This window comes from Marmota monax, unplaced genomic scaffold (genome assembly GCF_021218885.2).
Source record: "Marmota monax isolate L192 unplaced genomic scaffold, Marmota_monax_Labrador192_F-V1.1 WCK01_AAM20220418_F8-fsc00003, whole genome shotgun sequence".
NCBI lineage: Eukaryota > Metazoa > Chordata > Mammalia > Rodentia > Sciuridae > Marmota > Marmota monax.
In genome coordinates this window covers 22,615,835-22,760,013 of record NW_026694084.1, presented here as the reverse complement: position 1 = coordinate 22,760,013, position 144,179 = coordinate 22,615,835, and the positions used below count along the sequence as shown (strand labels likewise).

Genomic DNA, 144,179 nt, shown 5'->3' with positions numbered 1-144,179 from the left:
AAGTAACTATGTACCTGAAAAATGATGTTCTTTGGTAATACTTGAGACAATACTTTTTTGGCTGTGTCACCCCACTAAGGTGATAAATAACCAACCCAGTCCTTTCTACTTTTATTTTTTGAGATTAGCTAGTTGCCACCAGTTCTGGTTTTCTGGCTACAACCGTACCACGTTCTGTTCATCCTCACCTCTGGGGGGTGTTTTGGGGGTGTGGATTTCAGCTGCCTGTGTGGGAGATGGGTGGCTTTGGGCTCCTCTTTTCTGGCCTGTTCCCCTGGCTGCACTGTCCTCTCCACTCAATTGAAAGGGAAGCAGAGTTTTCCTTACTCATCCCTCTCCCTCATCCACTCACTCTGGGACCAGGTTTTCCCTGCAGGGTAACCACAGGTGGAGCATTATGTGAGGAGGAAGACCTGGCCCAGGCAGGTGTGTCCTCCAGGAGGCCACTGGCCAGGTAGCTTGAACTGCCCTCTCAAGCTGCATCTACCTGGAGGAAAGGACATCACTATAATTTGGCTCTTGAGAGTCTTCTAAACACTCCTATGTTAAAGGTTTGGTTGCCAGTTTATAGTGCTATTGGGACATGGTAGAACCTTTAAGGAAGGGCCAAGTGGGAAAGATTTAGGTTACTGGGGATATGTCCTTGAAGGGGATATTGGAACCTTAGTCCCTTCCTCTCTCTCTATTTGTATCCCAGCTGCCATGAGGTGAAGAGACCTCTTCTCCCTTATGCTCCTCCATGATGTCCAATGCTGCCACAGGCTCAAAGCAACAGGGCTGAGTGATCACGGATTAAGACCTTTGAAGCCAACATAAACCTTTCCTCTTTGTAAGTTGATTAGCTCACGTATTTTGTCACAATAACAAAAAGCTGACTAACACAGGCACTTTTGACTAGTCTAGTAATGAGGGCCCCTGATTCCTTATGCTGAGGGCCACAGGAGAATCTTGGTCTCCAGGTGCATCTTAGTCTCATTGCCATTCGGCCATTAAATACCATGGCAGTGGGGGTGGGAGTTTGAGGAGTTTTGTGCATCGATTTGGTCGTGCAGAGATTCTTAAGGACAATAACAACAGCATCCATAATAAAAACAATCCAACTGTGCAGACTGTCTTTTCCAAAATTGACTCCAGTGATATCATCATCAGTATGTTCTTCATAATATGAACTTTCTAGTCGCGCATTAGAAGGTGGAGTCTATTTCTCTACTTTCTTGATTTCTATTAATGCTTTGACCAACACAACATGGTGGGAGTGACATGGCATAGTTCTCACCTGGCCTGACCATCTCTACTTTCAGCTTCTTGGGGGTCTGTTGTCATGGAAGAAGAGACTTCCCTGGGACTACCAGGTTGTGAGAAGCTCAAGTCATGTGGCAAGGATCTGGAGGATGAAGTACCATATCAGAGAGAGGTAGGGGAGAGGTCAAGGACACAGGAGGTGCAGACACCTTAGTGAAGGAGAGATAGCCCTGTGTCAAGCCTTCAGAGGGCTCCAGTTTCCTGCATCCTATGACTGTATTTTGATTAGAGACTCCAAGCCAGAACTGCCCAACTGTGGCCAATCAACCCTACAACCATGCGGGAAAAATACATTGTTATTTTAAAGTCCTAAGTCTTGGAGTGGGTCACTGGGCAGCAATGACAACTGAAAAACACCCTCTCCCTTCCAGCCACTTCCTCTGAAAACAAAACGCCACATTGCCAGCCAAATGCTCTTTTGCTTCTTGTATCATTATCACCAGGAACTAGAAAGGAAATAATATGGGATGCATCTAAGTTTCATTACAATAGACAGCTGGGAAGTGGTATCCGGGTTTTCCCACAAGCAGATTTTGGGACTCCATTTCCTTACTTCCTATTTCTACCTGTCCTAGTCTGACACAGGATGCACAAGGACATATGAACTTCACTCACTTGTGTATGTGTTTGGTTGTTTAGTCATGGCAGTCAGCATCCATGGGGAATCAAAGACAAGGCCAATGGGAGGCTCGTGGTTGCTCAGGGAGACCTGTGCATGGAGCATGGGTAATGCCGCAAGGTGACGCCATGGGGAAAACATCTATGAAGTCCTTTGAAGGAAAGGACACTTCCAACCCATTTCCCAGACTGCACAAGAGGAAGACTCCTGAGGACCTTCTAGGCTGAGTCCACACTGCCATGCTCTGCGCCTGGCGCACTCTGTGTGGGGCCATCTTGCTTCACGGCCAGTGAGGACTGGACGCTACATAAAGTGATACATCAACTGAGTGCTGGCCACAGCCACAGCCTGTGGGCCATGCAGAACCGGTGATGGAGCTTCAGCTTAACTGAAACCACTGTGCTTTCCTCCCCGACCCAAACGCCCCCAGGCCTTTGCTCCACTGGCATTTGTGGGCTTCCTTATTTGATTTCCCCTGCCTGGCCTTGTTCACTAATTGTCTCACCTGAACCCTTGTGGCCTCCTTAACCAGGCTGTACATTTCTTGAGAGTCATTTTTTTTTTTTAATTTCTTGCACAGGCTCTATTTGGCACTTGGACGTCAATGATCATTCAGTAGGTGGTTGGTGAACTTGGACTTGATGGATTATAAAAGCCCAGAAATAAGAAGGTTTAGATATTGAGAGAAAGTCATGGAGATATTTAATCGTTTACAGAACTCTTAATATTGCATCAGGCAAGGACTGAGCATTTTCTGGTCCGTAGCATACATAGTTCTCACAACTCAATAAGGTAGATAATATCATTCTTAAAGCTGGGAAAACTGAGTCCTAGAGGGTAGATTACTGTGGCCAAGATCATACAGCTAGTTAAATTACAAGCCTGAGTTTTGAACCTGTGACACTGCAATTCTGAGATTCATGTTCTACTGTGATAGTCTATTGCCTAATCTTTGGACCAATGTACCCATAGGGTAGGGTTGTCTGTCAAATTTGGTGTAGTTTTTATGGTTTTATGGTTTCCCAATTTCCCCACACATTCAAGTTCTAAAGCTTGTACACATGGACTTAAAATTAGCAATCTCTCATTTCTAGCCCCTAACTTAATTTGGATATCATACTAAAAATTTAGAATCCAATGTGTGCATATATTTCTGGTAGAAGCAAAAAGCACAAAACTTCCAGCATCTGCTACCTATAATTGTTCTGCACTAAGTTGTAATTTTGGATTTAAAATTGAAAAAGTACATTTCAGGACCAAGGATTTGAGGTGGAAGTGAACAAAGGTAGAGGGAACTGATACCTTCCATATATATATATATATATATATATATATATATTTTTTTTTTTTAAAGAAGGATGTGTGTTAAACAGCTCCAAGTCAAGGGAAGGAGCTTTTCCAACTCTTTGGAGTAGGTTAGGGAACTCTGTAACAGCGCTAGTGTTGATGAGAATTACACATACCTTCCTCAATCTAGACTGTGTAAGCCTCACATTTCAACCTCAAGCAAGGCTAATTTGGATTTCCATCTCCACTGGTTAACTAAGTCCATTTGTCTGCATCCAGCCCAACTGTCACTTGGGAGACCTGAGTAGAAGCCAATACTACATGCCCTCATTTCTCAGCTGGGGTTCTTCAGAACATCTGTCCTCAGAAGTAGTCATTGGATGAGGGAAACCCAAGTAATGAGAAAAAAGACTATAGAAATATGAGTTAAAGATGTAAATGGGCTGTATCAGTCAGCTAGGACTTCTGTAACAAAATACTATAGATGCAGTAGCTTACAAAGAAATTTATTTCTCATGGTCTGGAGGCTGGAAGTCCAAAATCAAGGTGCTGGGAGGGTAGGGTTCCTTCTGAGGCTGCTTCTCTTGACTGTGGGCAGCGACCATCTGTCTGTGTGCTCATGGTCAGCCACCTTCTGTTTGTGTTCTCATGTGACTCCTTTGCATGTACAGAGAGAAATTTCTACCTCTCTCTGATGAGAGATGCCTCATAAGGACACTAATCTGGTTGCATCAGGGCCAGGTACGTATGATATAATTTAACTTTAATTACTTCCCTAATTATGTCCCATATCCAAATTCAACCACATGGGGGATTAGGGGTTCAATGTGTAAATTAGGGAGAGTGAGGAAGTGGTGTGTGTTCACAGATAGTGAACAGTGTCGTGGATTCAAAACTCAGGCCTGCAACTTAACTAGCTGTATAACACAGGGCATTCATAGAGAGAGGAAGACAAATGATCTGTCAACAGGACTCTTTATTAACAACAGTAATAATAGCCAACATTAATTTGGGGCTTACTATATTCCAAGCATGGTTGTAAGCCTTGACATCTATATGCTCATGTACATCTATGACTCTACATGGAAGTAGTTTCCAATGTTTCCCCATTTGACAGAGGAGGAATCTGATGCCTCTGGCTACTTGGCCAGGGGTTCACACAGGTAAGAAATGGCAGGGTCAGAATTTAAGCTCCAGGCCTGACCCCTGAACCTGTGCTATGAGAAACTCTCTAAGATGCTTGGACTTTGACATAAGTACAAACTAGAATAATACACTGGCTTTAAGTTTTTGAATTGGTATGATTAAAAGGCTTGATATATATAGTGCTGTCAAGCATGTGGGGAAAATGTCATTTTAAAAGGACCTTTGGTGAAAGTAGAAACTTTTGAAGGGCAATTTGACACTATCAAAATTTAGTATGTATGCATTTATACTTTGAGCCAGCAATTCTATTTCTGGGAAGTTGCTTTATAGATATATAGTTATGCCAAGATATGTGGGAAAGGACGTTTGCTGCAGTATTGTTTGAATCAGTCAAAAACCCTGGAGTCAATGTAAAAGTCAATCGATAGGGCAGAGATGAAAGAAATTGTGAGTGGGTCCCTGAGCACCAGTGACTAATGTAACACAAATATTTACTAATAGGTAGCATTAGTTAGCTAGGGCTGCCATAACAAAACTCCACAGAGCAGGTGGCTTAAACAACAGAAATTTATTTTCTCACAGTTCTGAAGGCTGGAAGTCTGAGATCAAGCCACCCTCAGGGCCACTTCCTTTTGGGCCTTTCTCTTTGGCTTCTAGATGGACACCCTATTGCTGCCTCTTCAAGTTGTCTCTCTGTGCATGTGTAGCACAGGGGTCTCTGTGTGTGTCCTGATCTCCTCTTCCAATAAAGACCCTAGTTAAATTGGATCACATACCTACAGCATCCTAAAATTCTCACTCCTACCAAAAGTACCTAAAAATGAAACTTTTCCATATGCTTACCAATACTAATATATTAAGTTTAATTTTTTTTTATACTGGGTATTGAACCCAGTGGTGCTCTACCACTAAGCCACATACCCCAGTCTTTTTTTATTATTATTATTTTTAAATTTTAAGACAAGATCTTGCCAAGTTGCTGAGGGTCTTGCTAAATGGCTGAGGCTGTTCTCAAACCTGCATTCTCCTAAGTCACTAAAAGTACATAGTGCTGGGCCAAGATTTTAAATTTTTATCTAATTATTCCCTTTCAAGGCCCTATTTCCAAATACAGTTACACGAGGAGCTTGGGATAGAACTTCAATATAGGAATTTTAGGAGGACCGCACTTAACAAAGGTGAAAAGGAAAAGATGTATAATTTTGCGACCACTGTCATTCTTTACACGCAATTTAAGCAGATTTGTAAAGGTTAGTGTATGCACTGCAAGTCTATAAAGCTCTCCAAGGAACTCTTTTTTTTTAATTAAAAAAATTTTTTTTAATTATTCTAATTTGTTCTACATGACAGTAGAATGCATTTTGACACATTGTACAGAAATGGAGCACAACTTCTTATTCCTCTGGTTGTACATCCAAGGAACTCTTAAAGACTTACTTTTGGGTAAAAAACGTGGATGAAATCTGAAATGTGGTTGAGGATCATTCCCTATTTTACTTTTGTACCTTTCTGTATTTGATATTCGAATCCCGTGGAAGCATCGCTTTTTATTATCTTGTTCAAATGTCAGCAGAGGCTACCTAGACAGTAGGGATCCTGGATCACTTTACTTTTTGCCTTTAATTTTTCTGATAGGAAGCTTCATAAATATTATTAAAATTAAAAAAAAAATTTCTAAGAAAATAACAAGAAGAAAACTGAGGAGGAATGGACAACATGTATGTGGGGAGATTTACTTGTTTCTGGCTCTTATAGTTTTCAGTGTGTTACAGTATCTTGATGGTCTTTGGAAAAACTGTTATAAAGTTTCATGATCCTTGGTTTCATGCCCATTTTTATTGGTATCATTTTGATTCATAAAGTTTTCTTGAAGGTTCACCTATGTTAGGAAAACACTGTGCCTTCTCCTTATTGGAAATAGTTCATAAATAAAAAGAAAAAAGTAAAGTCACTGTCACCCTGACCATCTACATTCCATTGATCTGCTGTAGGGATTAAGGGTAAAAAATGATCAATCCCAGGCCATCTTCTGTTACTAGCAGGTTCCTGGGTCACCTTCTCAGGTCAAGAGTAGTATTCATCAAGTATCAAAGAATTTTAACATTTGTTCAAAGGAAGTGCGATTTGGAGGGGAAAATCTACTGCTAATAGAAAGCTGCAGACCTTTCTCCAAAGTGAAATTCTGATGGTCTTTTCATCACTTGCTGCTTGGTATTGATGTGCTACTGTGACCCTCTATAACAAAAAGGTTTTCTTGAATAGAAATTCTTTAAGACTTTAACCCAAGAAGATGGGAAGGGAATTGTATTTTTTGAGAGCCTACCAGACACTAATGCATTAAGTATGTTCTCTCTCTTGATCTTCAGTTAGCCTATGAAGCGAGTATTATTATTCTCCTTTACAGCTGATGAAATAATCCGAGAGGTTAAGTAACCATTCCAGAGACAATTCCACAAGTCCAGGGCCTGGGGTGGAGCAGGATTTCTTATTCGGCTTAGGGATTTGGAAGACCACGTTCACCCAGTTTCTGCCAACAGTTCACAGATATGGCTTTGGGGCTTACTGAGATGGGGTAAGACAGCTGGCCAAAAACCTGAGTTTCCCTTGGAAACAGGACAATGGAAGATTCCTCACCAGCCCAAGAGACACTGGTTAGATTCAAAGTCATACGCCAGAGGGTTTCTGCTAAGCCCTGGTTTCACAAAAGAGGAGAATGAGGCCCAAGAAGGTTCAGGGAATTTTATTCTAATTTCTTATGTTTCTAAGTTCTTCCTTCTTTTTCTTTTGTATTTGTGTAGATTTAAAGCAAGAAGCAGCATGCTCTGCTAGGCAGGAAGGTGGTTTGCCACGAGATTCTCTGTGGGCTGTGTGATCTCATTTTCTGTCAATCAACTGCCTGAATCTGCTTGAATATCATCTTGTGTGTTTCTTTCAAGTTTTTTTTTTTTTTAAAATTAGACTTTAAGAGTCTTTCTTTGGGTTGGGGCTGTGGCTCAGTGGTATAGCGCTTGTGTAGTACATGTGAGGCACTGGGTTTGATTCTCAGGACCATATAGAAATAAATAAATAAATAATAAAGTCATTAAAAAAGTAGAATTCTCCTTTATGTTATATAAAACCTTAAGGTTAATAAAAAAAGCTTAATGTAAACTTTACAATTAAAAAATTTTTTGTTTTACGGAAATGTAAAACAGAGTGAATCCTGTGTAATTTCTCACTCCAGAAAGAACATTTGGGGTACAAACTTCCAAACACTGTACCATGATATACATGAATACACTCCATGCCAAACCTAACTAAAATCTCAGGTAAAAGGAAAAATCATTAATACTGATTTTTTCTTTATTGAAATATTTGATATTTTGTTCATCGTGGATGATCTTTGCATTACTTTAATTTTCATAAACCTTGAATATTATTTGTCTTGATTGCAGAATTTTCGGGCATCTCTTGGATTTCATGCCTGAGGTGAATTCTGTTTCTCTCCCTCATGCAGCTCATCCTAACTTGGAATAGACACATTGTTATCGAAAATCCTTTTCCCTCCCTTTTTGGGGAACCATACTGCAATTAGGGCAGTTGACAGGTTCCCACAAGTGATAATGTAATTCCATTCTTCTTGCTTTACATGTTCACTTAACCCTCATAACAGTGCTAGGGGGAGGCTCTGGGTATACTTCCATCTGGTAGATAGGGAAACTGAGGATAGAGAGTTAAAGCACCCAAGACTAGACGGCTAACAAGGGTCAGAGCTGGGATTTGAGCCCAGGCAGCCTGGCTCTGAGGGCGTGTGTCTGCCACCAGGGGAAAGTCTTTCCCTTCACACAGCACTGTCCTGCCACGCACGTTTTCTTGCTCTATCAGGGGCATCTTTCAGTTTCAATCAGAGGACTCTTCCCTGTCCGTGGAACTCTAATAGAAATAAATAATAATGGGGCGGGGGACCCTTGAATGTCTCTTAACAACGCTGTGAGCCCCCGCTTTTAGCCAGTCTGTTTTTTTCTTCCTGCTCTGGTGCTGCACAGACTCTTTCTCTCCAGTGGACTTTTGCCCACAGAGGCTGTGGCTTCCCCTCTTTTGTGCTGATGCTCTTATTTTGAAGGTGATCGACTGGAGCCAGCAATCTGGCTGCTGTGTATGCGGAGCAGGCCACCTCTCCACAAGCTCAGGGAAAGCATTTGGAGCACAGATTGCAAAGCACCTGAATTTGAAATGTTTATTTCTTGGCCGGCTTTTATTTTCTTCCAACTATCAAAGGAACTCTGGTGGAAGTTGACGCATTAATCACTTGTCTAATTTCATTTCTTAAATCCTAGTTATTTTTAAATGATAAGTAACATGATTTACTGCCCTTTTTGATTTAGAAACCTGTTCAAAATTCAGAGCCGTGCCTACCTCTTTGTTAGCATAGACTTTGGATACTTTTTTCTCTTTGTGGTAATTAAATGCTCCTGGTCCTTTCTTCTAAAAGGCATGCTTGTTACCGATCGCTACAGTTCATGCACTCTGGACCATTTAATTTAGGTATTGGTTATTCTGGTAAACTGCAATATGGTTGGTGTTTCTAAATAAGTGGGCTAAGAGGAACACACTGACCTGATTATTAGGCAATATGCTCCCATTTGTAAGCTGTTAGCACGTCCTGCTGACGAGTTCACCATTTCACCTTCTCTATGGCTCAGATCCATGGGCAAAGTCTTTATCCACGATGTGAAGTCTGAGATGTGGAACGCTACTGCCAAGGTCAAGGGCGTGTGTTTGTCAGTCCAAATCTTTCCTGATTTTTTTGTGGTGTGACTTGGTCCCTGTGCAAGCGGGGTCAAGTTTCCTTTAAGCACCAAGGCAGGAGAAGCCTTGATGGTTTGTGTGTGTCACCATGTGAGGGTGGCTGGGGTGGAGGTGGCTGGTAAGTTAGGTGGCGTTTGGGGATGGATTGTGCCACACTCCAAATTCACATGTTGAGGTCCTAAGCTCCCAGTACTTCAGGATTTGTGTTCCTCTGCTTTCTGTCACTGTGACAAATGCTTGAGATCAACAAGGTAGGTGGGGAAAGTTTATTTGGCTCATGGTTTTAGAGGTTCGGTTCACGCTTGGCCGACTCCATTTCTCAAGGCCTGAGGTGAGGCAGAGCATCATGGTGGAAGGCTGCTCAGCTCATGGCAGCCAGTGAGCAGAGAGAGAGGGAGAGGGAGAGAGAGAAAGGGAACTGGGGGCAGGATCCGCAGGGACGGGACCCCAGTGACCTACTCCTTTAATTAGGTCCCAACTCTTACAGCTCCCAATAATGCCTTCAAATTATGAATCCATTGATGAGGTCAGAGCCCCTATGATCCAATCACTGCCCCCAAACCTCACCTCTGCGCACTGCTGCATGGGGCAGCAGGCCTTCAACATGTGAGTCTTTGGGGGATCTTTCATTCCAAACCATAATACTGAGTGTTTTGGACTAAGACCTTTAAAGAGGTGGTTAAGTTAAAATTAAGTCATTATGGTGAGGTTTTAATCCAGTCTGAGTAGTGTCCTTCTAAGAAGAGATCAGGACACAGACCCACACAGAGAGGACTGTACACAGAGAAAGAAGAAGATGGCTTTCTATAAGCCAAGGAGAAAGGCCTCAGAAGAAATCCCCCTTACTCTATTGTTTGCATTTATGAATATGTAACAACAAATCCCACTAGTATGTATAATTATTCACTAATAAAAATATGGAAAAAAAGAAGAAAGAGTCTCCTAGCCTCTTGATCTCCACTGTGGCCTACATGACTGTAGGAAAATTAATTTCTGCTGTTTAAGCCATTCTCTCTGTCTTTGTCATGGTAGAGTCCTAGGAACCTCACAGAAAACGGGTACAATGGAGAAGACGTACGTTTTTGTTAAGCTGTTCAAGTTGAAGATCTCATTAACTTTACTGTCCCTGTAATTTACCTACCTGTAAGTACATTCTTGTTGGGATTCCCCAAGTAATAATTACTCTTCCTCCTACATAAATCAGGTACAGCTGGATGCTCCCTGACTTTCTCTGGAGTTACATCCTGACAATTCCATCACAGGTTGAAGGCATGGAAAGTTCCAGATGCACTGGATGTACTTAACCTTCCAACAGCACACCTAATTACCGGCCCACTGAGGATTATCAGGTGTCCCCGGTGACCACACAGGGAGCTGCACTTCCCAGCATCTCGAGAGGACTGTCCTGTGTATCACCAGCCTGGGAAAAGATCAAAATTCACAGTTCAAAGTCTGGTTTCTCCTGAATGTGTAGAGGTTTTCCACCATCATAAAGATGAAAATGGTAAAGTCAAACTCTTGTAAGTTGGAGACCATCTTATACTGAGGAATGGGCTGTGAAGGACAAGGGCTGAGCTGTCCTTCTAAGCCTGATGCTAAAAGAGGCTTTGAGTGAAGGAGAGAACCATCCCACACGCCAAGCCTCATGCTACGAGCTTTACGTAGTCTCCTTTAATCTTTACCACAAACTTTCATGATATGTTGCATAATGCCTATTACACAGATCAGAAAACTGAGGATACAGTAGTCAGAAGAACTTAAGACTCGAATAGGGTTGCCTGTATCCAAACCCAATATTCCTTTTTTCACAGTATAACATTGTTTCTTTTTAAAAATGTCACTACTTTGGTCTTTAGGATTGTTTATTGTAGATGTCAACTTGGCTAGGCTGTTATACTCAGCTATTTAATCAAACATCAGTCCAGATGTGATGGTATTTTTTTTTAAAAGATGGAATTGGTGTTTATGACTAGTAGGCCTTGAATTAAGCAGACAATGCTCTATAATGTGGGTGGGTCTCACCTAATCAGTTGGAGGATATAAGAACAAAGACGGAGGTTTCCCTCAGTTGAAATTCTGTCTCAAGACTGCAACGTAGGCTAACTGGCATTCTCTGTGCATTTCAAACTCAAGCCTACAGCATCACCTCTTACTTGAGTTTTTGCCTATTGGCCTGCCTTACAAATTTCAGACTTGCCAGGGCCCACAATTATGTGAATCAAGTGATTAAAGTAAACTCCCGCCCCACCCCCCACCCACCCCCCCCGCCCCCGGCCTATTAGTTCTGTTCCTCTGGAACACTCTAACTAATACAACCTCTAATTATATTTGTGCCTTCAGCTTGGAAGGTGGGGAGTCTCGTTATGGCTTTAGAGTAGGTTACTTGCCGTGACAAACAATCCCAAATCTCCTGGTGGGTTAACAGTAGAATTTTATGTCCCAATCATAGGATGGCAGTTTGGCTTGCTCTGTGGTGATTAGAGAACCAAGCAACCCAGTCGCTGTGGTCAACTTTTACCCCTGTGACCAAAAGACCTGACAAGGACAATTAGACAAGCTTTATTTGGGGGCTCACAGTTTCGGAGGTCTCAGTGCCTGGGTGATCAGCTCCATTGCTCTGCGCCCGAGGTGGGGCAGAACATCATGGTTTATCAGTGTGGTGGATGAAAGTGGCTCAGGACATCCCGCCAGGAAGCAGAGAGACAGATTCTACTTGCCAGGGGACAAAATATATACCCCAAAGGCACACCCCCAGTGACCCACCTCCTGGAGCCACTTTCTACCTGCCTGCAGTTACCACTCAGTGAATCCCTATCAGGGGGATTAGTTCACTGATTGGATTAAGGCTCTCATAACCCAACAATCTTACTTCTAAACTTTCTTTGTCTCACACGTGAGCTTTTGGGGGATACTTCATATCTAACTATAATGCTAGGGTTCTACCATCTTCTGGGGGTGTTGGGGTCTGCCTTGGACCCTCTGAATCTGTGTTTAGTGATGCGGAAGTGAGTAGTGGCTTCCCTGGGGGATCAGAGGTCAGGGCTGCAGGTGGCACACAGCTTTCTCCCATTGCCCCCTGCCCAGGGCTCAGTTGTGGCTGCACTTAGCTTCACAGGCACTGTAGACACGACATGGGAAGAGGGAGGAGAAAGATCATGGATGAATGGGTGCTGCTTCCGAATGGGGAATGCAGAGTTTTCCCACAGGCCTATCATTTTTAGGTTTAATCATTGAATTTATAATTTCACATTACTGATACACAACTCTAACTAAAATAACTACAGGATTCTTCCCTTGGAAATCATTGAAAATAAAAATCATTTAGGAAAATAAGGGAACATATAACCAAAGACAATTTCAAGCAAAAGGGGAACTCAGGGTGGGAAATCTGTTCCCATTGGATATTTTACAGGATCATAAGAGATTATAGTTGAGATACCATTTGACACCAAGTGGCAGCCTTCTAGAAAAATTGATAAATGCATATTCTACTGGTGGTATTGCCATTTTGTACCACACCTTAGAAAGCTGTGTGAGAAGATAATGTGTACACACACACACACCTCACAGATACACACATGCACACAAATGCATGCACAAACATAAAATCAGGAGATATGAAAATGTTTCTTCCTTTCAACTTGGGTAATATTTATTCTAGAACATCATTTCAAGGGAGAAGTTGAATTTTAAAAAATAAAGCCACATGTAAGGATATGTTTATTACATCATTTGTCTTAATAGGAAAAAATTGGCGCTAACTTTACAAATACTGGATAGTTATCATTAACGAGGTCCTTCATTTTATAAGTACCCAGTGTCTCTCCAGTCACCGTTAGAGTAAAAACTGAAAACAGAATTTTGCTTTAAATTGACTGGGAAAAGCTGAGGCAGAGCCTGTCTGTCATTGAATATCTGCTCACCACTGTGGGATCATATCACTTTTGGAGATCTAAACCTAAGTTCCTTTTTCTCCCCCTAGTCTGGAAAGTGCACTATGGTGATTATTAAGATAATTTTCCTAACTCTAAAAAGTCTCAATCCTGCTTGCCATCAGAGATTCTCTTGGGGGAACAGAAGGAAACAAAACAAAACAAAACAAAAAATTAAAGTAAAACCAAGCCTCACCCATGTTTGCTGCTGGCAGAGATGCCCCGGAAAGGGCCAGGTGATGATTTTATAAATACACACTGTGATTTGTGTCTGTGGAGAGTCTTACAGGGGGAAAAAAAAAAAGCTGCATACCCTAAGTCCGGGAGGTCTTTGTTGATGTGCCCATTGTCCTGAGACGTGTGGATGGCTGCTTTGCCCCACCCCCCGGGCTGGAGTGTGAAGAGCCTCTGGGCTCCATCCTTTCCTCCTCATTCAGAAACTGAGCACAGGCTGGTGGGGAAGGTCCAATGCATTTAGACACACCGCATCTGGAGGATGTGGAAATAGTAAATCCAATGGAGGGAGCTCTTTGAGCAAGAGGCAGGCTGGGGAGGAACAGCCAACCCGGAGTCCTGTTTGGCTGACAAATGCATGCAACTTCTCTAGAGGGGTCTGGCCTCCCTGCAGCTCCCCTCCTTCCTGGCCACCTGGGGAAATATACCCATTATCTTCACGACTCAGGTTATTTGAGACATCAACCCAGCAGCCTGGCTACCTACCTACCTATTATCTATCTATCTATCTATCATCTCTTATTATCTACCTATATTGATCTGTCTATATCAATCTATCATCTATCCATCCATCTATCTATCTATCATCCATCTGTCTTCATCATTATCGTTATCTATCTACAATTTTTTTAGGGTCTCTGTAGAAGACACAGGTGGGAACAGATTTACCAAGACAAATGGTAATAGAGACAGAAATCATAACAGCCAACACGATAATCATAGGATGGTCAGAGACACAATCACAGCTTGTCCCCACTACCTCCCACTGTCCTGGCCCGGGTCCCTGGTTCCTGGCCCAAGCTCGGCCTGTGCCCAGGAGTGCTGCGGTCCCTGCAGTAAGTGCCGGGCTGCTCCCTGGCTGCTCCCAGGGCCCCGCCTGAAGTCCTGGGCATGCACCCCCACAGTGGCAGTGGGAGCTTTAAATAAACACAGCCGGGAGAAGAGAGAGAAATAAGAAGCCTGTGTTCTCACACACCACACAACACGGCTCCTTGTGGCTCCAGCCCCGGGAGCTCCCCTTCCAGCTGTCCCAAACATTTTCTCTTCCAAGAAAGCACTTTACAAATGATACCTCGGACAACAGGAACAGCTCTGAGTCACCAACCACACAGCGAGCCAGAGGTTTGGGAAAGTCCCTCCGTGCTGGGTGGAGGCAGGCGGCAACTTAGAGGCCGGGACAGGACGTTCTGTGGTCTCTAGGTGCCATCCAGGCACTCTCTTCTCTGGAGAGGCTGGCAAGCGGGTGGGTCCTGGCTGCTGGCCAGACAAGGGTGTGCACAGATTTCTGAGCTCAGCCAGGTTAGCCGAATGTCCCGCATCCTCTCCCTTCTTCTTTCCTATTCCTGATCTCTCCCCCTCTCCCCTTCTATATTACTTTCATTTTTTGAAACTTTACTGGGCACCAACATGTCCTGGACATACAAATGCAGGAGACTGGATGTGAATCTGGACAAAGAAATTTCGAGGTGGTCCTGGGTGGGAAAGCTTGTGGGAGGAAGGTGTCTGTGAGGCAAATATTGTGAAAGTTAGAACTTAGGCATGGGGAGATGGAAAAGTCACACCAAAGGGTCTCTTGCTTTTAAGCACCTCTTCAATAATGAAGGTAACACTGGTAAACCAGAATATGATGGAGGGAGGCAGTGTCATGGGGTCAAGGCTGAGTCCAGTTCCAGATGTGTGGAAAGTGAGACGGGAGTAGGACACCCACTGGAAATGTCCCCTTAGGAGGGAAGTCTCCAGGGGACTTTGCACACTGGGGAGTTGCTTGGTCCGCAGTTCATGATGAAGTGCTATGACCTGATGAGAGCTTGGCTAGATGTGAGAAAACAGAAGAGCAGAAGGTCGAGGGCTGAGACTGGGGACCACAAGGACAGTAGAGACAGGAGTGGAGCTAAGAGCACGAGGGGGAGTGGAATTTCTCAGCAGGTGGGTGAGACACTTGCAGCTCCTTAAAGATGAAGGAGACCTGGGCAGTGCTTCTGGGCCTGGCCAACAGTGGCCACCCATGTGCTTCCCTGGGTTTGTAACTCTGGCTTTCTCTGACTTATGGAAATGTCTGGTAGGATATTCAGGGAAGTTTGGTGGAACTGGTTTCTCTAAGTGTTTTTTTTTTTTTTTTTGCTTTTCCATTTCTTTCTTTTTTAAAGAGTTAAGCTGGAGGAAAGCATATTGGAGTGTGGATAACTCAGTTTTACAATAGTATTACCAGATTTATAGTCAATTTAGCAGAGTGACGTTTTCACTCACTGAACATTAATAATCTAAGTTCAGATTAAAATATATAAAACATCTTAATTTGGGTGGAGGAGAAGGGACATTACAGGCCATGTTGAGTAGCTGAATAAAGGATGACTTTCCCCCAGAAATTACACACAAAAATAGCATATTCGGTTTAGGTGCCATGCACCCACCCAAGCAAAGACCTTGCTAATACTGTCCAAGCTCCCCACTGTACATAGCCTCTCTGTGGCCTTGTCTTCACTGGTGAAGTGACCATAATCCTCTCTGCATTGAAGCCAAATTAAGCTAACACAAACACCGCACTTAGAAGACAAAACCCATGGTATGGTTGGTGCTCGATAATGAGACTCTGTTAGGATTATGTTTAGTGTGGTATTAGAGGACACTTCCTCAGCTAATGGTTATTCTCCGGACAAAGCCTTTTCCCTTAAAGTAATCCCTCCCTCACTCTTTCATTTCCTTTCTCTCTCACCTTCTATTAATTTCTTCAAGCTTCTAGGGAACCAAAAGACCAACACTGCAATACTACTTATCCTGAAACTTGGAACCTAGTGACATGTAAACAGATAATTACTTTCTTTCAACACATTCAAAGCTAAAGAATAGACATTTAGAGCAAAAGACAGTGTTTCTGTTCATAGGTTTTAGAAGAAGGTGGGTGTAAAATATTACACGCATTGAAATCTTGTGAGTTTGAAATGTCCTAATTGGAGCTGATAGAAGTGGAATGAAATCTTACATTGAATAGCAGCACCTTCAACTATTCTTAAGAGAAAATGGGGTTTATTAAATAAAGTGACAACATAAGGAGCCAGGGAGACTGTCAAGTGCTAAGACTCTTATTTTACTATTATGCAAATTTTTGAAGCTATTACTACTCTTGGCTTGAATTAGACTGTGAGCCACCGAAGGTCAGGGTCTCTATCTATCTCAGTTTTGTGCCTAGTAATAATTGGGTGAATGATTATATGTAAAGGGCAAACAACTTTTCCATGATTCACCTTTTAAACAATTTTTGCAGGATGCATTTACATTAAATTCATTAAGTCACAGTTACTAATAATTATCTGTTCATTAAGATGCCTACCTGAAAAACTCTTTGTTAATCTATGATTTATGTTGTTCTAGAAAGTCCTAAGATGATATTAACCATTCTGAATGATTCAGAAGTTTTACTAACTCAAAATGACCATATCAGTTGGATCAAGTTAGACTTACCTTCATATTAATTTTTTTCCCAAAAACTTTTATCCTAGAGGAAGAAATATGGAAGAAAAATCCAAGAATTCACTTACCTTTGGTGTCTTAGGGGTTAAGAAGGGGCTTCATTAGACATTTTAAAATTAAAATTCCTTTGAAATAGTTTTATGTACCACTTGAGTCCCATTATGTTTTTTTTTACATTAGGGCAGAACAAGCTTTGAATATGAAATCAAACTGGGATTTGCTCCTGAACGTTGTGAAGGGAAAAACAGATGTTTTGTTCATGATTGTATCTGGGCTTCATAGAAAAATGTATGTGGAGTTGAAACATTTTTCATAAGCTACAAGGTGTTCCATTCTATTGAGGAAGGTAGAATGTGGGACAAAACCCAAAGTTGGTCTGACTTTTAAGGATACCGGGGGCCAAGCTGAGACTCTTTTCTAGTCTCTTTTCATGCCTTCCTAGGTGGATTATCCATTCCATCCAGACACCTCTATTTACAGTTTCCCAAACTCATTTTTTTTCCTAGCCTCTGATCCCAACCCATCACAGCCCACTCACTTACTCCCCCTTACTGAATCAGACCCCAGGATTTATCTTTCAGATAAAATCCAATGGTTGTCTGGGAATCATCTGCACAGGTCTCATTTGGAAAGGATTCCCCCACCCACGCTCCTTTTTAATGAATGGTTATTGAGTAATGACTCCAGGCCAGTTACTGTGCTAAGCACTTGACAGGTGTTACAACAACCTGGAGGGAGGTAATGTTATTAGCCCCATTTAACAGGTAGAAAAACAGGTTCGGAATGGCTAATTAACCTACTTGAGATCACATGGCAAGGGGATAAAGAGCAGAGTCAGGATGTCAGTCATTCCCCTCTGATCCCAGAGCCTGATTCTCACTCACAGTGCTGTTGTGCTTCCTCTGAACTTCCCTATGGTACTTTTTTACTTTGCTCATTTAATGACTCAAATAGACTTCTTCTTAATTAAAAAATATTTTAGTACTTTTAGTTTTTCTTCTGTCCTTTCTCTGATTTTTGATTGAACCACAAAGCTTTTGGAGGGCAAAGGTGGTATCTTTCATAGGACTGATGTTTGGTAAATACTTCCTAAAGAAGTAACATCAAAATAGATTGCTTCAAGTCAGACTGATTTTCCAAATCTTGAGAGTTAGAATTAGCCCACAATTTAGGTTTTCTCTCTTTACTGAATATTAGGGAAGAAATATTTCTGTCCCCACTCCCCCAAATTCACATGTTGAAGCCACAACTTCCAATGTGATGATATTTGAAGATGGGGCCTTCAGGAGGTAATTAGGCTTAGATTAGGTCTTGAGAATGGACCCTCCAGGGGATTTCTTTCTCCACCACATGAAGGCACAGAGAGAAGATGACTGTGTGCAAACCAGGAAGAGTTCCTCACCAGGCACCATATTGGTCAGCACCTTGATCTGAACCTCTAGCCTCCAGAACTATGAGAGCACAAATGTCTATTCTTTAAGCCACTTGATCTATGGCATTTTGTCACAGCAGCCTGAGCAGACTAAGACACGGAGGTAAAGTCATTGCCATATGCAGCATTTTGGTCAAGGACAAACACATATGCGATGGCAGTCCCCTTATACTGCCTAGTGATTTCATGGCTGTTTCAGTTTGTGTGAGCACATGCTATAATGTTTGTCCAATGACAAAGTCACCTTGTAACACATTTTTCAAAATGTATCCCTTTTGTTAAGGGACACATGGCTGTGTATTGGAAATGAGAGAGCCTTAGAAAATTTATGAAGTGTTAGAATAAAAGGGAAACACCAGAAGGGGCACCTAGAGGGAGGAGGGCTGTGGAGGACCTCAGTGTAGGAACAGCCCTGAAAACATGGGTTTGCCTTGGGAGCAGCCGGAGCTTGGCGTGCACCCAGCACAAAAGCAAATTTGACATTTGACATTGGTGAGCAATTAAAATCTTCAGTGCAGCCCAGATAATCACAAAGGAGATCCTTGTGCAGTCTTTCCAACCCTGTGGTTCTTTCAAAGTCCTGTTCCTCAGAACATGGTGGCCTTTTAACGTCCTGCCCAACCTGCTCCAGCTCGCCTCTGCTGGTTCTTCTTGCTCCCACCCTTCTTCCAGTGCCATCCATCCCCAGTGGACATCTGAGTACAGCCTTTCTTGTGTGTGGACACAACATCTTTCTCAGAAGGTGGGAGTGTGTTGGGGTATTCACATTTGTAGTAGAGAGAAATTATTCTGGAAATTAAGGCACTTGGGGAAGATGTGGGAGGTGACTTGGTTTCTAGGCACTCATAAGTTGGAGATTGCATGAGCACCCTAGACTGGCTTTGGAAAAGGCTACGCAAACCAAGAAAGAATCTACATGGTATGCTGTGGTGGCAAGCATGAAAAGTGACATCAGAGTCATGGGGGGGGCTTTGAACATCACTGTGATGACAGATGAAACCCCTAAGCACTTGCTGAGGTTTTGCTGGTAAACCTGGTTTACCAGCTCCATCTCTGTCAATTGATTCCTTCGAGGCACTTTGGATGAGAAAATGGAGATAGGGAGAACATGTACCCAAGGTTCTGTGTAATAGACAGAAGAACCAGGGATTGAGTCCATGGATTGGTTCTAGTATGTGTTTTTAGACATTCTTCTCTATAGCTTTAGGGTGGATGGGACATGATACGAATACCCCCTCCCCACCCTCCTCACCCCCTGACTAGGATCCAAAGCATAGAAGTTGCCAATTACTGACATTCAGGGGATGTCTGTTTGGGAAGCAGCAATTATTGTGTCTCAACAAAATTTACATTTGGTACTTCCTCGATTGCCAGATGCATTTACCTAAGAGGAAGACTGATAAGTTCAAGTGACATGAGGGGACGCATTACATTGAAACTGAACAGGGAGCCTCACCTTAGTTCTGAACGAGTGAGCCTGGGTTAGGTTCTAGTTCAAGTGCAAATCAAGTGCAAACACTCCTCCATCTCAGTAGCTTGGATGGAATATTTTTCATTTCTTATGCTAGATGTGCAGCGCAGGCCACCAGGGTGCTCTGTACTCACTCAGGGTTTCAGAATGACAGAGCTTCGTCTTGATAAGTATTTATCAACCCATGGCCATAGGAGAAGGCGGAGAGGTAAATCATGCATCAGCACTGAAGTGTCCAAGTGGAGGTGATTCGCAGCACTGTCGTGGACATTCAGTGGGAAAAGCTAAAGCAGAGTGTGGATCCTGGTGCCACAGTGGATGAGGACTGTGGCATACCTTAGCCTGCAGACAGAGCGGAGAGACACTCATACAACTGTCAAAACACCTTCACCCGACAAGAGTTGCTCATTCAGTTGGGGAAGACAGACCTCGCACTGAGAAGACGCCCAGAGAAAACCTCATCTTTTACAAATATTATCATCAAAATGTATTTCCTCTGCATCCGATTGTGCCAACCAAGAGCAATTATGTGGTTGTGCAGTATCATGAGAAACAAATCCTCCTTGTGTTTCTACCCAGGCTGGGCACCACGAGCTTCAAGGCCATTTTCATCTCTAAGAAAAGTCTACATGCAAGAATTGTTCATAGTGCACGGTTCATAAAGTTTTATCAAGTGCCACCATTAAAGCCCAATTTACTTATTTCCCTTGAAGTATCATTTTGTGTATTTTTTTTCTCTTCATAGTTTAAGAGCCCTTTAGATTGATAAGAGAGCTTGTATTTTACAATTTGATTAATAAGTGCTCTTTCAATTATGCTTCTTTAGAGTTGGAAACAAAGTTACTTTAGACAGTTTTCCATGCTTCCTCCCTTGTCTTAAAAGTACGAAGTTAACAGAGTGGAATCTCTCTCCTCCCCCGTTTCCCTCGCTGCCTCCCCTCACGTCCTTTCTCCTCATTTCCCCTTCTCTTCTTTCTCCTCTGTCATGTCTTCCCTTTTTTCTTCTATTTCCTATCTGTCCTCATCCCTCCTTCATTCCCCCGTCTCCTCTTTGTTCTTCTCCCTCTTTTTCTCTCGTTCCCCTCCCCATGCTCCTACTTTCCTGTCCTTCTAGATCATCACGTTCCAGCACCACACACATCCTCTATCTGATCAGTTTATTGGTCTTACCCTAAAGGTTAAGGCCAGCGATTTCTCTCCTTCTCTCTCCCTCACCTCTCTCTCTCACAGTACTAGGGATTGGACCCAGGGGCCCTCGACCACTGAGTACATCTCCAGCTCCTTTCATTTATTTATTTAATTCATTGATTGATTGATTTTCGAGACAAGAGTCTTTGCCAAGTTGCTGAGGCTAGCCTCAAACTTGCAATCCTCCTCCCTCAGCCTCCCAGGCTGCTGAGATTGTGGGCACACACCACCATGCCCGTTAGCACTTTCTCTTCAGAGTTCTTATGAAAATCTATTTCTGTTCACTGTTTGTGTGATATCTTTCCTCCCAATAAACTGCAAGCTCTGTGGAAGCAGGTGCCAGACTCTTGTTCATTTGTGAGGCTGGAGGTCCTAAAACAGCACCTTAGATGCCAGGTGCCTAACAAATATTTGTGTCACTGCTTAAGCTGCAGTCCTCTTCCCCTTCCCTGTCCCCATGTTAGGGAACCAGGTGTTCCTTTGTGGAGTTGAGAGGTATAGGCTGACTCAGAGGGGAATGAGCTGAAAACAGAGAACCCCTGTGAAAAAACGAGAGTGTCCAAAAACGAATCCCTGCTCCATGCTGCCCTGCTTGCTTCAGTGTCTGTGTTTCTTGGATAGTGGTCAAGTGACATTTTAGATCAATTGAAGTTTATTGCTGCCAAACTCTGAAATTTGGAATTGGTATCGACGGCGTAGTACATGAGGAGGAAAGAGGGAGAAAACCCCATTTTCCCACCAGTTACGTAAGGTCCCTTTGTGCTTGCCAGCACGTCCGATATGATAGACCCAAAGTACCATTTTCTCTGTAAAAGAAACACAGACTTCTTTTAAAAACACCTTTTGACACTTTATGAGTAGAACTGGTGTATGTAACCGATCAAGACCAACATATGGCTTATTATGACATTTAGCTGATTAAAATAGTCTAGACATAAACTTGAGATTTCAGAAATGTTTAAGTTAAGCAAGAAATACATTCTAACGTACAGTAGATGTGTACTTAGTGCTAGGCCACCTGTATCCCTACAGGAATTACGGAGCAGGAAGTACTTTTGACTCAAGAAGTGTGTCTGAAAATGAAGGCTGTAAATTAACAACCGCTTGTCTATTAGATTATTTCAGCCATAAAGGACTCAGTATGTTTCAAGACGCTCGTGATTTTGAATACATTTCTGTGGCTCCATTTAATAAAGAGTGTTGCTGGGAATGCCTTGGGCTTGAAGGGCTGCAAAAGCACATTTTTAGAAAATCCCAGAGAATAAATAGTAGCTGCTAGTTAGGCTGTGGTAAAACACACCTGTGGCAAATGGAAAAGCAAAGCTGGAGCCGCCCCTTGGCTCCTGCCTCTGGGCCGACACCAGGGGGAGTGGGTGGCCGTGTCTGGGATGTGCCCGTCACTGCTCCAGTGCCAGGAGGCCTAGGTACCCCCACCACCTCGGAGCAGCAGTTAGGGCTCTGACTTTCTTTTCCTGGTATGGAACTCATGAATAATGAGGCCTAATTAACACCCAGGGTGGCTGTGAGGATTAATTGGCTAATGTTGGGGACCAGGCACTTTGGAGTGCAGCACATTATGATTAGTTGTTCGGGCCACTCTGAGCTGGGTTTAGGTTACGGCTTTTGATGAGGTTTTCTGTCAGTTCAACCCTTTCAGATACACAGGGGGTGGGAGGTCAGGGGAAGAGGTGGGTTGGGTGGGTGGGGGGAGGTCTCTGCTTTTGAGAGAGAGAGAGAGAGAGAGAGAGAGAGAGAGAGGCACTGAGTTTGAAGAAGAAAAGAAGGAGGGAGAAAGAACCAACAAGAAAGAAGGGAAGGGAAGAGAAAAGCAGGAGAGAAAGAGAGAGAAGGAGGGAGGGAGGGAAGCAGGGAGGGGGGCACTTCTACAGTTTTTTGGGGCCCAGCTCCCAGGTGGTCAGTGAATTTGGGAAATACTGGCATTGGCTGGGGCCTGAGGTAGGACAAAATGTGGTATTTTTGCCTTTCTTCTTCAGCCAAACTACTGAGCTGGCAGGAAGACATAGAGCTCATGGGGACCTGAAGCCCATTCACTCTGAGTCTTGCCAAGGCTTCAATGCCGTTCAGTGAACTGGACTGACCTTTTTCTTTCTGAAGCACTCAGTGACAGGGACGCTGGCAAAGGGGTCAGGAGAATGTGGTTCTTCTTCCAGTTTGGTTGACTCACTGTGTGACTTGAAGTGGGGTACTTCATTTGTCTCCTTGGTTACCCCCTTTGAACAGTGGAGAAGATTAGCTGAGCCCAGACGTACGTATCAGTTAGCTTTTGCTGCACAACGAACCATCCCGAAACTCTGTGGCTTAATACAGCATTTATTTTGCTCACCGTTCTGTGGTTCTGTGTGTTGATATTTGGGACTAGACTCCTCTGGGTGGCTTTGCTGATCTTGCCTGCTGATCTTGCTGAGCTGACTTCAGCAGGGCTCACTCATATGTCTGGGGCTGGCGTTTTTATTATGGTGGCTAACTGGAGCCTTTCTTCACAAATTTGTTTGTTTCCCATCAGGCTATCCCAGGATAATTTGTGGTCCAAGGTTCCAAAAGAGTGGAAGCTGCAAAGTCCCTGGAGACCTAGGCTTAGAATTGAGCCAATCAAGTCCAATGACAGCCGCCATTGGAGCCACAGGGAAACAGACCATGCATATTGAGGAAAACAGCTGCAGAGTAGGATGGCCAATGTTTTCTTCAAATTCCCACACCAGGGGACCTTTCAGTCCCAACAGGCAATGAACAGAAATTACGACAAATATTTTTTTTTGAGTTCAGCTTGAGAATCTGAGGTTACAAATCCTGGCTACCGTTTTGAATTCATTATGTGACTTTAAAGAAGCTTTTCAACCTTTTGTTGATTTTCATCGTTGGAGTGGGCTTCTTTTGCTTAAGTGTTACTAAGAAAACAATGAAGTAGTTAATAAGAACTGTATAGAGAGTTTTTCATATGTTACCAGGCCTGATGAATAATAGGCATTTGATAAATAATCACGTAATACAGAAATGAGTACATGTATTCATACAGACTTAGGTCTTTCAAAATGCTTTTGCAACACAGGTTTTAATACATTGCAGAAATTTAGAAAAAGAATATAAAGAGATGAATATAGGAACATTCTTTTACCATATTCCCATAGGTAATAATATTTAATGGTCAATGTTTTGCATGATTCCGTTAAGAATCATTTTTCAATGTGTAGGAGAGTGTGTCTGCTACAAACATGAGATCATATCATAATACTCCTTTTATAATCTGCTCTTTCACTTCAATAAATGCACATTTATTGCCTAATTTTTGATGGCCACACAGGATTCTAGTGCACATATGTACCACAATTTATTGAACTCACTTCCCACATTTGAGCATTTAAATAACTTCTCATTTCTAAAAATTATTTTAAAAAACATGGGAACATTTTATTGCTAAATTTCTTGAATACATTCTTATAGGATGGTGTTTCTTCTAGAAGTGGTTGTTGCTATGTCAAAAAGCGGGCATATTTTGAAGAGTTGATTTGTTCTAAGAATCCTCAAGAAAAATCCCACCATTTACTCACACATTATTTATTGATAAGAATGCCCACAGTCTTTGGTCTGTCATGTTCAACACAAATTTATAAATGGTTCTGAATCCCTTCGTGATGACTCCATATCTCGTCGGAAGTTATAAAGCTCTCAAAATAAACACATTGCAGAACTGGAAAGAATCCTGAAGGTCGTTAAATCCAATCCCATAGGCAAAGCCCGAATGCCAGCACCTTCTTACTGCATTCACTTAAAAGTATTGGGTTTAAAGAAATAACAGACATAGCATTAAGGTGCATCTGACAAATATCAGTCCCACTTAAAGCTTTGAGCGTAACTGAGTTTCTGTTCTTTCTAGGTCAAAGGAAGGAGGGAAAGCAGACTTCTAAGTGGCCCAGGTTTCCAAAAAGAACAAAATGACTCCTGTAGTTCAGTTGCTCATGTCTTTACACACACCATACAGAAATAATTAGCAGAACTCTCTGCTCAGGGCTGGGGTTTTGAAAGAAACTATAAATGTAGAGCTAGAGCATTCTTCTATCAAAAGGAAAAATGGCAAAAGATCCATTGAAAACATCTGGAACATGCATAAGAAATGGATTAATTCCACAAGAATTTTTCTGCCATTCTTTACAAGTTTTTGAAGCTTGGAAAGTCTAGTACTTTTAAATTCCCCTTGGTGTGCAGAGTTTGAATTCTTGTCTTTGGTAGCATGCAGTCCCAAGTTCAGAAAGAGGATTCATAAAAACAAAGCGTATGACCATTCTTCAGGCCTGCATTTTCCTTGCCAAAAGGGGACAGATTCCAAACTGTTGTTGTACTTGTTCACTCTTGGATTAATGTATGGGATTGTCATTTCCCTACCAGGTCCAAGTGAGGGTCCAACACCTGGTGGCTGCTCATTCCCTTCAATAGCCATTGCACTTGCACTTGGCCAAGGATCTCAGCCGGACTCCTTCTTCTCTTATAATAAATTGTTTTCTAGAAGATTCTCATTTGATGTGTTTTCATGGTGGGTGCACCTCACTGGACATAACAAGGCGATTTGGATGGTGACTGGTGGACATGGCATGGCTCAAGCTAAGCACTCTGAAGAAAAGCATGTTTAACAAATTCCCAGGGTGTTTTTTAAAAATTTTGATTCTAATTTGTTAATAAAGAGTGTTGCTGGGAATGCCTTTTCGTTTTACTGAACATTTGCTTCCAGGTTTAGTTCATCCTGATTTGTCCTCTGCCGATGTTAGTACATTGAAATCACCAATAGCAGCGGAAACACAAAAATGTCAATTTCAGTGTGACAGTGCCTTTCTTTATTATTTATCAATACAAAGAAGACCAGTTCTGAGAAAGAGTTGTCAAAAAAGGTGCCAAAAAAAAAAAATCTCCCAGGATTTCAGTATGGACCTAGAAAGACATGGAAAAGAAATATGGCAATACTGTGACTACACTTTTTTTCAAGGTAAATACTGTGGTTTGAATGCGTCACCCCAAAGTTCCAGTGTTGGCAACTTAATTCTTAACTTTGATTCTTGATTGTATTTGGAGGTGGGACACTGGGGAGGAAATTAGAATTAGATGAGATCATGAGTTGGGGCTTTCGTGATGGCGTTAGTGGCTTTAGAGGGAGACAGAGTTTGTATGCCCTTGTGTTGTCTTGCTGTCCATATTATGCCACAGCAAGAAAACCCTCACCAGACGCTGGCACCTCAATATTGAACTTCCTAGTCTCCAGAACCGTGAGCAGAACAAACTTCTATTGTTTATAAATTACATAATCTGTGGTATTCTCTTATGGCAACACAAAATGGTCTAAGAGAGTAAGGGTAATTTTACTTATCAAAAATGACTAGGAATCTTTCTTTCTCTCTCTCTCTCTCTCTGAGGAGAATTTAGAAAATATATATATTCTTTCAAAACTTCCATTTAAGGTTTTGTTCAAACTTTCTTTCCTCTGGATGGTATTCTCTGGCTGTTCATTCTGGATGCTTTCTGTCTTCTCTGACTCCTCAAGGTGATTTGAGTAGTGATCCCTCTTTAAACTTTGCCATATTGTCTGTTTTGTGAGGCAGGAGTCTTGGCTCATGCATCTTTCTATCCCAAGCTCCGAACACAGTGCCTGACACTTGGTAGGCACTTGGTCGGTGGCTGTTGAATAAAGGAATGGAACCGAGAGGGAAGGACTGCTTGTGAGGACACCCCAGAGGCAGTCTCTTTAGAGATGAAAAAGAGTAGTGGTTAGAACACAGTAAATTAAAGGATACTGAAAGATGAACCTGGGGAGGAGGGGAGAGGTCTCTGTGTGGGTTTCATTAAGAAGTTTGGCTAGTAGTTGTCAAATTGTGCTTCCTATAAGGTGGAGATTTGTCTTCTGTGTGCTGATGCAATCCACTCTCCCTCCTCTCCATATGGTGCTGTAAGAAATTGTTAAAAAGAATCAATTTGTCCACATTTCTCCAGGACAAATCTTCCCTAAGTGTAGGACCATTTTCTTTAGCACATTTTGACATGTGAATGATCATCTTATTTAGGATCATCTTATTTAGGATCATCTTATTTAGTGGTCTTGTGGATGCAGAATATCTTCAACTTCTTTCTTTGTAAAAGGACTGAACTTTATATCAGCTCTGTAGAGAAAAGTGGGGACACAGACAGCAAGACCAGTGTCTTGAAAGAGAACCGTCAGGGGCTGTAGGGCAAGACAGAGTCAGTTGAACCTCGCTTCTGTCAAATACTAGCTCTCTGACCTAGGACTGGTTGTTTATTTTGATAAATAAATTTTCAGTTTCCTTGTAAATATGGGAATAATCATATGTAGGGCCAATAATATCTGTTTTGCAGGCCTCGATACAAGGATTTAAACAGAAAACCACTAAGAACTCATTTGGTGCTGTGGAGCTAAGTTGTAAGATATGTTAGGAAATGTTAATGTTTTGTTCTAAAAGTGCTTTGTTTTGTTTTAAGGGTGGAGGCTAATTGTCAACCTTCTGAAGCATTTTTTAAAAATATTTGTATGCTTCAAACTTACCAGGTATTATGAGTCCCTCCAGTTTTGTAAGTAATTTAAAGTCAAATAGCCAATTCTATGTATTTGATTTGGGATTTGGTGTCCTAGAGAAAATAATAAAAAATAACCTAAATGATAAGACGTAGTCTGGAGGGGGGTGGGGAGAGAACTTTTTTGTATTCCTGCCTACCATCTGCACACACAGTATACACAACTTCTTTCTCTTCTTTACAGGAAGTTTATTCTTCCTGTTAGACTAAATGTTGAAACACTGAAAAAACAGAAGGCCTTTGGAAAGAGGACTAGCTGGAGAACTTGTCTAGAAGCACAGAGCTGATCCTGAGCTCTGTAAGAGCAGGTTTTTTTTGAAGTAGTTCTAATGAGGCTTGTCCTGTCTGCCCACTAAGGAGTGGTATATGTGTGTCTAAATCCATATCTAGTTCTATGTCTATTTCTGTATTTATCCATTTATCACCTCTATCTCTATATCCATCTGTCCATCTTTCCATTCGTTCATTACTATTAGATATGAATAAAAATTGAAGTTTAATTTCTTTTTAGATAATTATCACCCCAAAGTCCTAAGTGCCACCATGAGTTTAATAGTAGTGTTTGCTTTTATTGGTTATCTAATGTATCCAGAATATACTTATACTATTTTAGCATTGTGTTTGAAAGTGAACAAAATTTAAAAGTTCTCATAGGTTCCCAAAAATACATTCTACAGCCCACAAAAGTAATGCTTTGCATGTGAGAACATTAATGAAGTTATTTTAAATTCCTCTCTTAATACTAAAAACTACCAGTTTTTCCTCAAGAAAGGGAGGTGGTAAAATATGAAAAAGTGTGTGTGTGGGGGAGTTAATTCAAAAAGAAAAATACCAATAATACGTGTTCACTCTCATATTTATTATCCATTTAGCTCCTGAGAAAATCCTCTAAAGAAGGGATTATTATCTTTGTGTTTTAAAAATGGGGAAACTGAGGTTTACATGATTGAATGACTTGCCTTAGGCTAAAGGAAAAAGAACTTGTATTTTAACATAGTTGTTTGATAGATCTTCCTATAATCCCACTGTTGCATTTGAGAAAGAAAACTACATTACAATCATTCTCTCATCCAGTCAGACAACAAGAATTAATGGAAAAGCTACCATGTATAAGGCTCTAAAAGATTCCAGGAAATACCATTCCCTTTCTATTCCAATTACTGGAATGTAAAAAGTGCACGAAGACCTTTCAAATTGTGGGTTGTGGTGCCCCTCATAGAAATGTTTTGCTTTTATAAAATACAAAGAAAGGACTGATTTATCATGAAGAAAGAGAGATGAAGAACCCGTGAAAGAGGTAACAATATAACTTGCTCAGTTCTTAGTTATAAAAGTATTATTTCCTCAGTGCCATTCTAGAATGTGGAAGATAACCACGGATGTGTCATTTTGGAAATACCCTGTCTTTAAGGGAATAGCATTTCATTGTACAGGGGAGCAGCTTCCATCTCCTCCAACCCCAACATGGCAGAAGGTGAAGGGAGCCAGCTTATTCTTATTGGATTCCATATTCCCAGAAACTATTCTAGAGAAGAATGGTCCAACCTCAGTATCTCAGTTCTATTTTCAGCCATAAAGATTGGTTTGGGGGGGTTCATGTGTGACTCAAACCCAACCAGAGTCATTGTCTGTTATTTATTTATTTATTTATTTTGAAACTATGACTCTAAGGTCCTATTGCCTCTCATGACCAAGCAGGATAATGTGAGTCACAAGGTGCTGGTGGCCATGGTTCCTGCCTCCTGAGAAAGCCAGGCTGAAGGAACACAGCCAACCAGCAGAGCGAGCAGAAAAGGGAAGGAAGGAAGACCTGCTGGATTGAGGCTCCCAGGCCTCCGGAACTGTTTTGCCCCTGAATTTCCAAGCTTCAAGGCTGGGGGTGACTTAGCATGCTTCCAACAATCCCCTTCTGCAGAAGCTGGTTTGAATTTGAGTTTTTCTACTTGCATCCAAAAGAATACAGATGCTTGGAAACTGGGAGCAGCAAAGCTAGAGTATTTTGCAAACCGTAAAACCCTCTGAGAGCAGGTTTGAATCATTCCCAGTGCAGGGGGGTGGGGGGACCAGAGGGAGCACAGCTAGCCTTGCCTTTGGCATCCTTGAGCATCCTGAAAGACCTACAGATGTGATGTGAGGATCAGTCCACGGTTACTGAGGGCTCTTGAGGAAGAAGTTAGGGATAACCCAAGACTCAAGATGACACATAAAGGACCACAGCAGCAGAGTCACCAGACCTTTCTCTTGTCCCCTAGTTTCAGTTTATTCCACATTGACCTCTATGTATTAAAATTTATATAGATTTTAAATTGTAACAATTTGCCAGTTTGCTTATTTAACACTTCCCATGTTCCAAGCATCATTCCAAGTTCCTCAGGAGTCCAGTGAAACCAGTATCATGTTGAAGCCCACTGTACAGTTAGGAAAACAGACAGAGATATTAAGTAAATTGTCTAAGGTGGTGTTAAGTTCCCATCTTGGGTGGTTGGCTCCAGAGCCCATGTTCACAATCCCCGTTAGAAAGCCTGACCTCTTAGGCCATTTCTACTCTTTCCTGTGCCAGGGCCCTTATGGCTGATCTATTTAGGGTATGACTCCATACTCTCCTTCATCTTTTCATTTGTTCTATATTCTCAGTCTAACCCCATGGGGCCAGTGGTCTTATCTTTTCTCTTCCATTGACCCTGACCCCCTCCGCACACGTGTCCATCACAAAGGTCCAAATACTGCATTCTTGAAAATGACACTGCCCTAGACAAGCACACAATAACACCTTGCCCAGCTTTTAGAGCAGGAGAAATGAAGGAGAGATTGGTTTCCCCTTCCTTTCAGGCTCATCTCGACACTCCTAAAACGAACGACAAGGAATTTCCCTAGCATGACTCCCTCCTCTCCTGGTCCAGTGCTTCCCTACACAAAGAATGTCCAATTTAAGAAGCAGCATTGTTTTACAGGCAGTTTGCTCAGGATCCAATTAGTCAGGGCCTGGCTGGTCTAGGCCACTCTATGGATAATTTCACTGTACGTGTACTTCTGTTTATTTGCACTTTGGGGTCAGAAAATAAGCAGTTAAAGAGATGTTTTCCCTTGAAACCATGTTAGAGAATTAACCGCTGGTTTGAGATGTTATCTGCCCAGTTTGAGCCTCAAACACATTTTATACCTGAGTTAAGTCTCTGAAAACAGGGATTTGGTCATTGAAGCACTGACCTGATGTTATCTCTGATAATATGCAGACAGACCCAGATCTTGGAATGGGGAAAACACACCAGGCACTGAGAAAGGACGAGGACTGGAATAGTGGAGAATTTTAAGAAACGTGCATTTAGGCATATCTCCCGTGCACACCCTCAGCTGTATGAAATAACTGTGTGGAGTAGTTTCCAGTTTGTATTCTCCTTTGGGCCTGGGCTTCTTTTAAAATCTAATCTGAAAATTATACCGTTCAAAATAAAATTCAGAAATCTATCCACCCAAACAGCAACACAGAGCTGTGATTGATGAAGAACCCAAAGGCCTATATTTTGGCTACAAAATTTAATTCTAGGACTTTATTTTTATTTTTATTTTTTTGTAACTTGTGTTTTTACTTCTTTTCCTTTCTCATAGCTTTTCTCTCCCGAAACTAAATTATATCTTAGGCTTTTGAAATAGCTTCAAAGCTCAAGTTTGCCTTTTTTAAAAATAACTCCAACTTCTCTGAAGATGGAGTGCTTGAGTTTATTTCAGGTTTTGAAGTAGGACACACCTTTGGGCCACAAAGGGGGAAATGTCCAACTGACTTTGCAATTCCATCCCTTCTCTTTGTCCTTTCACCCCAGACTCTACTTCCCATCCTTACCATGAAATTGTATGGTTTTTTTTTTTTTTTGTTTGTTTGTTTTTGTTACAAAAGGCATTGACTTTTAGCCTCTGCATGGATTTGTGCTCCCTCAATGGACATTTCTGTGACAGGCACTTGCCTCTCCCTGACGACTGTTTAACAGGTTGGTCATCTCCCGCCTTGCTCCTGCCCCTAAGTGCTCCTTTCTTTCTGGCCTTCCTGGTGCCCACTGGAACGTATTTTGTGAACCAGGCCAGCAGAAGCTGCTGCAGCCACCTCCAGCCTGGCTGGGGGCCAGCCAGAGGGCTGAAGCAGAGCACTGGACACCAGGTTTCTTGGCAGTGACTTCACACAGAGGAGAGGCCGGCAACCACCAGCCTGGAAATGAGACCGTCCAACAAACAAAGAAACAGAAAATGCCAAACAAAAACACAAACAAAAGAAATCACACACACTCAGAAAGACACAAAGCGAAAACTCAAGTTGCTGATGTTTGGCTTTTCACCAGCGTGTGCCTGGTGTCCCCGAGCGCTGCAGGGGCGGCCGTGGTTTGGAGATTCCTGTGGTCTGAACACACCCTCCTCATCACCAAGATGGGCCTGGAAAAAAGTGGTCATGGTACAAGCCTCGGATTTATTTCCTGATAAAGTAACCTTTACTCTGTCAGGCTAAACCTGCTGTCCCAGCTTCCAGAGCGCCACTCTTCATCCCTGTCTACCAAAGCCTTCTGCGAATTAGGTCACTCCATCTGTGGCCCTGGAGTCACCCAGCTCCCCACCCAGCCTGCCTGCACTATGATGTTTCCTTGTCCCTGTTTCCTGGGCTAAGCCACATGTTGACGTGGAGGGTGGTCACAGGCAAATTATAGAACAGAAGTGGAAGGAGTTAGTTGTCCTTCAGAGCCAACACAAACACCCCGTCTGACACTGGGAAATGATAGATTTTGATATGGCAGCTCCCTCCTGCCTGGTTCCCCCACTTATTTTTATTTTCTTGTGCTCAAACATTGTGCATCTAATTGGAAGCCTGTCCCCAATTATCTCGAACCCTCAGAAGATGGCCTAAATAGGCTTGACCTCACAATGCATTCCTAATATCTATCACGTCAACACCCTTCTTGAAACGAAGGCTACTTACTTTCTGGTTTGAGGCATATTCCACGTCTCACAGAGGGGCGGAGATGGAAATTCCACTCGGGTTGAGAACATGGATAATAGCTTTCCTTTGCAAGACCCTTTTCATCAAGTGTAGGAATCTTAAGTGCTGCCATTGGGCAAGACATGTGCAAAACTTCAGCATGTTCCCTGTGTATCATAAATGCTTAAAAATGCCAATTTCTGCCCCTCTTTCCTAATTATGCTGTTGTCTACCAGTTACAGGGGAAAAATGCTACTTATAATCTCCTATGACCTCCAAAGTAGGGTGGACTTGGTTCCACAGAGGGTTGTCTGTTGGCTGAGGTTTGTGCAGTGTGATAGACACGGTTGGAAATATTTGGGAACAGTCATATTGCTCTAGAAGGAAGAAAAGATGCCTAAGACTGGGGCTTTGGGGTCAGAAAAAATGTATGGTGTATGTCACCAGAGAGACTTGGGAGAGGAGCACATTGGATAGAAGCTGCAGTTTGGGAGTGTGCGATGAAAATTCCACTAGGCTCTCTGGCCCCTCAATGATGTTGTAGCAAAATTGATGTTCCTCACTAAAATATTGTTTGTCCAGACATGAAGTCGCAGCAGGATGATGGGAGGGTTAGTGTGAGCAGAACTGATCCGCTCTTTGCCTTCTCTCCTCGCATCTCTCGTCTAGCTCCCTCTGGCCCCCCTCCCTTTCTCTTTGCTGAATTGGAAATTCTGGGTCATTAAACGGTGTGTTCTTTGTACTACAGGCTTTCTAAAGAGAATACTGACTAGGATCCATGATGTGTAAACTCAAGTATAGCAAATAACTGCAATTTTCTTTCTTAACCGGGTGATAACTGAGAGGAAAAAAGAGGCTGAAATGGAAAAACGCAGTACGAGTGTTTGTTGTTTAAACTGCATCTGGAAGGTGGTCGTCTCTTCCAGAAGATGGTCAAGTCGACGGTGATGGGCTGGTTTGTATAATAGAGTTAGTCCTAGGATGATGCAGGAGCTCAAGAGGGCAAAGTATTACGTTGTTGAAGAAGAAGGTAAGAACTTCAAGCAAGTATGAGGACAAGAGATGGGACCTTGGTGTGGCCCGTTGTGTGTTCCTGGCTCTAGTTTGTACTCACTGTATGGAAGGCACCTGCCATGAACATTGAGTGAGAAAAAGGCTTTAATAGGGGCTACAGTGACCCTGAATAGTCCCAGAGCCAAACTGAAGTATCAGGTATTTGGAGACCAGGAGTGTGGAAGCAAGCCCAAAGAAGGATGGAAATACAAGATGACCTCTATAGCTTGTGCCCTGTCTCAGGCATTGCTAACTAACCTTAGTCCCAGGCTCACTAATTGGATGGACCATGTGCTGCCTCTGGAGAAGGGCAAGGTACAAAGAGAGCTAGGCCAGGAAATCTGGGATCCAAATCTCAGCTCTTTTTCCTACTAGCTGTGTGATCCTAGGTTTGTCACTTACACTCTCAGAGGCCAGTGAACAGGTTCTATGACATCCTTCATATTCAAGTGTTTATGTCTCATAAGGGAGCTTAAAATTTAAACCCAATAATATTGGAGGTATTAACTTTGTTGATATGAGACAGTATGATCATAAATTACTATTGTAACTTAATTACTGAAAATATCAATAAATAATTTTCAGAGTTTTGTTAAAGCTGGTAATCCATAGATTTTTTTTTCCTCCCATGAAGAAAGACTTATTGGTAGAAATGCTAGAAAATTGCTACCTTAGCAATTTTTAAAATAAAGCAAGTATTAAAGAGCATGCTAATTAGCATGTGCTGCAACTCTGAATAAGGCATGCTTTGAATAAGAGAAATTGCTCAAATGCACTGTAGTAGCAAAGTCTTTTCTTCTCAGTGTAAACAACTCCTGGCTTCAGAGAAGCATTTGGGCTGAATCACTAAAAGCATCTTTGTTTATTTTTCTTTACAGAGACATCATTAATGAGCATGCTGGGAACCGGGGCTTTGACCTGGTCCGATGTTAACCACATGAGGTTAATTTTGTTTTTGACGGGCCATTTCTTTCGGTCTGGAACCTGGAGTGTATGATAGAGTCAAAGGTATTGTTTTCAGAGCCAGATTTGATACTCCCAGAAAACTGGCTTCAGGATGGGCTTGGTGCTCCTCCCCAGTGGGTGGGGGTGGTATGAAGATTGTGCCTGTTTCAGGGGAAACTCATGGGTCCTCTTTGATCTGAGAAATGGGTGATTTTTTTTTCTTTCTGTTTTTTTTCCCCCCATTTGTGGCTGTGTGCATCCTGCTTCACTCCACATTCTCTCCACAAACCAACTTCCAGCTGCATGCTCCAAGTCCAAACTACCTCACCGTGGCGTTTAGGCCCACTGTATATGTTCCCAAGCCACATCTTCTGTTCCCTCTGATTGGCCTATCAACCCTCAGTCCCTGTCATACCACAATGCACCTCTTTCCTTGGCAGAGGCCACTTCTGATTTCTCCTCTGCACCTTTGCCTGTGCTGTGCTCACACTCACCTTCATTCTCTCATCAGTCAGGGCACGACCACAGCACCACCTCCTCTGAAGCCTTTGCTGTGTCCAAGACTCTTCTGGAGTCTGCCCTTACATATCCCAGTCCAACAAGGAGCTCATCCCTTTGCCACCTGTGATTAGCTTGTGGGCTTCTTGAGGACAAGGGCATGAGGCCACCTAGACCAAGACAACCAGCCAGGGGAGCATTTTGTTAAGATTCTCTCATCCGGTTTTCTTTATCTTGGGTGGTGTGTGTGTGTGTGTGTGTGTGTGTGTGTGAGAGAGAGAGAGAGAGAGAGAGAGAGAGAGAGAGAGAGAGAGAGAGAGAAACTTACATATTGAAAAGTGCACAAATTTTAAATGCAGATCTTGATTAATTTTTACACATATATGTGTGCATCCATCCACCCATCCATCCATTCATCCATCTGTCCACCACCCAAATGAAGATGTACAGAACACCACTGTCAGACTCCAAAGTCTCCCTCAAACCCTTCCCAGTAAGCTAATCCCCATCCCTCACTCTGATTGTCCACCATCCTGATTTCTACCACCATAGGTTAGTTTCACCTGTTTTTGAACTTCACATGATAGAATTATGTAGTATGCACTCTTCTGACTTTTTTTTTTAGTCAACATTCTGTGAGATTTATAAACATGCTTCATCTATCAGTGGGCTTTATTTCTTTCTATTGCTGAGTAGTATTCTACTGTATGACTACACTACAATTTATTTGCTGTTTCCACTTTTTATGGACATTGGGATTGTTCATACAAAGGTTATGAACATTCTTACACAGTTATATGTTTTGGTGGATATGAGCACTCTTTTCTGGAGGGACTATACCAGGACAGTGCTACTAGATCAGGGAACATATGTATGTTTAGCTTTCATAGGTGCTAAAAAATATTTTCCAAAGTGGTTTTACCAACTTATACTTCCATTGCGATGGGAGCCAATCCTCCTTGCTTCACATTCTTGATCCCCTTCTGTGGTGAGGGTTTCCCATTTTAGCTGCCATGATAAATGCGTTGTGGTATCTCATTATGGTCATTGTGGTTCTTCTTAGTTTTTCCCCCTGATGACTTATTGCTATGATTTAGATATTAGGTGTCCCCAAAAAACTCATGTGCAAGAGGGTTTAGAGGAGAAATGATTGGGTTATGAGAGTCTTAACTCAATCAGTGAATTAATCCCCTGGTGGGATTAACTGAGTGGTAACTGAAGGTGGGTAAAGTGTGGCTGGAGGTGGATCCCTGGGGGTGTGACTATGGGGTATATATTTTGTATCTGAGGAGTGGAGTGTCTCTCTGCCTCCCAATCATCATGTGAGCTGTGTGCCTCTGCCATGATGTCCTGCCTCACTTCGAGCCTTGAAGAATGGAGCGGGCTGTCTATGGATTGAGACTTCTAAAATCCTGAGCCCCTGAATAAACTGTTCTTCCTCTACCATTTTTCTGATCAGGTCTTTTTGTCACAACAGTGAAAAAGCTGAGTAAAACACTGATGAAGCAGAACATATTTTCATAAATTAATTGCCTATTTTGATATTCTCCTTAGTGAAGTGTCTTTTCAAATGTTTTTGGGTCTCAAATTCTGAAGTACAGTAGCCAGGTATGTCTACTTAGTCCAGTGATCTGCCAATAGCAATACTTAGAAGGCTCCTTAACTATTGGGTCTTATACCTTGCAACAGAACATATACATGGTTTACCATATGTTAAGCATGATTAGGAACAATTATGACAGTGAGGGATTGATAGAAGTTTCTAATCTCCACTAGTGACAGACCTTAGCCCATAGGCATTCTTCTGAGAATTAGGTCTAACCTGCTTCAAGTTTAGATTTCTTTTCTTTGGGGTGGGCTTCAGACCCTCTTCTGCATATTTTATGCTATGTTGATCAGGTTTACTCTTTGTAAGGCTATTTTTATTGCTATTGGCAGTTAATTCTCAATCTCTTGTTCTACCATTGCTCAGAGTGGATGTTGTACAGACAGGAACTTTATCCAACCAATTCTGCTAACGGAAGCGCCTTTCCACAGATGTTTTTGTTTGTTTGCTCAGTGTTGCCACCAATTCCTTCTTTGTCAACAGTGGCCTCTTTGTTGAGGCCTTGAGTTTATCATCTTTCTTCCTGGGCTCTCTGTCTGCTGCTACCATCTTTTTCCTTGCTCTGCCCAAGCTACAGCTATAGAACCGAATTTTATTCTACTCCTTATTTTGTCAGAATGCGTTTATGCTAACCTGGGTCCAAGTTAATAAAGTTATTTGGCTGATGGTTAAAATCAGATCCCTGAGCTATACCCCAGTGTTACCAAGTCAGCTTCAGCAGCTCGATCCTAAAAATATGCACTATTAACACAATTTGTAATTTTATTTTGATGTTCTCAAGTTTTTCCTCAGAGGCTCCTAATGCTTCTGCTCAATGGACATGTGTAAAGAAATATTTCAGTTTCTATTTATATTTTATTCTACAAAATTAAGTAGAAAGTGAACATTTCTTATGTTTATTACTTGGGTTGGCACTGCATGCTTAGGCCACCCAGTCTTGCTTCCTGGGTCACAATCAGGAGTCATGACACCTCCAGTGAGTGGGAATTCAGTACAGATGTGGACAATGGTGGCCTTTAGTTGTTTCCAGAGTATTGATACAAAATTGCATTTTAATGCACCAAACTAAATTCTATAAATTTTATAAAGTCACACACACACACACACACACACACACACACTTATTAAAAAAAAAAGAGCCTCATATATGGGATAATTGATGTTGTCTCCCAGTCTGGCTATGGTGCCCAGTTGGTTGGTCATACATCTGTCGAGATGTTACTGTGAGGGGCTGAGGATGTGGCTCAAGCGGTAGCGTGCTCACCTGGCATGTGTGAGGTATTGGGTTCGATCCTCAGTGCCACATAAAAATAAAATAAAGATATTGTGTCGACCTAAAAAAACTAAAAAATAAATTAAAAAAATAAGTATGAGATGTTACTGTGAAAGTATTTTAGATGTGATTAATATTTATATTATTAGACTTTGGGTAAAGCAGATGACCTTCCATAACATGGATGGGTCTCATCCAATCAACTAATGATCTCAGGGGCAAAGACTGGAATTCAGAGTTAAGATGGCAGCATCAGTCCTTGATGAATTTCCAGGACATGGCCTACTTTATGGATAGCAGACCTGCCAGTCCCCATAGTTGTGTGGAATCCATAAAATAAATTTCTCTCTCTGTTTCTGTTTTGCTCTCTTTCATTATTTTGGTTTTGTTTCCCTGGAAAATACAATACAATAGGTATTTTAGCAATTCATATTGAGATTGTGAGTGTCCACATTTTATATTGCACATAATTTCAACAGTGATCTTACTATTATAAATTTCTTGAATTATCAAACTTAAGACAAGTTGCCCTTCTAAAATTTATTTTACTAATCACAAGCATTACAAAGTGATATCAAGTGGCCCTCACTAGAATACTAGCTAAGAGATATTTTTGAAAATATATTTAATCTGTCTTAGTCCATTTGTGCTGCTGTAACAAAATACCTGACTGGGTAACTTATAAAGAACAGTAATTTATTTCTCACAGTATGGAACGTGGAAGTCTAAAATCAAGGTGGCAGCACATTTAATGTCTGTCTCTACTTCCAAGATGGTGCCTGTCACTATGTCCTCCTACAAACTAAATTTATAGAATTTAGTTTGGTGCATTAAAATGCAATTGTGTGTAAATACTCTGAAAACAACTAAAGGCCACCATTGTCCACATTGATACTGAATTCCCATTCACTGAAGATGTCATGACTCCTGATTGTGACCCAGGGATAAACATTTTGTGCTCACGAGACAAGAAGGCAGGACTCTCTGAATAAGTGAATTCTCTGAAGACTCTTTTATGAAGATATTGATCCAAACATAAAGGCAGAACCCTTATGACTGAATCATTCTGCAAAGGCCCCACCTCTTAGTACCATTACAGTGGAGATTAAATTTCAACGTGTCTTCACGTTGAAACATGGAGACAGAATTTTCCAACCTATTCAGAAGTTTTCGGGGACTGTAACCCATCTGTGAAAAATGTAAAAGCACAGCATCTTCTAATTAGTCTGCAAACCAAAATGAGTGGCAAAGAGATGAAAGAAACATATCAGTTAAATCTCAACCAAAACCTTTGCATAATTAATACTTAACAAACAAGCATGATACCATAAATGCAACCATTGTGACATCCCTTCTTCTGGGAGGCATACATCTGTGGTGGACATATATCCTTTTTAATTAAGAATGTTAATGAGATTAAGTGGCTAAATAAACAGAACTGAAAAATGCATCAACTTGAATTGTGGTACTACTAAGATTTTCCAAAGTAATACCAGATATTCAGTCATTTGGTTTGCACTCAAATAGTTTTTAATAATAAATTGAATTATTTTGTTCTATTATTGAAATAGATGAAAATAAGATATCTTATTGTAATGTTTCTTTCTGGTTCTCCTTTATAAAATTATGCACAAAAGACATATATGATAAGTAAATGCCTGCATGTGGAAGGCGTGTGCTCAAAATCTACTTATGTTTGGGGTAATGAAGTTTGCAGTACATGCTTAGATTACTTAAGGTAAATGACTGTAGCATGCCCCCATGTGGTGGGGGGAAGGTCACAGCTGTGAGCCACAAGCTCTAGGGCAATACTTGCACTACTTTGGAACAGGAAGTAAGGAAACAATCTGTGCCCAGTGGAAAACCCCAGGGGTGCTAAGCAAGGCCAAGGGCAATTGTGCCAACTGGAATCTGTCCAGGAGGCTAATGCCCCTCTTCTTATAGAAATACCATGGGACCTAGGGAGGAGGAGGGGAGAATAACTTGGAAGTCTCTCAGGAAATACAGGAAATTTAATTTTAAAATTAGAAAAAGTTTTCATTTAATGGGATTAAGGAGAGCATTGGGCAAGTACTGTTTAAAAATGTAAAAATGTGCACAGGATGGCGGCTTGCCAGCAACCTATAGTAAGTACTCTCCCCTCCCTGTTATCTAGAATGGCTCTTTGTATTTAATTTTTTTCCCCTCTGAAATACTAAACTGATTGGCTAGTGGATCCATTTTAGCACATGCTTTCAAATGGAAGAGATACAACATGATTGTGTGTTTATTTTTTCTTTGGACTATAACTTTGGTTCAAACAATTGAGGTCTGGCTTAGGGTTTGGAGTAAAAGATTCTCTTGCTTAGTTAGCCAGTGTTTACTAAGAAGAAAGTCTGAGGTTCAAAGCAGATAGGAGCCATTTCTTAAAAGAGTTTCTATTGCCAGAATAATTACTGCCTACGAATAGGCTTGGTAAGGCAGATGTGTGTGGTGTGGCCTTCATCGGAACAGAGGAAGGAATGAAGTTTTCAAAGAGCATATTGTATTTAGTTGCACAATTCTCTCGGTCCTCTTGGCAAATATTTCATTATTCTGCAGGGGTGGGGATGAGGGATCGGAAGAGATTAGGCACGGCATGCCAGATAGCAGGGTTGGCCTTCAGAACCTTTGTGGATTTGAATAAAATTAATTCAAGAGATAGGGACAACTTTTAATGCTGTATTTATATTCAACAAATGATATTTTAGTCAGTTTACACCTCCTAAGGATTTTTTCCCTAAGCCTGTCTCTGGCTTTCTCCTCAATGGGGACTGGATAAGGGATAGCCAGGCTATCCTCCCAGAGGTCTATAAGACGAGTGCCCCTGCCCAGAGACTTAGGGAGGTATATGTGAACTCCCATCGTGTCTTGGAGGAGGTGAAGTGGTGGGAGGAAACACCTCTACCTTCAGGATTCAGTCATTGGTGGCCTCAGGGGATTGGTTCCAGGACCCCACCCCCTTACCTTCACCCTATGTGCAGATTCCAGGATGCACAGATGCCCAAGACCCTTTTATCAAACAGTATAGTGACTGTATATAACCTATGATAGTTTAAATCATCTCTGGAGTATGTATAATATCTCATACAATGTAAATGCTATAGGAATTGTTGTTATATTTTGTGTTTAGAAAAAAAGGCCCGTCATTTTTCAATACAGCCATGATTTAATTTTTTTTTAAAAAATCTGTGGTTGGTTGGATTCATCAGTGTGGAGTCCATGGGTACGGAGGGCCAACTGTACAACCAGAATCCAGCCACTATTCAGACTATCACCCTTATACCTAAAGCACTACATATTCTTCCAGATTATTTCAATGTCATTTAGCTGATCTCTTTGCTCTCACCCTGCCCCAGGTGAGCCTATTCTCAGCACAAAGTCAGTAGATAGGTTAGATCATGTCTCTCCTCAGTGGCTCCCCTGTCACTCTAAGTAAATTCTGAAGTCCTCCTGAAGATCTGGGGACTGGGGGCCTAGCCCCATTTGCCGATCCCGTCTCCCTTTCTCTGCTCTGTCTGCCTGGAATGTTCTTCCATTCATTGCTCTGTGACCCTTGTCTCCTCCAGGCCTCTACTGACCAGATCATCGTAGATAGTATCAAAATACTCTGCTTTCTTTTCTTTTAAAGGACGTATCTCTGCCTGGCACATGTGACTATTTTTGTATCGAGTAGAGATGTGTAATGGAGAAGCTGCTGTGGTTCTCATGCCTGTTGGGAATGGAAGCTCTACTTCTTGACAACAGTTGGTTATTTGCTAGTTGAGGTAAAGAGCACTTGGATGTATAAAATGAAATTTTCTTTATTTCAGGCAGTTCTGTTGACTCACTGAGGGCTTTCTGTGTACATTCTTGAAGCGGTACTGGCTAACTGGGTTGGCAAATATCTCCAGGTTACCAGTTGCTGGGGACTGAATTTGTCCCCTCAAAAATAAGATGGCTATAGACTTAACCTTAAATGTGATGATGTTAGGGGTTTTCAGAGTTAATTAAAGTTAAATGATACATAAGTGAAGGTACTAATTCAATAGTATTAGTGGCCCTAAAGAAGAGGAAGATCTCTCTCTCTCTCTCTCTCTCTACTCCTCTCCATATGTACATCTCCAGGAGGGGACAAGTGAGGACATACTGAGAAGCTACTCATCTTCAAGTCAGGAAGAGGAATCTTATAGAAGCCGAGTCTACAGGCATCTTGGCTTTGGACTTCCAGACTCCAGAACATAGGAAATGCATTTCTGTTAAGGCTCCCAGACTGTGGTGTTTTGTTATGGTAGCCTGAGCTAAGATACCAGACAGCACAGCAATGCACAAAGTCAGATTATCTTGAAGAAATGCCAGATGCCATTTTGTACCATCAACACTGTCATTTTTTATCTTTAAGAAATGGACATCCATTCATGACTAATGGAAAACAGAAAATAGGACACCAGAGGTGATTTTATATAGGTGATTACCATTTTCTTCACAAATGAACTACATATTTGGTTTAAAGAATTGAAAACAGAGGAGAGTAATAAGGGAAGAAAAAATACTCAGTATTACTTGTCTCTGAGGTAATGATGTTAACATTTGATTGAATTTTTTCCAGTCTTTTTTCCACCTATATTGAACTCTATGATTCTATATTGCATTATTTCTAGTATTTTTACTCTTTTCTCAGAGCCCTAAGACATTGAAAGTACCCGCTGAGCATTTTCTTTCTGTTAGAGTTGCTTTGAGTTATAGTTTTATGCCTTTTAAATATAAAAAATAGATTATTGTTTACAGCTAGTAGTTAACTTCATTTCCTGATATTAAGAAATCCTATGTCTGTTTACTGTTTTGTTCTTACATCTCATTCCTTCACTATGGATTTATCTTTATTTTTTGCTAAAGTGCATTCTTCAATAGTTCTTTTAGAGTGTCTTTTGGTGACAAACATCCTTGGTCTTTCATTTCTGTAAAAATATTCATTTTGCCTTTGCTTCTGAATGAGAGTTTTGCTGGGTCTAAAATTCCAGGTTGATACTTTCCCCTAGCTCTGTGTGATAACTGTTCTACGGCCACAGCTTAGAAGTCTTCTCGAGGGCTAGCTCAATTTCACTTGTGTACAATGCATGTCTTCTCCTTGGTTCTTTTGGGGATTGCTTCCTCACCTTTTAAATCCTGCCACAAGAATCTATTTTTGCTAATCAGAAGGCTCTGTTGTTTTGATATCTCACATCTCTCTTTCACTGTGGAATGTGCAGCAAACATTTTAAATATTGCTTTTTGCCAGTTTTCATATTCTTCACTTTGTGGACTCCTATTAACTAGTTATTGGAAATTTTCATTCTTTTTTCCACGTTTCTTCACCACTTCTCTAAAGATTTTTTTTTTTTAATTGTGTCACCTCTCTGTCATTTTCTGGGTAACTCCCGTAGGACAACTGTCTAATGAAGGAATTTTCTCTTTAGCTAGGAAGAGTCCAAACTTCATCCAGTCATGCCACTTTTATTTGAATGACAAGAATTTTTATGTTTCAGGACTAATTGATCATTTTTCATAGTCCCTTGCTCTTGTTGATATGTTTACTAAATAATTCTTTGTTCTATTTGTGGACATGATGACTTCATTTATCTTTTTTGGGGGTGGGGTAGGATACTGGGGATTGAACCCAGGGACTCTCTACCACTAAGCTATACCCACAGTCCTTTTTATTTATTAATTTTGGTATAGGGTCTTGCTAATTTGCTGAGGCTAGTCTTGATCCTTCTGCCTCAGCCTCCTGAGTCACTGGCATTATAGGTGTGTTCTATTATGCTCGGGCTTTTATCCTCTTTAGTGAAATTCAATTAAAAGTCTAAGTTTGATATTGCCATGAAGTTAATTTTAATCTGTATTAAAATCAATTTCTTCCTCCCTCCCTCCCTTCCTCTCTCCCCCTTCCTTCCTTCCTTCCTTCCTTCCTTCCTTCCTTCCTTCCTTTCTTTCTTTCTTCTTTCCCAGGAGCCTTAACCACTGAGCAACATATCAGCCCTTTTTTTTATTTTATTCAGAGACAGGGTCTCACTGAGTTGCTTAGGGCCTTGCTAAGTAGCTGAGGCTGGCTTTAAACTCATGATTGTCCTATTTCAGCCTCCCAAACTACTGGGATTACAGGTGTGTGCCACTGTGCCCGGCTATTGACTGTCTTTTGTGTTATCATATTTTCTTATGCATTTTGTCTCTTTTTGTGGAACAGTGTCTGGAATGGAACCCAGGGCTTCGCACATGCTAGTCAAGTCTCCACTGAGCTACATCCCCAGCACATCTTTACATGGTTTGAAAACTTTATTTCTGTGCTTGTTTTAAGTGTGTATGGGCCGGGGTAATTTTTTTTTTTCCCTCTCTAGTGATTTTGCAATTTCCTTCACTCATCTCTCTGAGTCCCTAACCTAGAGCCTGATCTGATAAAGGCAGTTATGGGGTTTTCTGCTTCAGGGTATTTTCCAGAACTGTGTTCTTCAAGAAATTCTGAAGTCCTAATCCTGGTACCTGTGAATGTGACCTTATTTGGCGCCTAGTCTTTGCAGATGTGGTCAAGATGGGATCATTCTGGATTAGAATGTTCTAATCCAATGGCTAACGTTTTTGTAAGAAATAGAGGAGTGAGATATTCACAGGAGAATGTAATTATGTGGAGAATAAAGCAGAAATGGGAATTGTGTGTCCACAAGAAATGGCTGGGGCCACTGGAAGGTAAAAGAGGCAAGAAAAGATACTTCTCTAAAGTCTTCGGTGGGAACCCGGCGGGAACACAGCCCTCCCAGCACCTTGATTTTAAGTCTAGCCTCCAGAATGGTGAGAGTGTACATTCTGTTGTTTTGAGTTATGTGACTTGGGATATTTTGATATGTCCACCCCAGAAAATGAATACAGGGAGATGGATACTGGGGACCTATCATGGAGACAAGGGAGTAGTCTAAGCTGATACCTGGTTCCACCTGCCTTTCTGGACTTGAGATGCCCTTGTTCCAGAGGATGGCCTGAGCTGCTTTCATTTTTGTACCTCCTCTGGAGTGAAAGGACTGAGAAAAACCACTCCAACCTCTTGCTGGAAGCACCGGGACTGACTAGAGACACGATCTCACTTTACCCTGATGGAGACAAATACCTACTTGTTCTGGCCACATTTGGGTCCAAAGCTTAGCAGTATTGAATGTCGGTCCTGGTCATCATTTTACATTTCTTTCTCATCTTTAGTCTTTAAATGTATTTATCTTGTTTATGAGTCAGCTGTGTCTGTTGGGTCTCATTTTAAAATATTTTATCTGTCATTTTGTGTGTGTAAAGCAGAGGGCATAAGTGAAGGATGGATTTACTGAGGCCTCCTGACTTAGAGTTCACAGTCTTTTAAATATGGTTTCTATTCTTTAATAAACTTTAAACAGCTTCTTCTTATTTCCAATAATAATTGTATTGTTACTATTAATTTTTTTATGAACATAATGCTTAAAGGCTGTGTAATATTCCATCCAATGGAATTGGGTTCATTCTTAAAGAAAATATTTTGTGAAGATAAAAGCTCTTGCCATGAAGTATATCACTTCATAGCTTAAAGAATAATTTTATATTGAGGGCAGATGTATTGAAATACCATGTGTGTTAGTTAGCTTCTTTCACTTTAGCCAAATACTCGAAATACTCAGCTTAATAAGAGGAAAGATTTATTTTGGCTCACAGTTTTAGAGGTTTTAGTCCATGGTTGGTTAGCCCTGTTGCTTTTGGGCCTTTGGGAAGCCAGTATATCACTGCGGGAGTGCATGGTGGACGAAATTGCTTACCTCATGGTGGCCAGGAAGCAAAGAGACAGGAAGAGGAGGGGCCAGGGTCCCAATATTTCCTTTAAGGGCCCAATGACCTAACTTCCTTTCACGAGGCCCCACCTTTTAAAGGTTCCATCACTTTCCAACAGGGCCACAGGCTGGAGACCAAGCATTTAACACATATGCCTTTAGGGGACACAGACCCAAGCCTTAGAACCTGTGTCCCCCTTTTTGTGTTTCAGTCTAGATGGAGGCAGCAAACTTGAGGGATTCACAAAAAAAGAAGTATCGTTAATTGAGTTTTTAATTCTCTGGGTTAGGAGGATTTTTTTTTTTAAAGAAAAGCTTCCCAATCCAAGGAGCAATGTAAGTGGTTTCCATGGAATTTCATTTGGTTTCTGAATATAGCCTCAGGTTGTGTTTTGTGAAGATAGTTTTGACATTTTAAATGATTGTAATTTGAAACCCAAAACATTTTCCACTGGAGGTGGGGAATAGGCCACAAACTGCCTCCTTCTATGGTAGTTCAGACACAGGTTTTGATATTCTTTCTACTGAGACTCTAACAGGAAGCCCTTGTAAAACTTTTTTGCTCCATCTTTCTTGAAGCTGAGCAGAAAACATTTGTGTGTATGGGTCCGTGTGTGTTGGGAGAGCAATGTGAGCTTCTACTCATCTCATAATAGTTTCTGTCTTAGAACCATATGAGGGCTCGCTAGCATTCTGAACAAATTAGATAAAAAGAAAAAAAAAGAATCAAGAGATAATTTAAGAAATGTTGTACCACAAGAGAGTTTTATTGAGAGTTGTAGTTTCACCCATTGCCTGAGAAAAACAATTCCCATATCTCAAATTGTAGCATTGCGAAAGTTGGCAGGGCCTCAGCTGTACTTAGACCAACTCTTACTTGATTCATGAATCACTTCTACAACAGTCTCAAGAAACGGTTATTAAACTTTTGCTTAAATAGCTTCCGTTATAAGAAAACATTGCTTACAGTAGAAGCGTATGCCATCATAGGACACTCATAATGGTTAGAAAGTTCTTTATGTTGAGCAGAAACCTGTCTTCCCATTTGTTCTCATTTCTCATTTGGAGCCACAGAATATGTTTAGAATTTCTTCCATATGGGTAACCTTTTGATTATCCAAAGACATTTCATATGGGCTCCTTGAATCTTCTTTTCTCCTGGTAGTACATCTCGGGTTTTTCAAATAATTCTCATATTTCTTTAACTTCTGCTGAAGAGATAATCCAGGGTGGGGCTGAGACTGAGGCCAGAGACAATATGTTCAAACCAGTGGGAAGCCAGCTATGAAAGAGTCATACAAAGGCCTGTGAGTAACAAAGTAAATAAAACTCAAAGACTGAGACCATGAATTAGGAAGGAGCCAGGGTCAGGGAATTACTATAAAAATAGGGTCAAATCTGAAAGAGAACTCAGTAGAACATTAGGTTAGGGTTACAGCAAAGATTGGGGGGTGAGTCTCAGAAAAACGGATTTAGGAGACAGGGTGAGAGAGTTTAAAAGAACCCTGAGAATCAGGGTAGAGGGGAGATTTATAGAGTCTAGCCAAGATATACCAGGTAAAAGAGTAGGTCTACCTTTGGTTTGTTGCCTGGCTTGCAGCTTAATGGACACCATATATAGCCTCTGATAATGTGAAATGATTTTGTAGTTCCTCACCCTATTTTCTCTCCAAAGGACAGCCTTGAATTTAAGTCACTTTGATTCACATCTAATATGCAGCCTACAGAAGAGAAATTTCTGTCTTCTGCTAATAGCAGCTGCAATGGGAACTTCTTTCAATATCCATTTGCCTGGGTTGAGTTTGCCCAGATCAGGAGCTAAGGGATACGATTTGCGATTTTGCCATGGTGAAGTGAGTCTGACATTTTTTGCTGAGAAGTCAGGCAGCTCCGGGCTAAAATTTTGGCTGTGTCACTTTACCCGAAAGACTGGCCTTGGGCAAATTTCCTAATCTGTCTTAAAATAAGAGTAAACATGACCTTTGTGATTGAAGTGATGATGTGTCTTAGTGAGCAATACCAAATTACCATGGACTGAGTGCTTAAAGAACAGAAATTTATTTCTTACAGTTCTGGAAGACTGAAAGTCCAAGATCAGGGTGCCAGGATGGTTGGGTTCTGGGACTTCTGGGGCCTCGGTGGTCTGCAGACTGTACATCTTTTTGCATCCTCAGGTGGTGAAAAGATGGTGAGAGAGCTCTCTGAGGTTCTTATTACAAGGGCACTAATCCTATTCATAAGGGCTCCATGCTCATGGCCTAATTATGTCCCAAGGGCTTCAACTCCTAATACCATTACATTGGGGGTTAGGATTTTAATTGTAGCTAGGATTTCAGTGACACACAAACATACAGTCTATTGCATGATGGGTATAATATGCTCACACAGTGCTTTGGCAGGGAATGCATGTTTTACACATGTTAGATTTTACGAATTCTAGCCCAGTCACAATAGTTTTACACATAACAATGGATATTTGTTCATTAATAAGTGAATGAATTTCCTCAGCACCCGTAGTGAAAGCTGGGCCTTAACTGAAGATGTCTTCCAGAATATCAGGAAAGTTATTCAGGCAGAAGGACCAGGCAATATGTGTGAACTGATCTTTTGTCTAATTTGCATGTTAACGATAGTGCCCAATGATAGTGACAGGATTCCAAATAACAGGAAGTAGGCTCAGTACATACAAATGGCATTTTCTTTAATTCTCACAAAAAAATTACCATCAAGTCTGTATTAGTGTTCTTTATAAAGAAGAAGAGGGTAAGCACACTGAAGTTAAATTCTTACCCAAAGGCTTCACAGCTAGAAAGTGGCTCTATTTGCATTTAAATCCAAAGCTGTCTAAATTTAGCACCTCCTTTCTACTCCATGGTGAGGGACTATGGGGAAGATTTGTGCTTGTGTTTAGAAGTGCCCATTGGAAAGCAGAGCACCTTTTGGGCCAGAGACAATCAATGCTGAGTTTCAGAGGAAGCAAACAGTTCAGGCCAGTAAGAGATGGACATGACTTATAGGGACACACAGGGGCCAGTGTCAGTGTAGAATGGCCTCCAGTAGCTGGGAGACAGCTTTTAAATGTTCAGGATATCTTTTCATCTCCTATGAAAGGAAAATCATTAGCCATGGAGTACAGAGGAAGGCTGCTCCCAGGAGACCCGAGCCTGCTTCACAGTCACCATGAAGTCCTAGACTTTGCCTTGTTTGCCGTGAGCCAGGCCTGGTGTGTAGTATGTGCCCAATAAACTTTTGTTACATGCATGAATGGATGATATTGACCCTAAGACCTTAATTCTGACTCGTAGGAAGTGTTAGGAGAATGCTTGCCCCAAGTGGTAGGCACTCTGCTTAGTGTTGCTGAGGAGGAGAAAACAGAAAGTAGTGTCTACTCTCTGGCTTCAAAAAGAAACAGTCAGGTATGAGTTTACTGCCTCCTTTTAGACTTAGGTTTGTAAAACAGGCTCTTATAAGGTTATTTATTTTCTGTTGGATCCTTGTCCTCTACAGTGGGGAAACCAAAAACAAAAAGCACCCCCTAATGCAGTACACAAATTGAAGCCTTTAAATGGAAGCAAGTGCTCTTTGCCAGAGTTGGAAATAATGTCATCAAATTGGGGAAAAAAAGACACAAAACAGCTGAACCTATTGAAATGTATTTCTTTACAGAGGATTTCTGCACTTTTACAAACTATAGTTTAGAAACCCAGATAGGTCAAATCGCGTAAAGAGTCAAACTCTATGTGAATTTGCAAGTCTCTCTGTTCCTCTGGGCTACTAGACATAGGCCACCATCCCTTCACAGTATTTGTTTTTCATATCTCCTTGAATGGCCAACGTTTCTTATTGATACACTAGCCTGGTGGGTTTGGGGTGGGGTGGAGACAGAAATGGGAGATGGAGGAGTGGAAAAGGTTGCTTTTGAAAGACAAGGTTTATAGGGCAATTTCATGTTCCCTTTTATTTATTTGGTACCAGGGATTGAACCGGGGGTGCTTAACCACTGAGTCACATCTCAATCCCCATCCCCCACTTTTTAATGTTTTATTTTGAGACAGGGCCTCCCTAAGTGGCTGAGGCTGGCTTTGAACTTTCGAACCTCCTGCATCAGATTCCTGAGCTGCTGGGATTACAGGGGTGCCTTACCATGTCTGCCACCTTTTAGCCTTTTACATTCAACTTTGGATCTTGTCTTTAATCTTGTATCGAATGACTTTCTGAGTAACATCTTAATACTTTAAAATAAATTTATATTTTACATAAGAGAGTATTTAAAAAAAAAACTCTTTGGTTGTGTTGTTCAGTAACAAAAAAACGATATTTTTATTTTTTTAACGCCTAATGCAGAGTCAATAGAGCAGACAATGTAAAACTTTTTAAAAAGTTGTCCCAGGACATCATGAGGCGGGGTGGCTTGTCACTGGTGTGTATTTAACTAGAATATTAATGAAGGGAAAAGCCTCAGTATTATTGTGGTTACAGCAGTTCTTTAAAACTTCACAGCTCAAAACAACATGTTTTAGATTACTGTTTACCTCCTCGAAGGAAACGGCTGTTTTGAGGCGACATCGTGAGACCAGCCTCATTATGCGCCACCATGACGGCACTCGTATCTCATAGAAATCTGAAATGCTTTAAACACATCCACATATTTTCACGGTGAGGGTTTCTTTGTGCAGGGCTGCCAAGCGCCGCTCCAGCCCCAGCATGAGATTAATTATTTACCAGAGGTCTCTGTTAATTACTAAAACAAATAATATACCACCCTTTGCAGGATAAGTGTGACTACTAAGTGGGGATCTTTAAAACCTTATTTTGGCTTCTACCATTTTAGGTGTTTCTTTCTTGTTCTGTAAGAGTTAGATAAGTACTTAAACTTCATTGCTTTGTACTAAAAAAGCATTTTTCTTTTGTAGGACTAGATAGGGTAGATCACCCAGAGGAGTGGATGGTGTCAGGAGGATTCACCTGGGTACTGGGAGGACACTTCCTTGGAAAGCCTGGGTCATCTGCATGAGGATATGTATTTGTTTTTTCCTGTCTGCAGATATGCAGAAATGTGGGACAAATCAGAAGTTCTACGGAGCTGATGTCTCAGGAGCAGCTGCAACCAGAAAAAGGGGGAATTGGTAGGTAGGGACCAGGGCTTCCTATCTCCCGAGGAGCTGGATAATTCTGAGGGAGGGTCCTTAGTGTCCCCTGCTTCTCCAGAGGGCTGGGGCTCAGGGCACTCACCAACTACCCAAAGCATTTTTGGTGTTTCTTTCCCTTCCCTCCCCCAGTTCTCAATTCCTGGTCTGTGTTTCTATAGGGTTCACTTCCCAGTTACTTTACTTGCCCTTGAATCTCAGGATGTACTTCTAAAGGAATCCAGAAACCCCCAGGAAAGATTTTTGAGCTAAGCAGAATGTGCTTGAGTTATACAGAACCTGCCTCAGCCTGTTTCGAAGAAACTTGTGCCTCTTTGTTGTTGTTGTTTTTCTTAAAATAGACCTTATTTTTCAGAGCAGTTTTAGTTGCATAGCAAAGTTGAGCTAAGAGTACAAAAAATTCCCGCATACTCTCTACCTCCACACAAGCACAGTCTCCTCCCACTGCCAACATCTGGCATCAGAGTGGCACATTGAGAACCTGCACAGATGCATCATTATCTCTTCAGCATCATAGTTGATACCAGGGATTCACTCTTGGTGTTGTACATTATAGATTTTGAAAGATGTCAAATGACATGTATCTATCATCCTCCTTGCATTTTCTTAAGAATCGATTCCATTTTTTTTTTAATTTTTTATTGTGGGTTGTTCAAAACATTACAAATTTCTTGACATATCATATTCCACACTTTGATTCAAGTGGGTTATGAACTCCCACCTTCATTTTTTTTAAAGCCTGAATTAATATTTAAATATCACCCTTTAGCTTTCCATCCTGAGCTGCTGCCAAGTCAGAGTGCCTGGTGATAATTTCTCACCTGCTGGCAGCATTGCTCTGACGGGAAAGCCATCCCTGAGCAGGTTGTTAGGGGTGGCGGCACATACCTAAATTTTGTAGGTATTGTCATATGTCTTGGGATTTTTAGTTGAGACAGGCTATGTAAATATTATCTATTATCATTACTAATAATTACCGGCAGCTGTAGTGGCGATAAAGCTAGTGTGCCACACGTCCCATATGGGAGCCTCCTGGGCCTTTGTGTTCACAGCAATGTGAACTGCAGTGAACTTGACTTGTCAGACTGCATCTCCAAGCAGAGAACAAAATCCCCATTGCTCAGAGATGACGGCCTGTTGTGCTTTCCTGCAACTCAATCCTCATTTGCACTTCCGAGAAGTTTTTTCCCCCACTCCTTTTCTGTTTTAAAAATGTAGAATGGAATAATCAGCCATAGTTCTTGGTGGGAGGTCCCCAGCGTTCTGCCCTAGATTTTCAAGCTGGCTGCCAGGCCAAGCCAGATTGTAGATGGAGAAGGTTTTGTTGTTGTTGTTGTTTTTAGTTAGCAATTTTCTTTCTTTCTTTCTCTCCCCCCTTTCTTTTCTTCTTTTCTTTTTTTCCCATCTGAATTACAGTGCTCACAGCTGCACAGCTTCAAAAACTGTACCTCCTCCCTGCTGGGCTGCAGGCAGGGAATTACTCTCCTGGGAACACTGACAGTTTAGGATGCAGGAACCTGCGCACCTTGCTGAATATCTCAGAAGCATTGATGTTCCAGTTCTGTGCAGCGTCTGTGAGTATTGGAAGTATTATGGAGTGACAGGTTTCTCTTTTATTCCTTCTTAAAAGTCCCTAGTTGTTTTACTTAAAGCAATTTTTATCTGGCCACGTGTTTGTGGGTTAGTTCACCTTGTCGATGAGCTGCCTCCCTTACTATCAGGGACATTGCTATCAGCTCTGTGCCTGGCACCCAGAGAGTGCTCAGGAAGCCATTTAAATGAATGAATGAGAAACTAAAAGTAATCCTGTCATGTGACCCACCTGCTGTCATTCTTCAGATGAGAAAAACTGAGGTTCAGTGAGGAAAATGGCTTCTTAAAAAATTGCAGAATGAAGTTCCAGGGAGAAACCTCAAAGGAAGTGCTTGAAATCTATAACGTGCTATGGAAATAGAAGATGTGTCATTTTCCTTCTGGTGGTGAGCTGGGCAAGGTGTCAACAGGCTGATGTGAGAAGCTAGGCAAGTTCCCCTCTATGGAGGTAACTCAGGTGCTGTGACAATTTTCAGTCTACCAGCCTGCCCAGGCTAGCCTCAGGGGCTCTTTAAGGGTGCATTTCCAGAGCAGGAGAGAGACATCTCCAATCTACTTCAGCCCAATTTCCATTTAAGTCTTCACTGCCCAGCTGCATGATCCACCAGCTGTCTTTCCAATAATGATACTTTCAAGTCACTGCTGATTTCCCAGGAAGTTAGATTTTGTTCGGCGGCTACCCTACCTGAAAAGGGGCTGATATGTTCTACAGAAATATTGGTTTCTATGAAATATGGTTGGAGGAATCAGCCGTCTCTGGGGTAGAAACTACACGCTTGGAAGGATATTAAAAAACGTCTTGGAGCTGGATGTGTGTAAAATGGAGAAGTGGCTTCAGTAAGGCCACTTTATTGAAGTGAGGTGGGGTCTTGAGATTCAGATTAAGGACCAGGTGCCAAGGCTTAGAAATGCCAATTAGAACAAGAAAAATGCATTAGCTATGACTTCAGTCTGTCAGGCTCTAGACAGACACGTAATAACAACACGGCTGTACCCTTAAGCCAGTTACATGTGAGAACGTTAGTTCCATTTTGGGAATCCATCCTTCTTTCTAGTTGGATTTATTTCCTCTTCTGCAGTATTTCCCATTTATAAAATGTTAATATATGTTTAAAAAAAAAACCCCTCTACCTCTGTGGTCAATTGACTTTTTGAAAAGGTAGGGTTCAACAAAGTAAAACAGGTTCAAACTCTTTGTTATGATAATATTCTTTGGGAATTTCCAAGAGCAGTTCTTCTCTATTGAATATTCCAAATTCTGTGATGATAGAGTCCTTTTTGGCACAGTATTTAGGAGGATTCCAGTTCTGAGAAGCATATCTTTGGAAACAATCTTTTGATGTTCTCCCAGGGTTCAGCCATTTGTGACTTGAACATCTCCTTGGCTCCCTTGGGTAAATTTTTCCTGCTGTGGGACTTGCAATTCTCATGGAAACTTTTCAACCATGTTTGTCTTTTTGCATTATCAGAATAAGCTGTTCCATAATAGCTATCAGTTTGTGTAATAGTTTAGATTCATCCAACTACTACTTGAAAGTTCAAGAATTGAACATCTAAATAGTTCAAATCATTTACTCATGATCAAATCATGTGTAACCGGTGTGAATGTGAATCTGCAATACGTATATAGGGTAAAAATGGGAGTTCATAATCCGCTTGAATCAAATGTATGAAATATGATATGTCAAGAACTTTGTAATGTTTTGAACAACTAATAAAAAAAAGAAAAAAAAATCATGTTCTTTCTTTGAATATACCTTGTACCATGCTAGGAGAACTTTGGTTACCTCTGTTTCAGAACTGCTTTTATAAGCTTTCTTACAATAGCACATATTGGAACCTAATGAGCTGTATACATAGAGTGGTTGAAAACAGTAATCTGTGATGATTTTTAAAAGTTTGACCTTACTTGCTTTTGTATCTGAACAATGGAGAAATGGGAATGCCAAAGAGGAAGAGATCACAGAAAAGTCAGGCTCTTTTGAATAATGAACCTACTTTTTCCACAGCCAGTTGCTGGGACTTGTAGATCAGGAAAGGTTTCACCTGTATGATGGAAAATGCCAGGTTCTGAGAGGAGCTGTTCCACAGATGCTCAGTGGGAGGTCCTCCTGGTGTATGCTTCTTTCCTGGCAGAAAGAGGAAGTACCAGAAAAAGGGCCTTTTGATGTTATTATCAGCAGTGCGGAGGCTATGGTGAGTTTGGGTTTGGTTTTAAAAGGGGAATGATAAACATCTCTCTAAGAAGGTCAGAAAGAAAGCTGCTTGGGGGCAGTTGAGAGGGAGGAAGAGACAGATTTGACATAGCTGTCCCTACCTCCCAAGGTGGCCCCAAGGGGCTTGGAAGAAAATCAAAGCAGGAATTCCCAAAGTGCGTGGTCAGGAAATTCTTGAGAACCAAGTTTTGTTTGGAGAATTGGACTTTAAGACATCATTGACTGCGCAATGAGATTCAGGTTGCAGGGAGTCTGTTATAGACAGGCTTACGTTGAATTGGAAATGGTCTGTCAATGGCTTCTCCTACAGTGCAGAAAGTCTAAACATCTCATATGTGTAACATCCAATCCAGAAGCATGTGCCTTATACAGCTTGTTCATTTTTGAAACCTCAGTGCTTCGTGCAGTGCTTTGCATGAACGAGGGAATTAATAAACATTTGTTGAATGAAAAAAATTAGGTTCCGATGTTGCAACTTCCTGGTTTAGAGTTTAAAGTCACCCTAGGGCCCTTGAGCCTCTTGTTTCTTTTTACCTCTTATGTCTCCTGGTGAAAATCTGATAATTCACCAGAACATCCTTTTATTGTTCAATGCAGAAATCTGGCAACCTTAACATCTTTGCAATTATAAAGATAAAGTTGATGTTGCAGGCCCTGGAGAACAATGGTAAAACCACAACGGCCTCTTCTGTGTGACAGAGAAGCTAGGGAAGGACCCTGCTGGCTGAACTTGCCGCCACTGTTTGATAAACCAGTTACTGGAGACACAGCAGCCAGATGCCCGGGGGAGAAGCTCCTCTGTGATGTGGTTTTGAGAACATTCTGGTTTTTCACTGTGTTTCCTCCACTGAATTCCAATAGCACCTTCTTTGTACTTTCCTGACATCACCTCACTTGGGAAAGAGCAGGGGGTTAGGAACTGGAATTCCTGGTTTAAAGGCAGGTTTCTGCCCCCTTGCCAATGGATGTCCTCAGGAAAGTTATTTGACTGTACCATTTATCAGGGCTGTCCTGATAAATTGGGATGATAAGAAGCCTCTTATCTCACAGCACTTAGGAAACAACTAAGCAACAATACTTTTCAAATCACAAGGCAACTTGCAAATGTTAATTTATGGAATATCTCGTTTTATACTTAATTTTAGACACTCCTGCTTCATTGTTCATACAATGTTTGGAATCACAGTGAAAGCAGGGCCCTATTGATAATATATATGTATGCCCACGTATGCATACGTAAATACATACACCGATATATGTACATATGTGTATGTGTGTGCATGTAAATATAGATATAAATATACTTACATATTTATTTATTTGTTGATATCACTCATAGTATCTAGCTGGGAGATTTACATAAAACAATTGCATATTAGGTTGGTACTCTGATAGAACTAGCATATTAACAAGACTGGATCTGGGAACCATGTTTTTTTTTTTTTTGCCAGTTTGAAAAAATTTGTGGCTTTTGGAGTTTGAGGAGGTTGGGAACAGGTAGAGGTGGAAAGAGAGTAGCAGGTAAGTGACATCAGAGGTTTAGTAAGTCTTGGTCATTCCTTCTTTTGAAGACAAGTAGGAAAGGGCTGACTGGCAGGGCTACTGGAAGGGCTCTTAAGAAGGGGAGTGACTTCTTTTGTAGATGACCAAGTTTGTCCCGTCACAGATGGCAAACATGCCGCTGTTTGAGAAATCCTGGGTTTTATAAGCCATCAGTGCCAGATGAGAGGAACACCTGAGGATTTGGAAGAATCAAAATGCTTATTCCCTGTGGATGTTTGAAGGGGAATCCTAGGTTCACTTGTCGAGGGAGGGCAGATGCTTGCACTCTGTCCAGCGACCATCAGGGCAATGGTGGGTGAGCTGAGAAATTTACGCTGCTGAGCTCCAGCCACATTTTAGGATCAGGTATGCATTTGGAAAAGCTGATGATTTTAGAAAGCTCCACAGTTGTCTTTCCAGTTTTAATGAAGGTCAACGGGATCCATTAAAGAGTCAGGGCTTAAGTGTCCCTCCTATCTCACAAGGCAACTCAGAGATGGTTTAATAGTCAATGACAGTGACTCTCTGAAGCTTCAAACTGGGCGTTACCAGGCCTCATTAAAGAAGGTCCAGGCCCCGTGTGCCTGACAAGCTCCTTTTCTTTTTCTGGAAGGAGACTTGTTTCTGTATCTGCTGCATTATCCTTTGTACCAGAGGTTGGCATCTCTGCCTGGGAGTTCTCTCCTGTGGGTTTGGGTGTGGCTGAAAGACAAAGAGGAGCATTCCTCCTGGCTGCCACCCAGCTGCCTCTCTACTTCCAGTGGCAGCAGAACACCTGTGGGAAAGTCATGGAAGACCAGAGGGGACTGGAAGGAGGGGAGTCTGTCTCAACACCTCCCCGCCCAGGCTTACAGGCTGCTCTGCACTCTCTGTGTTCAATTATCTCACAAGATAATCACACTCATTCTTTGATTTCAAAGGCTCAACCTCCCCTGATATGAGTTCATGCGTGTTATGATTACTTGTTGGGTTGTTTCTGCTTCCTTTCATATGTTGATCTGAGCTGAGGTCTTCCACCTTCAATGGTAAGCCCACAGCCACAGCGCTCACCTTTGACTGGATCCTGCCTGTCATAATGCACATGGCCTGCAGAGGCTTATTCATCCCTGTGATCTCGCAATGACGTTGCTGCTCCAGTACTGCCTGTGTTTGTTGCTCAAAAAAGATTTGGGGGTAGGACATTGAATAATGCCAGACTTATATGTGTGCCAGGAAAGTAAAAAGTAGAGGTCATGAATCATGAGTGTATTCATTAAAGATCCAGATGGAAATTCTGACGGGTCACGTGGGTGCAGGTCTACTGACTGGAGCTCAGACAAGTTCCTGCTTTGCTTTTGACACTCTTAGTCTTTGTCAGGGTCCACATTTCAGCTGGTCACAAATGTAGTCTTGGGATCTATAAGTTCTTTGATGAATGAAAGAACATGTAAGGCCCAAACCAGGTTTTGAGCAGTAGCTTTTGTCTTTGGGAGACCCAGAAGGTTCCCAGGAGTTGACGTTGAAATTGTCTTGGGCAATCTTTTCCATAGTTTCTTTGCTGGCTCAATAATTCCTTCCTCAGCTGTGTATTTCCCCTAATAAATCTGCCTTTATCCCCAATAAATCTGCTCATTATCTTGTGTATGCATAGTTCTTTTAATTTCAGACTAGCTCAATTACTCCTTAGAACATTGTATAATTTCTATTGTGAATTGTTATTGCTTTGAGAGACAGACTGGAACTCATTTGCCTCTCTAAGCTAATGCCACCCTGTCAACACACCACTAATTCATGACCTAAGGTTTTTTTTTTTTTTTTTGGTCAATGAATGAAGGTCATCATCTCTTGGTCCTACCTTGTGGACTCTGCTCTTCTTGTGTAACAACTTAAGGAACACACAAGGAACCCTGCAAGAAAAAGGAGAATCCTACTGATCCTGGCTCCTTTGTGTCCCAGATGGCACTGATGGGGTGAACCAAAAGGTAATATTTATAATAATGCCCAAAGTTGGAGATGTAGAAAGCAATGTTGTAAGTGAATACTTTCAAAGGTTATTCTGAGCAAGGCCTATTCTATACCAGTTAATATAGAAAACATTCCACAACTGATCACATTTTGATCAGTATGGTATGTAATTTAGACCATTTCACTTTAACATGTGCTAACTGAACACCTACTAAAATCCCAGCCAATTTGCTAGGCACTAAGTAGGCAGAGCTGTATGACACAGGCTCAGTTTTTAAGGATGTCACCAGAAGCTTTGTCATGGAGTATGATGACATTCACATCTACCCCTTACATGGCTCTGAAAAAATCTAGACTTCAGACCAAATGTACAGCACCAACTCTATGTTTCTTCATATTTCTGGCTATTTTTAACAAGTACCTTTTCACTTTTGTGTGCTGGTGGCACCAATTAGTATCTGCAAAATTGTTTATTAGGACTTGTTCAATCTCAATCTAACCATTGATATAGCTAAAGGCTACTTCTCTGTAGGGATATTAATAAATAACAATATGTAAATAAATTTCAATTAGAGTTAGAGAAAAGAAAAACACATAATCTCTAACTGTGACACTGTCAGATTCAGCAAGACTCTTTTGTACATGTTTACCTGTTGCCACGAAAGTCTGTCTTTTTTTTTTTTTTTTCACCGATTTGTGTTTCTTCCTTCTCAGGTTCGGCTCACATTTCATTTGTTTTCCTCAACATTTCTTAACAGACCCAGGCCCTTCTCCCAACTCCTAAAACGTTGATTTGTCTGACCACGTTTTGACATTTAGCTTGTATTTTATTGCCGTATCTTTCTCTGCTTTTCTATTAGCTCAAGGAGAAACTCAGGATGGAGTCATGTTTCGTAGCCTTTTGTGTTCTTTGAGTAGCTAGCCTCCTACCTTATATATAGTAAGTACTTAATAAAGAGCTCCTATTTCTTAATTGAGTTTGCTGTGTTCTACTTGAAGTGTTAGTTGCCCATATTAATTAACACCCAAGGCAAAACACGTGAGAGTTACTTGTGCTGCTCTAAGAAAAATAAAAAATCAAAGCAAACACTTGAAATCCGAGAGCCTAAAACCTCATCTTGATAAGGGCAAGAACAGTTTTATGAGTCAGCCTTCATTCAGGATTTTGGCTTCCTTTTCATAAATTGGCACCGTACCACACCACAGAAAAATTTGTTTATTTCTGAGGACCCTTGGCTGGGGGCACGGTGCCACTCTCCAATGCCTGCTTTTGTCATTTGTCATGTTTGGCAATTGAAGCTGCTCCAAATAAAATGTTATTTGCAAAAAAGTTAAAAAAAAATGACCACCTAAAAGACATTCTGCTTTGAGTTGGGAACATCTCTCCATTTCTTGTTTAGTTTTCACATCCAGATTGGCAAAATTGCTGGTTTATCGGCACTTGGCTGTTCACTATGGAGCATCTCTTTGGAACAATTAGAACGATACAGAAAAGTCAGGGCAGTGGATCTGAAGCTGGGAGTTTCCTGGGAACCACAGAAGATTCTTGGCAGTTTGTCCCAAACAGGCCTAGGCCATATGTAGGCAAATAACCATGCATTAAATAAATTTCAAATCTCCACATAATCTTTCTTGGACATCTTTTTTCTTTTGTTTTCAAAGACACAAAAAGAGTCAGTGCCACTAATCGTAAATCATCTTTAGTTGCTCAGGGATGAGATAATGTGGGTCAAGGTCCAGCACCCTGGAAAGATGGCGTCTAGTGTCACAACTTCCCCACCTTCTTCTGTGGGTTCAGGCCCATGTGAGCTACTTCCTTTGTTCTGAAATGTGCTATAAATTCATGGCCTCTGAGATCTAAACCTGTGTATATATATTCAACAACTTAAAACAAACCGTTTTTTTAGGATGGTGGAGTGAGAGAGCAGTAGGTAAACTTGATCATCCCTGTTGGCACCAGACCATCTGTCCTCTTTACTTTGAGAATACTTGTAGAGTGAGAAGTCAGTGGGGAATTCTAGTACTCTAGTATTGTTCCCTTTCTTAAAAAAAAAAAAAAAAAAAGAAAGAGAAAAAGAAAACAGAAAAGAAGAAGCTGTCATGGAGAGAGAGGCTTTGGAATATTTTTGTGGTCTCAGAGATAATCCTTTTCATAGAAAGAATGAACTAGCAAACAATTCCCAGCCTTAAGCATATTATCTCTTACTGAACCGCCCCCCCCTTTTTCCAGTTGCATATTATAGAGTATTCGTTATTGAGAAATGAATTTGCTTCTCGGGTGACTCTCTTCTTGTGCCATTGTTTTTTGGATTTTGAGTTTGTTAAATTGAATTTAGTTTGGCCTAATGCTTCAGAGCTCTTCTCTGAAGGAGGCTTGGGTTATTACCAAGCTCATCCAAGCTATGGGGAAAGATCTCGGTTCAGGTTAAACTGCATATGTTTGCCCACAAATCCACATTTGCATTTGCATCTTAGCCAGTCTTCATTTCTTGGAAAGCATTTTTCACACATGCTGAGTCTTGGTGGGAAAATATAAACTCCTGGCTTTGAAGGGTGCCATGTATGCAAATGTAAAAATGTGGTAGGATAAAATATATTTCCCTACTGGGCCAAGTTTGGCTTCAAATTTTCTCATTTCAATTGGCATCCATGGCTTTCACTATTCTGAAAAAAAAAAAAAAAAGTGAAGTATGGGGTGGGGCTTATGTGGGTAATCTTTCCTGTATAGATAGGCAATCTGGGCCATCCAGACCACAGAGCTTTCATTTAATTCAATAAGAGTATTGAGGCCCAGCGTTCCTTTCATTTGTTTGACTGTTTTCAATGGGAGGCTCTTATATTGGTATAGTGGCTGAAGGGTGCCTTTAAGACCAAGATAAAATCTGTAAGAAGCAAAGCAGTAGGAGTGATTTAGAGATCTTTATTTTCTCCCCCAATTTAACTAAAGTGTGAAAAAAATGAAAATAACTATTATTAAGTTTTATAATCTAGTCAGGAATAGGACAAAAAATGACCACTCAGAAACTTTGAGTTCTAAGCTGGTCCTCTCAGGAAGTCCTAACCAGTGCCTGCAACTCAAGGGTATAGACCTGGAAAATCACGGTAAAATAATTGAGCATCACAAAAGTTCATTTATGTAATAAAAACACTGACAAACCTGTAGAACCAATTCTGAGATGAGAAGAGAATATTTTCACCCTACGAGAATAGTATCTCTTGTTGACTATGATACTCTCAAATGTCTCCATATATTTAGGACCTCCTTTGGTGTATTTGAGTTATTTTCAAAATCAGGCACTAACGCTGAATGTTGATGTAGACACTAGAGCCCAGAGAATTATATTACTTGTTCATTTTGCCAGGCACTGTGTGGGCAAAGCAGCTTTGTACCCAGGGCATTTATGTTCTAGAAGCATAATTCATGGCAGGTACCTAATATTGTGTCTGGCTTGTATCAGGTGCTCCATGTAATTATCTAGAAATAATTCTTGTCATCCTTGGCATATGGTTAAAAATCAAACACAAAATGGACACAAAACTATTACCAATGATACAAGGCAGCATATGTAAACATTTATGTTTACAGTATAGTCAGACAGATGGAGCTTTATGGGTCCAGAGAAGGGAGCCATTGATGAGGACCTTGGGATGACCTCATGAAGCAGAAAGAACCTGAACTAGAACTGGGGTTGGGGAGGGTTTGGACAGGCAAAGAGAAGGGAAATGAGAGGTTAGGAGTTAGACATTGATATGGTGTGATGAAGGGAGGCAAGGCCAAATGGTGGTAGGGTGGTGGGCTAAAATTCAATGGGCTTTGGAAATCATCAACTTAACTTGGTCCTGTGCTCGGTGGAAAACATTTTGAGCAGGATCATGACTGAATAAAATTTACTTTTTAGGAAAGTCATTTTGCCTAGCAGTCTAGAGGCTGGATTACTGGGAGGAGATTGGAAAAAAATGCAAGTTTACATTAAGAAGGCTAATGCGGTATTCTGGGCAGATGGAAAGGACCAGGATAGGAATGGTACAACAAGGAATAAAATCAGGCAATCAGATGAGAGTGTGCATTTTGAAGGAAGCTTGATGTCTTTCTAGAATTTTCCTTTTCATTTCCACCATAAAAAATTTTTGGAAGGTAGCTAATCTTATTAATTGACAAGCCCCATTTTTTTTTTCTTCTGAGATATGCTCTATATGCACCAGATCCCTAAAAGGAGCAATATATATTTTTTTCTTGATTAGCCCTAGTGACATTTTTTTCTCGGAATAGAAAGGGCCCTTAGGCTAACACCTTGGAGGAGGCTGGGTACTGATTTGCCTGAAAATAATGCTTAAAGGAGAGTGGTCACATAAACTAAGACAATATATCAGAAGTAGATTCCTTATGTAGTTTTCCCAGAACACTTTACCACCATCTGATTCTTAGAACTGACATTCCAAGTTCAAGTCAGATCATTCCCATTCACGGTCATCATGCTGCTCTATTAGGTGACACATTTGAAAAAATACGGTGCTATTTCTGAACACAAGTTCTGTATATTATTGTGTAAGGCAAATGTTACGGGCCACAGCATAGGGGAGGATAGTGTAAAAGATACTTGTTCAGAGCTTAATTATTATATATGAGACTCCAGCAGAGTGATTTCAAAACCTTTTTGGAACGACTGAATATTCAGTTTTCTGAGCCCACAGCTGTCTATTCTTATGCTTTACAGCAGTCTTCCCTTATTCTATTTGCCGAAGATATAAAACCGCATCTCAAAACCCATGTAGAAATACTATAAAAAGCATCCGTGATTAATAGAACATTTTCTACATTAACTGTCTTAACCAATTCTATTAAAAGAAAATTTAAAGAATATCTCCCCCCTTTTTTCTCCTTCCAAGTTTTAGGGGGTGTTCCAAATATGGAAGCCTTCTGTCAGACTTCCCTCAGATTGATGGGGAGGTTTTATGATTGTGATATAAAAAGACAGAGGTTTCTCCTTCTTACCCCCCACATTGTTGTTCCACCACTTTACAACTAAAAATATGCTATAGAGCTTGGTACCCTTGTGAGAATGGCTGCAACCTACTTGATCCCAGACAAGCCAACCCACTTCAAAAAGGGCAGGGAGACATGGAGGGTACCTTTATTGCTCCTTTAACTCTCTGCTTCAGGTTGTCACCACTCAGGGGCTGCACTGACTCCCAGAACCTCCTCCTCTCTTGTCCCTCGACTGTTCCCCATGCTGACCCTTCCACGGACTTCATTTCCCTCACGATAAATTGAAATGACACATAACAGAGGCGGTGATGGTCAGGTTTCAAAGGACAATACGGCACGTTGATGAGAAACAACCACCAGAAAGTCAGTGCTTGTAAGAAGCCCAAGATAAAAGAACCGTACTTTCTTGGCAAGCCCCATGGACCTTCTGCAATGACGAATGATACGACTGTTATCTTGACACCATACTGTCCCATGTTGAAACCGTTTATGAGAAACAAACATCATATGAAAAACAGATTGCCAGACACTAAGTAAATCACTGTAAAGGGTAGTGAGTCAAGTATTGCCAGTTTTACCCACATTGTCATTGTTATGATGTAACACATTCCTTAAGACTGATATTGTATCCAAATTTGGGCACAAAAGCCTCCTCTTGATCAGTTGGCTGAGATTCGTTAGCCTATAATAGGTCACACACAGACACAGACACACACACCCGATTTGGACACACACCCAACCTGAATTAAGCACAAAGAACAATTCACAAAGGATAGAATATTAAAAAGGTGTACAGAGATTATACAAACTGTAAATTTCAGCCCTCGCCCAGGCAGTAAACCCAGTAATCCTCTAAGCTCCGCTAGCAATGATTAATAAACAGTGGGTGTGCTAAACATATGGAAAAATCATCCCATCTGGACCATTTAAAACTAGGACATAGACTTTATCTTTGTTTATTTCATCCTTAGCTAAAAGGCTTATTATGAATTGCAATAATCCAAGAAGCCAACCATGGAAGACAGACAAACTCTTTAGATAAAACCAAAAAAGCAAGTTCTGAAACCGAGGACCAGATGTATTTTCGGGTTTAGCCCTTGTACATATTTAGCCGAGCTTTTCAAGTGGTGAAGATTTGCATGTTTGTTTTGCAATACTAATGAATATGTTTTTGATTTACATTTTAGAAAATGGAAACTTTTATCTTCTTGGGGCTTTGTAACTTAATGACTTCCAGAGGGTGGTTGGGTGTCCTCTTTTAACCCTTCACCATGAGGAACATATCTTGTTCAGAACCCAGCACTTCATCTCGCTGAACAAAACCCTGAGATAACATGGCTCTGCCTCTAGGTGCCGGGATGGTAAGGGTTGAATCACTTTGGACTTTCAATCTAGTGAAAACATATGTAAATGGCAAATTATTTTTAAACTGGCTTTAATGTGAATCTTGGGGGTATAAAGAATGACTCCACAGATGATCTTTATATTGGATAAATAAGGACAAGTCTTTTGGACAAACATTGCTTTGGGAGGTAGGATCCTGAGAGTTGGTTCAGTTTCCTCAGAGATAAAGATTGTTTTAGGAAGATGAAGAAAATGTCTTACTGATTTTTTTTTTTTTTTTTTTTTTTTTTACTTCTGGAAGATATCCTTAGGATCAGTTCTTTCTTCCTTTAAATTTCTTTGAAGATGTTACGTGGAAAAATAAGTAAACACATTTTCCCCCAAGACTTCCTTTGCTAGTAATTTGGGTTGGACGAGGACCTTATCAGAAATGGAAACATTTATCCTTGAGGGATAACAGAATGTTTTAGAAGAAGAGATAACTAGAGCTTTGAACTCTGCTTATTTGACAAATTGGTCCAAAGAGATTGCTTTTCTTCCAAATTCTTGCAGTAGTTTTTTTTCTTTTTTTTTTTTTTTTAAATAGCACATGACAGAAGAGTAAGCATGACTTTTAAAAAGCCCGTGTGTGCCGGGGCCATGAAATCTCTTACATGCTTAGCTTTCTGGCACAAACAAGTGGAGGTGTAATATCACACTGAGCATGAAATGGGGGCGATTCGCATTAGTTCTACAGTGATTAGCTGCATTGAGGTTCAGTGGAAATGGGGCTAGTGGTGGTATGATAAGGAGTCTAATGTCATTTTTATGATGTCACATCTGAAAGGCTAATGATCAGGAGTCCCTAATCCTGACTCTTCCCATGGGAAATCATTGTACCCCTAGAGAATATTTTTTGCCACCCAGAGTCTCTTAATAACCTGCTTTAACTTTCCGGAACAGTTTTATAGTGTTGTATTAAAATTGGATACATATTTACTCTGAGTTCTTGGATAGCAAGCATTTTCAAACACAATTTCCTCAAATCAAGAAAGGTTGAAATGTGGTGTAAGAATTCCTTATTTTTACCTTAAAAATTCCTCCCAAAGTTTCAGTTCTGGTCTATTTTAGATACTACCGAAAAACTACCTACAAGTCTTTTAAAAAATAGATATTTTTCTTATTATTCTGAATCCAAGCCTAGAAAGACACTTTGTTAAATGTGAGCTTGATTTATTAGATCTTATTTTTAATTTATTTACTTGTAATTTAGATCTTCATTTCTCCTTTCTCTTCCTCTATGATAAAGAGAGAGGGAACAGGTAACTAATCGATTCTATAAATACTATGTGACAAAAATTTTGTCCTTGTTATTTTACAAATTAGTTTCATTTCAGAGGAGAAAATTGAAACACAGAGAATCTAACTAACCTGTTAGCTTAGGTTATAATCTGAGGTAGATATAGAGCTAACATTCAAGCTCAGGTCTTTCTGCCTCTCCAAATCATTTTCTTTGTCCAACTTCATGCTATTTTAATTCCTGTCTCTGAGTCATTAATCTCAAACCTTTTTCTTTTTCTCCTGCTGGAGCTCCTTAAAATAAATGTATATAGCATATCAGGGACCTTGAATAATGGAAATCTGGTTGGGCATAGAAAACCACTCACTGGCAGGATTGCTGGATGAATGCTTCAGGGGCAGCTTGTGGGAGAGTGGAGGAGAGCAGAAGGTCGGATGGTATGGCTTAAAGTGGAACACCGGCAACCTTGGCCAATTGTCACTAACTTTTGCACATGTTCGCTTGAGAGACTTTAGTAAATGCCCTAGTAAATTCCTTACATATAACATTTGCTTACCATTTTGGAAACGTTCAGACACCCTGAAGCTGCTTAGATTGATGGATTCTGTACCGAGTCTTAGCTTGAGTCTGTGCTACTCTAAGTTTGTGGTCCATGGACCAGCAGCATCAGCACTCTATGTAAACTCTTATGAGAGCAGAATGTCACATCCCAACCAGACTGCCTGTATTAGAATCTGCATTTTTACAAGATCCTCAGGTAATTCTGAAGTACATTAGAGTTTGAGAAACACTTATCTAGGTAAGCAACCACTGAGTAGGGATGGGGGTGGAGGCTTCTTTATGGCAGGTATTGAAGAGACACAGGTAAAGGTAGTGAGCATAATGGCTGAACAGGAGCAGAGGAGAGGATGGGTCTCAGATGAATGAGGATGTAGGGAGCTGTCTGGAGGTCAAGCGTGGGATGAGTAACAGACATTTTTTTTTAATTTTTTAATATGTCTTTATTTTCTGGGTAAAGACAGGTTCAGTTCTACACAGAACCAATGACCAAAGAGTTGTTGTACTACCTGTATTAGACAGCTTAATGGTAGACATTTTTGATCTTCGGTCATGAGGCGGTGGATGAGGGGAGCAAGCATGGGTTGTCTGATCCTATATCCAACTACCTATATTTGCTGAGTCTCAAATTACTAAAGCAGTTTCCCTATAACAGTCATAAAGCAGTGATAGTTCAAATCAGAGACACGGCGTCTGATAGAAGAAAAAGTTGGCTACGATCTACATACTGTGGGGTCAGGCTCCAAATTCCTCAATAGGACACCCATAGCACAAAAGTTAATAACTAGAATCAACAAATGGGACTTACTCAAACTAAAAAGTTTTTTCTCAGCAAAAGAAACAGTAAGAGAGGTAAATAGGGAGCCTACATCCTGGGAACAAATCTTTACTCCTCACACTTCAGATAGAGCCCTAATATCTAGAGTATACAAAGAACTCAAAAAATTAGACAATAAGGTAACAAATAACCCAATCAACAAATGGGCCAAGCACCTGAAAAGACACTTCTCAGAGGAGGACATACAATCAATCAACAAGTACATGAAAAAATGCTCATCATCTCTAGCAGTCAGAGAAATGCAAATCAAAACCACCCTAAGATACCATCTCACTCCAGTAAGATTGGCAGCCATTATGAAGTCAAACAACAACAAGTGCTGGCGAGGATGTGGGGAAAAGGGTACACTTGTACATTGCTGGTGGGACTGCAAATTGGTGCAGCCAATTTGGAAAGCAGTATGGAGATTTCTTGGAAAGTTGGGAATGGAACCACCATTTGACCCAGCTATTCCCCTTCTCGGTCTATTCCCTAAAGACCCAAAAAGAGCATGCTACAGGGACACTGCTACATCGATGTTCATAGCAGCACAATTCACAATAGCAAGACTGTGGAACCAACCTAGATGCCCTTCAATAGACGAATGGATAAAAAAAATGTGGCATTTATACACAATGGAGTATTACTCTGCATTAAAAAATGACAAAATCATAGAATTTGCAGGGAAATGGATGGCATTAGAGCAGATTATGCTAAGTGAAGCTAGCCAATCCCTAAAAAACAAATGCCAAATATCTTCTTTGATATAAGGAGAGTAACTAAGAACAGAGTAGGGACGAAGAGCATGAGAAAAAGATTAACATTAAACTGGAATGAGAGGTGGGAGGGAAAGGGAGAGAGAAGGGAAATTGCATGGAAATGGAAGGAGACCCTCAGGGTTATACAAAATTTCATACAAGAGGAAGTGAGGGGAAAGGGGAAAATAATACAAGGGGGAGAAATGAATGACAGTAGAGGGGGTAGAGAGAGAAGAGGGGAGGGGAGGGGAGGGGAGGAGGGATAGTAGAGGATAGGAAAGGCAGCAGAATACAACAGACACTAGTATGGCAATATGTAAATCAATGGATGTGTAACTGATGTGATTCTGCAATTTGTATACGGGGTAAAAATGGGAGTTCATAACCCACTTGAATCAAAGTGTGAAATATGATATATCAAGAACTATGTAATGTTTTGAACAACCAACAATAAAAAAATTAAAAAAAAATAAAGCAGTGATAGTTTAAAAATAGGGGAAATATGGGAAATGATGAAATTATAGATTTGACCATTATTCAGTCACTAATTAAATTTCAGTTTGTTTGATCCTCTTAAATCAGTAATGTTTATGGAAAGATTTCATATCATGTAAAAAGTGGTTTGAATTATCTTCTTTTAATGAAAGATTAATGTCCATACATTCATTGAAGTTTCTGGGCTAAGTATCCCCCTTATCCTTGTGGTAGATTGCTTCAGGAAGTAGCTGAGCAAAGAGTCTTGCACATCACAGGATTCAGAGCATTTTAACAGCAAGGGTAGGAGGCCCATGGGTTTACCTGTGGGATGGGTTGTTTCCTTTTGAAGCTGGATAGTAAGAGTTCTTACTAGCCAGGTTAAGAGTCAGGACTCCTTATTAGAGTCAGGAATCTTTATTAGAACTCAGTTTACTGGATTCAAAATGAGAGACTGAGTCATATATGGGGTGGCCCAAAGATAGTTTTGGTGTAAATGGACTTTATGGTGTAAGTGGCCTTACAGGTATATGCATCCTGGGTGAATATTAGGTAAGTGAGCTAATTCTAAAATCGCTTTGTGATAAGACATCACACAAATATTCCTATGGTATGCGAATGGTACTGATGTCCTACTGGGAGCATATGTCTGGTAAGAAAATGATTTGAGACCCATAAAATAGTGTAACTAGGAAAGATTAAGTATCTCTGGTTAAACTGTTTCTGGGTGCAATGGATTTCTGGGGAAGCCAGAGTGGAGTTTCCATTAATAAAGTAACTGCTTCATTCAACACACACTCACTGAGATCTGGCTAGGTTGCCAGCTGTCCATGGATGATGGACATAGAATTATGACATGCTGTTTACTACCCTCAAAGTATTGTCAATTGGAATAAGTACCACGGTAGGAGAGATAAAATGTGCCATAAAAGCATATAAGGAAGTGTCCTTACCCAAATCTACTGGGACAGTGATGATTGGAGGAAGCAGAGGAAGTGAGGAAATGGACACATAAATTTGTAATGAAGGGACAAAAGGGTGGAGGGATGCCCAGACAGAGGGAAGAGTGTGTGCTAAGTTGTACCGGTGAGAGAAAGGAGAGCAGCCCGAGGACAGAAAATACATCAACAACAGAACGTCTGCCTGGGGGACCTGAAATAAAACCTTAGAGTTTGAGGAGTCTTTCAAGTCATCTAGGACAAGCCACCCCCAAGATGTCTTTTCTTAGTGGATGACTGGTCTCTTACTACCTCTTGAACACACCTGTCAAGGAAAACATCCTAAAGTAAGTCCATTGTTCTTTGTGATGGTTTTAATCAAGTTCTTCCATATGTAGTAACAGTCATAAAGCAGTGATAATTCAAAAGTAGGGGAAATATGGGATTGTATGTGCCTTTCTATCATATTACTTGAGTGTCTGTCCTAAATTGTTAGGGTTCTTTGTTCTGTCCTTTCTGGTCACCAGGACAGTCTGAAGCTTCTCCACTGGTGAAGAGTCACCTAGTCGGCAATTTCTCATTTTTCGGGGACTGCATGCTGTAGGAGGCAAGGCAGAGTCAAACTGGTACAAATCACTCCTGGAGCGCACACTGTACTTTGTGCACTCAAATCCTACAATATCCATGAAATGCAGTTTCATATAAGCTCTCAGTCAATCAGGATGTGGGTGTGGGGGTAAAGGGAGGTCTAATATGTGGCTGAAAGAGCCCATGCTATTAAGATTATATTAAGGATTCAATTTTGAGCAAGCCTCTCTGTAAATTTTCCCTTCCCATCCACCAAGTCTCACACCATGCCTCTGTTGTGCTAGCTGGAATTGTCAGCACACCTGTACTTTTTTAATGATGATGGCTGAACCTCAGTGCCAGCTGGAGAGAAAGGTCACATTTCATGGTGGTGTAACTGGAGAACAGTGTTTCTTAGGGAGAGAGGTAGCACAGCCCCTGTTGGAAAGTTGGAGAACATAGACCTATTCAAAAGCCACTTTCCCTTGGTAGTGAATCATCTTTTAAATACATGATCGGACTTCAATTTTTATTGTAACTGCTCCTTTATATAGCCAGAGGATTAAGTTAGCAGTCAGAATTAGATATGTCCAGAAGCCAAGTAGAATCTGGGTTGTAAGAGAAGAAAGGGCTGCAGGAATTTCGATCTGGTGTGTAATATGGGGTCCGTAGCATGCTTTCACACCTTCTCATGTATGATTGAATGAAGGATTGTCCTCAGCAAGTCGCCCTGAATCATCTTTATTAGTTAAAGCCATGTTTGCTGTTCTAATATAAAAAAGTAGCTCTTATTTCCACAGCCAATCTGTTCCCTAAAGCAGTCTGTTGATGGAATGCAGACACGGATAAGTATTGTCAAAGTGCCTTTTAGACTTTAAAAGAAAAGACATACATGTATAAAGTCACAATCCTTAAATTGTAGCTATCAACTTAGTTTCAAAGGAGATGAAATGACATCTAAAAGATGAAAAATGTATAGCATTTGAGTTTAGAAAATTTGAGTTTCATTTGCCGAAATGCAGTGAGAATATCCAAGATCTAATCTTAAAATAAAACTTGGCTGTAAGAGACATGTGTAATAAATTAACAGATTAAAGTTGTTTACACCTTTGGCATTTTTAATCTCATATTTCTGCTTTAAATAGCTTCCCTGGCAATTATATTCTATATATTTTTTTCAGTATATAATTCTAAAAGTTGCATGCTGAGCATTTATCTGTACCATTTCTTTCTTAGCCTCAGTCCCTAAAATGATCATTGGTTAGTAACAATAACTAATAAAATATTCTTATTTATGTTTGATTTAACTTTCATGTGAATAAATACAGTATCGGGTCAAAGTGCATCCTTTTATTGAACATGCCTTTGTAAGATATTACTTTCATATATCGAAATGGCAAATGCTGAAATTAATTCAACACATTTAAAGAAATTACTTCTGTGGACCTCAGTGACTTAGGTGGAGTGCTGCATCCTACCAAGGGTGTCAAACTGAAGGAGAGAGTCCACAGATCCTCAGGGACCTTACAATCTTATAGAAAATTTAGGACAGATACTCAAGTAGCATGATAGAAAGGCACATATGACATTTAGAGAGTGCCCTGAGAATGGAAAGATAAAATCATTATGAGATATATATATATAAAATTTGGGGACATCTTCATCAGATGCTTTATAAGAAATTTTCCTTGACAACTCTCTTCTACCTGACCCCACACATCAGGGGTACAATTACCTTGCTTTTAAAGAACTCTGAATATTTTCTATTTTTAAAAATCAGTTTCAATGAGATGTATTTCACATATTATAATGTCCACCTACTTAAACATATATCCATCCTCTGTATGTTTCCTTGTGTGCACCTGTGTGTGTGAATATGTATTTGTATGGAGAGGATGTGTGTGTACCAGTGTTTGTATATATGTATGTCTGAACATATTTGTATATTTAAGTGTGTGAGAGGGGGGCTGGGGATGTGGCTCAAACGGTAGCGCTCGCCTGGCATGCATGGGGCCCGGGGTTCGATCCTCAGCACCACATACAAACAAAGATGTTGTGTCTGCCGAAAACTAAAAGAAATAAATATTTAAAAAAATTCTCTCTCTCTCTCTCTCTCTCCTCTCTTAAAAAAAAGTGTGTGAGAGGTTTGTGTATGTATAGTCGTATTTGAATGAATATGTATGTATATGTGCTATATGAGTGCTTGTGTTTGTGTAGAAGTGTGCTTGTCTATAAGTGTATGTGCACACATCAACACTAACTGCTCCCACTGTGGTCCTCTCCAGTGGTAGCTTATCCCTCTATCACTTCTACTCTGGGCCTGGAAGTGCCATTGTATATTGCTAGGTCACCACTTCCACTTCCAAATCATTCATTCTCCCTTCCTCTCCTCCCAAACCCCATACATTTGACTTCCTTGTCTCCTATGATCCCACCCTTTGCCTTCTTTGTTACGGTCTTCTGTGGCCCCCTGACTGCTCCTGTTCATTGTTGACTTTAGCTCCCGGATCCCTTTCATTTTCTTCTCCTGTCATCCTCCTTTATTTGAATATCTAAATGGCACCTCCAGTATTCTGGCCAGTCAGTTCCTTTGAACTCTTTCCCTCCAGTGACCTCATTCCAGCACCATTCCTCTATCCTGCTTCAACTACTCCCTCCCAAGGTTCTAGATTAGGATCGAGAGTTGCACCACCTGCCCATCATTTCAAATTCAGGCATCCCACCATCTGACCACCACTTCCTATCTCCAGCTTAATTCCTCTCCCAGCCCACTGCCACTGATCCATGCACTTCCTGGGACCTGTAACCTGCTTATCCTATTACCTTTCCCCTCTGCTTACCTCCTAATCCCATTTCACCTGCATCTCTTGACCATTCCCTCGCCCTCCCTTCCAGTCACATTTCTCCCTTCCCAACCACGGCCAGTCATTGCCATCATTACCCTGCACCACCCCCAGGGCTCTTGCCCCTCTTGCTTCCTGTTGTCACTGGGCAAACCTCCCCTTGGTTAAGTCCAGCTCTCTGCCTCCTCTCTGCCTGTACCTATGCACTCAATGTGGCTGGAATGACCACACCAACAAAATGGTTTACCTACCTTATTTTTAAATTTGTGACTATGAACCTTAATGTACATACTAGTGCTGCCCAGGAATTCTGCTACTTCATCCATTCACTGCTGCTCTGGACAAACAGTTCACACCTCTTCCTTTCCTTTCAAACCTCCAGGACTCTGTGTCGGTGGAGACAACTTTGCTTCATGTATTTACTGGAAATAGAAGCAACCAAAATACAGCTTCCACCAAATACTATCACCGTATTTCACTGTCTCCTGTTATTTTCTCCTCTCCCTCCTGACACTGTCTAGAGGAAACGTCCATTCTCCCATCTCAGGACGGTCGCTCCAGGTACAGTGGGTTCCATATTTGTTCCTACTCTTCGACAATCCCCTTTCTCATTTCATGAATTTCTCTCTTCTTCTGGATTATTCTCATCAGCATACAAATTTACTCTCATTTCTCCCATATAATCCTTCATCACAGAAACTGTTTTCCTCCAAGTTGCCAGTGACCCCACACTGTTTAGTCCACTGGTCTGGTTTTTTCATGCCGTTTTTTGCCCATCTTACCAGATGCACGAGATGCAGTGAACACTTTACTCTTGAATTTGCTTCTTCACTTGATTTCCAGTCTTTTCTCCACATCACCAATGGCTTCTCCTGTTTTCTGTAAGGAGGCCCTTTATCTCCTTAATGTCTAAAGGATTCAGTCTGCTTCTTTCTGTCACCTGCGCTCACTCTGTTGTTGCTCCAGCCATCACCTCCCTATGAACTCCAGATTCAGGCCTTTCCCTTTGCCTCTATAGATGGTCTCGAAGGAAACAACCCAAAAGTCGTCTGCCAATCTTCATTTCTGAACCTGCTGCACCTTCAGTCTCTCTTATCTTGCTTAAAGGTAATGCCATCTTTCCAATCGCTCAGGCACAAATGTGGGTATCATCTTCAACTCACTCTCCAATGATCTTTATCTAATCTATCAGCAAAATGATTGGCTCTTCCTTCATAATACATTGAGGGTTTTTTTTTTTTTTTTTGTACTGGGCGTTGAACTCAGGGGCATTCAACCACTGAGCCACAACCCCAGCCCTATTTTTTATTTTTTAAATTTAGAGACAGGGTCTCCCTGAGTAGCTTAGTGCCTCACTTTTGCTGAGGCTGGCTTTGAACTCATGATCCTCCTGTCTCAGCCTCCTGAGCTGCTGGGATTACAGGTGTGCGCCACCACATCTGGCTACATTGAGAACTATTATGCTTCTTCCATCTCCACCTCTGTGACCTAAGCCACCATCTCCTTTTACAAAAATTGTGGCCAGGACTCTAACAGGACTCTGCTTCTACTCTTACTTCCCTTTGTTTTAAAACACCGTGGAGATTCCTTCATATTATCAGATGATATTACTCCTGTCTTTAAAAATGCCAGTGACTCTGCATCTGATGCAGAGGGAAGACCAAGATCTTATAAATATGACCTATGAGAAGCCACCCAGCCTGCCAACCCCTGGTTCAGGTTTACCTCTGATGGCTGCTTCTCCCCATCACTTTTTCCACTTCGGCCATACTTCAGGCCTCCCAGCTTGAACCCTCCATTCTAGCTATTGCTTTTGCCCAGAACATCCCTTTCCAGACATCTTATGGCTTGCTCCATCACATCCTTCAGATCTTTGCTCTACCATCATCTAACAAGGTCTTTCTTGACTATGCCATTTAAAAATGTCCTTCCTGGTCTGTACCCCTCTTCCCTGATTTCTTCCTTTCCATAGCCTTAGCTCACTCTAATACACAATATAATTTGTTTTGTTTGTTGACTTGCTCTTGACTGGGAGGTACACCCCATGAAGGCAGGGATTTGCTTCTGTTTTTTTTTTTTTTCTCCCTGCTACCTGGACAACCAAATCTTCAGTAGCATTTATTTTTTAAAAAATGAATGAATTTCACGTAAGCTTAGCTGGGATGAATCCTACTGGGGCCCTGGATGTTTGATTACCTTGCAGGTGTTTCCTTCAAGGACATGATTTTCAAAGCCTGCCTCTTCCCTTGAACTTCTTCTTTCCTTCACATTCCCTGAAGATTATTCAGAGGAATCGAGATAAAACAGAATGACTGATTTCCTGAGTTGAAGGAAAGAAGATGTGAAGCCCTAGAAGAGGGGGACAAAGGTGTTAAAATGGCAGACAGCGGTAGAGGAGGAGGAGAGAGCAGGTCTGAAGGAGGAGGTTGGCTTCCCTGGAAACAGGCTACCATGAGTGAATGGGTGCCTCTCTGGAAGATCAGCCTAAGTCCTCCTTTCAACTAGGAGATGCCCACATCTCTGGGCACTGGAGGTTCGTCTTGCTTTCACAAGCCTTTTTTACAATTGTAGAACGAAGCCTCTTCCTGAGTTTGGGGGAAGGGAAGGAGGCAGAATTCATTTTTATAAAACACTCAGATTCTTGCATGAAAGGTGCTAAACATGCAAACTGTTAGATTTTATTTTTAAATTGTGCAAGCTATATATTTTCCCCATTAAATGTTCACTTGCCAGTTATCCTCTTTCTGCCTGAAAAATAATAAAACCCCATCATATATTATCCAATTACAATAATAAATTTGAAATGTTAAAAAAACATCATTCATTGTTTACAGGAGCAAATGCTTTCAATCACTTAAAGGATAATATTGGCCACAGTGGCTTTCATATTCCCAATGCCAACACATGTGCCGGCCAGCCATAGGCCACTGTCTCTGAATCAGATAAAATAATACAGATTTAGGACATGAGAATAGTCTCTCTCTCTGCCCTGCTAAATTGCTTGACATTTCCAAAGTCAAAGTATTTCTCTCTTTACCTTTGTGTTATTTTTATTCAAAAAACAAGTCGGTTGATTGTAACGTTAGTGTCTCTTTCCAACATCTGCATTATCTCCTTCTTGTTGAGGACACCCTCTCCCCATCTAATCTATCCTGTTAGTTGTCACCAATTTTCTTGTTCAGTCATCATTTGGAGCCTAACTATGGTATGTATGATGACCCTTTAAGACCAGAAGAAAATAGTGGCATTTATGAGCCTGGGCTTTTGTCATCTGCCATTTACTAGGTGGAAGATCTCTCTGAAGCTGTTTCCTCGGCTGTTCAATAGAGATAGTAAGGCATGCCACACAGGGATGTTTAAGGATTAAATGAGCGATATGGTCCATGTGCTTAACTTAAAGACCACAGGGTAAACAAACCCCTGTAGTTTAACAAGTTGGATTTTTTCTTGTTGCATCAAGGGAGAATGTATCCCATGGGCAACTATGGGGTCTCTCAATAAGAGGGAAGAAGTAAGAAGCTATTATAAGGATTTGGGCCTTGGGTGGGTGATTTGGAAAGGGTTCACCTGACATTAGATGCTTTCAGAAAGCTTGGACAATTCTATAATTGCACATCTCAATAAACCTTATACTCGGATGCAGAGACTAACAGGAGCAGAAATCTGGGTTGGTAAATAGGCAGCAGTCAATTCATTTTGAGAGAGAGAAGGAGTGCTTGGATTTTTTTTTTTTTTGCTTTTGTGTGTGCATGGATGAAGTTTCAGAGTGATTTTGCTTTGTCTCATTTATCTCGTGGTCTCAGAGTGATCTGGGCTGCATCTGGAAGTCTGGGAGAAGGGTTATGTCTAACAGGAGATCAATGAGGCCCAGCTATGATTGCCAGGCTTGCTTCTGAATGTTGGGGGCTGCTTTTCTTTTCTCCTCCTCCTTCTTCTTCTTTGCAGTACTGAGGATTGAGCCCAGGGCCTCATCCATGCCTGGCAAGCACTCTCTCTTTGAGCTACACCCACCCCCCATTTCATTATTTAACATAGACGTTGGCACAGCATCTATGCCCTGAAGTCTTAATACATTGTGGCATTTTTTTTTTTCATCATGAAAATCTAAATTATGTACTCAGCCTTCTCAATTCCAGAATAACTAATTCCAATTTCTTCAGCTGAGCCCTTTGGGTACTGCATGGTAATGAAGACAACTAATATTTCTTTAAACTTTATACCAGCATCATGTTCAACACTTCGAATGGATGATCATAGGTAATCTTGACCACCATCTGATAAGAGGGGTATTATTATCATTCACATTCCACAGATGAGGAAACTGATTTTCAGAGCTGTCAAGGGACTTCCCCAAGGTCACAAACTGGGGACTAAATGAAGGAAGGACAGATCCATTCCAGGAAGCCTTTCTTTAGAGTCTGGATCCTTAACAATTCCTTGACATTGCCCTTTATTTCCTAGATCACGTGGACTCTCTAATCCAAGGCTTCTTCTAGCATCGATTACATTTTGTATTCCTCACATGAATTGCAATTAACATTGTATTCCCTGCATTTATTTCACAACAATTCCTTTATAGTACCCTTTAGCTGATAGCAGCAAAGCATGAGGCTTTAATTCAACCCAGCCGGACTGCGCCTTCAACGTTAATTGAAAGACATATCTGGTACCGTTTTAAATTGGAGAATTTTTAATCTTCTCTTTGGACTCGAGGAAAATGGTGATCCTAGAATGTGAATTCAAAACACATTATGGTCTCTGTGCTACTTTTTTAAAAAAATGAGTTTACAACATGGGAGCATAATAGTTTTGGGAGATTTAACAGAATGGTAACACAAAACAATATGTACCCGGCTGAAACTGGCATTTGCTCGGCCTTATTATAATGTTGCTGTACCAACATTTAGTTGATGAGAATTCAAGTTGCTGGCACTCCCAGCTACACGCGTTATATCTGCCTTTTCAGTTCTTTGTGGAAATAGAGATCTCTGCTGTAGTACAGTTGGAAGATGAGAATTAAAATATTTTGAGTATCTACTCCATGCCAGGAATCGTCCTCAGTGTATTTATGTTATTTCACTTATTCTTCATAACAACCTGGAAAAAGGAAAGAATGAATTGCTTATTGTTCAATCCACGGTTACTCCATCCTGGGTTACTCCATTATTAACTTTCTAATTGTGCTTCTGTGCTTTTACTTTTTTTCCTCCTCTGAGAAGCCTGAAGCTAAAGTTACCTTCTAAAATTATACATCAAAACTCACTCTTTCCTGCTTAAAACCCCACACTGGCTTTTGATTGCACTTGGAATCAAATCCACATTCTTTACCAAGACCCACCAGCCCACTTGATTTGGCTCCCACTTGCTCTTCTGACTTCATCTCAGCCGCTCTCCAGCTTGCCCACTTCGGCCATGCTTGCCTTCTTTCCTTTCTTTACACATGGTTTGTTCTCACCCCAGGACCTTTACACCTGCTGTTTTCTCTTTCTGGAAACTTCTCCATCCCCATTCTTTCTTTTGGTGATGCCTTGTTGAAATTCAGTTTTTAGCACAAATGTAGTTTTCTCAAGGACACCTGCTCTGATCGTAGGATTTACAGTAGGTTCCTATTCCCAACTAGTCATTCTTTAATACACTGCTGCAATTTTCTTTGTAGTAGCTGTCACCATCTGAAGTTAGGTAAATCATTCGCTTCTTCACCTGCAATTGATGGCTCTCGGCTTTCAGAGATAAGTTTAGTGAGATCTTGGCTGTTTTGTTTACACTGTACTCAAACCTAGGTCAGTGTTGAATGAATGAATGGATATGCATTTTTGCAGAGGATGAACAACAGTACTGAACAACTACAATAATAATCACTGTAGCAGCAATCATCATGTCCTGTGTGCCTTCCATGTGCCAGGTACTGAGCAAGAGAATTTAGAAGGAGTACTTCCTTTCTTATTTCATCTTCAAAGCAACTCTCGGAGATGGACACAGTTTTGTTCCCAGAGAAAGGCATAGAAGCATAAATCTGTACCACGGTCATGCTCCCTCAGCAAAGGATGGGTCCTGCAGGTCCAGTTTTACTGTTGTTTTCACTGCAGAGCGTCAGAGAGCAGGGCCAAGCCAGGAACGCATTCAATGCAGGAAGACTTCCTTTGGAATTCAAAAGAAGGCAAAAGTCCACTTTTGATGTGATTGAAAGGCCATAGCACATAGAATTGCTAAAATCCCAGAAAGCATTTTATAAAAAGGAAACAATGTTGCTCCAAGCTAGTTTGGCAGAGGGCCAGGAAGAGGAGAAGGGCTCGGTGTGCAAAGACTGAGCAGGTTCTGTGAGGATGGTTTATGAGTTGGTGTACTGTCTACCCTGCTAAGATCAACTTTCTAAGATTGTGTAACGTGTAAGATCATGCAGTATTCATCTTCCTGTGCCGGGCTTATTTATTAATGTCCTCCAGGCTCAGCCATGTTGCTAAAAATATCAGGATTTTATTATTTTTTATGGCTGAATAATATTTCATTGTTATATACACACACAACATTCTCCTTATCCATTCATCATTTGATGGACACTTAGGTTGATTCTACATGTTGGCTATTGTGAATAGTGCTGTCACGGACCTGGCAGTTCAGATGTCTCTGACATAAACATTTCACTTGCTTTGGAAATATACCAGCAGTGGGATTGTTGGATCATGTTGCTGCAAAGCAATTTGTTCAAACCTGCCTAGTAAGACCCTTTCACGAGTTCTTCCTGAATAATTCCCAGACATTCTAGCTCTTTTTTCTCAGGAAACTGGGACTATGGAAGAAAAGATCTTGTTGAGCTGTAGGGTCCCATGCAAACACCACACACCCAGTGTGTTGGCTTCTTCCAGATCTTCAGATGGCCTGAGCCGAACTCTCTCCCCCAGGACCTAATCCAATCCCACACTTTGGACTCACACCGACATGGGCGTGAAACTGTCTGGAGAATTCTGTCCTTATCCAAGGTGGGTTTTAGGGTCACTTTACTGGATTCTCTGAAGATGCAGATCTTCTCGTTAAAAGTTGATAGGAAGTTTGACTCTTGGGTTGCAGAAAATCCCATTGGAAAGAAGGGCATGCTGGGAGTGGAAAAGGGGGAAAAGGGAGGGGGAAGTCAAAACTGGGTTTTCACGGTGCCCTTTAAAATGATCCCTCTGTTACCTCAATTTTTTTTTTTAAATCAAAGGGGATTCAGTGGAATCATATAACTCAGGAATTGTGCAGTGGCCTCAAGTAGAGAAGGCCCTTACCAAAAGCATGGAGGAGTCAAGGTCGTGGTGGAGCAGCAGGAATCTTGTGTTCTATTCTGGGCTTGTCCAGGAACGCAATGATTTGTGCCGCCATCAGCTTGTGGGACCATGTGGTGACTTGTTTTGTCATTAAAATAGTTGAAATAACCAAATCGCACTAACTCGAGTCCAACTATTTTAGTCACTTTGACATGATCTCTAACTTAGGAAACTGAAGCCACCTCTCCAGAATGGTCATCACTTTTGGTGTGACAGGGGCCATTCACACATCATCCCAAGAGCTGGAGTACTCCTTCAGGGTCAGTACTTTTATTTGCAATTAGAGAAGAGGACATTGTGGCTTCTCCAAAGTTACAGGCCCAGCTGAAGGCAGACTTGGGATTAAACGTAAGTTTTTCCCACAGCGAAGCTTCTATTCTAGCTCGCAGATTCTGAAGCTTCCCTCTTTGAACTATTTTTCATGATCCAGTTTTTCCCCCCTCAACAACTTAGTGAGGCCTTAAGAAACTTAATGAGACCCTATCTCAAAATAAAAAATAAAAAGGTCTGGGGATGTAGATCAGTGGTAGAGTTTGTCTACAACTCCCCATTGGGAGTGTTTCCATAATTTAAAATTTCCATTATTGATTGATTATATCTTTCTTTGTCTTGCTTTCAACATTGACTCTTTATCAACAGTTTGGGACCAGTTAATCCTTTGTTGGGTATGGGGGTGTCCTTTGTATTGTGGGGTGTTTAATAGCATCCCCAGACTCTACTTGCTAGATATAAGCAATCATGATAACCCAATCATAAAATAAAAATTGTCTCCTGACATTGCTGAATGTTCCTTGGCAGGAAAGACCTCCACAAGTTGAAAACTCCTGGTCTATTCAACTAAGCTGTAAGGTTTTTGAGGGTCAAAATCTCTATGTGTCCCAAAGAACCTGGGGACAAAGAACGTATGTCATTGAGGTCATTTGGGGAGCACCAGTAAACACCTCTACGGGGTCAAACATCATCCAGGTCATTGAGAAATACATTCTATTTTGAAGTTTCCCAGCTCCATTGCTAAATAACTGTGGGTCTTGTGGAGTTAATCATGTCACTTAGTCTCTGTTTCCTCATCTGTAAGCCAGAGACAATAACAGCTTCCAGCTCACTGTTTTGAGAGTTAAATGAAGTAATGTACGAAAAGGACTTAAGTTTAATACTGGACCTGGTACACACTCATGTAATAAAGATTTAAAATTTTTAATAAATTAATATTCAGTTTCTAGCTCAGTGCCTGGCACATAGTAAGTGCTTGGAAATATTTTAATAAATGAATAAATGAATGGAATGTTTAGTAGTCATACAGACATTACTGCCCGCAAGATTTTTTTTTTTTTTTAATGATAGTGCTGGGGATTGAATTCAGGGGCTTGTGCATACTAGGAAAATGCTCTGCTACTGAGCTACGTCTTCAACTTTGTTTATAAGATTTTTCTTTCTTTCTTTCTTTTTTTGGTACTGGGATTTGAGCCCAAGCAAGCTTCACCACTGACCTATATCCCCAGACCTTTTATTTTTAAAATTTTGAGACAGGGTCTCATTAAGTTTCTTAAGGCCTCACTAAGTTGTTGAGGCTGGTCTTGAATCTGTGATCCTTCTGCCTCAGCCTCCCAAGTCAATGGAATTCCAGGCATATGCCACTGCCCCGGCTATAAAATTTATAAAGTATAAAGAACCAAGGAAATAGAGTCATCTCTTGATGTACATGGGGAGATTTGTTTCAGGACTCTTCAGAGAATAAATTTCAAGGATGCTCAAATCTCTTGTATAAATTGGTGTAATGTTTGCATATAATTTATGTACATTCTCCCACTTACTTTAAATTATCCATAGATTACTTACAATGTAAATGCTATGTAAATAGCTGTTATATTTTTAAAGGAATAATGACAAAAAAAGTCTAGATATGTTGAGTACAGACAAATTAAAAAATACTTTTAGTCTGTGGTTGGTTGAATGGGGAACCCTGAGATATAGAGGGCCAACTGTGTCGCTGCCAATAGTGATGTTTAGGAAACCCCAATATCACAGCAACACTCTTGCTTTAAATCATATATGCCTGTGTTGGTTTCCAGGATTCTACTGTGAGTTTTAAGTATAGCAGCAAATGCTTCATTCATTGGTGTTTATGGGAAGAAAACACACACAAAAATCGATTAGATGCCTCCACTGCTTTGGCTGCTCATTAGGAACTGGTTCATAGAAGTGCTCTCTGCAATCAGGGGGAACATGATACCTGCATTTTAGAGAATGAGATCTTCCTGAAATGGAAACGAAACGGCCAGAAGAGAACTAAAAACTTCATCAGACCCCCAGTATTACTTTATTTTCTCCACAAACACACACTTAAACAAGATTGGACAATATGGTGGGTATAGACTTGCTAGCTGCCTCATTAGTACTCCAACAGTACTTATTACGTAGACACAGCTTAACTCCCCTGGCTGGGACACCAGACCTATTAAAAATGTGACGTGAGTCTTTTATGAATCAGATATGGACTTTTGTATTCTCGAATGAAAAGAGGCACATCAATTTGGGTATCTAGAATAATGTGAAGTCAAGACTCAAGGAAATGGGGAATTAGGATGCCTAGGTTACAGATTAGAGGGTAACAACAGAGCTGAGGTTTTAGAATCATATGCACCTGATTTAAATTCAGGCTCTTGCACATACTAGTGCTGGGATCTTGCTCAATTTATTTAATCTCTCTCTGTGTATGTGTGTGTAAAGGTAATGCTAATAACATTGAATTCATGGGGTGCTATTGAGAGATTAGAGAATTGTAGGTAAGCTGCTCAATGTGTTACCTGATATATAGTTAGAACTCAAATAGTAGCTATCCTTTTTAAGATAATTTCAAACACATCAGGCAGATAGCTTCATTATTCTAGACTCGTTTAAGCTGCTGATTCATGAGGGACTTGGATTTGATAATGTCTAAATCTTTTCCAAAAGAGCCTTAGTGTTTTAGTTAGCTTTTTTGCTGCTGGGACAAAAGACCCAACAAGAACAAATTTAGAGGTGGAAGAGTTTATTTGGGGGCTCATAGTTTCAGAGGTCCCAGTCCATAAATGGCCAACTCCATTGCTCTGGGTCCAAAGTATGGCAGAACATCATGGCAGAAGAGCGTGGTGGAGGAAAGCAGTTTAGGCAATGACAATCAGGAAGCAGAGATTTCCCTTACCACAGCCAATCATTTCACCTCTAACCTTTTTTACATCGTGTCATTTTTGGGAGACAGCTCATATCTAAACCATAACACTTAGTGTTTAGCTAGGTGATAGAGTAATTAAGAGATAGGGTGGTAGGAGTGTGTGTGTGCGTAAATGTGTGTGTAAGTGTGAGTGTGTATGCACTTGTGAGTTTGTGTGTGTGATGGGAATATGGACTTTCCGATAGTACTTCTTAATTTGGCTCCAAATCTCACAAATTAGTGTTTTTTTTCATGTATGTGAGTAAAAGAATCTTGTTGCTAATAAACACATATTAAACTTACAGGTTTAGATGATTTTAGTATCTCCACAGCTTTAAATTTCTAATAAACACAAATATATATATATGTTATATAGCTAATACTTACTGAATGCTTTTGATGTGCCACACTGTCCTAGGAATTCTCTGTTTGAATATCTCATTTAATCTGCACAACGTTCCAAAGAAGCATGGATGGTTAGTATCTCCATTTTACAACTGGTCTGAGGCTTAGTGAGCATAAGTCAGCCGGGGGTCACACAGATGATAGAGACATTCAGCTCAGATTTCCACAGACTGGAGAGTCTTTATTTCTCTCTCTCTCTCCCTCTCTCTCTCTCTTTACCTAATTATCTGTTAATCTTCTGTTACATTGTTTCTCTCATTTTAGAATTCTGAGTAGTTTCAGTGATAATAAAATAAAATTTATTTCGTTTTTCATCTTCAGCCATCTTGACTGTGCTGGTCCAATATTGAAATTCATAATCGCTGATGCTGGTTAAAGTTGGATGGAGTTGATTTCCACATTAGCTAGGTTATGTTTGTTTGCCTCCAGGTTTGCAGCATGATCCAATATATAAAAACCACTTAGCAAATAGCCAAGGGGTAACTATTATCAGTCATGCACTGGGCTATGTACTGAAAGATGCTAGTATGGAAATGCATGCTAGTTTGAAAGAAATGGTTTCCAATCATTTTTCTTTTTTTAAACAATGGGCTTTTTTTTTTTTTTTAAAGAATTCTTACTAAAATCCAATATATAAAAACCAATGACAAGCCAGGTACTGTGGTGGTGCATGCCTGTAAACCCAGCGGCTCTGGAGGTGGAGGCAGGAGGATCTTGAGTTCAAAGCCAGGCTCAGCAAAAAGCAAGGCACTAAGCAACTCAGGGAGACACTGTCTCTAAATAAAATACAAAATAGAGCTGGGGATGTGGCTCAGTGGTCGAGTGCCCCTGAGTTCAATCCCCAGTACCAAATAAGTAAATTAATAAATAAAGCAATGACAAGGAGTTGCAGGGTAGGGGAGCATGACCATGCACCTAGTCCTTGCCTGCAAGCCCTTGCTATCTAGTTACAGAAGCATCTTTGCAGAACCATGGAACCACGGATCAATAGCAAATCGTTCCACCATGCTCAGGTACCAGCTGTCATTGGATATGTTGGTGTCCCCAGAATCATCCTTTTCTCTTGGGTCTCTTCTTATATGTCTGGTGAGCAGGCATATGGCAATATGCTCCCTGTCCCTGATGGACTTGCTATTCTTTTTTAACTAATGAAAAGCAATCATCTCGGTCGTTCTACCTGTATCCCTGTAAATGTTATTCATCAAAATCCTGAACTGAGGTTAATTTTGCTGCTATTTTTCAAGATGTTTAAGGAATTGCCTTGAAACCTTTTTTTTCTAAGAAACTCTGCCTTTTTATTTTATATTCACACCTCAAATTAAAACATTTTCTTAGTGCTGGCTATTTGCCACACCAGATCCATGCCAACATCAGTGTTCTTTTAAAGAAACAGGATTGCACGGCTGTCTTTACTTTTCAATTTTTAATGAATATGTCACCCAGACTAAGTAAGGTCTCTCATTCATTAACATTTGTGCCTGTGCATTCAGTGTATAAATTACATAGTGGATCTGCTTCTGAGTATAGACTTGTATGGTGTATAGGGATTGCTCTTTCCTAATCCTCATGCCAACCCTATGTAGTGAATAGTCACAATATTTTCATTTGACAGATCTTTCTAATATAAAGTAAAGCAGTGTGTTCTATCATGTGCTCCCTGCCACCCCACCCAGCACCCCATCAGAGACCTACAAGCAATGAGTCTATCTGATCATGGACTGGAACCTCTAAAACCATTAGGAAAAATAAACCTTCTTTATCTTCATAAGTAAATATCTCAAGTATCTTGTTAAAGTAACAGAAAACTGCCTAATACAGTTGGGTGACAAGTAGGGGGCACAGTAAGGTGACCACAAGAAGATTGGTTCTCGAGCTTCAGGCTGGTCCACTCTGTGGCCTTTGCTATCCCTAGACTGTCCAAACCACATCCATCGTCGTGGGAATCTTAGATTCATCCTAAACCATTAGCCAAAGCAAAGTTGATTTTTATAAGTAATGGTATAGTTAATTAACAATTGATAGATTGATTCTCATAATGCAGTTCCTAGAAATAAAATGATGGGATTCTCTAAAAATAATCCTCAAGTGCAAACACTAATATGATAATTGAGTGCAATTAAAATGCCAAAAACATATCAAATTGTTTTCTTCTCAGGGAAGTCCTCTCTGGCCCTACTATTGAAAATTTCAACCCTTCTTTTTTTTTTTTATTTTTGGTACTGGGGATTGAACTCAGGGGCACTCAACCTCTGAGCTACATCCCCATCCCTTTTAAAATATTTTATTTAGAGAGAGCATCTTGCTAAGTTTCTTAGGGCCTTGCTAAATTGCTGAGACTGGCTTTGAACTCACAATCCTCCTGCCTCAGCCTCCCAAGCTGCTGGAATTACAGGCATGTGCCATCATGCTTGGTTCAACCCTTCTTAACTTGTTACAGTTCATGTCCCTAGTCCCTAATTTGTGTTTTCTTCTTAGTACTTAATACTTGCTAAAATAGTGTATGTTTTACTTTTTTTGCATCTTGTTTATTGACTGTAGCCCACAGTAGATGTAAACTCTGTGAGGCAGTAGTTTTGTCTGTCTTGATCTCTATCTTTGACACCTAAAAGAATACCTGGCATATGGTTGCTTCTTGATGAATATTTGTTGGAAGCATGAATAGGGAACCCCAGCAACTCTGTGAGGACTTAAGCACAGTGTATTTTGTGGTAGCCGCACTCTGTCCCACTGTTGGGGCATCATCAGAGAATGGTGAAACGTAGTGACATATGGTGAAGACACTCATGTCAGAGTCCCAAAAACCAGGTTCAAATTCTGCTTCTGCCCCTCACACTGTGTGACCTGGGTAGACCACTCAATTCCCTGTCTCCATTTTCCACAACTTTGAGGTGGAGATGATGATTCATAGCTGATTGTTATGGGAATGAAGTTATTAAAAACTCTGGCCAAAAGTATGTGACTAATTAATGTAAGCTGGATCTGAAGCAAAACTCTTATAAGAGTATTAAAAGCTTCTCTCTTTTAGAAAACATTGATTTTAGTGAGGGATAAAAGCTAAAGGCAGTGTGACATTTTTATTCTCCTGAGGGGGCCCTAAAACATTTTAGCAATTTCCCTTCTGGCAAATGGCAGAATAAAAACCGGCTGCTTGGCACACCCGCCTGTCCGTGCTACTCAAGCCCACATCAGTGTGCAGAGCCCCCGGGAATCCAGGGAAGTTTTATAGACACCTGGGGGCTGCACGTGGCTTGTGAAGGTTCATACAACTGCAGAAGCCAGAAGGACACAGGCCGGGATGGAGTGGTAGGTAGACTGAGCTGGTGGTGAGCAGGGTCGGGGAAACCTTCCTTGAGCAAGTGCAGGTTAATGCTGCATTTAGCAGCAGAATTTTATGCCTCCCCATGAAGGTCATGCTGGAATAAAAAAATGGAAACCCAAGTGAAATCACTTGGGATGCTAATGATGTTTATGGACTATAATGGCTCATAATGACCCATGTTTTAAGATGAAACTTTACATTATTTCTTTGTGCAATGCCCATGATGTGTTGTGAGTTATGGAGGAGGATTAAGGAGGACTGTTCCTGGTGGGAGACCTATGAACTCACACATTGGGACAATGGTGGAGAGAGTGGTCAGGGCACGGAGGTGAGGCTGAGAAAGTGGTTTGGTTGGTGCGTGGGGCATCTTCATGAATCTTTCTAGTGATGAGGTGAAGGAAGGGAATCCATTGACCTCCAGAGGCCTGGATAGAGAGAATCAGTTACATTTGCTTGCATTCTAGGGGAAGGGATGGCTTTCAGGACTGTTAACATCACTTTGAGGAAAGGATTCAAAGAGCAATGGTAACAATGGCAGGACGGACGTAGTGAAGAATGGAGTAAAGACGTGTCCTCCCTTAGGTCATTTCAATACAACCTTAGCAGCCTGTCCTTGACATTCGGTCTATAATGTGATACAAAATAGAACCAAGATTGAAATTGCAAATAAATCAAGATGGGATTTTCAGAGTGTTTTGCCTCATAGCTATTCTCTTGCAACTCCAACACGAGAAACATAGTGGAACAAGGAAAGCAGAGCATTGCATGTTATTTCAAAACAATGTGTAATTCCAGTCCTCCACAAGAAGGTTGTAGGTTGGTGACCATCTCTTATTTGTGGGTGTGTCCTGGAGAAAGTAGGAGAAGCGGGTGGAAGGAAAAGGATTGTGCTAGGGGGTCAGAAAGTCTGGGTCCTACCTACTCTTGTCACTGTATGACCTTGGCCAAGTTTTGTGATTGCTGAGTTTCAGCTTTGTCTTCTCCACCATACACATATGCCAGGCATATCAAAAAGACTTGTGTGAAATCCAAGAAAAGTACTGTCTATGAAAGATTGTTGTATAATGAAATAGTTGTATAATACAGGAAAGAATAATATTTTTACATAATTTGGACTCCAGTCACTTCCTGCCTTTTCTTGTAACTCACAGGAACCGTTTATTCAAGAAGAACTATAGATAGGTAAGACAGGACAGGGACCTGAGCCACTGATGCTATCAGAGAAGTCACCTGAGAGCCTGGCCAGGACTGAGCTGACAGTATCCAAAGAAAAGCAGAAAGAAGAGTGGTGAGCTGTCACTCACAGCTCCATAGTGGATTACTCTTTCTTCATCATTTGTTTATATGACTTAAGAAGACTTTGGCATTTATGGATAATGAATGTGTTACTGTCTGGTCGTGATTTGTCTCTGAAAGATTCATGTTCTTGAAGCTTGGTTCCCAGGTGGCTCTGTTGAGAGTGAGTTGTTATAAAAAGAGACCAATTCACTCTGGATTTCTGTCTTCGTCTCTCCCTCTCTCACATGCTCATCCCACGATGCTATCCACCATGTTGTGATAGAGCCAGGAAGCCGTCACTGGAGCTGTGCAATGCTGGTGCTCTGACCATAAGTCTCCAAGACCGTGAGCTAATTAAATCTCATCCTTAATCAATTACCCAGATATTTTGTTATAAGAGAAGAAATGGCAGAGTTATAATCATTTTACTTTGGAAGACTAAACTTGGCCTGCATGGAATCACCTCATTAGAGCAGTAATCTAAAAAAGAGAACAGGGGAGAAAGTTATTTTGACCAAGTGAATATGATGTTATGGATCAAGCCCTTGGATGACAAATACTGTATGAGTTTATTTAGCTCCCATTAATGATATGTCACTACCTGAGAAGATGAGGTACTATGAGCATAGGAGAGTGTCCCCAGTGAGTGAATCCAGTTTTATGCACACCTGAGTATTATAAAAATAAGAGAAGAAACAAAGAAATGAACTGACAAAAGAATAACCAATGGAATGAGCAAGTGAATAGATGAATAGATGAATGGGTAAGTAGTCCATCTCTTTTGCACAACAGCTTTTTATTCTCTGATGACCTGTATAATTTCTCTGGAGCATGTAGAAGTGAATTTATGGAAATAGTGGAACGAGTAAGGAGATTGTAATTAAATAATAGAGCAGTCTCAACTATTCTGTGAAGACACTAAAGTGCCGTCCGATGCTTGGCTCACTTCTCAGACTCAGAACTGCAGTTGCTAAGAGCAATGAGTGATGGCAGTGAAAATGTGAATGTCAGCTGCATTTCTATTTTTTTTTCAGTATTGGTTTCTTAATGCAACAGACATTCATTTAATTGTTAGAATGAGACAGACACTGTTTTTAAGTCTTATAAAGCTGAAAATGACCCAAATTTTACCTTTCAGAGCTTATAGTCCTGTTGGTGTGACACATCCCTAGTAGCTCATCCCAAGCCAGGTAGTGGCATGATGACGGATGAGAGGAATAATGAGTAGCAGGGACAGAGGGAGTTTTCGAGGAAAACATGGGGTGATGTGAGGATGAATACATTTTCTGGGGATTTAATCCAGCTATTCTCATTGTCATGACTTATATTAATAGTTGGGTATTATTTCCTTCAAATGAGATCTGTGTTAGGAAGTTGGGAGACTTTTAGGGTGCTCACAAAAATCTGGTTCCTGATTCTTTGATTAAAAAGGAGAGACGTGACTATTGGGAAATAATTTCCTTTTACCTTAAATCTACGCTGATTAATTTTTACCTTCCCCAGCCCCTCTCTGGTGACTGATTTTTTTTTCTTTTCATATGTAGTCCTGGCACCAAATTGTTTGTGAAGCTGAGATTGACCCATGATTCTTTTGAGATTCTGAAGAAAAGGAATCAAATTTGAAGAGAGTTTAAAAGATATTTTCAAGCAAAACTGTGAAGAACTTGGCTGAATTTTCCAGTTTTAATATTTTGACACATTATACAAGCAAATAAAGGTCTCATTTTCACATCCAGAGTGTCTCTATATAAAAGTCGATTCGTCTGTATATAGATACACATATGTGTATATCTATAAATGTACATATAAAAACTGAAACTTTATTCTGGCAAGAAGTAGTAAGCATAATATACTATAAGATCAGTACTTCAATGCCAGTTAATATTTATTTTTGAACAAATCTATACAAGAGCAGCTGGTTATCTCTTTGGGTTAAAAAAACAACAACATTGAAATGTATTTAGGAGAACCAAAGCAATCATGTCTCATAGAGAAGGGGAACTCTAAGAATAAATAGTATGAACAGTCTTTTAAGTTCCGCAGTTTACATCTGGAATACCTATCAGCTTATGGTTTACTAACTTTGAGAAAAGTTGGGGAGGAGGTTGGTCATTATCTGATGGAGCAGCTTGTGTGACTTTTCTACAAAGTGAAGAAACTTCCATTTGATATGTTGCTCATATCTGTGTTGATTTTACTGAAGCTGTTATTTGTCTAATCTTCACAGAATAGTTTCCATTTAAAATGTTTGGAGGATTTTATTTACCATTTAATCCTTTCTTTCTTTCCTCCTTTCTTACCTTATTTACAAATCACCCTTAGTCGACTTCATCAATTCTTTCTGACAAAAATCTCTCTATTCCAGAGGGTTGCTAACAGAACAAGCATGATTACAATTATCGGTAATGCCAAAAATATTAGCTAGTATATAATTCTAGTTTTGGTGAAAAGTTAGTTTTATTTTGATTATCTTAAATATTTAAATTACCTTAATAATTACATTATTATTGATTAATAATAAGAGTAAATAGCAGTCCATGTAGTACTTTGGAAATTCTGAAGGAAGGTGTTTCTTCACAGAGGAGAAATCACTATTGCTTTGAGGAGTCAAGGGCCATTAACTGAAGGACACATTGTTGACACTTGGAAAGGGTTAGGAAGGGGGCAGGAAGATTCTAGAAAGTTAGGTTTGTGAGAGCTTCCTAAGCAAGATGTGTTTGCTATTCTCAGAATCCCACCTTGGTCTAGGTCAGTCCTCTGTGACTCATACAGTTATGTGGGCGGAGGTCACAGTCAGACCAGCCGTAGGAGAGAGATGCACCTGTCTGGGCATCATGTCAAAGTGAGCACCCCCCTGATCCATGCCTCCCCTGCTCTCTGAATTAATGAGGAGGATTTTCTGTACACATGCTGAGTTCCTCCTCCTCTATATACTCTGCATGCTGTGCTTTGCCTGAAGAAATTATAGGAAGAAACAGACTTAGTTTAAATGTTTTCCTGCAAATATCTAGTGCCTTTTAAAGATGCTCTAAATGACAGGGATCGTGCAGAAGGAAATAATTTTCCTGCAATGAAGCCAGTGGATAGCCAGGAAGCTCCATTATGGTAAACAAATTGAATTATTCTCCAACCTGGGACACAGAGAGAACATGATGGTTCCATGATCACTGCTGGGCTCCAATGTGCAAGCCTAGAATTGTGGTAAAGATGGAAGCTGATCTGAGCCAGAGAAGGCTCACCACAAATGAAGCTTGCCGATGATAGCTTCATTTAGGAGTCAAAGCTGGAGACGAGTTCCAGCCACAGCTGCCTGGCTTTGCTCCTGAGTCCTAGGGAGTGAGACTGCTTGGCCACGCTCTCACCAGGGGGCAGATGGCTCAGGATGAGGAAGGAGGCTTGGCGGTGATGAAATGTGCAGGGAGAAAGCAGTGAGGAAACAGGACCACCACATAGACCCGTGGGAGGGTGGAAAAGATGAAGATAAGGAAACGGGGAACATTGCTCAGCTAGCACTCATTAGGCTATTCCTAGGGTGTCAGACTCAGGTATGTGGCGGGGCATCCAGAGGTAAAGCATGTGGTTCTAGCCTTTGGGGAGATTGGTCTAGTGGCCTTGGCGGTAGAAATGAGGAAGTGGAGGGGGAAACCGATAGTATCAAAGATGAAAATATAATGTGGATAGTGGCTCTGCAGAGCCTTTCAGGGTGGTATGGGAGATGACAGTCAGTGCGTGGATTGAGGCTGGTTTCCAAAAAGTATGATTTCTGAGCTAATGTCAGCTGAAAACAGATGAAGGGTGATGGCGATTGAGTACAGGGTAGGGAGAAAGCAAGAGAAGAGCTTTTCAGAAGGACCATCATGCAAAAATAAGGAGGTACAAGCAGAGGAAGAAGGGCTGGGGTGGGTGGGAGGTGGACACATTTAAGGCATATGACCTGAGAGGACTCAGAGTGGGAACATTTGGAGGAAGACATTCAGGAAAAAGGTTACAGTACAGGTATATTATAATTGCAGAGTTAGAGTCATAATTACATAGTGAATAAGCAGTTCTGTGAATTGGTTTCTGAAAGAATAAGGAGAGCTTTGGCTTTGAACATTGGCTACTGGAATTGCCTGGGGAGCTTCAAGAAGCAGAGGCCTGGGTCTCGCCCTCTTGCTCTAGAGACACCGAGACAAAGGACTTGAATGCAGTCTGGGCATGAAGGTTTTTAAAGGCGGTTCTACTGCATAATCCTGGTGAAAAGTAGAATTACTAGACATGGTGGCCCACGCCTGCAGCTATTCAGGAGGCTGAGATAGGAAGATCACAAGTTTGAGGTCAGCCTTAGCAAATTAGCAAGGCCCTGAGTAACTTACTAAAACTCTGTCTCAAAACAAACAAACATACAAAAATAAAAATGGCTGGGGATGTGGTTCAGTGGTAAAGTGCTCTTATGTTCAATCCCCACTCTCCATACCCCCAAGTAAGAGGAAGTAGGAATTAATTTTGTGCCTTAATTTTGTACTAAATAAAATGGGGGAAATAATATTGTCTAGGCCAGGATAAGGACAGGAAGAAAAATTTAGAACAGTAAAGGCTGGTGTGGAGCAGTGGTTCTCGATTAGAGGTGATTTTGTCCCTGAGCGGATATCTGGCAGTGTCTGGAGACATTTTTGATTGAAACGGATGGAGAGGGGCTATTGGCACCCAGTGGGCCAAAGGCAGGATGTTGCTAAATATCTATAGAGCCCAGGACATTGCCTGCAACACAGCTGATCTGGTGACAGTGCTCAGGCTGAGAAACCATTGGCTAGTAGGTAAACACCACGTTCCAGAGCCATGCCTGGGTTAAAATCTTAATACTAGCGCTGAAGAGCTTGCTAAGTACCTTTGAGTGAGTCAATATGCAGCCTCTTTGTGCATTGTTTTATGATAAATTAAATATATAAAATAATATTATTTAGCCCCTAGGGATTAAATGGTTAACCCATGCGAAGATGGAGAAATCCCTGGCAAGTCCCTTACTCTTACTTAGGGAGTAAGAAAGGACTATCCCCTAAAGAACAAGCCGAAATTTTGGAATTTCCCTTGTTAAGATCTTTGATTTTAAGGATCTTTAAGGCTCAAATAGAAATTATAATAATCATCATTTATTAAGAGCTCAGTATATGTCAGGCAATATATATATAATCACAATTAGTCTTTGCAATAACCCAGATGTTACAGGTACTGCTAATCCCATTTCACATAAACAAAATCAAGATTTGAAAAGTTGAGGATCTTGCCCAAATTCACATAGAAACTATGGAGACGGGATCTGTGTGGTTCAAAGCTTGTGCACTGAGCATAATGTTGTACAGAAGGCCAACGATGTGGTTACAAAGAAAACACTAGACAGGAGTGATCAGTGTGTCAGGCCTTTGACTCTTGGGTTTGACCCTCTGGTCCAGCTCTGCCAGCTTTTTTTGAATCTTTGGTTGCCATGGAAACTGTCACCACACTGTTAATATTCCGGGGCAGGGGTCTCTAAACTCTTTTCATCATAAACTCCTCAGTGAAAAATTTTTGATCAGGCACCCTATAGATGGGTATTTATTTAACATTACGTAACACTCTATATTATACTAAATACACATATACCCTCTATATATTAAAGCGTGGGTGAAAGCTAAACATTTTAAAGAGAATATGATAAAATAAATAGAAAAGCTGTAATGTTTTCTTACTGCATCACTTCCTGGAGTGAGTGGATCCAGTTTGGACATCTCTACTCTAAAGGATTCCTACTGTTTTTGTTATGTGTCCATGGGCTCCTTTCCCCTTTATATTAACAAAAATAAGGTCATAGTTATTTTTAAAGAAATATTAGCTTGGAAACTCAGGACCAAAAACTATAAAAACATATACTTTTTTAAACTGATTTAACCAAAGCCCAGCCATAGCTAGCTCCACAGGCTCTGACTCACAGCATAGGACTCACATTGGACTTCAGTACCCCTATTCCTTTCCTGCATCTCAGGCTCTTTGGTAGATTGGTGGAGCTCAGGAAGAAACACAGATGGCTCACCAGCTGCGTCTGTCTATGATAGAGGTACTTTAAGGTAAAAGTCATGAGGTATGTAAATGTTCGGGGTCCATACATTTATATATGTTTGTATTCCTGGTTTCCTAAGATACCCTTTTAGAAGATTTCAAAACAGTGTTGATAAATGACTAGGAGAGGATTGCTTACATCATTGGTCAGGATAAGCAGAAGGTCAAAGACGCCAGCTGTGTTGGCAGCTGCCGCCATTCTGGTTCAGGGTCCCAGGAGGTGAGTAGAGTTGGGGTCAACCTGAACAAAGGGAATCAGAGTGAAGGAGTGAAGCAAGCAGGGATGGCAATAGGGCTGTCTGTCCCAGGATCCCACTGCCTTGTCAGAAGTCCTGACTCATCTTTGTTCATCTATTTGCATCTGGAGCTTTCAAATATTATGCCTTATAGTTCCTTAAAGCAGCGTAATGGAAGGGTAGAAATCTGGATTTCATTTCTAAGAGAGAAGTTTTGTTGTTGTTGATGTTGTAATTGAAGAAATTCACTTGATACTTTTACATTCTTGGGAAGTTAAGAATATATAAACAAAGCTGAGGGATAGAAAATCCTAAAGCAATTTATTAAAACGGAACTGTAAAAAAGATATTTATGCAATCAGATGAGCAGTTAGAGCAAAATGATTACTTCTCTGCATGTGTAGTCATCTTTTATATCTGAGGATGAAGAAGCAGATGGTCTTGTTATCAGTTTGCATATTTGTCTGAAAAAAAAGCAAACACCACAGGTGTAAGACCCATATTCCATTCCACATGGCACATGCAGAAGAGCCTGGCTCTGGCTTTGTGATGATAGATGCTACTTATAAAGGCTGACATCAGTTCACTACACTCCAGGGTGCCTGAATCTTTGAGCAAGAACCCACCCTGTTTCCGACAACCACACTCCAAATCCATTTACCCCAGACCTCGTTGATGTTGTACTTGGAGGGCATCCACTGATGATTCTTTGACTTTATTAATTCAGAAATCATTATGAAATAATTATCATTGCCAGGCATTATGCAAGGCACCTGCTTGGAGAAAAAAAATTAGTCATGGGCCCTAATCGGGCACTTTGGCTCCAAAGTGAAGAAAACTAGTAATATTCGTAATTCCTCCATCATAGAGTAGTTTTCAGTATTGAATGACTGACATCTATGAAGTCTCAGCACTACCTTTCCAACATCCAAGAGAAGTGGTCACAGAATTCACGTCCCAAACTGGTTTTCTTTTAGTACATGCATGAAATTTAGTATAGTGAATGGACCGGTTAGTTCCTTTGATTGTCATCATGAATTTGACCTACTAGAGTCCATACAGGAGATGGACTTCCAGGATTGATGTCACGGTGCTGCTGGCTGGACACATCCCTGGCTTCTGCAGAAGTCCTAGTTCTCATTTCTCAACCTTAGGCTGCCTATTCAGCTCTCTTCTGGACTCAGAACCTCACCTCTTGCTCTTTGAATTTCCCATCTCTTTTTCTTTCTCCTTCCCTACAGCAATTGGGTTCTTTTGTCCCTTCTCATTCCCCTCCTGTGCTGGTATGCTGCCTTTGGTGATGTCTGTTCCCTGCTGGAGGGTACCGGGGCCTCCTTCCTGAAGGGAAGGGGAGAGGCAAAGGAAGAGAGACCTGCACATTTGTCTGTCCTCAGGGCATGGAGTCCATGTGATGATCATGCTGGCCGAGATGTCATCTCATGGCCTCTATTACTCTTCATGTATATAGTATAACACTTGTTGCTCACACGCAGATGAGGCAACATTGACATCCTGCAGAGATAGCTGGAATTTCAATACTGCATAGCTGCCTGGCATGTGTTATTTCAAAAGAGATTCTTAACTCTCTTTCTCAACCTTCTAGAATATGACTGAGTGAATCCAGGAAAATATTTGGCTCTGTCTACAGCTTCTTTGGTAGAGAAAAATAAACATATAACCTTGATTATTACGTGTATACACCTGCAAAGAGGCCTGTGATTTCTTATATACCACATGTGGGTGCTTTCAGAAGAGAGTTTTATAATAAATTGCTCATGATTATAACCCCAATTCACATGTCAGCAGCATGGGTTCACCTGAGATGAGCTGACAGCGAATGCCTGTGGATGTGTTGGAAGCAAGCTCACAACATGGCTGCTCATGGCCAAATTCAACTTGCTGTTCTGTTTTGCTTGGCAAATAAAGTGTGTATGTGCATTGTGTTTCGGGTGTTTGTAGACAGAGTAAATACTCTCTGGTTTCCCTCCATCTTTATCACTCGCTGTCATCTTATTCCTGCCTGATTCACATGTTTGCATTACCCCATTGGCCTGAGACTTTTCAGCTTTGTTAGCTCTGATAGACATGGGAGGGAAAAAAAAAGAACAGAACAGAAAAGAAAAAGCACAGTAAAAGAGAGGACTAGAACTGCATTCAGGACATTATATCATGCAGAGACCTCGAAGCACCAGGCTCCTAGGTCAGGCCTGGTGAGCAAGGGTCACCAAAGACAACATGGGATGTGAGTGGGGGGACAGAGGAAGGAATAGGAAGGGGAAAGGTACTGATATCCATCAGGTATTATACCCCAGGCATTTTACTGACGTTACCTGATTTGATAAACAAAAGCCTCTTATCAAGTAGGTATTCTTATACCACTTATAGTTTAGGAAAGAAAAGTTAAGAGGGTAAAGAATTTGCTCAAAATAATGATTTCCAAGAAAAGAATCAGGTCTCAAGCCCAGGGCTGTGTGGGTCCAGAGCCAAAGCTTTTGCACTTTTCTACTATACCTCTTATTATACTTTTTTTTTTTTTTGTACAAAGTCCAATTCTGGAGAAAATAAAAATATTTTGGCCACATTCTCTTAAACTGAAAATTAAAGATGCTTTTTCAGAAACCAAAGTTGAAGAATTAAAGAATGCTTTACTTATTGATGCTTTAAAGTTGAAGAAAATATGTTATTACAACTTAAGTTATTTATTTTATCGAATGAAGGATGGTCAATAAGGAAATTGGAACTACTAAGTCACTAAGAATATTAACTCCCCAGATGTAGAAATAAGGTCAAAGAGCAGATCTAGGTGACTAAACATGAGGATTCCAGGTGTACAGAGGCATCAGGCTGTTCCAGGTGGAGATGGTATCAATATTACATCCCCAAAACAAAGTTAAAGAAGCATCAGTAGAGGAGACGTATCACTGCTTTGACGGCAGATGGATCTTCTCAGTATAGCCATTGAACAGATATTTAAAGTAGAAAGAAATGGTCTATGACAGATCTAGGAGAAGGGAGAGAATGTGAGAGAGATAATGATATGCTGAGCATCACTTTTGGACTAGAGGTTGTCTTACAAACAAAGCCGAGAGAAATATTTAAATGATCATGTTTAAAATGAGAAAAAAAATAGGTTCCATTTACAAATCTGGAGAAATGATAAGAACTATGTCTGAAATCTCAAAGATACAGAGCCTCCTTTTGATATGGAGTGAACAAGTCCCTGTCATAAAGGAAGAATGTAAACAATTAGGAAATAATTAAAAGCTTGTATATTAGCTCTTGATAAAAGGTAGTTAAAAGACCACTAAGCATGTTTGGACATATGCACGCTGCAATGTGTGCTTCTGTGACGTTGGTGACAACTGCAGTTAACAGTAATTGTTGGCCTCTGAGGACTCTTATGAAAATCCATAAGAAGTGAAAAGTGGTAACGAGTTTGTTTTACTGTTGGGCTTTATAGTTGTACAGGAGCTCATGGGAAGCTTGTTTTACATCAAGCATTTCTTAGGATAAGTTAAATAACTCTGGTAACCCACTTGGGCTGGGCAGTCTGTTTGCCCCTCCCGACTGATCTTCCACCTTCTCCACCTGCTCTGTGCCCTGAGAAGCAAAAGCAAGATTCTCTTGCCTTCTGACTTCTCCTTGAGTTGGCCAATGGGGGCAGCAGGATAAAAGACATTAGGGGAGGGGCCTCTGGGGATTTAGTTCTCTCTACCTTCCTTCCAGACCATGTGTTATCCACATCTTTGTTTCTCTACTAAGGGCCACAGCTCTCGTGTGTGGGTGGGTGAAGGGCACCTTCTGGATGATTTCACCTATGATTTCACGCAACCTGCCTTAGAGTGGCAAGCGCTTCAGGCTGCTGGTAGTTCCGATGGGCCTGGCATGAATTCTTCCTGTGTCTTTGTGTCTGATCCCTTTAGAGAGCTCTCATCACATACCTACAGTGTGTTCTCTCTTTTCCTGACTGATAAGTCACTGAACATCATCAACTTTGACCTCTGTATAACTGCCTTCAGAAAGTCAGCTCCTTCCTGCAGTTCTTCTAGGGGCTCACAGAAGGAATTTTAAGTATATTTTCAAATTAGAGTCAGTGGGAGTAATAAAAGTGTTATAAATAATAATAACATCAGCTGGAAAACAAATATGAAAACTTCTTAGAACGAGAGGAAGGAAGAGTCACATGAAGGTTCATGATGGAGTCTGAGAATGAATGGGTAGTCACAGGAGAACACCCTGCTGGTCCCCAGCAGCAGAATTTGCCTGGTGCCTTTCATAGGGCCAAGTGGTCTCTCTGTCAGGCTTCTAGTCCACGCATGATGCAAAGCAGACGTTAAAAAGTTTCTAGGTCAAAAAAGCTTAGGTTATGGCCAAAAGCACATGTTGCCTCTTATGAATTGTGGCAAATTCGTGTACAAAAATATTTTGGGAATATTTTTGATTTGGAGGTGTTGTCTACTGAATGTTTTGCCCTTCGATTCATATACTGAAACCTAATGCCCAATGTGATAGTATTTGGAGGTGGGACCTTTGGCAAGTGATTAAATCATGAGAGTGGAGCCCTTATGAATGAGACAGTTACCCTGATGAGCTTCCTCACTGTTTCTGCCCTGTAAGACACAATGGGTCGGGGAGAACGACCTTGCCAGGAACCCAATCTGCTGATGCCTGCCCTCATCTTAGACTACCCAGGCTCCAGAACTGGGAACAAGAACTATTTGTAGTTTATAAACCACTCAGTCTATAGTGTTCTTGGGTAGCAGCCCAAATGGACTCACACAGATTTCCCTAGAACACACCCTAATAGACCTATCAGCATTCAGTGAATGTATCGAACTCCTTGTTCAAGTTGCTAGTTGAAGAAGAGTGTGGATTTTCGTGTAGCGTAGACAGTTGTGACTATAAATCATCATTAGTTATTTTATTCAGCAAGATTCCAAAATTCTTTCCACACTCAGTCAGAGAATGGGCATCTCTTGCACTGGGGGGAATCACAGGCTCTTTGAGGTGAAACAACTTCAGAGGTGAAATAAGGATAGCGGCTTCCAGAGCACATTGTAACACTGCCCAACAGGCCAGGAATGAGGCCTGGAAAGAATGGTCCTCTTCTCCCCCAACCTTCTGGAGCCACAGAACGAATCAGAGGCAGCATCTTATAAATACTTAACTGGTCCTTAGCCAGAGCAGCAGGGTTAACACCTTTTCAATGCTTTTGGCCACCAGAGTAAACCACATGAATTGCTGCTGCCGCTGCTGCTCCTTCCTGGCATCTCTTGGCCCCAGGGAAGACCTCAATTTTGTGCGCCCTTATTCTATCAGAGGGCTGCCCAGGTTTGGTTTACACACTGGTCTTGCCTTTAATGTGCTGAACTTGGTTCACAACTATCATTAGGAACAATCAAATATAAAATATAAAGTTTCCAGGTTTAAAAGCAACCATAAAGAAGGAAAATTCAGTTGGGCTTTGAATGGCCTGCGTGAGGCCGTTTCCCCAGGCAGAGAATTTCGAGGTTTTAACCTACAGGACTCAACTACTGCAACAGATAGGAAGAAGGCTGCTGGACAAACAGACGCCCCAGTGCTGGGAGACGGCCGAGTCACCAGCTCCCACAAGTTTCCACACAAGGAGCAGGCGAATAGAGCGTCATTAAAATCCTAGGGCTCTTTCCAAAAGAATCATAATAAGACATAGCCCATGGGATCCTTGAATTCAATACCTTCCTCAAGGGAACAGTAGGTAAAAGCTTTTTACATCTTAAACACACAAACTACATGAATGAAAGTATTAACACTGTGAACCACGTGACCCGTATATCCCCCTCTCCCCCAAGAAACAAGGCTTGAAAAGGCAGAGAAATTGCTGGTTATTGAACAGACATGGCACCAGATCTAGCATTCTCTCCGCAGAGACAGCGTTATCTCCACATCTTTCCAAATTTTGCAGGCTCTACAGAGCGCTGCTCAGAAATGAACAGCCTGCGTGTCGGCAGAGCTCTCGCGAAATCCCCTATTTAGTAAGAAAATAAGAAATTGCTTGTGCACGATTTGGTAGCCTCTGCCATAATATCATATTACTGATCGTTTCCTTTTTCTAGCCCCAAATTGTCTTGCTTAACAATTTAAGGAGGAATTGGAACTAGGTCTTAACTCAAACTTAAAACAAATATTAGCCTAGTTATGATTTAAAGCCAAATAATCTGTCCTAACGCATTTCCCTTGTGGGGAGGTACCGAGCCATTTAAAGAGATTTTAACAAAAATAATAAATTCTACCTCAGGGAAACAGAAATCTACAATTCTTTGAAAAGGGATTCACGTTTCCAAGGAACTGAAGGAGGGTGTCCATGTTGGTCGATTCTGCCAGTAAGCATAAATGGCAGGTAGTGGCCAGTTGACAGGATGTACTTCTAGTTTTGATATCATCTGAGAATTTTTTCTTTTTCGTCTTTAAACAACATGCGAATGGATTCATGGCCCAGTGGAAGTATTGCTTTGGTATCTTAATGTATTACAATTTGTGGCAGTATTTACTTCAGTTCCTGGCTTGCTGACACTAAAATTATCTTCAACAGGAATTATAACATAAAATTAGATTAGATATACTTCAACAAGTTTATCTCTAACAATAAATATATACAAATTCTGAAATGAAGTACCCTGCAATTTTCAGCCAGTGCTTAAAGTAATTACGCATTCTGTGGTGATAACACATTCCGGTTTTTTATTGTGCCACAAGCTGGTGAGACACCTCTACCGCGCATGTTAATGCTAATTAGCAGATAAAGTGTAAATCTGAGGAAGCCTCAGATTCTGTTGCTTTGCCAGCTTTCCCTCGATTGGAAATTGCAGGCTGAGTTTCCTTCTCCTTCTGCCTTGGCCTATTCAGGCAATGCCGGAGATGTCTCTCTTCAGTGCATTTTAATCCATCAGATCTGGTCGTCGTTGAATGCCTCACTGTTTGTTTTTAATTCAGCAGACTCAAACAGTTTCCTCCATAACTGCCTTTTATAATCAATCATAGGAGAATTTAGACTCCGCAGAACAATAGGTGGGGATGACATGTTTACTCCACGCTCCCTCATCCCTGTCGAAGAGGTGTTTTTGTTTAGCTGCTAATAAAGTGGCATTTTGAAATATGTTCCTGAACCAAGAGGGAGGGAGGGATGCTCTGTAGCAAGCTTTGCTTCTACTAATGCAGCTGGAGCCCTTGGACTTGAGGAGCAGCCCCTGCATCCAGGGACTGCAGTTAAAACGAGCCTTAGGAGGGACTAATGTTTGGGAAAGGGAGGGACAGTCTACCCTGTCCTGCGGGGTCCCAAAGACCCAGAGGATGGTGGTCAGTAACCTCCAGGGTTTCAGATCTTTAGTTCTCCTGTGCAACAGACTCTGTGTAGAGCTTCAGGCACATTCCATATTCTCTCTGCCTTGCTGCCCTGTGGCCCAACCCTACCTTTGAAGTCAGTGGGAGATGGTTTATGGGGAGGTTTTCCTTTGAGCTGTGGGGCTTGATTTAATTTGAATTTACATTCTGGGCCCCACAGCAAATATCTTTGGGTTTCATAAATTAAGGTGTACTCATCAAGACCCTTCCATACTCTTTTCTTTAATTCCACCTGCCTTTTTCACTTCTGCTGCTACAACAATGACTCCCCCAAATTCTCAACTGCCACCCCCCACCCCCTCAGCAGTGTGTCTTTAACTCTGTCTTCATTTACTAAACGCCTACTGCATTCTCAGCTGACTGTGTGTGAAGACCCTAGGGCCCCAGAGAGGAGCAGGCAGGGTCATCAGCAGAGTATGGAGAAGAATCAAAAATACCTGGAAGGAAAAGTCATCCTGCCACATCTGGAATTCAGTGGAAGTGAACTGCCTCTCTTTCCACTGCTGGGGACAATGGGCAATGGTTATTAATGGTGAGATTGCACAAAAATCAACTACGAAATTAACTGCTGATGCATGATAGCAAAGATGATTTTGTTGGACTGTGACGTTTGCCTTAGTCGGTTTGGGCTGCCGTAGCAAAATACCATTAAAATTTACCAGTAGAAATTTATTTTCATAACAATTCTGGAGGCTGGAATGTCCAAGATCAATGTGCTGGCCAAGTCAGTTTCTGGTGAGGACTAGCTTCCTGGCTTACAGATGGTGGCCTTCTCAGTGTGTCCTCACTTGGGGGAAAGAGGAGGTGTGGGGACAGAGTGAGCACATTCTAATGTCTCTTCTTGTAAGGACACTAATTCCAATGGATCAGGGCTCGACCTCTATGACTTCACTTAGTTTTAATTACCTCCATACAGGCTCTGTTTCCAAATGCAGTCACACTGGGGGCTAGGGCCGTAAGATATGGATGGCATGGCACAAACTTTCAGTTCATAATGATGTTTCTTTGAGCACCAAAGGTACAGAGTTTGTTTTGGATCTTGAATAAAAAAATAAAATAAAATAAAGAAATTCAATAATTTTGGACAGGCTTTCATTTTAAATAGATTTTAAAAGAAATAAGTAACTTCTATATTTCATCTTTTATTCAAGTTTGAATTTCCTTACAGAAAATTTAGAAAATACAGCTAAGGAAAAAAGAAGAAAACTGTCTCCAGAAAGCATAATTCACAAAGAGAGTAGCTGGTGATAGCTCACTGGTGAATTTTGTAGGAGCTTCCTGGGTGAGCACATTCATGTACACTATACATTCTATTTCTCAAATATGGATTCATATTGTGTTTGTGCTTTACAAATCTGCTTTTTCCCTCTACCAATATATCTTGAATATTTTTCCATATCATTAAATGGTCTTTTAAAACATGTGTTTTCATTTTTTTTTAAATGAGGAAAAAAAAAGTAGTTTCTGTTGCAGAATTTCATGGTCCACTTGTTTAAATTTATGGCAAAATATTTTTAATTAAAAGTATATCAGAATGACATGCCCCATTCTGGGGAGGAAGTAGAATAGCAGTGAGCAAAGTGATATCATCCAAAGCCCTGGAAACACTCTGAGGACAAATCACTAAACAAATCAATGCTCCAGGAGGGAGAAGGTCTAAGTGCCCCAGTTTCAAGCAAAATACATTCAGTCTCTTGGAGACATTATTTGCAACAAGCCTGGGACTCAATAAAGTTTGTGTTCGCTGATGTGATATGAAGTTGATTTAATAACCAAGGAGCCTGCAATTTTAACTCAGCTGGCATGACAAAGCTGGCCCCGTGGCATAACAAATGTGTGAATCTGTTGGAGTATGTGGAAAAGTAGCAATCAGATGCTGTTTAAATACTTACAGGGATTACTTGCCATCTCTTGAAATCAGTTACATAAAAACACCTTGTAAATTTACTTTCTGAACAGCGCTTGCAAGAATGCTAATTTGGTGATGGGCCAGAAAGTGACTGGCAGGAATTTAAATAACAATGGGAGCAGACAAATGGAGGCTAAAGATATCAGTTGGTTCAGGATGTGTGAAGAAAGAAATTAAAATCGAAGAAAAAAGAAGAAATGCAAGGTGAAGGAAGAGCGGTGAGCCTGGTTAGTGTAATTTAGAAAAGATGACAGTGAATGAGGGAGCCAGTCCTGTGTCTGGAATACTGCATTCATCTGGCAGGGGTCAAATACTTTTGGGACCGTGACCAATGATGCACTTGCAGTGGAGAAAAGACATGATGATGAAGAGTTTGAAAACCATAGTATATTAAGAACATTTGAAGAGCCACGGGCACGTGGTGGGGAAAGGGGAGGACGTAGACAGCTACACTCCTGTGGCCTGAGGCCTGATGAGGTATTGCAGATACTTATTCTGTTACAACAGATGCTCAACTGGGACAGTGAAAGGGAAACTTCTTCACTAAAATTTCCCCTAATTATCTGGCATTGGCTGGATGTCCATTCCAGGGTGTTTGAAGCATGCTAGCATTTATAGCATGTTCCAGTAGAAGATTCTAATGTTCCTTCTAATTTAGGTTTCAGGGCTTCAGTGAGGAAGAAATCACTTTTGTGCAGATTAGAAATAAGCTCCTTAGTAGAGATGAATGCTAATCCATTAAAAGATTGTATTCTCCTTTGCACAGTGTGAGGGTTGCCTGGAGGAAATTCTTAGCCAGGGACTCTGTCTTCCATTCTCACTTCTAGGTATAGCCACATGACATTTATCACCAGTGGAATGAGAACAGAAAAGATGTGACTCACTTCTGGATCCAGGCTTTTAAAATACTATCTTTCTCCATTTCCCTGTCTGTCATGGGGGTGCAGAAACCTTTGAGGCCAAGGAGATGGTGAGACAGCTGGAGGGAGCAGGTGCCTTAATCACCACAGGAGCGATTACCCACTAGTCAGGACACCAGCTTTGGATTGTTATATGAGAAATCAGTCCTTAAGATGTCAAGCTGTCAAAATTTGGGGCATTATTTGTTACAGAAGCTAACCTAATGCTTTTATCTGGGCTGATGGTGGGTGGTCCCCTGAGTGTTTTAAAGATTCTCTCTATGGGGACAGTAAAGGATAGAGAAAATAGATCAGTACTTCAAGTAAAATGACTGTGGAGTAAGTACAAGGATTATGACTAGACAATTGGGCATGAATTTCATTTTGGGTAGGACCAGAAGGAGGTGAAGAAGGTGAAATAGTAATAATAATGATTACCATTAGTTAACGTGCATGAGTACAATACCCAGAAATTTATATTTGATCTCCACAAAAACTAAAGTAAGCAATAATTTCCCCATGGAAAGCTATGAAGAGGTTCAGCCACTGGCCCAAGGTCCTTCTTCTTTTTTCCTGGACCAGAATTTGAAGGTCATCTGCATAATGGGTCCATTAAATTCTAAGTTGGTGGCTTGGAGAAGAGAAACCCTTTTCTACTCCCCGGGGTCACACTTTCTGTAGAGGAAGAAGTGCGTATGGAGAGACTGTTCTGTTTCACAGCCATGCTGGAACTTTGATGCCAAAATGTATTTATTGCCCAATCTCTTCTGAGGGCATAAGATTACTTGCTTTGTTGGTTTTTCTAAAACTTGGCTCCTGCCGAGTCTACCTAAGTTCACAAGAAATGCAGCTTCAGTTGAAGCCCTGCCGGGCACTCTGGAAGGGAATTCATCTGGATTCCCTTCACTGAGTAGAAAGTGTAGCTGTCGCCAGAAACACTACCTCTGGCTGCTGAGGATCCCACAGAGAACCCAGAATCCTCGGTCCACTCGACTCTCCACTGTTTGTCTAGAGTCTGTAAGAGACGTTCTTTCTGTGCATTGAATTGCCCTCAATACCCTTAACCTATGATGTGTCTTTGGCTTGAAGAGCTTAGACTAAGGGAGACTTTTCTTACCTGCATTTAACAGGTCATTGATGGATTCTCATCACAGTGATACAGATTTTGCTGTTGTGTTCTTTTGTTCCTGGGCTGTACCCGGCACAGCAGGAATTCTTGTGCAGTTACTGCTGAACCCAGCTGAAAAATTCAGGCTCTCTGTTTAGCGTCTGGGTAAGGCAGAGAAACCTCTATATTTAATAAGCTTCTGATGCACACTAAAATTTGAGGATTGTAGAAAATGTGCTTTTATAAGGTTTGAGTCTGTCTGGCTTAAACATACATTGTGATGTTTCTGAGCATCTCTGCAATGATTGAGCCAATGCATCTATTATGTCTGGAGCTCTCTCCAAGCAACTGGAGACAAAAGACCCTCCTGAAGCTTCTAGTCTAGTTCAAGAGGCAAAGTCAACATTTATAATGCAGTATAGTAAATTATTGCTGTGCTTTGCTCTGATAAATATAGTAAATTGCTTTGCCATGATACATTGCCTTCCTACTTAAATATTCTGTTAAAAGGGTGATTATTATCTCAGGAATCTTTGGTAGGGTTTCTCAATCTGGACTGCATATTAATGTCACTGGGAGAATACATAGATGAAAGTCTGATGGTCAGGTTGCACCCTAGACCTATGCAATCAGCATTTCTAGAATTGGGTTGTGGGCAAAATGTGTCTTCCTCCAGGTGTTGGTTGCAGTTTTGATATCCTTCTCAAGCATCTGTACCTTGGGTGCTAGGAGGGTGTGTGTTTCCCAGAGACATCCATCATCAGTGGAGCAGGGTTTCCATTCAGATCTGATAGAAGGCCACGTACTTGGCTTTCCATTTGGGATGCCAGGTCCAGCTCTTTAATTAGGCTTCCCCCACATTTGCTACCGTATCTCATTGTGATTTTAACAAGTTGGCAAGGCTTGTTTGTGTTTGAGCAAGGCTGTGAGTGATGTGGGCCTGTCCTCTGACATTTAAGTTAGAAAAAATACATTTGCCAAGAGCAGAATGGAGCAGCTAGCAAAAAGCCTGATATGAAATAGTCTGTCTCCAGAAACATCGCTTCCTATTTGTTTGTATAAAGCATTTCAGGAAGTATTAGGTGTTGGGATGATGAGAGAGGTGTAAAGCCACCCTCCCAGCCACCCACAGGTAAGATGTTAATTACACTAGGTGAGAGCACAGCACCAGTTGAAAACTACATCAGGAATACTGGGATGGGTGATTTTCCACTAAAAAAAAAATATATTTTTTCCATTCTGGGGGATTATGATGCCCACTTGATAAAGCAATTTAATTGTGGGAATCGTAGGACCAGTTAGCTTGTGCTTGATTTCTTTTCTGCCCAGGACTTTCTCACAGTCCATGCTAAGCCGAGGGACAGAATCATGGGCTTGGAACGGCAGGGCTCTAGCATTCTCTCTTGTTTGTCTGTTCCTCCACATGCCCGTCCACTTCGGCCTGGGTGGTCCCAGCTCGTGTTGCAGGCAGCTGTGAGGTTCCAGCAGGCTCCAAGCCTCTGACGCAACCTTCTCGTGAAGACTGACTGGCCCAGGGTTGGCAGCCAGCCACGGCTGGGTTTTTCCTTCCCAGTGCTTGCTCTTCATGCCTAAGCTGCTACCTTCCCTGAGCTGAATGAAGGCAAAGTGCTTGAGTTTTATTTCAAAACCAGGAATGGTCTGAGAAGAGAGTGGTATCCTGGCTGCCTTGTGGGTTTCCAGTAGGAGATCATGGAGTTCATTTTGGTGTGAGCATTTGCAGATTCTAATATCTCAGTGTTTTGTTATTTCTTTATTTCTGCTTTGCCCAAAATCACTGGCTAAAATTGTTTAAAGGATGAATCAAGGAGACAATGTGGGCTGTTCCTCTTTTGCCCTCTTCTGAGTGAACTGCTCCTAGTAGACCTGAACATAATAATAGCACCCCATGTAAAGAGAGCCCTGCCTTGATTGATTGCACAGACAAACCAAAGTTCCTACTTCAATTTCTTATCTTTACATATTTCCATTTTGCACTCAAGATATGTGGGCATGAACAAAGGGATGGAAGAAATTGCTGCTTGTTGAGTATTATACATATTCCATTCACTTCCACAGTCCGAAGCAGACAGACCTTACAACAGTCCTTGAAAAGGGGCCATATCAGCATTCTGATCTTAAAGCAGAGGAAGCTGAAGCTCTGAGAGTTTAGAAACTTGGCCAAGGGTGAGATATAGGGACACAAGGACCTGCAGCCAGGTTATCATGATGCCAGTGTCCCTACATCACCATTACTGTGGCTTTCCTCCTGGCCCTACCAGATTTGTAAGGCCAGTGCTTAACCTAAAAGTCTTCTTAAACACAAGGATTGCTTTGGACCAGCAGCATGTAACATTCCTCTTACTCATCACTATATTCCCGGAGTCTAGTATAGAGCCTGATCTACAGTAGGGGGCCCAGTAACTATTTTCTCAACAAGTGTACACATTTCTTTCAATCTGGATTCTCCCAGCACTACTGTTCCTGAAATATGCAAACTTTGATCTCAATTATGAAATTTTTTTGGTGTTGAATTTGGAAAGTTCCTGTATATTTTATAAATTATGCTTTGGAGGGAAAGAGAGACTCCATTGTCTGTCTCTAACTGGTAGAGTAGATTGTCAACAGCTTAAGCCCTTTCTGCTGCCCCCAAGGAAACCAACTACTGAACAAATACCCATGAGGGAAAAATACAGTGTGTGTCTTCCCTGATTCAAAACTCTTGTCTTGACAAGTCTTCACACTGGTGAAGTCTGGCACCATCATATTCAGCAAGCTCTGTTTAATGAAAAACTTATTTAAAGAGACACTGCTCTCATGGAAAATGCCAACAGTCAATGGTGCCAGGTTTGCAAGGATGCAATATTTTCCTGTCTTACTTTATGGAAACGCAGTATACCATATGTCTCAAGGGTTGAGAAATGTGTGATGGCACTGAATACCTAAACTATATCAAGTTTGGCAAATTGAGCACTGGCATGATAATGCTCACTTATGCCAAAGTAAGTTTACTTTGTGGAAAATGGAAGATGGGACTGCAATTTAAGTTACCAGTCTTTCTTATGAGTCCAAATTATCTGTCTTTCCATGAGTAGTTTTCTTTTGAGCAGACTCATGAAATATGAAAATTTCATGAAATATGAAAATATGAATTCAGTAGGGCTGCTTCCTTTAAGCTCTGCTTATAAACTTTTTTAAAAGAGGATTTAAGATGTCATACAGAAACACTATAATTTAGAATAAAAGTAATACCAAACAAAAGATTGTTTTGTTCCAATCACTGGTACAGAAAGAGATTAGTATTATCTTAGAGGTAGGTATGTGTGAATAAGAAGGTCAAGATCACAAGGGCAGCAAGTAGCAGAAATGGGGTTCAAGTCCAGGCTTATCTGAGATCCAAGTTCAGGACAAGCCCTTGCCCACTGGGGACACTGCCTCCCACTCACGCAATGATAACTCCTGATTATTGTAGTTTCCTTACTGTTGTCCTTCCTAAAATTATAGTCATGCAGGTGGTGAATGGATTTGAATTGTGTTTTTCTAAATATTAATGAGTTAGCATATTTACAAGTTAAATTACTTAATTACTTGGTTTTGGGTTTGAATTCTGTTTCATCTTTTGCTAGCTGAGCATGTTCCCCCATCTCTTCTTGTCTTCATTTCCTCTTCCTCATCAAGATGTCCATAAAGTCCACCTTGTAAGGTTATTAGGAAGATAAGAATGAGATGCTTTTGGAGGTAATTTTGCCTAAGTGCTCAACAAATGTTGATAGAAATTAAGATATTCTTGCTTTATAATCATAGGAATGTGACTACAACAGAATGGTAATTCTGTTCATATGGTGAATTGTGAGTCAACTGGATATTTCTAAACATTATCTTCAATGGTCCTGGACAACCTAGCAAATTATTTTTCTTTACAATACAAAAAAGATCAACAAACTGGAAACTGGGATATGGCACAGACTTCACACTTCTTTGGCCTGAGCTAAATAAAGTATGCCATGAAGTCTTACTTTGCAGTTTGTAATTTTTGAGAGTCTGAGCTAGACTTTTTTCTCCCTGGTATCAGTAACAGACTAAAACTTAACACTTCTTTTCTAATTGCCCATTGTCCACCCTGTCTCACATTCCTATTGTCAAGCTACAGTGCCCAGCTTATTTTATATGTATGCTAATTATCCATGACTGTGGGTATTTGGTCTTTTTTGATGTCCATGTGGATCCCCACTTTACTTTGAGTCTATAGTAACTACGGGTCTCGAGTTTCAGAAAAGCTTATTGCATAATTAGTGAAGTTGCTTTAGTAACTTATTTCCTGCATTTTTCATAATCTAGTTTGACACTTTGTTCCCTTTACTACTCCTAGGTACTTTCTTTTCTCTCCTCCCAAATTTTTATTTTGATGCATTACATATATTTCCATTTATTTTGATTTTTCAAAAATTGAGTAGCACAAGTTCTCCTACAGTTACCAAACTTGAAGTAATATTTTAAAATAGTAAGGTATTTTTTAAAAAAGTCCTTTATAATTTAGACCTTGCCTAGTTCATGCAGAATTCCCTTTTTCTTCATTCAAACTAATGTTATTTATTTTTTGGTGGGGAGGGGACAGGGTACCAGGGATTGAACTCAGGGGCACTCAACCACTGAGTCACATCCCCAGCCCTTTTTATTTATTTATTTTTATTTAGACACAGGGTCTCACTGAGTTGCTTAGTGCCTTGCTGTGGCTGAGATTGGCTTTGAACTTGTGATCCTACTGCCTCAGCCTCCTGAGTTGCTAGGATTTTAGGAGTATGCCACTGAGCCTGGCTTGTAATTTATTTTCTATGTAGCTTGATGACAGATGAATATATGTTGAAAGGGATTATATTATTACTCCATACATTTTATTGCTTTATTGTTGTTGTTAATAATAATCCCTGATATTCATATGAAATATAGAATTTTTAAAAGCTTTTGCCTATAGAGTTATTATGTTCATTCGACAGCCTGGGACGTCATAAAGTGAGAGACAACTAGCAGGTGGCAGAGCAGTAATGTCAAGCTGGATCTTCTAACTCCAGAATATATTCTTTTTCCAATATATCTCAATGCTTTTTTGAGAGCATATAGGTAAAAATAAGTGAGTCTCAAGGAAGACTGTGACCACAATATTATTCACATCTCTGGGACTCCCTCTCTAATAAAACCTAACATGTGTTTTGGGGCTCACACTGCATATGGTGTTAGTAGAGATACAGTTATTCTCTTCAAGAGTTATTGCCCTGTCTTCTTAGTCTGAAGATAAGCAGTTCTTAATTTTTTTCTCCGTCTTCCTTTTGTTTTGATATGTTAAGACATCAAGGAGTTGTAGTCTGTGTCTGCCTGTGATCTTGTAACTTTTCTGAACTTGTTTTCCTCATTAAATATAATACCACAGTGGGTGACTGTGAGGATTTGGAACAGTATGTAATATGCGACGTGATGTGCCGTAAAAATGTCATTGAATATTCTTATTGCATTCATATTGTATATTATTTATGGAATCGACTTATAAGGATTATGAGATTAACAATTTTCATTATTCACTGTATTACTGCACATTCAAACCTCACTCTAAAGCTTTTGATCTTTGACTTACAGGGATCAGAGAGGCCCTTCAGTTATCTATTCAATTAGTTGACTAATAGATTTAAAACTGTCAACCATATTTTATTCAAATGAAGAAGCTCAGCTTGGAGAAATGGTGAACAATCCATCTGAAGTTACAGGACAAGTTAAATGCAGAGACACTAAAATTTCTGGTTCCAACTCGGTGAGCCATATGCTTACTGGAAGGAATGGGTCTAAAAATCACACAGCACCGGATTATGTATCCTGCTTCAGATATAACTCATTTAATATGCTCATTTTCAGATGTTTCACATCTTTTTCCAGGGTGAGGACTTACAAATGTTCACATGAAAGGTTGCCTGGAGACTAAGGTGACTTTTCAGATGTCTTAAACCAGACACTCTGGGCTACTCTTGCTCCTGTAAATAATTCCTGATTGCTACCCAGTGGCAGACTCCCAGCCTCTCCCTCTTCTCCAGGAACAGAATTAATTCCTGATACCAAGGATTTCCTACACCCAAACCCCAGCCATCTGGAGAAGGTGTAAGCAGTGTTAGTAACTTTCCCTTCATTTTTTTTTTAAGAGTAGGAAAGCGGTTCCACATGAATTCATAAAATTAGCATGAAATACATATCTGGATTTATCCATCAATGTTCACTGGTGCGTTGATACAGCATACACAGGTAACTAAGGGCTTCAATGTAAATAGCATTAGGAATCACAATACAGAAACTCATGCATGATCAACAGTCCTCAGTGCTTCAGAAAAAATAAATAGGAAACAATGCCAATTTGCTTCTGTTTGCTCCGAGGCTGAATTGATAAACTTCATAACAAGAAAGGGGTAGTTCATTTAATAGCATTCAGGAGGTTAGCCTGTTTAATTAAAGTTGTGGACTACTTTTTCCTTGTTATAGAATTTGCTTAAATTTTGAGGGTTCTTTTCAGCAATCTTGGGAGCTGTTTCTCCCTACTAACTCATTTATCTTTAAAAATGGAGATAGATATTCGATTGTGACAAGAGTCCATCATTGATTTTTGAATCCGTGTAAGAGATGGGTTTTGTACCATGTGCCTTTAAAAGGATTCAAAGCAAAAGGCAGGCAGACAGAGACTGATAGGATTTAAAAATTATTATTATAAAAGGCTTAAGTCTTTTAGATAGTTCTACAAAGTGTTTTTTCTGTGACAGGTGAATTCCCAGTCAAATGAAAAGGTGATCTTTTATCTCAGGTCCTCTGGGAATATTTTAGAGGGTCCTATTTTTCCTCCTACCCTCCACAAATCTTTACAAAGCAAGGAGTCTGCATAGAAGAGAAACATCTCCACAGAAAACACGTTCAAGTGACAGGTTTTTATGGTCTAGACATTCCAGAATTTCATAAGATTTACAAGGCTCTAATAAAATGTGGTCGAAAACCCATAAAACTCCAGTGGCCTGAAATGAAACATTTTCACGAAGTGGAAATCAACCTGCTTTGATTAAAACGTAGTTCAAAGGGAAATAAACCAAAGTGATATAACAAATTTAGTTAACACAGTGCATTTTCCTCCTCCTCCACCACTCTTCCATTTTCCCTCTCACCAGTGAAAGCGTTTCAAGATGGCAAAGACACCACTGTTTATCTATTACCCATGACAATCCTGAGACTATTAATTCTTATTAGGTATATGAAGAAGAAATATCGCTAACCTAAAATAGGGTTTTGGCAAACACACACACACATACACACACACACTAAAGAAGCACCATATACATCTTATTTTAGGGCAAGTCAATTCTGTCCAATTTAAATGTAGTTTCAGTGTTGGATCATAGATATGTTTTCTATCAAGTTCAATTTATTTCTATTGACTTTGTTGTTCCTATGAATTTAGAAACAGGTGCAAAAGATACAGTTAATTTCAGTTCTTCTTGGTCCAAGCCTCATGCATGGCTGTGTGTTTGGATGGTGGTAGTAGCAATGAGATCCAGATCCTTCTGTGTCTGTGTTTGCAGCCTTAAAGGATGCATGTCTTTTTTCCATTTCGACAGGGAGAATCTTTAAGACCAAGAAGCTGAACGGAGAGAGACGCATTAGGAAGTTTAGCAGGTTGAGAAGGAAGCTTGTCAGTTGTTCTAGGGTTGTCAGGCCCTTGGAATTTGTCCCATACTAATAAAAATTTCAAGAAATTATGGTACACCAGAAGGCTAATAGTTTATGGTAAAGGGATAGTTATCCCTTTGTTGGAAGCACTGGGGATTGAAACAAATGCTAGACAAGTGCTTTACCACAGAGCTACACCGTCAAACTACTTTTCTAAATATTTTTGAGACAGGGTCTCTCCAAATTGCCCATGCTGGCCTTGAACTTGCAATCCTCCTGCCCTAGCCTCCTGAGTAGCTGGGATTACTCCTGCCTAGGGGAGTAGTTTTCTAGCAGACAGATGATTTCGGTATACTAGCCATACTACCCCTCTCTAGTATCAGACACCTGTCAAATCAAGTTCATCATTTCAAGATTGCTTTTGAACTCCAAATCAAGTACAGATGTGTGAATGATCCACAAGTTAGTCTTCAGCTGTAGCATGTACTGGAACCATCTGGAATGACTGTAAAACACAGAGCACTGAGCCCCATCCCCAGGACAGGAATGGTACCTGAGCATTTACATTTCTAACAGGTTCCCAGGTGCTGCTGCTGCTGCTGGTCAAGTGGCCACTTTAAGGATTACTGTCCTATACTAGTAATATGTAGCCCAGGTTGTATTTCAACCTTGAGAACTATTACTACTTTGTTGTAGAGAATAATTTCCTATTGACTAGAATACTTGTGTCTGCCAAATGTCACTTTTTTTTGGACAATACTTGATAAGCAGCTACAAACCTAGTAACTAATGCTTGTCCTACATCAGTCATCAAAGATATTATCACTAGGCATGTTATTTGGTAGATATGTTGCAGCATAGTTGAAGTGACCTTAACTGTTTTTTTAATATTTATTTTTTTAGTTGTAGTTGGACATAATACCTTTACTTTATTTTTATGTGGTGCTGAGGATCGAACCCAGGGCTTTGCATGTGATCAGTGAGCTCCCTACCACTGAGTTACAACCCTAATCCCACAACTTTCTTTACTAGTTATTAAATATTGATCACACTTTTCTGAGCATATTCCTTAAGTGCTTTGGTTTATAGCTGACTTTTGTAGTTAGAGTTTGGGGAATCTGCACTTCTTATTTGAAAGCACCTTTGAGATGGACCTATTTCTCTCGACAGGCGGTCTCTTCTGTCATGGGTTGTTTCTTCCTGCTTTAATTCCAGAGGGCACAGTTTTTCCTGGCATCATCCTCCAAACGGAGGGGGTGCATGCTAGTTTCCCACCTGTATTTATGGTACATAATGATATCTCATGTTTGCTGGGAGGGTATTGTTTAGGAGTTAGGGTACATATCTTATATACGCGAACTTTTTCAGTCTTCACCATAACCATATAAGGAATGTACTTTTATTATCCCAAATTAAAGATCAGGAAGGAAGCCTAAGGAAGGTGAAGGAGTTTTCTTAATTCATACTGATAATGTGTGGGCAAGCTAGGATTTGAACGCTGAGGTTAGATATTTGATTGTCTATTTGTTACTTTTACTGTCCTTGGTATGCACACTGGGGAGAGGAACTATCTTCCAGGCCTGTCTGTTGACTTGGGAAGGGTCCCCACTGCTGCTGTTCAGGTCGGTTCAGGACAGAGGCTCTTGAACAGGAGGCTGAGAGCAGCTGAAATTGAACTGTGCTTAATTGACTCAGTTGTGCTCTGACTGGTGTGAGCTCTGCCTCCTAAGCTGTGCCTTCTCCAACTTCACATGAAGGCTGTAACCACCCCATAGAGCAGTGGTTAAAAGGGAACTCTTGCTCTGCTCCTCTGGGAGGAAAAGGTGCCCAGTCAACGTTTTGGGTCTCTTCCTGACCTCCTTCTCTCTATGGAAACCAGTGTGTTCTGTGACTGGGCTGGTGGTGGTGAATTTAATTTCAGGGGGTGTGTGTGTGTGTGTGTGAGTGGTAGAATCAGAAAGCCTGATGGGGCATCACATCTAAATCAAGTGTCTGAGGTTGATTCTCTAAAAGAATTTGAGGCAGGGATTTTAGTTCTTGTGATTTCCTGAGAGAGTGCTTCTCAGGAAAACCTATATTGGAGCAAGGGGAACGGAATAGGGGAGGAACCATTGCTGAGTGATCAAGGACATGTGCACATGTCCTTGTTAAGGTTAAGCACATCTGCTCTTCGGGGGAAGACCCAGCACACAGGGAGCTCACAGCAGTAGCTTGACCTTGAGACAAGAGGGCTGATGGCTTATGGGGAAACGGATGGTGGTCTTGTACCTTCTAAGTGAAATGGTCCCACTGGCCAAGACAACTCCCTGATAAGAGGGCCATTTATGAGATGCTAAGCAGGCCACACTCACAGAATCTGGGGGTGGTGGGTGCTCTGGTCCTACAGCTCTGCTCTCAAATTTAGCATGAACAGAAATAAAGATATATTTTTATCTTCTACTTGGCTCAGGCATGTACTCTTCACGTAGAGGAAGAAATCTGATTATTACTCTAAAACCTCAGCAGTAGGCAACCAAGTTTTACTCTGCATTAATACCAGATTGAGATGGCTTATTTACAGAATAATCACACATTTGCTTAAGCCTTTCATCACAGCAATGTACGATAGAGTTTGTCTAGAAGAAGGAAATGAAAATAATAATTTGTTTGCTTTGGTTATTTTTCTTTCTAATAAATAAAGGGTACAAACTCTAGTTGTATATTGTAAAAAAAAAGTATAAAAGAGAACAGGAATAATTAAAGGAAACATAAATAGTACTTTTGGTTAATGTTGAAAATGCTTTAGCCACAAAGGCTCTGTAACATATTGGAGAATATTCAGACTTTGGAGAAGGGTAGAGATCGGTCCAAATTGAAAGTCTGCCTTGTGTAAGCCGCTTGAACTTAATCTCTTTTAGATTCATTCTCTTCACTTATAGGATTGTTGACTCAATAAAAGATTTAAAGCTTCTCTTATGGTGCCTGGCACATAGTGTGTACTCAAAACAAAGAGACCACTCATTCAATGAAGATTCACTGCTAATATTGCTGTTAGTCAGCTTTGAATCACTGTGACTAAAATATCTGACAAGAACAACTTATAGGAGGAAAAGTTTATTTGGGGATCATAGTTTCAGAGGTTCAGTTCATGGTCATCCAACTCGATTGTTTTGGGCCTGAGATGAGGCAGAACATCATGGTTGAAGGGTGTGGCTGAGGAAAGCTTCTCAGCTCATCGCATTTGGCAAGCTGAGAAGGACAGAGAAAGAGGGGGCAGGCAAGGGTCCAGAGAAAAGATATATACTCTTCCAGGCCATACCCTCCATGACCACTTCCTGCAACTAGGTCCCACCTCTCAGTAGTCAATGAGTTAATCCATCAAATCTGTTTTTATACTGAATCTGCTGATGAAGCCAAAGCCCTCATAATCCAATCATTGCCACAAAGTCCCACCTCTTAACCTTGCTACATTGGGAACCATGCTTTCAAGATGAAACTTTGGGGAACATTCCAGATGCAGATAAAAATTACTGAAATATCTCCTAAGCAATGCACTGGACACTGGGGGTACTAGTTTTAATTATGACACAGTTTTTGCCCCCAAGAATTCTTAGTCTGGTGAGGGAAAGACATGTGAGTAAATAATTATGAGTGGGACTTAACAGGTATAACTTTGGAAGAGTGGATGAGGAAGTAATTGCATGTGGGAAAACCAGACAGTCTTTGCAAAGAAGAAGAACAAATGAGTTGAATTTTGTAAGATGTGCACAAACTTCATGAAGAACAAGGGAAGTCCAGGTAGAGAAAACTCCCCCCACCTTCTCTCCTGAGCCTATTGTGACGGAAGCAACTTTCCTTTACTGGGAGCTTCCACCATGATGCTCTGCCTCAGCAAAGGAATTGACCATCTATGAGTTGACACTTCTGAAACTGTGAGCCTCAAATCAACTTTTCTTCCTCTAAGTTGTTTTTTGCAGGTATTTTGATCACAGCTGGGCAAGATCTAACTAAAACAGTGTTCATTAAGAGTTATTTAAAAACTCTATTACTAGCCAACTGGATGTGGGTACCTCTTGTTATTAACCAATACGCACCCTCCATGTTGGTCCTATAAGCTTTTGAACTATGGATGGCACTTCATTCCCATTCCCAAACATGACTTCTATGCTCATGAACCCTCAGTAAATGATGATGAAGATTATTATGATATATTAATATAGGTATTTAGGATACAACTGAAGCATGTCAGAAAATGGGTATGAGTGTTTTGTTTAATTTACATTCATTGAATTACAATTTAAGTGAGTCATCGGCTCAATGTTTACATAACTGTAATGAATTTTTAAAATAAAAGTCATTTATATATTAAAAATGGCTTATTTTATATGATCTAAGTGACAAATTCTAATATATCTATGTAAATCAATACTTCCTGTTTTGTGATAGTTTAACTGAAGAAGATTATGGAGTTCAGATCCTTTAATTATTAAAGAGAAACAAATAAATATTGAACACCTACCATGTTCTAGAAGCATTATGGCACCACTCAAGCTTCTCAACACCTTTGGCAGATACATGGAACAGTCACTACTATTTGCCTATCCACCCTCTACACTCCTTCTTACTAACAAAACTCTATATTTGTTCTGATATGTGGAGCCCTTGCCTAACCCTGGGAGATAAACAGTGATTCAGCCATAGTGTTATGCCCTTTCCCCCATGACTGGTTTAGGGGTGGCATGTGACTCTGTCTTGGCCAATGGGACCTAAGAAGACACCTTCTAGAGGCTTCTGGGTAAGATTTTTCTCTTGGTGGAAAGGCAAACTGCACAAGGGGAAGCTTTTCACATCTTCTGACAACTTGAGGAATTTGGATGTGAGAATATAATTCTCAGAACTGGAGGAGCCATCTTATGATCATGAGCGAGGAGCCAAGACCATCTTAGAGAAACCAACAAGACTTCTGAACAGCTGAGCTGCAGAATCACCCCGGAAACTGACTACCTGTGGACCGTGTGATATGTTAGAAAAACGAGCCACAGTTATTGGAGCCAGTTTCAGTCAGGCATTCACTCACTTGTAGCCAAAAGGATCCCTACTGATTTTCTATTCCTATTTACAGGTTAGGTTACTGAAGTAGAAGCAGGCCAAACCATTAATTCAAGATCTTATAGATATTGAACAGGTATGAAAAACCACGTCTGTCAGACTGTAAGGCCCAGGCTCTGTGTCCTAGATGTTAAACAATTTTAGTTTAAAGAAGTATCTACCCTCTTTCATCACTTCATTAACTCCCTGCTCTTTACATTCTAGGCATTTTCAGTATCTTCTTCTCATCAAACACAAGGTAAGGCATGATTCTACACCAACTAACTGTACTCTGAAACAGCTAATAGTTACACTTTTTCGATAGTTTGGTATGTACTTTGTGTTAGTGTTTTACATGCATTATTTTATTCTCATACTAACCTTGTGAGCTAGGTTGTTTCAGATGAGAGGATAAATTTCAGAAAGGTTAAACAACTTGCCCAAACTCACAAATCTCCCAAGAGGCAGAGCCAGGATATAAACCGCTTTTACCAGCATGTTTAACTAGTGTGGTGTACTTTGCATATTCCTTCAATCCCACCCTTCCATACGCCATCTCTGAAAATCCTGAGTAGAAAATAAAGTTTTCCCAGATTCTTTCCTACTTTTACAAGGCAACTGACTGCCAAAAGAAGTTTCTGCAAGAAGAATACAGTTGGCTTTTGCCAAGACGAAAAAGGAATTAACTTAATATGGTGCCCAGCTGCTTGCCAATAAATTATAATATCTTAGGTTGGAAGAGACTGCAGAAGTCATCTTGTCCAGCTTTTCCTTCCCAGAATGGCTACCTCAGGCAGGGCTATTCAATCTTTGCATGGAAACTTCCATTGATCTTGGGATGGCTCTCTTTGGTGTAGTTCCAATTATTAGAGAACTCATTCTTTTTATGGATTTTTTTTTTTTTTGCAACATGATTTTAGAGAATCCAGGTCTACCTTCCCTGCAAGTGCAAGCTTTGATGCTATAATGATTTGAACATATAATCTTCTGAACATATAATATTACTAGTCCTTGATCAGCTTCCATTTCCTCATTATTAAAATAGGGAAGAGAATCTCTAGCACTATTGGGTCAGAGGAGAGATTAGGGGAGAAATTCACACCCCTACTACAAATTCCCAAGGGAATTCAAATGGTTTGTGTTGTTCCTACTTTAAGTGTAGAACTTTCTAGTCAAGTGACCTCACAAACGGTTGGATAGGAAGTAGCTTGCCTTTGTGTCCACTAGTACATGATAGAAATGTCCTCTTTTAAGGGTTTGCCATGAGTTTACCTCATCAGGGACTGGCTATAATGTGGTAGTTTCCTTCAGCAGAAGACCATAGGCCTGGTGGTAACGTAGAGTATAAAATAGTTCTGCTTAGTAACCACACCTAGTTTGGCATATAAGTGCTCAATAAATATTAGTTCATTTCACTTGAAGACTTTTCTGTTTCTCACTGAGTTTTATTCAGGAAATATCCACTGAGTGCTTAATATATTTGCATGTTTTCTGTCTTTGCTACAGATCCCCTGATGCAGAGATTTCATCTTTCAACATTTTAGTCTTTTTTTTGTAGCTCAAAGAGGAGAAGTCCTCAAAGTTTGACAGTTATCCCAATTGATTGTAAGACACCACCACACTACAGTGAGGAAATCAGAATTATTTCAACCAAATTATTTCTAGTCCCCACAATTCCTCACATCTTCATGTGATGGTGAATCGTTGAACATTTTAAATCAATAATGCTCACCTTGGAGGAGTCTGAAGCGTGGCCATGCTCATGCTCATAGACTGGATCCCTATCCTTCTCTACTTCCTGTTGCCATAGTTGGGACCTAGTGTCCTAGGCCAGCGTGACTCATGGTCCAGTTTTCCCCAAAGTTTAATGTAAAAATATCTTGGGGGAAAATTTTTTCAGATTTATAAACCTCATCCTCATGTATTCTGATTCATATGGCGCCTCAGAATGGACTTTAAAAATAGTAACTCCCAGGTGAGTTGATCATTTTGAGAAACATGCAGTTAGGTTAAACCTCATTCCTGGATCATCAGCTCAGTGGCTTTCCTGAAAGTAAGATTGTTGCAGCTTCCTTAGTTGTTACCTTCTTAAATTCAGATCCTGGGGCTCTTACTTCTTCCTTGAGAGAAAATATTATTTGTTTTTGACCCCAGTGAAGGTGGTTGTCTTGTAACAACTCCCTGACATATCTTTCAGGACCTGGGGACTTATTGTGGAATTCCAGTCCATTATGTCTGGGTTTATTTTCTCTACACTCACTGAAGATGGAGATTTCTGGATCCAGAAAAAGGTAAGAGTAATTGATTAGATGAAAACTAATTCTGTGATGCATCTGTTGTGTGATAACATCGAACTGGAAACACAATAATCAAACCATGGGCACCACCCCTACAGTTGTCATCCTGGACTTCATTACTTAATTGCCCTTTGTGTTCTCAGCTGAGTTTATACTTGCATACTTATTTCTGGTTCTGGCTTTTGAGTGTGTGAACTCCCATTTATCACTCCCTTGCTTGGCCCTGCACAACTTCTAGACTATGATAAAGTCTAGTGTTGGGTCATTTGTTTCTTTTGAAAACTGATATAATGATAATAATAAGCACCAATAGAGTACATGTTACATGTATTATATTTATTATATCATTTAATCCTTATAGCAAAAGTATGAAATTGGTCTATTCTTATCCCTAATTTTAAATAAAAAGACTGAGGCACCAACAGGTTGGTGTTACATGGTTGTGGAATTAGTATGCAGGCCACGGGTGCTCTCAGAAAGTGCCTTATATTGCTTTGTTCTATCTCTGCTGAACTCTCCCTTGCTTACAAAGAGACAAAGGAGTGGAAGTGAAAGACTGAAGTTCCTCCTTGGAACTTCTTGGGCAGCATTTAATTCCATATTCCCCCCCAAAAGAACATTTTTGAAACCATAACATTCCCTGTTATCTCCCCTAATAATGAGATCATCTCAATGATCCTGGGGGGGCTAGTTGTATTTTATCAGTGGCGCCTTTGTTACACAATTTACATTTTTGTTGTTGAAGATACAATAAAAGATTTATGTCTGATGGGCTATGATGTGGTTTGCATCTAAGAGAAAAACAATTCCTTCCAAAAAAATACCATATCCCCAAATGATTTCATAATTGCAAACAGTGTTGACGAGCTCTTTGGCTTAAATAAGTTTATAACATATTTGCTGTGTTTTGGTGTAGATATGTTTTGATGTGCTTGCTAAGGAAAAATAATTAAAACCCCTCTGCCATTTCTAATTGAGAAGAAAGAAATGCAACCCATTAGTTGATGTCTACCATCATAAGATTTTATTTTTTCTCCTTCATTTCATTCCAGATTTGTTTCAAGGATTAACTTGCGTTAAATAGTTTCAGGTCTGAACGTCAGCCATGTTTCTCATTATTGGAGATCAAAATGGCTTAATTCCCTTTGTGTGTCGGTGCCACTAAAACACAAGGGAATCTTAAAACTACAAATTTCTGATAGAAGCACCACATTTTCTTAGTCACTCTGCCCAGCAGAGCTTGTGCTTTTTGTGCATTCACTGCTGAAACAATTCTTTGTGCCAACAAATCCCAAGGTTTTGATGTCTTGCACAGGTTAGGCAAGAATTCTAGCAGTGGTATTGTGACTCCAAAAGTCTTGTCACTCTTGTACCTGCAAAAATGTCATTGTGACTTTTGTTTTCTAATGTTCATTGGATAACAGTTGTGTTTGGTCGCTACGCAGAATGTGGCCATCCATCTGATGGAGTAAGAACTCAACATCTAAATTAATCCAGGAGCTTCTGGATTTCAACAGACTTGTCTTTAAATTCTGATTCAGTTACTAGCTATGTGACCTGGGTGGAGTTTGAAAACCTTCCTCATCTGCAGAATGGGATTAATAGTAGTACCTCTTTATTGACTGGAGAAAAGCTACAAGGAATTGATGCCATGTCAAGCAATTGTCCAGAACAGGAGCGTATGTTAAGCACTCATTACTGCTATTGTGTGTTGCACTGTTGCACGGAAGGCGAGAGACTTCTGGAGAATCTTCCCAGCTCTAGAATTTCATTGTGACTTTTCTAGATTTGGTTGCCTGGTCAATTTAAGCTACACAATTAATACTAATGAAAAACTGGGGGACATGGAAAAATGGGGGCAAGAAGTAGTATCCTTCTTCCTTGCTTAATATTGGAACCCATTGAGGAAAAAGACCAAGAGATTTGGGAAATGGTTCCATTGGTGAGCAAGGACACACATTTGTTTAACAGCTGGACAAAGATAGAGGCGCCAAGTCTAGTTCTATTTTGACTGACGAAATCAAGAGTAAAGACTGAGGCATGGGGCTGTGGCTTCTTCATGGAGAACCTCAGAAAGAGCTGTGTTTATCCTGTCAGCTGGCCTCAGGCACTGGCCTGCCTCCTGAGGAGCAAAGAAAATGTATTCCCACCTGTCAGCTTGCTCCCAAGGGTAGATGAAGGGGGTCTTCAGGCACATCTCAAACTCACCAGTCTGTCCTCCACCTGGAGAGAACCATCAAAAAAAGTGTAAAAGTGAGTGTTCCCCTGATAGGATTATCTACCTCAGAGTCTATAGAGTTTAAGAAATAAATGACCCAGATTTGTCACTTCCTGAAGACACAGTTTATGGAAGATAAGTTTAGACCGAGGTATTTTATTTTACTTGTAGGTTAAACTAGTTCATATCAATAAACTCAGTCTTTTCTCCTAAGTCCTCAGAGTCCTGGTGACATAATATCCTATGCAGAGGTGGGAATTCAGCAGAGAATCTTTCCTGGGCTGTTGCCCTCCCATCTCCCTATAGCTTCTTTCCTTCCTTTCTATTTATGACCCCGATTATGGATCTTACCTGTACTGCTCCTAAGTCTTCATACAGAAGTAACTGTTGGCACGGCCTCAGCTGCCAGACTGGTGATAAAGCAGCTGATGTTTGATTTCTCATGTGCTTAAACTCTGAGCAGAGGTAAATTGTTTTATGACAAGACTTGGCACCTCCATCTTTGTCCAGCTGTTAAACAAATGTGTGTCCTTGGTCACCAATGGAACCAGACTAGAGGGGTGTAGATAGCTGAATGTGTGCCATAATTACTACTGTTAAAACAACTCGAAGCACATGTCCTACTGACAGGGGTGTGGGGATGGCAGGCGGCACATGCGCTGCACAGACGTTCGGAGGTATGTTTTCAAATTGGGCTTTGCAGGAGGTCCCAGCCACACACACACACTTTCAGAATCTCAGCTTGTGCGTGAGGAGAGGAGTCGCATAGCACATGCACGGTCCCTTCTTTTCTGTGCTGTCACTTCAAGGGTCTTCTTCAGATCAGAAGCCTTTTCCTCTGTGCTGAGGCTTTTCTTAAACTACTTTTATTACAGTACCTGTATCATTGCTTTTTAATTTTTAAAACCCATTTTGAGTTTCTCACTTGGCTGCGAACCCTGCAGGTTGGTTGAAGCCACCTTGTTCATAGTTGCTTCAGGAGCACTAAATACATGGACCCATGGGAAGAGCTCAGAGAATATTTTAGGATTTTCTTTTTCTTTTTCTTTCTTTTTGGTTCCAGGATTGAACCCAGTAGCACTTAACTACTGGGCCATATCCCCAGCCCTTTTTTAAAAAAAATTTATTAAGAGACAGGGTCTTGCTGAGTTGCTGAGGGCCTGGCTAAGTTACTGAGGCTGGCTTTGAACTTGTGATCCTCTTGCCTCAGCCTCCCCAATTACTGGTATTACAGGTGTGAGCCACTAAGCCTGGCTATTTTAGGTCTTTCTTAGGAGGTACTTCCTAAGTCACGTGACTTTGTTTAATTTCTAGCCACGATCTGTAGACTCAGATACAGTTTTCAAGGATCTCCAAGATCTCTGAGAAGTTGACTGCATTACTATCTTTTTTTGGGACATGTCTACTGCCAATACACTGGGATACCTGGGCTCCCAAGTTCTCAACACCACAATGTAAAGAATCATGTTTCATCTACACCTTGAACTCTGCTGTGTCAGTCTAATCCGTTCTTTTTTGTGCAAGGAATGTCAACATTGGAACCTATACATAAAATTTCAGGCACAACTAAAACTCAGTAATTAAGATAAATAATATTTCAACCCAATATTTTGAAAATTCTAAACGAATGCAGACTTTTTGCTTATCAAAATTTTAAATGAAGACAGTTTCAGTATTCTCAATTTTATTTTCTGCCTCAAAATGGCTCTTCTTTATTGATTCACTTGCTTCACCCTACTTCTGGCCTTGAAGAAGACAGAACTGAGGAGAAGTCTCCTTGGCTGTGACTTTGCTGATTTTATTTTTTTATCCCCTTCCTTTTTTGTGTGTGTTTGAGATGGAGGGTGGGAGATGGTACATGTTTCAGGTAGAACCGAAAGGTAAATGCACAATCATAAAAAATAGAACTTGTTGTCAGATCTGAAGTGCCTGTATTAGGAAAGATTTAGTAGGGAAAATATTGCATATTTAATAACTGAATAACAAAAGACTGAAATAAATAAAATTTAATAACATCTAGCAATAAGACTGCAATATTTATTCCTCATTTGAATGTGCATAGCTTCATTTTTATTTGCCTTGTCCTTTATTGGAACTGATTTTTTTAGAGGGCTTTTTCTTAAATTGCTCTGGATTTCCTTTAAGCAGTACAGGATGCTCTTGTATGCAAAGTTACTTATAAATGAGAGCAAATGTGTATGAAATCGGCAAATGTTCCAAATGCGCCATTCTTTCCTACTGGAAGAGCTTTCTTCATTTACATAGGAGAACATGAAGCCAGAAAAAGGGGAAAAACACAAACATGAAATCTTCAAGAGCCTTTTGGAAACACAGCAGAAAAACAACAACGAAGAGCCAGACCGAGTGGTTTTTGAATTTCTTGCAAAGCTGCAGCTACGCGCAGGGAAGAGTTCTGTCCCTGGGATTGTTCAGTTGCTGGGGCTGGACAATAAGGTGCTACTGCTGTGCAGGCTCTGGATGGGAGGGAGAGGGGAAGATTGTGTAATTGTAGAAAAGCATCTTGAAACTTTTTCAGTTTCATTTGTTTCCAAACAGGAAAACAAAGTGCTGAAGAAGCTTGAAGAGAAGGGAAGCCCCAGGCAGTGTTTTCTCTATTGAGGCACAGCTGTGGCTGTATTGCAATATTTCCCAAGTGTTTTCTTTGGATCTCTTTACCTGATGCCAATGGTACACAACAAAAGTAGCAGAGAGCTGCTTGGTTGGAATGAAATCCGGGTAAAAACTCTTTGAGTTTTCTCCTTGCCTCTTTCTGGAGCAAAAGGAGTGTCTAATTTGCTTATGTGTGCAAGTATCACCCACCCAACACACACACGCACACTCACACACAAGTTCCGGAGGTGCAAGTTGCAGGCAATCTTTCCTGCTGAGCTGATTGTGGGAAGGTACAAAATCTTGGCCCACAGCGTACAAAATGAGATGCAAATAGACCCACTACTTAAGACTAGATTGCTCATTTTTTTTGACCCCTCCCACAGACGGAGAACTGCAGATCTGAGGGAGCAACATTTTTTTTTTCCCCTGGATGAGTCGTCTCATGGCTGGTTGCACATTAAAAACACCTAGGGAGCTTTAAAAACTATGGATGCCAAAGCCCTACTTCAGTCCTATTAAATTAAATGTCCTAGGGGTAGGAAGCATGCATCCAAATTTTTTTAGAGCTCCCCAGGTGATTGTAATGTGCAGCCAGAGTTGAGAGGTCCTGACCCAGAGCTGGGGCCCACAGACGGCTCTTTTCTCTTCTCAGGTTCGACACTCCACCCCAACAGCTCCAACCAGCAGTGGAAGCTAAGACCTCTTACAGTTTAATTCAGTTCAATGACATACAATTCAATTCAATAAATACTTATTTGACTGCCTTTTTACCCTCAATTTCTGATTGTGTCTCCTGTGAGAGTAGTAAGAATTCTGTTTTTCAGAAAAGAGGGCAGAGATACTTGAATTTGCCTTATTTGTTTAAAGGCATATTTTTAAAAATTACCCTCTTAAACATGGATCACAAGTTGCTAAAATTATCCATTGGATTTAGAAATCATCCTTTCTCTCGCACTGAAAGTACTAAGTAGATATGTGTTTGTATGTATGTAAAACATTTATCTTTAAATTTGTCCATTTATTCAGTGGTGTTATTAAGCATTGATGAACTAAGATAACTAAGACAGTGTACTGAGCTTGTGAAGACTGCCCAGACTAGGAGATGTGATATGTGGGCAAGAAATTCAAGTACCGTGAACTGCAGAGGCTGGAAGAGATATGTAGAAAAGATGTTGGAGATTTCTTCAGAAGGAGGAGTTGTGCCTGGCAAGGTGGAAGGCTTACAGAGGAAGTATAGAAAAGGAGCCATTCTCCATGAAGGGTTTCAGGCAAGGGAGGAACGTGCTTTTTGGAGATCAGAGTTAAATGTCTGGTTGAAGGTTCCTCAGGGCACACAGGAGATGGGAAGATACTGCCAACTGCCTTTGAGCTTAGTCTGTTTGACCAGTGGTTCTAAACCATTCTTGCCTCATGGCTGAGTTTCAAAATCATGAATTTGCGGCTACCTTTGAGCTTGCAATGGTTGAGAGGATACTGGTGGAAGGACTGGGGCTGCCGGCTCTTGGAATGCGATAGAGAGGTTGTGGAGAAGTAGAATGGAGGCTGTAGAATTGGATTGACCTGGGATTTTGTACACTGGCTGTGGAATCCTGGGGAAGCTACTCAACTTTACCATGAAGTTATACTTCTTTGACTTTAAAGCAAAGATACTCAGACTTACCACAGAGGCTTTTCATTTTATAGATGAAGGTTCAATGTATTAGATGTCACATAAAATGTACAATAAAATGCTTGAACACAGGAAATGTCAATAAGTTGTAGGTCTCCCTTTGAGATAATTTTTTATTTTATTTTATTGGTGTTTACATGCTCTTCTCTCCACCCTTGGCTGTCTCAGATCACACTCACAGGCCAGTACATTGACTGATGAGGAGGAGTGTGTGATTTTTGGATATATAATATAAAATGTGTTTTAGGAAGAATTCCCCCTCCAAAAAAATCACCATTAAAAAATAGAAAGTTCTCAGGCTCATCAGTGTTTTCTACCCACAGATCCGTTCTGTAGTTCACTGTCTCTGCCTCCAAAATTAAAGCCCCCACAAAAATAACAAGCTCAGTGCTTCTGCAGCATTGACTCTTGAGTTCACAGCTTGTTCATCCTTCTTCCTCTGCATCCAAAGACGTGGTGAAGAAGGTTACAGTGAGAAAGACCTTGAAGAATGAGTGGAATTTCCTATGGCCGAGGACAGGCATGCCAGGTGGGGAGACTGATATGTGTAATGGCATTTTGTTCTTTACTGTAAGGAACAAAATACAGTAAAACAGTTGTTTGGGGGAGGACACAAGAAAAGTAGGGAAGTAACCTCAATATTTTCCCTGAAGCTACAGAATCTGACTGGAGAATAAAACTCATACAATTGTGTGTATCCCGTAAAATATCCCATATCTCTTAGGAAATCTGAATGTCTTTAAGATAATTGCACCTCATCTTTTATTCTGTGATTTTTATTTCTCTTTGTGTGTCTGTTTATGTCTTCCCTTGTGTCTTCTGAGGGACATTTGTGGCGAGGTCCCCCTCTTGGCTCACTGGGAGTTCATCTGCTTCTCGTGGCTGTTCTTTCTCCACCTAAAGTCACAATCTGTTCTTGGGAAGACACACTACTCATTTGCACAACAGCCGATTGTGAGATGGAAAGGGAGAAGTGCAATCACAGTTGGGCTGTGAGCGCTGGTGTGGAAGAAGTCCGATAGCCGATAGCCACAGACCTTCTTTCTGAACCTGTGTCCTTAATAATAAAGAAGGGGTAGGAGTTCAAGAATGCTAGAAGGGAGCGGAGTCCTAGCTAGATGGCTGAGGGAGTGCACATGATGTCAGCAATGAATTCAGGCCCTACTTTCTGTTTTCCTATAAAAATCCTATTTTAGTTGTGGTATCTTTGACGCATCTGCTGGCATAAGCAGGATATCTGCCACAAATAAAGATTCAAAAATATCTCTTTCTTGTAGAACTTGGAAACAGTAATTCTGAAATTAAAGCCAACCTACAAAGGATCCAGAAGGATCCCAGGCCCTTTCTAATGCAGAGAGCAGTGAAGTCCGTGCTGAATCCAGGCACCTCTGAAGTGCAGGCTCTAACGTATGGAGGGGAAGACACCTCTGACAGGAATGAGGTCCTGAGCTCATAACTCGGAAGACTCAAGTCAGAGCTGAGTGATCTCTCGGTGGTCAGGATATTTCTGGAAGAAATATTCATGCCCCAAAGTGAAGAGCGATGAATTGGCTCCCAACCCCAATCATGAAGGTGAAAACTTCAAAGCTTTAGAGTAACTGCTCACAGAGGGTAGGAGGTTGATCACCAGGCAGCACAGAATTGTTTGGTAAATTGTTTTGGCAGCTTTACCTAAAAAGAGGATCAATAGTTTGTATAGTCATGCATCAGATATCAACACTGAGGTCAATGATGGGACCTACAGGAAAACAGTCTCATGGCATTAGATCGCTCATTGACCTTCGTAGCTGGCTCCGTTTGTGTAAGCACACTCTGTGATATTCCCACAGTAATGAAGTCGCCTAATCCAGCATTTCTCAGAACATACTCCTGTTGTTAAGTGACACATGACTATAATTAAAACCCAGATGGCCTCTTGAAAAAATAATCTGATATAAATCTAAAGTGACAGATTATTTGAGTTGAGAGGGACTCCATTGCTCATTGAAGTCAATCTTCTTATTTTATTAAGGAAACTGATGTCCAGATACTTCCTGTCATACCCAGGAGCAGAATTCTGGTCTCCCAAGAGCTTTGTGTGCTATGTTAATGCCCAGCACTCTCTTCATATGTAATCCCAGGAGCATCCTAAACATTGCTGAGCGAGTCGAGTCCCAAGGTATGTGTGAGGAAGAATGGCTGTGCTATAAGAATACTCTGGAAAATCTGACAAGTCAGTGTGAACCATGGGAAGAGCAAGTAGCCCCAGATCACACAGGCAGTCCCTATAGGGGTGTGGCTTTTGAGCTCAGTTCTTCAGGTCAGCATTAAGATTGGGGGGAAACAAAATAGAGACTTTGTTTAGAAACAGAAGATGGAGAATTCTTCAAAATTTGAGCCAGGCTTCCTAAGTCAGTGCAGAAGGAGCCAGGGGAAAGGGGCCCAGATGCCCAGGAAGTGAGGCAGGGAAGTGGGTCCCAGGCCAGACGGTTGTGGCAGAAGGCGGGGGTGGTTGTGGTAATGATGAGGGTTTGAGAAAACATAGGTGCCCACGCATCTCAGCGACCAGAGGGCAGACAGAGCCATCTGGGAGGGGGAGGCTGCCTCCAACAATGCTGACAGCACGTCAAAAACTTCAGCCCTCAGTAATGTTGCTGATGGGAGATGAACTGGGCTATGAACTCACTGATGGTATGTGAGATATGAACTTGCTGATGGGCTATGAACCCAGTGATTTCTTACTGAGTCCAAGGGAGGAAAAACATCAGATCACTGTGCCTCAGAGTTCACGTTATGGAGTAAGGCAAAAAATGTCCACAAGTGACTTCTGTTTAACAAGGAGATATACACCGAGAAAGCAGAGAGCTTGGAAATTTTTTCCTTTAGTATTAAAAAGTGGCCTCTTTACTCTCTCTTGATCTCCTCACTCCACCATGCTAACAGTTTTTTTTTAAAGAGTCATCTTCTGGCATCTATATATCAAAAAACTTCTTAAAGAATATGATGATTTAAAAAAGAAAATATACTGATTGACAGAATGTCTACAAAAAAAATATGGGAAACAAAGAACCAGAGTTCTGGAATGGGGGTTTGTGAGGATGAGACTGAGACCTCTGTTGTCTAGTGGAGAGAAACATTCTTAACAGCAGGTATTATTGCCTGTGAGGTGAGGCAGTGGCAAAGGTGGTGTAGGTCAGTGTGAAGCAGATTAGAACGGACCTAAGAAATTATTGGTAGACAGCACAGACCAAGGATGGAGACAGAAACTATGACCTACAATGAGAAATTTCCTACTTCTCAAACTAAGGGATCATTCAATGATTTAGTGAGGGATAATTTTAGGATTAATAATAAACCTAGACTGTGTTGTTTCTCAGAAATATTATTGAACACACATACAGATATGATACAGTGAATTAATAGATTAATAATTTATTTCTTGAAATAGGTTCATTTTTTCTTCCTCAGTGAACAATTTTGGTTTTCTTCACCACCCTGAGTTATAAGCATCCCTCAAAGACCTGTTGGAACAGCTTTATAAAACAGGTGGTCTGACTGGTCCCTCCTTGGGTCCAGATGTAGTTGCCACTGTGGGTAGAATCAGCAAGCCACCCTCTCACAGGATGTTCTTGAATGAGGCCAGGATGTTAAGAAAAAAAAAAAAAATCTTGCAATTACACCTCCCTACCACTAGATGATATGCATGTATAAGCAAGATAAAAATCCTCCGACATTTCCTTTCCACAGTGACGAGTGGGTCAGTTAAAGTATCCAGAATTCAGTTACAGATGTTGTTAGGAATGATAAGCAAAATGTGAAAATGAAGAACTTTCAGGACTGATTGGGATAAGAAATACAATAACAAATCTATTAAACACTTATCGTTTAACCCAGGGTCATTAAACTACACAGCCTGTGGGCCAAATCCAGCTCCCTACCTGTTTTTTTAAATAAAGTTTTATTAGAACATGGCCACACTCACTCATCTGTGGTTGATTTTGATCTATTATGGCAGAGGGGAATAGTCGAGGCAGAGTCTGTAGGAACTGCAATGCCTAAAATATTTTTTATCTCATCTTTTATAGAAAAAGTTTTCTAATACCTGGTCTAAGCACATAGGATCACACTAATTTAATCCTCATAATTTTATGGTTATGAGTATATATTATTTTTTACTTTATAGATAAAGAAATTAATTAAGGACATGAAATGAATTCTGGCACATGTATTAACCATGTATTAAATGACTATCAACGGCATACAGGACAAAGGCTATAACTATTCATGTAAGACACCCTAAATACCGCGGGGCTTGTGTACCAAGATAAATAGCCATTGCTTCCAAGTAGTCTGTAGGGGAACTAGAAAGATAAAATTTAAATGATAGCAAGGTTGACTGGCCTTCTGTGTTGCATAGGTAGAGAGGTACCTGGGATGGAGTAACTGATCACCTTCTCCCAAAGGGGTACTGGAGAATATATATATGTGTAATATGTGATTTATTATTATTATTGTTATTGTTGTGTTGGTGGTTAACCCAAGGTTGCTTCGCCACAGAGTTACATCCTCAATTCTTTTTATTTTATTTTGAAACTAGCTCTCACTATGTTGCCAAGGCTGGCCTAGAACTCACAATCCTCCTTCCTTAGCCTTCTGAGTAGCTGAGATTGCAGGTGTGTGCCCCCACAACCGGCTAGTGAGAATATATTTTAAGAAACCATTCTGACATAACATTTCATACGACTGAGGATGGTACATCAGAGGAAACAGTGTACAAATTTTGATTGGAACATCTGTGGTCAGATGGAAGACACAGGGAGAAGGAGGCCAAGGAGGACTTCCCTTTATGTCTTGGTTTCCCCTAATCTAAGGAGGTCTTTGATCCTCCAGTGCTAGAATCTGGGTACACCTGGCCCCTCAGGCTGACTCCTGGGCATGGGGAGGTGAAGGGTTGGGTTAGGGGGTGGATGGCATTCAGCTTTACAGTTTCCTAGACCTTCAGGAAAATATTCCCTGATGTTTTGTAGTGAGCAGTGATGTACTAGGACTCTTTCTGTCTGTTCATTCTACTAACTGCTCAGTCCACACAGGTAATTGCTGGACTTTGTTATTATTGTTATTATCATTATTTCTTTGGGGTAACTGATTGCCTCAGAGCCTCCCATTGTGAGGAGGAGAGGGGAGGATAAGGAATTGAGTTGGTGGTCCAGCCAACTTGATCCTTTCTCTCATATAACATGACAGGGCCATATTGCCTGGGCTATCTGAGGGTTCTCCATGTAGATACTTGCCTGGCTCCTACTCTTCACTTCCTTTGCTTGGGGGAACCCTCTCCTGCTAAATTCTTCCACATTTTGATGTCCTGCTTCCCCAGGATACTACACCATCCCTACAAAATAAAGAAGTTTGGCAGACTTATTCTATACATTAAGAAGCTCCTTTTCCTAAGTCTTTGTTGACTTTAAAAAAGGAGGTGGTGCTGATGTTTGATGTTTCTTTGGGATGAGGCAGGGTGTGAGTCGAGGTCAGGATGAAATGACAGGAAAGAGAAACTCTAGGGCCTAGCAGGGGATATCATTCCCGTTTTGTCAAAGGGTCTGAAATAAACAAAATTTTCCATGATGAGCATCAATTGCTTCTAAAGAGCAACCATCAGAATTATATGAGAAATTTCTTTTTTTTTTCATTTAAAAATAGTTTTAATGTCAGTTAACAAAAATATTGAGGAAATTCATGTGAGTTATTTTACTAACTTTTCTTATAAAATAATAGGTGCTTTATAAAATAGAGAAATTTCTATTCTTTCAAATAACATGACATGGGCCTTTGGGGGTGGTGGTGATGGATTTGCCCCAGGCTTCATTATAGAACGGATGTCCTCTTTAGAGGAATAGGTGCAAGGCAGTGATACTTGATGAAACTAATCTCGGGGCCAGGTGTGGGATGCATTGGAGAAGAAAGAGAATAGAAAGGAAAATACAGCTGAGTGCAAAGATGTATATGCATGACTTTGCCTTTCACTAAACCTTCTGTGCAAAATGATCACATTTTACATGTCATCGCCATGATCACAATTGTAGTTGGAAATAGCTGACCCTGAATCAATCACTGCAACAGGAACTCTAACCAGGAATGGTGAGGTCTATCTGTATCCCCTCTGACTATGTGCCATGTCCTGCTGTGCCTAGTTTGGGATGGTCCACAAATATAGCATAATGAGGAAAATATCAGAAAAGTGGATTTCGTGTTTGTTTTGATCCCAGTCTTTTTTCCCAGTTGGTTTGAAGAGCAGCTTATTTAACAAATATTATTTGTCTTTATTCTTACTATCTTCAGATGTCTGTTTGAGACCACATCTTTGTCCCCTTGTATTAAATGAGAACCGGTTAAGAAGCAAGGATTAAATCTGACTTATCAAACCAGGTTTTCTTCAAAACTTAATTCTCCTCCCGCCCCTGGTATTTGGTATAAGTGTTTATCCAGAAGGGCTCACTTTCAAAATCTGTGTTATTGGGTGGAGAAACGAGGGTTGAAGTCCATCCCTGGTGACGTCAAGGGGTGTCAAATTTGGCCTGCTGCTCACACTTCCTGTTGACTCCAACAGAAAGGCTGCAGTTGGCGTCGCACAGTCAAAAAACATGAAGCTCTGAGACCGTCTGAATTACTAATCACTACATGTCCTGTTCAGTCTAACCACTTTCCAAGTGATTAAATAAACCAGCCAGGTCCATGACTCAGCTTCCAAGGGGGGGAGCAGGCTGATGGTGCATCTCGGCTTCCAGTTCCCAAGGTTTGGTCCAGGGCTGCCTCCCACAGCAGGAGAAGCCCCCGGCCCCCTTTGGAACTCATTCCTCCCTGGACAGGAAGACGTACACAGACGATGAAGTGTATGGTCTACTGGAGAAGGGCCATCTCACCATGAGTCTTGGAGGGAAAGGGCTACAAAAATGTCATCTTTCATCGGTTGGTGTCACTCCTTGGAACCAGTTACAAGTAGCTGGGTGTGGTAGGGCGAAGCTGTCTTACGTTTGAAAGAAGAAAATATATTGAGTAGGAAACACTAACTTTTTCCTCTTTTTGGCTTCGCTGTCAGTAGATACAGTATTCCCCTTGTTTGTTTCGGTAACTACCGAAGGTTCAGGGAGGAGATGTCACCATTTTGGAGTGATGCCTTCGCCCAGTTTTCTAAAGGATCAGATGAATTTTGCTGCTTTTACTAAGCTCCTTGTCCAGTTACCATGTAAAAGCAGCGTGGAGTCAGGGGTGGAAACAGGGTGGGAGTATAGGAGCCACCGGGGATCTCGATTCCAGGAACTCCCAGTCTCGTATGCAAATTAGATTAAACTGCACTGCAGCCAGGGTTCCCAGGGCAAATAATTCCCATTCCCGCCTTTTCGTCTTGGTATTATCTCTTGTGGGAATAAAGAAATCACTTTCCATTTATTTCAGCTACTGCCTTGTTTTTTAAAAAAGGATGTTATATATCTCAGTTTGCCCACTTTGCTTAAGGAAGCTCCTTACCCAGGAACCTGGGGAATTCTTAAAACCAGAGATGTCCAGGTCCTTGACAGAAAATACTGTAAACAAATCAAAGTCTTATTCTCTCAGAAAGAAGTGGAGTCTTTTGAATGGCTGGTGTCACCACATCCTTCAGGCGGTTTTCAGACTTGGCATGAAACTTTTAGTCACTTCTCATCTTCTCTTTGTTTTGATTAGTAGATGCATGATAACTTGACAACATTCAAATGTGAAAACTTGAGGAAGGGAGGGTGGCAAGGGAGGGAAGCAACCTTCCAGCCAGCGATTTTTTCTTTTTAATTAAAAAAAATTTTTTTTAAAAATAAATATGACTATTTCTTCAGCACGGGCACTGAAGGTGAACTTGAAGAACACATCCCAAGCCACAACCTGGACTATCTGAGTGCCGCCATTGCAGGGCTATCTGGCAAAAAGATGTGAGCGTGTGCACAGCAGAAAGCAAACATGCAAATTGCTCCTTTCCCAGGACACCCGCGCTGCGGCTGCATCCACGCAGATGTGCTGCGGGCCTTGCAGAGAGCATCTGTTTGTTCTATTTATGGGGGAAAAGATGCATTTGTGAACTCAGTACACACATAACTTTCTTTTATTTGAATCTTTTTTTTTTTTTAATTTCATTCTGGAACCAAGATGTCACCTTGTTCCCTCTCTTGTTCATTCTGTAACCACTCCTTAACCTCTTAGTTTTAGGGCTGTAATCAGGCCTGGAGAGAGGAAGTGATTGACATAAGCATACCTGTCATTCGTTTTGTTTCAGTCATCATTTTTAAAATTTGTTTACTTGTTAAGCAGATATTTATTTAAGACCCACTATGTTCCAGGCTCGAGCAAAAATGCCAACTTTTGCTGCCTTTGTGTGTTTTACGGTTTACTGAGGAGATACAGGATTACACAGAAGCATACAACCTGTTCTGTGATACCTGCTAGACGTTGCCCTTAGAGTGTAAAATAGGCAAATCTAAGCTGGACAGACAGAGAGAACAGAAGATTTTCCTAAGGAAATGCTGCTTGAATTTGTCTTGTGGGTAGTGAGAATTCCATGCAGTGAATGATAAGAAGACAAGAGAGGAAGAAGAAGACACTAGAGGCTACTGTTGTAACTCAGGCAACAGAAAACGGAAACTTGGTCTAAGTGGATATGATGAAGAGCAATTTAGAATGTGAAGTCACAGGGTACAGGGAGTAAGGGACTAAGCAGGGTCAAGGACAATCTCAAGGCTTCTGGCCAAGGAGAATGGATGGATGGAGGTTCCTAGAAGGCGGGGTGAGGGAAAGATGATACACTTGTTTTAGGAAGCATTCCAGCAAGAAGGAAAGCTACAGGTTGATTCTATAGGTCTGGACTGGAGATAGAATATGTGTGAATGAGTGACATGTAGATTTGAGAGCTGATGTAACTTACCGATCTTTAGCATCTGCCCAGAACCACATCTCAGCACATAGAATGATTCAAATGGTCTTGAGGGACTTAGGAGAAGCATGTTTGGGTCAATCATGGATGAACTAAGAAGTTGTATAGTGAGAAGGTATCTTTGTGGCCAAATAGTTTTCTTCTTCCCCTTGATCTGCCAGAGATGCCCCAAATGGCTGGCAGTTGTGTTATTCTTTAACGGGTTTTGTTTTTATTTGGCTTAGAATGACAGAAGAATATCATTTTAGTGTTTCAAAGGATTGTAAAAGTGACTACTCCAAACTTTTCTACCAAAATAAGTGTCTCTCTATAAGATTTTTTAGACATGCAGCCCCAGCTTGAACATGTCTGCGATTGGGAATTCAATATTTGACAAAGCAGGGCTGTTACCCGAATTATTCTTTTTATCAGATTCTTCCACCTAGGGTAACACAGGAAACTTGTCCTCCCCCTTCTTCCAAATAGCGTCCACCCATACAGTCACTGCTCTCTGCTGAGCTGCCCCAGGGGGTGCATGATTTACATTTGCGGGTCCCTGAAGTCGCTGAAGCTCATGGACTTGCATCTTCTCACTGAACTGTCACAACACCCTTTAAAATGTGTATTATTTCATAGAGAGATGAGGAAACTGACCCTCAGAGTGAATGGCTTATTCAATGACATGTCACACGAGGAAAGAGCAGAGTCAGGATCTCAACCCAGGTCCTGGTCTGGAATCCTCTAAACTGCCCCATAGCCTGGACTGGGGCTCTGAACGATGTCTGAAGTCTGCAGATGGCACTGAGGGGAGCTTACCCACAAGGTCCCCCTGAGCATATGACGCTTTCCACTTTGCTCAGCAAGGGTTTGTAAAAAAAAAAATATTAGAGATGTTCAAAATATTTTTACTTTTGAGCACCCAGAGGCAGGTATGAACTCCTCAGTGTTCATTTTCTTCACTGTTTCCTTCTGCCTGCATCCATCTACCAGTTCAACTCGAGAGTGCATCTGAGCTTCTAACCTTCTGTCCCTTTAGGAATAGAATAGACCTCTCATCTTCATATTTGCCCTGTAAAACAAAATGAGCATGTATCCCTAATACATTTATATGAGTATTCATAGGCTAAATGCAGATATTAATGTAAGAAAATTATTTTCATTTTTAAACTATTTAAAAGAATATAAAACTATAAACTAAAGTCCTCATATTTTCTTTTCTCAAGCCAACAGAGTGCCTTCATGGGTCAATTTTAGGGGCTCCCGTTGGAGGCACCACTGAAACGCAAGAGAGGAAGAGAGACAGGAGAGAAGCCTAGCGTGCCAGGCCATGACTAAGCCGAGAATCTATCTGGAGATGGCAAGGAGATGTTCCAGATGTGTTAGTGACAAGTTTTCTCTTGGTGTTTCTCAGCACTGTCTCTGTTCAGAGGCTGTACGTTGGTGACATCTCTGCAGGTTCAGAGGGTGAAGGGCCTGCCGCTTTGGTCTGCATTGTTGGTCCTTGGGTTTCATTGTGCTGATGTCCCAGGGTATGTGGAAATAACATTAATAGCTAATATTTGTTGGCACTTTACTGTGTGCCATTAAGGAGACTTATGTATATCACCTCACTATCCTTGTTAACGACCCTGTGAAGTACTGTTATCCCCATTTTGTGAATGGAAATGTGGGGTATAGAAAGCTATGACCTACCCATGAGTGCAGGGTACACTTGGTGGCACAGCTGGGATTTGAACCCAAGTTGGTCCTCCACCAAAGTACTCATTCTTACCTGCCATGTTACTGCCAACAGGATGAGTGGTTGGATTACTGATAATGACTGGGGTGTATTTCCATCACCAGAAGCAATTCAAGTGGGGAGAATCACTAGCTATACAGACCAAAAGATTAGGTGCACATCAGGTATTGATAAGGTTTATAGAAACTCAAATGTGCTGGTACAGTTAAAAATGAACCTCTCCAACCAAATCTGACCACTTATTTCCAGTTCATTAGGCTTCCATAACCCATAGCTCAAGGTAGCAAATATATCCCAAATATTTTGGTAGATAAGACAAATGGAGGCCATTGTTGTTGAATAGGGCATCTGAATTCTGCTGCAGGCTGTACATGGTCCAACCTTGTGTTTAAGTGTTTGAACATATGGGGGTCAGGGACAGAGAGAGAGAGATGAAGGTCAAGGAGTTTGAGATTTATCTTCATTATCAGTCAGAGTGCCTCAGACTGGAGGGGCCAGACAGACCTAGGTCTGGATCCTGCTTCTGCTATCTGTCAACTGTGAGAACTTTGGCAAGTTACGCTCTTCAAGTCTTAATTCTTTTATCTTTACAGTGGAAATAATAATACCTGCTTCAAAGTGGTGGTATTCGGAAATAAATGAAATACCACACACAGAATGCTTCGTGCAGTGTTTGGCATGCCATGCCATGCCACAGATTTGGAGCAGCCATTGTTCTCCCTGACTCTGCTTTCTCTACAAAGAGGCACCCATCTGCGGCACAAGTCCACAGTCTCTACGGGTTGGCTGTGTCCAGTGAATCCTATCTAAAAATGAGCAGGAACTTTCTTCTGGATCTTCTTGATATCTCAGTAGCAGACAAAGAAATGTATTCCCACAAACAAGGATCAAGAACTGGAAACACTGGAAGGTTTATGGACTGGAGAAGGCTGTTCCAAGAAGAAGAAAAGAATTCTGGCGATCAGTGACACCCTTTTGAGGGGGCCCAGATGTAGGCCAGATGCTGAGAATTTGTAGAGACAGGCTCATCAACAGTTATGCCATGACTTTCATCCATGTGGGCATGAAGAATATCGACTGATCTCACTGAGATTATTAAGAGTGACTTCAAGGTTCTGGAAACATGGGTGTAGGAGGCTGGGACTCAAGGGGTGGTCTTGACAATCTCCCCAGTTGAGCAAAAGAGTTTCTGTAGATGACAGCCCTGCTCCAGAGATGGATACCTACTGCACATGCTCTGCTCTGAGCCGCCCTCAGAAGGGTGGTTAGCCAAAAATACCGAGGAAACTTCAGTGGGAAGCAATGGGAGATTTGGGTCTATGCAGAGACCATCTCTAATGACCTGATTTTATTGTCGCTAAAGTTGATTTTGATATGATCAGAGCCGTAGTGATTATCGCCATTACTTTCTGTCATGGTGGGCCCCTTCAAACTGGGCCTGTTGGAATTCCAGTACACGGCTTCAACCTTCCACTCTGTTTTGGTAAGCATGGCTTGTTCTTTGGAATTGTTAAGAACGATGAAGGTTTCTCTTTTTTACGATTGGCATGAGTAGAGGCCCATTAGAATCACTCTTTTTACGTAGGAGCTAAATGCAAGGGCTGATTCCCGGACACAGAAAGCACGAAGTTGGCTCTCTTTTTTCTGCATGCATATCTGCCCTTTCTCTCCTCCATTCGGTTCTTCCCACTGTGGTCACACTGAGTTTGCTGCCTTCCTGTCCACTAGGCTAATTCCCTACTGGCACTGTAACAAGTTGCCACAGATTCGATGACTTAAAACAACACAGTGGCAGCCGCCCTGGGTTCCCTTCTGGGGATGAATCTGTTGGCCCAGAGATGAGGCTGTGCTCCCTGTAGTCCCTTCCTCTATCTCTAAAGCCAACGTTGACTCTGGTCTTCTTCCACAGTCACACCTGCCTCTGGCCACAGTTGGGATGGGCTCTCTTGTAAAGAATCATGGGATTAGATGGGTCCCCTCCTGGTGGGCCAGAATAGTCTCCCTAGTTTAAGTCCTTACTTTAATTGCATTGGAGGTTACTTTTGCCTGGTGAGGTGATATATTTACAGGTTCCTGGAATTAGGATGTGAATTTCTTGGGGGGGAGGGGCGCTATTATTTCACCTGCCATACTTATCATCCCATTCCCAGCCCATCACCTCTCCCTTGGTGAACTGCTACCACTTCCTAAAAGACTTCTCTTGTTTTGGCCCGTTTCCCTTTTCTTAATTCTTCTCTTATTTACTGTGACATCAATAATCACACGAGTCCCCTTACTTTTCCTTGAACACATTAATCACACTCCCGTCTCAGGGCCTTTGCACTTCCTGGGTTGTTTTTCACCCACAGAGCTTCACGATGGCCTCCCTGTTCAAGTGCCTCTTCAGAGGGAATCTCCCTGAACAACTGAGGTGAACAGAGCCTCATCTCCTACTTTCATCAGCCTGTTCCTTTGTCTCCTGTTCTTACCTATTGACTCATGACACAAGATTATTTGCTCTTCTTCTCTTTCTCTTAAGTCTTTTTTATTTCACTTCCACTTTGAAAGATAGTTTTACTGCTTATAGAAATCTAGGCTGACAGATTTTTTCTTTCAGTACTTTAAAGATGCAACTGCGCTGTCTTCAGGATTGCCTTGTTTCTAATAAGAAACCTGTTGTTCTCCTTTTTCTTCCTCGTTATGTAATTTTATGCTTTTATGATTTTCTCTTTGTCATTTGTTTGCTGTGATTTAATTATCATTGGCTTTGATGTGGTTTTCTTTATGTTTCTTTTGCTTGGAGGTCATTCAGGTTTTTTTGGATGCGTGGCTTTATGGTTTTCCTCAAATTAAAAAAAGAACAAAACACAAAAACATACAATCAACATTTATTTGGATAGGTCTGCGCCCCTCTCCCATCTCTGGGACTCCAATTACACCTGGTCTGGCCACAGTTCACCCAATCTGTTTATTCCTTTTCACCCCTGCATCCTTTCTTCCTGTTTCCTGTTGTGAAGTCCCGTGGCCGTCTCTGCTGTCCACAGGCTCTGCTCTGCCGAATCTCTCGCTAATCCCAACCAAGGGTATTTTTCATTGCAGATATTCTATTTTCTATCATTTTGATTTGTATTTTTTCATACTTCATCCTTACCATACTCGGACTTTACTCTCTTTAACATATGGAGAATATCTGTTGTAGATGGTCAATACCTTTGTCTACTAATTCTGTCATTCCTAGGTCTCTTTGTATTGACCGATGTTTCTCCCTGTAGATCACATTTTCTTGTTTCTTCGCATGGCTGGTAATATTTCTATTTGATGTAGATATTGTGAAATTTATATCATTGGTTACTGGGATGCTTTCATTTTTTTAAGTAATTAAGCAATTTTGGACTCCCCCCCCCCTCAAGACACCATTATTTGTTTTGTTAGGGGGAATTGAGGGTTAACTTGGTCCTAGTCCTGAAGCAATGTCTTCTGAGGACTGTTCAGTGTCTTGTGTATTAGGAGTTTCCTTCTGCTCTGGTTTCTCATCCTGTGTTTTCCTGGAGATGGTTCTGCCAGCTCTTTTCCAGTGCTTTGTACTTGGACTTTGTCGTTTTCTCACATGCATATAATCAATAGTTAGCAAAAGACTCCAGAGGAACCCACCGCAAATCTTCAGGACTTTTTCTCCTTGGAGCACCCTCTCTCTAGTACTCTGCCTTTGGGGCTGTGTCTGCCTCAGGCTGTGAATACTGCATCCCACGTCGTAGTCTATTCAGGAAGATGGCTAAATCTTTTTGGGTTTTTGGTCCCTACTTCCCAGGATGGGGTTTGGAAATGCTCTCCAGTTGTTTGGCTGTGTCGCTCGTACCCTTCCCCTCTCTTAAAACAAATTTTTCTACAATGCCAGTGGGCCAATTTCTGAAGACTGTTGGTTTCATGATATTTTGTCCAGATCTTCTAACTGCCTAAGATGAGAAGTGAAGTCTGGTCCCTGTTACTCCCCTTGCCTGGGAGCAGAGCTTTGTTTGCTGACATTTGTGGCTTGTTTGTACCAGGCCTGCTTTTCCTCAGACTCCTAGGTCTGAGCTCTGCCTCCATGCCACCTCTGGCCCTTCCTGGACCTGCCACTCTTCCCCATCTCTCTTTGGATATTTATATCCGCATTTTCTGCCTAGATTTTGATCGCGTTCATTTTTCTGACCCTTTTATCTCAGATCATCTCTGCTGAGGAAGTCACACACATGTTCTGGATCCTGACTCAGCAAACAGTGGCTCCTTTGCTGTGCATGGAAATCAGACAATTATCTATTTAAAAAAATCTTCAATAATTTGAGGTGAAAATGAAAACTGGTTTTAATTTCTGTTTCTTTGACTACCAGCAAGGCTGGATTTTCCCCAAACGTCCTGTTTATGTTGCTTCTTTGGCCAGGAGACACAATCCATTTTCAATTTTCTATTGCTTTGTCTCTGTCTCAGAGACTCTGCACTAAAAGCTCCGGATCCTACTGGAGTTTGGATAGATTTATAGGACAATTGGTCTTGCCAAAATCCCAGTGTGCTCTCTCTCTCTTTCTAGAAAACAGGGATCGCCTTTCGGCTGAAAACTTTTTGTACCCTGTACTCTTCTTAAAGAGTTTTCTTGTTTTAGTTCTAAATATTAAAAAAAAAAAACACGTCCGTTATTGATATTTTTTTCTTCACATTATTTTATCCCTCAAGATTCAGTGTCAGGAGCGATATCTAATCACTGAACTCAATTTCTTTTAATTAATGGTCTCTGAAAGTATATTGGCAACTAGGTCTAAGTGGAAAAAGGTATGAAAATACTCAAGTCATGAATCCAACAAATTAAAGAGTGATAAATGAGGGATCTGCTGTTGAAGTCTGTTGGAAGAACTGGTGGATGAATGAAAGACAACTGGGAGCTTGACTAGCTGTGGATTCACAATTCAAATGCTGTCCTAAACCTTACCTGAGGGGTTTGGCGGATTTGCAGGTGTACAAATGGGTCAGTAGACCAAGGTTGCTCAAAGGTGCCCCTGGTTATGCTATTTATGAACTTTACTATCATTATTATGGTGGGTTGTTGTTTTGTTTTGTTTTGATATGGAGAATTGAACTCAGGGACACTCAACCACTGAGCAACCTCCCCAGTCCTATTTGGACAGTCTCACTGAGTAGCTTAGTGCCTCACCATTGCTGAGGCTGGCTTTAAACTCAAAATTCTCCTGCCTCAGTCTCCTGAGCTTCTGGGATTACAGGCGTGGCCCACCACACCTGGTGGCTGTTTTTAATTTACTGTCAGATTAGGTGAAGTTACTAAGTTCTTTGGTGTTTTGTCATGATTTGCACTCCTATGACACAATTTAACTCTCCCGTAAATTCAGGAGACCATATCTTCTTCTCCTAATGTCTCTGAAAAATCAAATTGTTTTCCAAGACAACAATCAAGTTAAACACAGTCTTTCCATGTTATATGCTGGCTTCGTATCAGTGTCAAGACTTGGTGACTTGCAATCTTCTCCATCTGCATAAATGAGCACAATTCCCTAGCGATGCTTTCACTTCACAGATAACTTATGTGTTGGGATTTATTTATTTATTTTTTTTTGCAAGGTGGGGGCAAGTTGTCATACGTAATATGTCTTTTCCTGTCCTTCCAGTTGGAATGTTGAGTCCAGTAGTAAGACAGGTGGATATCAATGGACAAAGTACAGTGCAGCATGGGTCATTCTCTCCTGGACCAAGGCAGTTTGCTAATACTTCAACCCTGACCCCAGACATCACATCCTCTGCCCCTTTGGCCTCTGACACAGCAAGAAAAACGCAGGTCTTCCACAGATGGGAGCCTCTTAAATTTGGTCAGGGGGGCACTTAGGAAGAGAAAAAGCAGGAAGGGTCTGAGAAAAGCAAGCTCAGCTTCTTTTCCCAAACTCATCAACCAGACCAGTCACTCTCTATAACCCGAGGAGAGCAGACAGGCCAGAGCAGACTCCCCACACTGGTTACTTCAGTAGTGGAGTTGTGCTTCCTGATGGTCTTTGTGAACCCCACTCACACTGCCTAAGAGTTTGGCTTATCCTTTCTTTGAAAGCGAGCAGCCTGACTGATGCTTATTAGAGCTGTAGAAGTTCCGAGTTCTAGTTATTTAGTGTCTAAATAACTAGAGACTAAATACTCATTTAGTCTCTAAATAACTAGTTTCCTTATCTGTGAAATAGGGATAACACCTGTCCATCTTACCTGACTGATGTGAACAGTCAGTAAAATAATATATAGGAGAGTACTTTATAAAACAGTAAGTTACTTCTTAA

At 41.0% G+C, this 144,179-nt stretch overlaps 1 long non-coding RNA gene across 1 annotated transcript; it reads left to right on the top strand.

Moving 5' to 3' along the window:
- Positions 1-52,072: 52,072 nt before the first annotated feature.
- Positions 52,073-124,985, top strand: LOC131424964 (uncharacterized). The gene is made up of 5 exons (XR_009228671.1): positions 52,073-52,322; positions 118,681-118,714; positions 119,962-120,430; positions 120,653-120,746; positions 122,198-124,985. It is a non-coding gene; the product is annotated as an uncharacterized LOC131424964 (long non-coding RNA).
- The last annotated feature ends 19,194 nt before the right edge of the window (positions 124,986-144,179 follow it).